Here is a 144,179-nt window from a genome sequence, read left to right as displayed (position 1 = left end):
ACTAATGCTTTCACCAGCCAAGAAATAGGCCTGTCGCAGTACACCTACCCCATCGCCAAGCTGATGGATAAATATGTGCACCTGCGTCAACTACCTATACCGCTCATAGACGGTGCCACCCCGACCCTGCTGATAGGCTCCGACCATGCAGACCTCCACACAGGGCCCAGAGGCTGTCCTGCAGCAGTCGAGACCCGCCTAGGATGGACATTACAAGGCCCCCTCGCTAAGTCTCTTAACCGAACAGCAGCCACTAGCTGCCTCCACTCCAGAGTGACAGAAGAAGACACCACCCTCCTACAGCATGTCGAGAGGCTATGGACACTAGAGACAATGCCCTTTAAGAACGAAAAGAAAGACATTCATTCCAAGGAAGACATTTACGCTATAGCCCTCCTCGAGCAAGGGACAAAGAGAGTCAAAGTCAACGGAGTGATGAGATACGCAACTCCACTCCTGAGGCGAGAGGGTATGCCTACCTTCCACGCCCCAAAAGAAGCGACGGAGCGGTATCTATTGAACACAGAGCGGCGCCTAGCCAGAGACCCCGCTCAAGAGACGGTGTACCGCGCTGAGATTAACAAGCTAATCACAGCGGGACACATAAAGAAAATTGACATTAAAGAGGCCGATCAGACAACCGAATCATGGTACGTGCCGCACCACAAAGTCCACCACAACGGCAAGGATCGTATTGTGTTCAACTGCAGCTACCAGATCGGATCACAAAATCTGAATAAAGAGCTCTTGCCCGGCCCAACACTCGGCCCCTCTCTACTAGGCGTGTTACTACGTTTCCGCCAAGACAAGGTGGCCATCAGCGGCGACATCAAAGGGATGTTCCTGCAGGTGAGACTAGTGGAGGAGGACAAGCCCCTGCTGCGGTTCCTATGGAGAGAGAGGATCGGGGATGAGCAACCAGCCATCTATCAATGGGAAGTCCTCCCTTTCGGAACCACATGCAGCCCATGCTGTGCTACGTTTGCACTGCAAAAGCACGTCGCAGAGGACCCAGCAGCTGATGAAGAGGTCCGACAAAGTGTAGGAAATAGTTTCTACGTGGACAACTGTCTGCAAAGCGTCTCGACGCCAGAAGAAGCCGAGGCCCTTCTACTCAAGCTCCGCGCCTCCCTGATCAAAGGCGGCTTTGATCTCAGGCAGTGGGCCAGCAGCGACCCGCAAGTATTGCGCAGCCTCTCCCCCGAGGACAAGGCAGCAAGCAGCGAGACCTGGATGGCGACCATCCCAGGAGAAGCCCAAGAAATGACATTAGGACTAGTCTGGCGCTTCAAAACAGACTCGCTCCATTATAAACACACACCCCTGACCAAGGAGCAGGGAAGGTCGACTGCACTACCGACCACCAGACGGAGTGTATACAGAACACTCGCCAGACGATACGACCCGTTGGGATGTATTCTACCTTACACCACCAGGGCAAAGATGATTGTAAGAGCGTTATGGGACAAGGACCAGGGCTGGGACGACCCCTTACCCGAACACCTTGCATCCACATGGAGAGAGTGGGAGACGGAACTCAGCTCACTCCCAGGTGTCAACATACGCCGCAGCTACTTCCCACCCACAGTGAGGCCGGAGACGTGCCAGATGGACCTGCACGTCTTCAGCGACGCCTCCGAAGTAGCCTACGGTTCGGTGGCCTACTTGCGTGCCCGAGAGGAGGGAGGAGAAATACATACTGCTTTCATCCTGGCTCGCTCAAGAATAGCCCCACGAAAGCAACAATCTATCCCGCGTCTAGAGCTCTGCGCAGCCCTAGCAGGAGCGCAACTCGCCACGTTAATCCAACGTGAACTCACCATTCCGGTGCAAAGAACAATCTTGTGGTCAGACTCCACGACAGTACTCACATGGATCCGGTCTGATTCGTGCAGATACAAGGTCTTCGTGGGAGTCAGAGTCACAGAGATTCAAGATTTAACAGAAGTAGCAAGCTGGAGGTATGTGGACACAAAACACAACCCAGCTGACGTCATCACCCGGGGAATGTCCCTGGATGACCTCACCCGTCACAACCTATACAGTGACGGGCCAGAGTTCCTCAAGCTCCCGGAAGAAGAGTGGCCTACACCCACCCCACGGGAAGCGAGTAAAGAGGAGGCCGAAAACAAGAAATCTATGTTCTGTGGATTGAACACACTCGTCTCCACAGACCCCGACATAGACGATTGCCTCACCCTAGAGAGTGCGCAGCTAAAGACATTCCTGTGGCACCACCCAGAGGTTCAGCTCACTACTGACATTACAGCAGCTGACTACGAAGAAGCAGAACTTCTTCTACTACAACGAGCCCAGAGAGACTCGTTCCCCGATGAGCTAGACTGTCTACAGGGAGCAAAGCCCGTCCCATCAGACAGCAGACTGCTCCACCTAGCCCCCGAGAGCGACGCCCATGGTCTCATCAGAGTGGGTGGTCGTCTGCGGAGAGCTCCAGACTTACCGGATGACGTCAAGTACCCGATAGTCTTAAACAGCCGACACAAGGTCACAGAGCTGATCATAAAGAAATACGACGAGGATGTGCATCACGCCGGGGCAGAGAGAGTCTTCGCGGAGATCAGACGTCGTTATTGGATACTGCAAGGGAGAGAAGCAGTGCGGCGCTTCCAGCGAACCTGTCTAGACTGTCGTAAGTGGCGAGCGCAGCCCAGTATACCCCGGATGGCTGACCTACCTCCCTGTCACCTCCGACTCGGCGACAAGCCTTTTCACTCCACCGGTATGGACTGTTTCGGCCCGCTGTATATAAAGAAAGGAAGAGGAACCGAGAAGCGGTGGGGTATTGTATTCAAATGCATGACCACCCGAGCGATGCATATAGAACTCCTTCCAACCATGAGCACAGACTCATTCCTTATGGCCTTCCGAAGATTCACATCGCGGAAAGGCAAACCGTCTATATTATTGTCTGATCACGGGACAAACTTCAAAGGCGGAGAAAGAGAGCTGAGAGAGAGCTTCCAAGCTATGGGCCCAGAACTTAAGACCCACCTCGCTCCATCCCAGATTGAATTCCAGTTTAATCCCCCGAACGCACCTCACTTCGGTGGAACTTTGGAACGAGAAGTACGTTCAATAAAGACAGCCCTGTACGCCGTGCTTGGGGCCCAGACCGTGGCGGAAGAAGTCCTAATGACAGTCCTCACGGAGATCGAGGGAGTATTGAACTCAAAGCCCCTCGGTTACGTCTCAAGTGATGTAGCAGATGTCGACCCAGTCACCCCCAACACACTCTTGATGGGGCGGCTGGACCCCGCGCTACCACAGACAATGTACAGGCTGAAGAAGCGAACGGCCGAAGAATGTGGAGGTACAGTCAAGTATTGGCTGACAAGTTTTGGAACAGCTTCCTACTCCACTATCTACCGTCTCTACAGACCCGCCAGAAATGGGTGAAAGAGAGAGACAATTTGACAGAAGGAACAGTCGTCATGATTATCGACCAGTCACTACCCCGACCTATGTGGCCGGCTGGCCGCGTAAGCAAAGTGATCACCGGTGCCGACGGAAAGGTCCGAGCAGCCGAAGTGCTCGTCCAAGGGCGGATCTACACCCGACCCGTGGCGAGGCTAATAGAACTGCCAAGGCTCCCCGATACCATGACCCCATGACTTTGTGAACTGACCGACCCCTCACAACAGACATTGAGTAGTGGACAGTGCGGTTAATCTGTCTCTGCTTAGCTAATTAGGTGGGACTAATTAGGAGGCGGCTGTTACAAAGGATCAGATTAAACCGAATATATATATTTATTTATTGATATATATTGCATAGTATTTGTATATCGTTTGATATCCCTTGTATATTCCTTGTACATATACACGGAATATCCCTTTAGCCCAGACCATAATATTTCATTCTCCTATTGGACAGCGGTCCACAGGCGCCAGAGCCGTGCCTCCAGAGTCAGGTTCAAAGTCACTGTCAAGACATGTCTGAACATGCCCGGCCTTGCCCAGGGCTACGAGACAGAAATGAGGCTGGCACTAGTTTGTTCACCGTGCATATAAATATGGCGCAGGTGAATACAGAAGCACTTAGTCAGAAGTCAAGAGTTACCCAATAAGTTGAAGCCTCACCCACGATACAACGTGCGGTGAAGTATGGCCTGTTTGGCCCCAGAATAGAGCATTGAGACCGCGTGCGAATTAATAACTGAATTGTCAGAGTTTGGCGCTATACCGTCGAGTGCGACATATTTCTATTAAGTCAGTAATAGTCTATTTGTGTATAGTGTATCGTGCGGCTAAAGTTCTACAGTGACCAGCATCACCAACGCTTCCTCGTATTAGCTAGAGTTCTTATCCAGGCTGGGCTGCTTTCATGGCGCTTTCACCCGAGGAGACCTAGACGAGAACCGTGTGGACATGTACACTGGATTAATCTACCCGACGACTACATAGCCCTTTGCGGCTGGATTATATTTGCTTTGGTCCTGTGATTTATTGAGCGGAGAATCGCCGACGCTTACACGTGTTGGATTTACCCCGCGAGGAGCCAAGTCGAGTCGGCGCCTCAGAGAGCCTGAGGCCGGCTAGCTTTCTTCACTGTGGAGCTACAGTCTACGGAGAACAGCTGTATTCGTCTGTGGATCAAGAGACTATTGCACCGTCTCCTGTATTTGGAGTCTCCTTAGTCATCGTTGACCAGACTCTCTACTACCGACAGATCCTCTACCCCTGCTGGCTTACAACCAGGGGGACCCTTCCAGTATCTCCCGCTATATATTACTAGTGTACCATAGATATAATTCCCTAAGATTCAGGTTGTATAATTACCTCCTGCGTAACCAGAGAATGGACATTCATTGTTGATTTGCCTACGCACATTCCTTTGCCTTACAAGTGCATTCAAAGTATAATAGAGAAGTATTATGTACCTTTTGCTGCAATAAATACTTAAAGACAACTTTGTGTAGAACCGGTTCATTGTGGGAAGTGTTCATTATATTTAGATATCATGTACTGTATGGCCAGTAATTAAAGTACATAAAGCGGTAGTGGTTTAATGATACCATACTTATCAATACAGTCAGGGAATTGTACCCCTCAGTTACAGTGTACTTTTGCCTTTTTTGTTGTGATGAAGGGTTGTGTAAGATCTACAACTGGGTTAGGTGTTGGCCTACAGAAGTCACATGTGTAAGCTGGTTCCGGGGCTCTTAAAGGGTCCCTCTCTGGGTCTGTGTTTTTCTTTGTAAAAATCAGATGGCAGGTTTCGCACATGAGTCTATGTGAAGCTGTTAAACGCTTCATGTAGCATGCTATGACTGGTGTCATGGCTCTACTTTGTCATTACATCGTATCAGGGGTGAGGCGTCATAAAGGGGTGAACTGGTAAACCTTCCTCCCCTTTTTCTGATTGGTCAGCACGTTACAGGGTAGGGGGGGGAGGGAGTTTCCTGGTCCCACGCCATGAAAGATTGGGCGGTGGACCACGGAAATCCCCCCGCCATAGAGTACGTCACTGGGCGCGTTTCTATTGGTAAGACTTCCGTGGGTTATTCAGGCTCCATGTTATGGACCTCTGTTACAGGGAGTTTCAGAGCCTCCTCCTCAGGGAGTTCAGAGCCTCCTCCTCAGGGAGTTTCAGAGCCTCCTGTGAGTTCAGACCCTCCCTCCCAGTGAGGGAGCCTCCTCAGAGTTTTAGAGCCTCCACCTCAGATTGTCAAGGTGAGTAGAACTTAAAAAGAAGTTCTGCTCTGTTGTATGTGTATTGAGCTTGGTGGGTGATGCAACGCAGTAGAGACGTTTGTTCTTCTGCTCTGCTCCCTACTGGTAGTGTGTGTATTGGGTCAGAGCCTCCTCCTCAGAGTGTTTCAGAGTCTTCTCCTTGGGGAGTTCAGAGCCTCCTCGGTGAGTTAGAGTCTCCCTCTCAGTGAGGGAGCCTCCTCAGAGTTTCAGAGCCTCCTCCTCAGAGAGTCCTAATCCAATTGTTACATAGCTCAATGTTGCAATATGTCTTTTCAAACTATTGCTCATGTGGGAATAGGGATGGGTACCTTTCACATTTGAACCGATACCGGTACCGGTACCTGTGAATCGATACCGGTACCCAACGGTACCTTTTTTCGGTACTTTAGTCTCAAGAAATTTAATTTACCTACCTCAGTCGTAAAAGAAAAAATCGGCTTGTCATTGCTCCGACTGCTTTGTTGTTGAATCAAGTCAAATCCTAGGTAAGCATATATTGTGCGTGTGAACGTTGACATGAAAAGAAAAAAAAAAAAAAAAAAAAAAAAAAAGTAAAAAAAAAAAATATATATATTTTTTTTTTTTTTTTTTTAGTTTCTCACTTGATTCGATACTCGGTAGTACCAACGTGTTTCGGTTCGGTACCTCAAAAGTACCGAATTCGGTACCCATCCCTACGTGAGAAGTCTCTCCTTTTGGAGTAGGTGGACGGGGTATTGTTTAGGGTTTCCCTGACTCCTCGCCTTAAAGGTCTGTTGAGTCATGGGTTTCCCCCCGTCATAGGGGTACGTCGCTCCCCATCCCCTCTTATGAAGTATGGTTGACGGGGTGGTGTTTTCCCTCAGCCGCGTCGCATGGGACCCATGTCCGTATTATTATAATTTTTTTCTGTGGAAATTTTTTTATTTAAAAAGCGGCTTCTTGTCGTTCTCCCAGGTGGCTTGGATGAACGGTATCTGGTGTCTTGTTAGACTATCCATTGATGTCTCGACGTGTACATAGTGCTGGCCCTGGGTGCTTCTGATAGGAATCACGCATGAGGCTTGCGCGCCCTGGTTGCTCATCATTAAAACTGCGTTTTTATGGGGCAACTGGGATGGAGTTTGTCTCTTCCGAGCGCCAGTTTACTAGGTTTGTCTCGACGGATTCTCGTTCATATCTGGGGGATGTTAACGGAATAGATCAAAGCAGAGGTAGAGGGGTCTCACGCCCTTGGGGTGGGCCACAGAGCGCGGTACAAAAGGGATCGTCTGGGTGGCGCCCTCTATAATGTTTTGGATCGACACACGTACCTACCCCCCTCCTAGTGTTGGGGATGTCGGCGTGATTAGGGCACAGGACTGATTCTGGTCGCGCCGGTCCAGGTCAGTTAACCCGTTGTCCGCCGGGAACGCAGATCTGCTGTTCTGGTACCCTTAGGGACTTTTCGGGGGGAAAAATGCCACGTCGGCCCGGGTGTCACAGGGTTTGACGTTATGGAGATGTTCGTGGTTGTGTTACTACGTATTACCCCTCACTGTTGCTTGGTCCATGTTGTGTTGTACCTTGAGCTGCGCTAAGGGGGCCTGGTCCTTCTCCATTCTTTTCGCCCCTCTCTTCTCCTGCTTACGCATGGCTGAGAGGGGGCTGTTGAGGTGGTTCTTATGGAACTCCTCTGGCATCCCTGTGTACGTCCCGGTCCGCCGGGCCCGGTCCGAAGTCGTTTTCGTCGACCCGTAGGCCTGGGATAACCCCTGTTTGAAAACTGAAACACTTGTACTGCGGTATAGCCAGTGTATACCCGCAGGTGTGTTTTGCAGTTTTTTTCTTGAGGGGTTATAGGAACAACCACCTCATGTTTGAACCAAGGGGGTGGTTGGTTCCCTGGTGTGTTGGAGCGGAGTCAACTCCCGGGTTAGTCCGTTTGAGTGTGCCCCTGCACGTTTCATGACGTCTGCCAATCGTGTCAGCCTTCTCTGCCTCGACCCCTCTAGAGAGTCGGGGGGGTTTTGTGGAGGCTGTGACATGGTGCACAAGAATGCTAGCATACGCCCCTTGTTTCAGCTGACCCCTTTGGCGCCTGTCTAGTCCGCAGTGCTCCAGGCTCGGGTCGAGTTCCTGTTGCCTGGATTGAGGGATCGACCTCTTCTAGAGGTCGTCTCCCCGGTGCGCTGCCTGCTCCCGCTGTAGGTGTAGCCTCTTGAGTGCTTCGAGTTTACAACCATGCCACCCTGAACACGCCCGATCTCGTTAGATTTCGGAGGCGGTATAGGTTCAGGCCTGGGTTGTGCTTGGATGGGTGACTGCCTGCGTATACCAGGGTCAGTGAGCCAGGCGGCGTGCTATTGGGGGGAAGGGCCTGCTCTTGGGTGGGCCCTGTCCGAATACGCTGGCGATGTGGGGGGCGGTGTCACTAGTGACCGCCTGGTGAGGTCTCGATGCTATGGCATCGTTGGCCTCTCCAGGCCCCCTTTTTCCGGGGGGGTCCTGTCCCTTCTGGGTCTGGGTCCTCCTTCGCGCTCCGCTGCTACGGCCTTGCCACGGGGTTGGGCTTTGCTTTTGACCCCGTGATTTTAGGGGTGGTGACGGGGGTTTGTTCCTTTTCCGTTCGTTCCCTAGTCAAGTCAAGTCAGTTTTATTTATATAGCACATTTCCAGGCAGCGGCAGCTGGCACCAAAGTGCTTCACAAGCAAGTTGATAAAAACAAAATAATGTGATGCAAGGTATAAGATTAAAAACATAGTAAAGCAATGAAAGCGTTTGTGTAGTCGTGGGTACGCCCCACGGTCTGCTCACCCTGTGCGTTGAGTTGCTCAAGCTCCTCTTCGGGCTGTCGGATCCGTCCCCCTCCCGTCCTCCAATAGGGAGGGTCGGGGGGGCTCGGGTCCTCCCCGGTTCTGATGGTCGTGGGGGGCCTCAGTGGGGTACATTTGTCGAGCTCAGCTCTCCTCAGCTCCTGTGTTGCACCATGATGCTGAGCAGAGCTATACGATAATATAACGTACGTTATGTATATAACCATAGTTATATGAGTATAGTGACGCTCAGCGTCAGGACTCCCCTGTGGCCCCTTGATCTTGCCTTGTGGCGAAAGATTGGGAAGGAGATGAGGGCATGGCCACACCCCTGCTTATGTAGGTAGCGGATGGGGGTGTGGTCAGACAGATGTTGGTATGTAAAGGTACAGTACATTGTGAGTTTTTATTCAGTGCGCAAGTACTGAGGTGGAGTATTTGCACCATGACGCTGAGCGTCACTATACTCATATAACTATGGTTATATACATAACCATACGTTTCTGTGTGTAACTGTTTTGTACTGAATGTATTTTTACTTTTTCTCCCATTTTCTATTTTTCTCCCATCCCAATTTCGTATCGTCCAATTCTACCCTCCCCTGTCTCGAACGCTGTTAGGCCATGCCTCCCACAAGCCGGCTGCAATGTGGACGAAGCCTTACATCACGTGTCCCCTCTGCGTGAATACTTTGGGCAGCCAACATGCCCTTCCGCGTTGCTCTGATTGGCCGAGCGCGCGCATGCGCATGAGCCGCTACACGCTCCTCAGCCAGGCAGGAATACTAAACTCCGCTTAGGGCAATTTATACAAATGGAAGTATTGATTACGCCGTAACGAATCATTAAAAAAATATACCGTTAACTGGAATATGTTGTTTCTTTACACATATGTTGGATTATGTAATTGGTTTGTCATGACAAACCAATAAAAAATCGCGAATTAACTGGTGGCTACAACAACACACAGTAACTACATGCATCATTGTTTACAATGAACGGTGGCGTTAATCGAAAGGACTGGACACGGACGCGTTAAACAGCAATCAATTAATTTAATATAACAGTCAGGTTCTGTGTTTGTTTGTGTCTGTAGATTGTTGGTGAACAACTAACTTTAGGTTAGTCCTTTCGATTAACGCCACCGTTCATTGTAAACAATGATGCATGTTTATTGTTGTTGTTTATTGTTTAAAAGGATCCCCATTAGCTCTCACCTAAGTGGTGAGCTAGTCTTCCTGGGCCCCGTTCCCCGTACCTGGATAACTGAGTTAGCCGGATAATTTCCAGTCAAGCCTGACTTTAGCCGGACCTTCCCATTCCCCGACGCTCGATTGTCTAAATCACCATGACAACAGATCAAAAAGTTTGAGCCTGGTCGGGAGCAGGATTAACTTCAGTTAGCCGGATGAACCATGGCCACGCCCCCGCAAAGAAATGACAGCTCGCTTCCTGAAATGATTCTCACAGTCTAGGATCTGCATTATACCATTCTGAATTACGTTTCTGTGCTTCGTTTTCCTAGAGGGGGCTTTTGAAATGTATAATAATAGAACTAAATGCTGATAATAAATCATATTGAGCCTATAGATTTACTTTGTCCTAAATAAAATAATGCACGTCATATACGGCGCTCGGAGTCGCGATACACGCTGCATGTGGTTATTTTAATAACGGCGCATTGCAAATGTGAATCCCGCTGGGATATTTTTAATGAATGAAACCTATCGGCCGTTTGGCTCTGATTAGTTTCATATATTCTCCGCTGTAGATTTGCTTAACGGAGCGCCCGGATTGTGTTTCATTCAAGCATACAATTGAAGTGTCTATGCGGGGATTGTGGTTTTTGTGTGATATTGTAACTGGGATTAAAATGTCTGATGAGATGCGCTGTTTGACGGATTTGAGAAATTGAATGAGCCGTTGACGTCACATTAATGCATTTGAGAATAAAGAGATAAAACTTCATTCAAAAGTAAAATATTCTAAACACGGGTCTCTCGTCCATTAATGGATAAACAATGAATTTATCCCGTCTGGCACAGTGGCGCAGCGGCTAGTGCTGAATCCTGGCAACCGGGCGACTGGTGTTCGAAACCCCGCGTTTCCAATATAATTTTTTTGGAATATAATATTAATGATTATACGCAAAAGTAGCCTAGTTTTAAGTTAAAATATTATAAATCTACATGCATTGAGGATGTCATTCTTTATATAGCTCTCAACGTGCACCAAATTGAATTATTCCTACATTGCAAAAAGAAGGAAAAGACTAGGATTCGAACCCGGGCCGTCTACGTGAAAGTCAAAACCACAAACCGTTACACCACAGTGCAGATAAGTAAAAGATCCACCATACATCAATCAATGGGTAAGAGAGCTGTATCCTTATTCTGTATAACAGTTAAACTAATTATTTTCGCTAGCAAGATCTCATTTGATTATTCAATCCATAAACCTACTGCCAGCAGGCAAGTTTAAAGAAATATAATCTGATTGATTGGGGTAATGAGGGACTTAAAATTAGCCTATAGATCATGCATTTAACTTGTCGGCGAGGCTATTGAGCCGTACTGCAATCTGTTAATAAAGTTTTAAATCAATTAATCAATCAATGCCGTTAGAAAATCAGGATCTCTGCTATCGATACGTGCTGGCTTTTCAACTGAAGCGGCCGCGCGCACTTATCCTGGGTCTCAAGTCTGGTTCGAGTTAACGAGACTGAATCCACCTTCGAGGAACAGGAAAATCCCGGCTTCAAACATCGGGTTAACTGAATCTGGATAATGGGACTCTTGATCGACTTAGTTGAACCAGGTACGGGGAATAGGGCCCTGGGGTCCACATAGAAAGACAACAGAAAACACAAAATATAACAACATGAGATACATATGACAAACAATTAACAATGATAATCTAAAAACAGTAAAACATTGTAGACATCATTATCTAAAAACATTGTAACATTGTCTAAAAACAGTAAAACATTGTAGACATCATTATCAACATCAGAATATTTTGCTCACATATTTAAGTAGTGCATTCTCAGGTGGTATTTGAAAGACACTTTACTATTCAATTTACTTATGTTCAGTGGGCAGTTATTCCAATGATTGATGGCACGATAAACAACAGTCCTCTTTAAAGCATTTGATTTTGGACGTGGTAACATAATCTGTCCATCATCAGCTGACCTAGTAAAATAAGAATGAACCTGACTGCATCTGACAATTTGTTTGTATAAGAAAACAGGTTGAGACGAAAAGACAGTGTTCCTGAAAAATTTAACTGTGTTGAAAACCAGCCTATTCTCTACCGTTAACCATGAGAGTTGCCGGTGCATAGTGATGGTGTTTGTTCTCATGGAACAATGTAAAACTAACCTTGCAGCTCTGTAGTTACTATGTAGTTACTGTGTGTTGTTGTAGCCACCCGTTAATTCGCGATTTTTTATTGGTTTGTCTTGACAAACCAATTACATAATCCAACATATGTGTAAAGAAACAACATATTCCAGTTCTGTGCCACACTAGCTCACGCTCAGCGTCTCATGCATAATCTCGCTTCAGCGTATGCACACTGAATAAATTTCAAATGTACCTTTAAATGCCAGCATTCATCTGGCCACACCCCCATCCGCCTACCTACATAAGCCGGGATGGGCCACACACTCATCTCCTTCGCAAATTTCATCACAAGCAACGTGTTGCTATATGCCCACTTGACGTGGAGAAAGTATTGCTCTAAGGAAAGGAAGAATAAGGAGAATACGTTGACATCATAAACAAAAAATGACAAAATACGGCGATATTGTCTTCGTACTGGAGTGTCTGGAAGATGGTGATCATTCCACAAACTCCACCGGTTTCGTATTGGGGGTTCACGCCGCTACATACCTCCCAGCTACAGTCTTCTTTGATGCGGCTGGACGGAGTGAAACCCTCCGGCGGTGCAGGGACTGTAGTGGCGCGCCGCTGTTGTGAGAAGCGGTGCGTTCCAGGTTGGGTGAGTAGTGTTTTTGCTGGCGGGCTCCACTTGTCTGTTAGTGCTATGGGGACTAATTGACAATGTTATGAAAACCGGGCCCAGGCTAGGGTCCTTTGTTCAGTCTCCTAGACGACGGGAGACCTTGGTCTGAAGCCATTTTAGTTAACTAGTGGGCCGCGACCATTAACACTGGTGATCCCTGTGTTTTCTGGACGAGTGGTTTTCCCTCTGTCCCGTGTTAAGCCCCTTCTTTCATATCCAAATGAGAGTATTCCTTCACGAGGGGATATGTGCATGGATGTGCAATAGCGGCAGATCCATGTTCAAGTCAGCTACACAGGCCAGTTTGGTATTGTGCTGATTCCGTCGGGTGTTGGTAAAATCACCGTTGTAAAGCAGTGTGGACATCTTGTTTCTCTTTTCTCTAAAAAAGTGAGGAGAGGTTCAGAACGGCGGCCTGTCTGGGTGAGTGTTATGTCATTGTATACATGTTCAGGTGATAGCTGCTTAGCTTACGGTTAGCCAGTCAGCTGTTAGTGCTGCGTTAGCCTGCTGGGATCGCTGCATGGCCTGCTCAGGTTGGGCCTACTGTTAGCCAGTCAGCTGTTAGCTGCGGTGCTAGCATGTCGTGATCACTAGGTAACGTTAGCTTGCTGCTATAGGCCATGGCCTGGCGCGGGGTAGCTTTAGCTTCTCGCGCGCCGCCGTGAGCTCGCTTCTGGTCGCGTGCGCCGTTAGCTCGGCGTCTCGCGAGCAGGGGCAGTAGCGCCCGAACGGTTGGAGCGGCCGTTAGCTTGATGCTATTCTGTTGAACGTGCTTTGATTTTAACATGTTTTGCACTCTTGACTACGACGTCATCCTTGACAGGGGATGTTTCGTCGACCCTGCCCTGAGCCAGGACGGCGAGGTTGCGTCAACAAAGAGGACTGTAGTGCGGGTTGGAGCGGCGACGCTGCCCAGTTCGAACAACACAGGAGCGGCTGTGTTCCTACGGTGTCTGTGACTGCACTTCGCTGATCTACGTTCCGGGTAGGACCAGGTTTGACCAGACCTTATAACACGTCTTCTGGTTTTACTTTTCTAAATGTTTTGTGAATGACGATGTTTTCCCAAAACGTGTGTTGCTGCAATGCATTTAGGATATGGCGCGAGTTATGTGTGAACTGTCTTTGTCACTGGCAGTTAGCTTCTTCGTACAAATCGGCTTGTTACAGATGTGAAAATGATCTGTTTGTTGTGTGAGAAACATCATGTGTGTTTATATGTACCGTGTACTCACAACTAAGGTAACTAACCTATGAAGCTATGCTTAGTGACAAGTGAGTAAAAGAATGTTCTTTTCTCAGCCTGTGATGACAATGAACAGTGTGTTCACATATTAACAGGTTTTCCTGTTTTAACTGGCCGTATTGAGGGTAAAATAAGAGGATTGTGTTTCCCCCCGGTTCCCTGGGGACTTTTTCATCCTCCTATCAGACATGTTGTGCACTATTTGTGTCTTTTGTGTGGTAGGGATGCGATGTAACCCTTAGCTTGATTGCTGAGGTTGTGCTAAAACTGCTGGAGAAACTTTATTTTCCTAAAAGAAAAGATGGTTTGGTCGCTGTCGTGTGTGCTTAGCAAGGCCTGTGGCCGTTACTAATCGAGAATTATGTATTCTCTCATTGTGAGAAACGGCGTTCCTCTGTTGAGTGTTTTTGCCATTTTTTGTAGGTGATGATGGGTTGTGTGTGTCATGTGACCTACAACTGGGTTGGACTGGCCACAGAAGCACATGTGTATGTTGGACCGGGGCTCTTAGAGCCCTCTCTATTCTGTGTTTTTTCCTTAGTAAAAATCAGATAGCAGGTTAGCTCATGCGCTGTGTGGAGCTGTCAGACGCTTCATAGAGCTGACTATGACTGTGTCATATTCTCTTTTTGTCATTACATCGTATCATGGGTGTGGGGTCGTAAAGGGGTGAACTGGTAACTTTTCCTCTTCCCCTTGTTTCTGTCGGTCAGGGGTACACCCCCTGTCCTTCAAGGTTCCCGTCACGTGGCGGTTCGGCATGTTACGGGGGGGGGGGGGGGGGGGAGTTTCCTGGTCCCACGGCCTGGTATATTGGGCGTGTGCACCGCAGGAATTCCCCCACCATAGAGTACGTCACCGTGCGCGTCTCTGTTGGTAGGACTTCCGTGTGCTGTTCAGGTCCATGTGATGGATCTGTTTCAGGGGGGTGGTCAGGGCTCCTCCTCACCAAGCGCCTATTCGGGCCTTCTGTGAGTTCGGACTCCTTCTTCCATGTGAGGGAGCCTCCATCAGAGTACAGAGCCTTCCTCCTCAGATTTTCAAAGTGAGTGGACCCTCTAGAAGGTGTCCTGTTCTATTGTATATGTATTCGATTCAATTCGATTGTTGAGTGTGTATGGGTTCAGTGCCTCTTCCCCGGAGAGCCCTAAAACCAATTTTTTACATGGCTCAAGGTGCAATATATTCTTTTCAATCTGTACAGCTTGCGTGGGAAGTCTCTCTGGGGATCCCCGTCTCCTTCCTATGGGAGGGTGGTGGGATGTAAAAATGTGATTTTTTTTTACCCCTGGCTGTGTAGACTGGGATACATACTGTTGATGCTTCCTTCTTTTCTATTCACAAAGTGTTGGAGTTAGGAAGTGTCACACCCCTCTTGTCGTTCCCCTGGGCGCCTTGGGGATTCAATGACAGGTCTAAATAGCCTGTTCATTGATGGGGGTGTGTCCCGACGCACGTATAGTGCTAGCTCGCTGTAAACAGGCGACTGACTGGCACGCCTTGGTTGCTTGTGGTTGAAACAGCGTTTTTATAAAGCAACTGAGATGGGGGTTTTTCCTCTTCCGACGACCAAATCCCACGACCTGGGTTGGTTTTTCGACGGATTCTCGTTCATGTCTGGGGGATGATGACGGAATGGATCTGAACATATGTAGAGGGGTCTCACGCCCTTGGGGTGGGCCACCAGGCGCGGTTCGCCCGAACGTCTGGGTGGCGCCTTCTTTTCATGTTAAGGTCGACACGCATATCTGCCCTTCTCCTGGAGTAGGCATGTCGGCGTGGTTAGGGCACGGGACTGGTTCTGGTCGCGCTGGTCCGGATCAGTTGAACCCGTTGTCCGCCGGGGATGCGGATCTGCTGTTCTGGTACCCTGAGGGACTTGGGCTTTTTTCAGGGGGAAAACTGTCAGGTCGGTCCGGGTGTCACAGGGTTAAGCGCTATGGAGACCCTGGTTGGGTACGTTTTTACTCAGCACTGTCGTAATGGCTTACAGCCATGCCATTCTGTACGCGCTCGATCTCGTCGGATCTCGGCCGCTACACAGGCAGTGGTGCAGTCGTGGTCACACGCCGTGTTACTAGATGATCAGTACGCGCGCACGAAGATGCGCTCTATCCACATATTACGACTGCACCGCTGTACACAGGTTGGTTCTGGTTAGTACTTGGTTGGGAGACCGCCTGGGAAGGCCAGGTGCGGTGTGCTTAGGGGCTGGTTCTCCATTCTTTTTCGCTCCTCTCTCACGCATGGCGAAGAGGGGCCTGTTGGGGTGGTCTTTGACCTCCTCTGGTGACCCTGTGCTTCCCGTATCGCCAGGCCCGGTCCGAGGTAATGTTCGTCGACCCGTAGGCCTGGGTTAACCCTTTTTTGAAAACTGAGACACTTGTACTGCGGTATAGCCGGTGTATACCCGCAGGTGTGTTTTGGAGTTTTTTCTTGAGGGGTTATAGGAACAACCACCGCATTGGGTAACGCCAAGGTGGTTGATTCCCTGGTGTGTTGGAGCAGTGTCAACTCTCGGGTTCACCGGTTGAGGGTGCCCCTGCACGTTCATGACGTCTGCCAATCGTGTCAGCCTTCTCTGCCTCAACCCCTCTGGGTGGGGGTTTTTAAATGGAGGCTTGGTCATGCAACGACGCCAGCATACGCCCCTTCCGCCGGGGCGGCTGTGTTCAGCTGTCCCCTCTGGCGCCTGTCTCGTCCGCAGTCTCCAGGCTAGGGTTAACAGCCTGTTGCCTGGTTTTTCCCCGGTGCGCTGCCTGCTTCCGTTGGTTAACCTTTTTTGTGTGCTTACGGCCGTGCTGACTGCCTGTTCTGCAGGGTCAGTGTGCCAGGCGGTGTACTTTTGGGGGGACAGGGCCCGCTCGGCTTACGGCCATACCAACCTGAACACGCCCGATCTCGTCCGATCTCGGAAGCTAAGCAGGTTCTGGCCTGGTTGGTACTTGGATGGGATACCGCCTGGGAATACCAGGTGCAGTAACTGAGGGGCCTTTGTCCGAATACGCTGGCGATGTGGGGGGCGGGGCACTACGTGCCCACCTGGTGGGGTCTTGATGCTGGCATCATGGACTTCTCCGGGCCCCCATTCCAGGGAGTCCAGTCCTTTTGGTGGGTCTGGGTCTTCCTTCGCGCTCCGCTGCTACGGCCTTGCCACGGGGTTGGGTTTGCCCTTGACCCCGTGATTCTGGGGGCAGTAACGAGGTTGTTCCTCCGTTCGTTCCCGGGTGGCATGCGGGTTGTGCGTGTGTGTAGTCGTGGGGTCAAGCCACGGTCTGCTCACCCTGTGCGTTGAGTTGCTTGAGTGCCTCTTCGCACGGTCGGGTCCGTCGCCCTCCCGTGAAGCCACCAATAGGGGGGGTGCCCTCCATTAGGGTGGGTCGGGGGGGCTCGGCCCTCCCTGGTCTGATGGTTGTGGGGGGCCTCAGCAGGGTACATTTGTCGAGCTTCTAGCTCCCGCTCAGCTCCTATTATGCATGAGACGCTGAGCGTGAGCTAGTGTGGCACAGAACGTTAGGTTATAACTATAACCAAGTTCTGTTAACACTAGTGAACGCTCAGCGTCTAGACGCTGCTGCAGGCCCTTGATTTTTCATTGTGATGAAATTTGTTGGGAAGGAGATGAGTGTGTGGCCCATCCCGGCTTATGTAGGTAGGCGGATGGGGGTGTGGCCAGATGAATGCTGGCATTTAAAGGTACATTTGAAATGTATTCAGTGTGCATACGCTGAAGCGAGATTATGCATGAGACGCTGAGCGTTCACTAGTGTTAACAGAACTTGGTTATAGTTATAACCTAACGTTAACGGTATATTTTTTTAATGATTCGTTACGGCGTAATCAATACTTCCATTTGTATAAATTGCATTAAGCAGAGTTTAGTATTCCTGCCTGGCTGAGGAGCGTTTCGCGGCTCATGTGCGTGCTCGGCCAATCAGAGCAACGCGGAAGGGCATGTAGGCTGCTGAAAGTATTCACGCGTCCCCTCCGGTACTCAAGGAAGCAGCCGTCGCATCTTTTCACCTGCACAGCGCGATCTCTCAGCGTCGGGGGTCTGCGTGGGAGGGCACGCCGCCCCCGTCGCTTCCTGATTCTGCTGCGCAGGCGCACCAACCGACCTGTAGGAGTCGCTGTCCTCACCCATCAGCTTCCCACCCCCTAATACTGCCAATTGTATTAGTATGAACGACCAGCAGTGTTAATTTTGGCAGCTATTTTCATTTTAGTTTGAGTCTTAGTCATGTGTCAAGTGCTCCTTTTTCGTTTTCATCATATTTAGTCATCTTCATTTATTTTTCGTTTAGTCAGTTTTAGTCAACTAAATGTCTGAGCATTTTAGTCTTAGTCAGTTTTTGTCTCAATTTTGTCTTTTTTGTTTTAGTCTAGATTTAGTCGACGAAAACAGATGACATTTTTGTCTATTTTTAGTTAATGGAAAAAAAAATTCAGAAGTCAGAAATAGTCAACATGGAACATTTTCTGATTTTTAATTGCGTTATTTATTTTTTAACCTAGGGGAATCTGAGTCGGCGGCACAAGTGATACACAGGAAGTATGTATGTTGGTGTAGACATGGTCCAATGTATTGTTGCTCCTACAGTATATGTTGGTGTAGACATGGTCCAATGTATTGTTGCTCCTACAGTATATGTTGGTGTAGACATGGTCCAATGTATTGTTGCTCCTACAGTATATGTTGGTGTAGACATGGTCCAATGTATTGTTGCTCCTACAGTATATGTTGGTGTAGACATGGTCCAATGTATGCATCAAAGAGAGCATTACGGATGTGGTGACGTTGTTTCTGACCAGAGAGACGACGCTGAACTCTGTCTGTCTTCTGTTTGCTGTGTCTTTCCTTTCTCTCTGCCATGTCTGTCCTCTCTCTGCTGTGTCTGTCCTCTCTGTCATGTCTGTCCTCTCTCTCTCTGCTGTGTCTGGCAGCGGTTTATTCTATAACAGGATACTGTAAACTAAGTAAACAGAACACACAGTAGTACTAGTAGTAGTACACACTGATTGCAATCTGCTTGCATAAAAACATTATATAAAATCACATTCTGAGGTCAGTGTTAAAGTGCCACATGGAAGAGGTCTGGTTAGTGGTTAGAGTTAGAGGTGGTCTAGGTCTGGTTAGGGTAACTTAGGGGTAGTTAAGCATTCATTATAATTTATTATTATTATTTAGATAGATGGATGTAAAGGGCTAGACCAACTCTTAACCCCTATCCGGACCTAGACCACCTCTAAGTCACAACCCTAACTTAGGGGTTAAAGTTAGAGGTGGTCTAGGTCTGGTTAGGGGTTAGAGTTAGAGGTGGTCTAGGTCTGGTTATACTGATCCGATACCAGTGCATACATAAAAAATATATATATTATATTATATAAATTATACAACTTTTTTTCTTTTGTTTTTTACAGCTACTGTTTTATATATACTGTTTTTTAGTAATAACTAGAAAGTAATGGTATTTATTCAACAACAGGTGATTGTATAGATTAGTATTAGTATCATTAATTGACAACTAAGCTCAATGAGTTCACCCACGGAATGGTTGTTGGTACATTGGTTCCGCACAAACGTTACACGTTGTTCCGCACTTCCTATCCAGGCTGCTCCGTTTAGGTTAGCTAGTAGTAACGTTTATGTTGTGATTTTTAATGCAAAATAAATATTCAACATTCTCTTTTGAGACTCCGCCTCAGACTCTTATCATTTGGCACTAAAAGCTAAACATTGTCACTGGTATGGCTGTCTGCATTATGTCAATAATTGTGTGCGAGAGGTCGATCAGTAACCACGTTAGCGTGAGCTAGCTTAGCCACTAGCTAACGCAAGCTAGATGGAAATACAAACAATGTAATGAAGTGATTTACCTTGGAATACTCATTTGCCAATTTGCTGTACTTTTCTTGCAGGTCTGCAGCTGGATTATGAATAGTCCCAACTTTAGTCAAGGTAACGTTAAGCTAAAACTAGCTTTTCAAATAGCTCTACAGCTAATGCTAATAACGGAGCTCCACGTCACACTTCTCTGTCGGGACGATGGCATTAAGAAAAGTTATAATTATTTTGTCTCGTCTTGTTTTAGTCAACAATATCAACATACATGAAGAGAAATTTCGTCCTGGTTTTTGTAAATTACATTTTTGTGTCCTCAGTTGTTGTCAACGATATTTAATAAACTATTTAGTCTCGTTAGCGTGACATGGTCTTCAATAACGTGACGTCACGTCTCGTTGTCGTCATGAAAAAAACCTTCGTTGACGAACATCTTTCGTCATCAATTTAGTCAAAAAAATTAACACTGACGACCAGCCAAGCTGATAGCAATGCGCAGAGCTGGGCTCGAACCCAGTGTCTCCTGCATTGGTGGTGAGCGCCTTGCCTACTGCACCACCTAGCCGTCACTATTTTTTGCTATTTTATAAAGTTGTGTTAATTAACTGTAGACAGTAGTAGATCACTTGTCCCAGCTTATTGCTTTTAGACCACAGAGCAGCGCGAATGGTGAAATAAACATTTCCTACAGTTACAGATTGCTTCCACTCATCCCTTGCAGGTTCTAATCTAGTTTCTAACCTTGCTATATTACTACCTACAGTACTGTACTATGCTAATCTGTCAATACTACTATGCACTCAAGACTGTAGCACCCAAGTTCAACAATGTTACTTAGCTGCCAGAGTTGTACCGTTCCTGCTGACTTGTTGTACAGAACTTGTAGTCGCTTTGGATAAAAGCGTCAGCTAATTGACTAAATGTAAATGTACAAATGTATATGTAACCCTAATCTAAATCCATCAAACCCTTAAATGTAGAAATGTATCTAAATTAGTAAATAAAATGGTATACAGTATCATTTTGAAATAATTACATAATATTAACTAGAATTATTATGTTATATTTCATTGTTGTTTTCCACAATCAGTCTATTTGCCAACACAATGAACCCGGACATTTTGGAACCACCAAACTTTTATGATAGATATGGATAGTATGGGTCACCAGCACTTAGAAACTGCCCGATGCTAAGTTGTACATGTTGGGCAAATATTTTTATTTGCATAATTAGCATTCATTTGCATAATCACCTAAATGGACAAATCTCGGAAACGACTTGATCAATTTCAACAATGTTGGAGTGGTTTTGGGGGTTATTCGGGATGCTGAATCCATTGATGATACTCAAGAGTTTCGAAATTGCTATATTTACTGGAATTTACCAAATTTCAACTCATTTTGGTGCAATTTTGGTGCCTTTTCAGTCAATTAGAACGTTTTAGAGGACACTGAAATAATTACATTTGGACAGCACAGACATTATGTATTCACAATATCTCTACTGACCCTAAATAGTTCCTATGGTAACAAAGACTCAGATGTGAAGGGCATCCGCTCTTTTATTTACTACCTGTAACGTCACAGCAAATTGGAAAAACACTAAAACTGGTCAAACTGTGTTCCTTAATACAATAACATAGCTTAATAAAACAGAAATAACAAAAGAAAGGTATTTACATTACTCAAGCATAGGCCACAACATAATATGCGCTTCTTCTTCTCTTCAGTTTTCCGATTGAGCCGATGAATGACATGAGTGTGTGCATCATCCCAGGTCTGAGAGTCACTGAAGGCCATCGCTGAGGCAAGCGACCACATACAGCTGCATATCAAACGTTATATGGCTTTGGCTCATACCGAGTTGCTTGAGTGATGTGTCTAAGTAGGCCGTGGTACTAAGCACTGTATCAGGGTGTGCAGGTGGGGAGTCAAGTAGTGGTCCAAAGACAATTATGGTCTTCAGTTTTGGAGCTCTGTTATCATCACTGCGATTTTTCACAGCATTGTATGCTGACCAGTCCAGGGGAAGAGTGGAGCTGCGAGAGCCAAGCAGCATCCTTCTTCTGTGCTCTTGACACACTCTGTGTGATGGCATCTTGGATAGCATCAGTTCTTGGAACTTCTTTCAGGGCTGGTGGTGTCATCTTCTTGGGGACAGTTTCCCAGCGTCAAGCTTTGTCAGACGAGGTCGTTTTAGTGACATGACCCCACCACCAGGAGTGGCTCCTCCAGGGAACAGAATACCTGCAGGATTCTGCACAAACTGAGTGGCCATGGCATGAGTCGTGCGGCGACCGTTCGGTGTGAAGACCACAAGATCAAAATTGTCACCCCAACTGTGGATGGGGCCAATCTGCCTCTCCAAGCGCACTGTGCAGATACTTCTCTGGGTCCTCTGAAGCATATTTGGCAGATGACTTCCGGAACCGTATGACTTCATCATAGGTGGTGACAATGCCATGCTCGTTAAGATTCTTGACCAGCTCTGCGCTACCATATTTATGGTAGAGTCTTGCGGCAAGCCCCAGGGTTGTATCAGGGTCTTTGGTGTCTTTGGGTTCGCAAATGATACCACAAAACAGACATTGTTTAGAAAACTCAAAGGCATGAGAACGAGACATACATTTCCCTAACTGACCATCAGATGAGCTGAGCTTGCGTTTGGTTGCATTTCTAGACTTAGACAGTGACGCGGGAAGTCCGCGGGAAGTGGGGGTGCTGAGATATCGATCGTTTTTGATAATTTTTTTTTTTTATATAAACATTTTATTTATTTTTTTATAAAATATATATATTACATAATTATACTTGTAGTTGTATTGTCTGCGAGACATCGCCACCACACAACACGTCAAAATGCTCGCTATCTGCAAACAGCTCCACTGTCTGTCACGTCATAACCAACACTCTCGTTCACTAGAGGATACCGCTGCCCAACTCCGCGCTCTGAGCGTGCGAGACAAACAATGTAACCGTTCTGATGCACACATCACAGCCCAGCTTACCCCACCTGGCTGGTGCGCCCTCCCTCTGCAATTCGTTCCCCGCATACATGATCGCCGACATGCAAAAGGTCTTCGACCACCCTCCCGGGGGCTCGGATAGTTCTGCTGGCTTGTTCATATATTCCTTTACTGCGAATTCAGCGTCCCAAAACGATCCCAGGGCGCAGCCGCTGTGTCTATTTTTTTTACCAACGGATTTCCAGTTCCGCGTTGACGCTTCCAGGCCGCGTCTATTCGAATCCCAACCGGTTCATGCGTCGGCTACACGCTGTTAATAACACTGCATTATCGAGACAGCGCCCCTATGACGATCTGAATTAATTCCAAGAGTAGGGTAAATCGGCAGTGCCGCTCCGCTCTGTGACATGAGTAGCCTCGGTTACAAATTTGGAATAAAATCCAAAACAACCTTGCAGTTGCAGTTACACTCCCCGCCAGCAGGGGGTGCTGCAGCCCCTGCCGCACCCCTAGTTCCCGCGTCCCTGGACTTAGAGGTATATGAGCTATAACATGATTTGTGACAAACTACAGAGGCCGACACACCATGGGTAGCAATGATGTTTGATAAAGTCTCAGTTGTAGCTGAATCGTCAAGCTCTTCACTCCTCTGAAGCAAAGCTGTAATGCCTTTTGGTCCAGATGTCTTGAAGTCATTGTCCTTGCCGTCACAGGGCTCGAATAGGCATTTCAATGTCAATCTGAAATTATTAACAGAAGAAGAATGCACTATTTGTATCCTCCCTCTCTGCACTACCACACACTCTACATTACAGAGCAATATGGATACATTGCTAGGATGTACATTTCGGATGGGCTGTTCACTATTCCAATGAAAACATGTATTTCCCATGTTATTGGTATCCTACATGAACTTGACTGATATTTGCATTACCTTTTGGGTCTCTTTCTCTGCCTCAGTGCCTCAGATCTTCTATGACACATTTCTACATTAAGTAGAGCAAAAGTACCATATGAATACTCTACAATATTTAGAATCAAACTTGATGCTTCTCTGTGTGACGAGGGATAGAGCCTGGTGACGTGCGGCTAGATAATAACAGGTAATAATCACACATTTATGTCATGACATACATTGCTAACATATCTAACTAGCTATGCATTCACATTAGTTACCGTCAGATGGCTAACGTTAACCCTAAGAGCTAGCTTACTACAGCTTGTGATCGTATTATATTCAGTGTTTGTTATTGGATAGTAATAAAACTAGTTTGTGTATCTGTTTCTATTTTCTCAATTTACTTGCATTGAAAGAACAATCCTTGAAAATCAAGGGTCTGTATTTTCTGGAGCTGCAGTTGCTCGTTGCCACAGTAGGAATAAGATCATGGTGCAAATGAGCCACTAATCACTTGGAAGTTTTGCGTTAAAGATTAGCGCACTGAAGTCTCAGTCAAGGCTAGGAACTGGGGTTCTGAGGAAATGTTATAAGGTAACAGTCACATACAAAAATCCAATAGAATAGTTTCTAGTTGTGGCAGCAAACTGCTCCGCTGCCACGTGGACTCATGGCAGAGCTCAACTGCAGCAGTTACCCCATGTAGTAACCAAGCATAAGCGCCTAGAGTACCCCATTAGGCGCTCTACAAATTAAAGTTATTATTATTATTATCATTCTGTTTACAATTGAACATTCCATGAAAATTATCTATAAATTCAGCATCTTCTGAAACATTTATAAACTGAAAATTCATAAAAAAATGGCACCAAAATGAGTAGAAATTTGGTAAATTCCAGTAAATATAGCAATTTTGAAACTTTTTTCTTCTCTTAAGTATCATAAATGGATTCAGCATCCTGAAGAACCCCCAAAACAACTCCAACATTGTTGAAATTGAACAAGTGGTTTCTGAGATTTGCCCATTTAGGCTAATTATGCAAATAAAAAAAGTTACCCAACATTTACAACTTCGGCAGTTTCTGAGTGCTGGGGACCCGTAGCCTACTATCCATATCCATCATAAAACTTTGGTGGTTCCGAAATGTTTGGGTTCACAATGGGGCTCTATGGGATGGCAAATAGACTAAATAATGACCAGTGATGCCAGTACTCTAATTTGATAACTTTTTTCAGTAAATAGTCATCTAACTTGTTACTTTTTACAAGCCAGTAATTTGATTACAGTTACTTTTCCAAGTGGCTGTGTGTTACTATTTAGTTACTTTCTCATAATGCTGATGATAAGAGAGCCAGGGGTACAGTCAGCTAGACCGGAGATGGGACGTGCGCTCGCGCACGCACGCACACAGCCACACACACATGTTTACGTTTATAGCTGATTTTAGAATGGCTTCAGCATGAAGTTAAATCAACTATCCAGTTGTTGAGAGTGAGAGTGAGAGTGAGAGTGAGAGAGAGATTCATGTTACGCGTGACTTGCGGATGGCAACTGATGGCAACTGATGGCTGATGACGTCTCATGATGACCTGTCTGAGCAGCCAATCATGATTTATGACATTATGCACTTTCAATAAAGCATTATAAAAAAATTTAAAAAAACTGTTGTCATTCTTATGTTGTGGCAGCAGCAGGGGGGGGGACGACGACTTCGTAACCTAGTTACTTTGATAATCAAGTAATCAGTAAAGTAACTAGATTACTTTTTAAAGGAGTAATCAGTAATCAGATTATTTTTACAAGTAATCTGTAGCATCACTGATAATGACATATGTATTTCTTATTTTCACATGACTTTTATTTCCTGACAACTTGTGATCAATTTCCAAACAGCTCAGAACTTCTTTCAAGTGCATTCCTAACTAGCAGTTGCCAACTCAAAGGACAGCCAAAGAGCTGTCTCAGGAACAGCAGCACAGCCATGACTAAATCGTTTTATCTCTACAAGCTCAGTGGCGCCCTCATGTGACATCAACGGCATGTTACCACTCCCATATGGCTGCACTGCACCATGCTGAGAATATGTTTGGGATAATGTGCCTTTTTTGCCAAAATTATTAGAACACCTGACAGATCTGAAAACATTGACATTTTCTTGCCTCCAAAACATGATTTAATTTCCTAATGTTCATGAAACATGCAGATGGTTGCTCTGAGCACAACAAATATTAGATGAAGCGAGTCCTACTGTGTTAATCCACTTTTAACTTTAATATTTGGTATGTCCACCTTTTGCAGCAATTACAGCAGCACATCTCTCTGGCATAGTGTCAATATATTTCCTGAGAACTTCAACACTAATGTTATCCCATGCCTTCTGCAACTCAAGCCAAAGGCTTTCCTTTGAATAGATCTGTCCAGTTTATTGTCCAACTCGCCCCACATTTGCTCGATGGGGTTGAGGTCCAGACTTTGAGGGGGCCAGTCCATCATTTTCAATGTTCCAACAGATTCCTTCTGTTGCAGGTAGTGCCGGCAATAGTTTTTTTTTTTTAATCTACTTTTTCTCCCCATTTTCTATTTTTCTCCCTTCCCCAATTTCGTATTGTCCAATTCTACCCTCCCCTGTCTCGAACGTTGTTAGGCCATGCCTCCCACAAGCCGGCTGCAATGTGGACGAAGCCTTGCATCACGTGTCCCCTCCGGTACACGAGGAGGCAGCCGTCGCATCTTTTCACCTGCACAGCGCGATCTCTCAGCGGTGAGGGTCTGCGTGGGAGGGAGACGCCGCCCCCGTTGCTTCCTGATTCTGCTGCGCAGGCGCACCAATCGACCTGTGGGAGTCGCTGTCCACAACGTCCGATCCCCACCCACCAGCTTCCCACCCCCTAATACTGCCAATTGTATTAGTATGAACGACCAGCCAAGCTGGTAGCAACGCCGAGAGCTGGGCTCGAACCCAGCATCTCCTGCGTTGGTGGCGAGCGCCTTGCCCACTGCGCCACCTAGCCGCCCTGCCGGCAATAGTTAGAAGAATGTTTAGGGTCATTGTCCTCTTGGAAAATAAATCCAGGCCCAATAAGACGACTCCCAGATGGTACTCCGTGCCTCACCAGAATGTTGTGGTATACTTTCTTATCCATGATGCCATACATTTTCACTAAGTCACCTGTTCCTGAGGCTGAAATGGCACAGTTGCCAAACTGTTCAAACTTGGACTCATCAGTCCACAATACTTTATATCAATAATAAATTCAATTTGTACCGCACTTTATATTTGTGAAAATCTCAAAGTGTTACAGGAGATAAAGATAAAAAGTTAAATGAATAAAAACAATTAAAATGAATAAAACAACCAATGGAATGGAAGAACATAAAAAAAAAAAAAAAAAAAAAAAAAAAAAAAAATAATAATAATAATAATAATAATAATAATAATAATAATAATAATAATAATAATAATAATAATAATAATAATAATAATAATAATAATAATAATAATCAAAAAAATAATAATAATAATAAAAATTAATAGAAGTACAATTTAAAGTAAAAGAGTAATTCAGGCCTTGTTAAAAAGAAATGTTTTTAGGCCCCTTTTAAAAACCTCAACGGACTGTGGTGCTCTCAGATGGTCGGGGAGGGCATTCCACAGCCGAGGAGCAGCTGAGCAGAAGGCCCGGTCACCCATGGTGCAGAGGTGTGTCCTGTGTATGGGTTGGAGCGTGTTTGAGTGTACAGAGCGGAGGGAGCGGGTGGAGGTTGGGGGAGCGATGAGCTCTTTTAGATAGGAGGGGGTGTTGCTGTGGATGCACTGATGGGTGAGGAGGGAGACCTTGTATTCAAGCCTGGAGGAGACAGGGAGCCAGTGTAGGGAATGGAGTATGGGTGTGATGTGATCATATTTCATCAGGATCCTAGCAGCACAGTTCTGGATGTGTTGGAGCTTCTGGATGCTCTTGCTAGGGATCCCGATGAGCAGTGCATTGCAGTAGTCAAGCCTTGAGGAGACAAAGGCGTGAACGAGCTTTTCCGCATCTGGCAGGGTGAGTGTGGGACGGAGTCTTGCTATGTTTCTAAGGTGGAAGAATGAGGTTTTGCACAGGTGCTTAATGTGGGAGTCAAATGTCAGGTGGGGGTCCATTTTTATGCCCAGGTTCGTTATTACAGGTGAGAGTGGGAGGTTCTGGCTGGAAAAGGTGATGCTGGTTATTGGAGATGATTTGGTTTGGTGTGGGGTGCCGATTAAAATGGCTTCTGTTTTGGCGCTGTTTAGTTGTAGGAAATTGTGACTCATCCACGCCTTTATCTGCTCAAGGCAGGTGGTCAGTCTGGATGAAGGTGATGATGGTGGTGATGGTAGGGGGGCAGAGGGAAGTGGGGCAGTCCTGAGGTAGAGTTGGGTGTCATCAGCGTAGCAGTGGAAGGATATCCCATGCCGGCTGATGACACGACCAAGGGGGAGCATATATAGAGTGAAGAGGGTGGGGCCGAGGACGGAACCTTGGGGGACGCCGCACGTGACAGGCTGTGTCCAGGAATTTGCGCCCCCCAAGGAGACACGCTTAGTTCTGTCTGTGAGGTAGGAGGTGAACCACTGTAGTGCAGAGTCGGAGAGTCCTATGGAGGAGTGAAGACGGTCCAAGAGGATGGTGTGGTCGACCGTGTCGAAGGCTGCTGACAATATCAATATCAATATCAATCTTCCTTTGTCCATTTCTTGTGTTCTTTTGCAAATTTCAGGCGTTTCACTATATTTTTCTCTCTCTGTAATGGTTTCTTTGTAAAGTAAAGTCCTTGTTCTCACAGTTTCCGATGCACAGTTCTTGAAGACACTGTTGCACCATTAGTCATTGTGGTGTTGATCTTGTTGGGCAGTTCTCGTGAGGTCTTTCTTTGGTCCTTTAGACTGAGATGCTTCACTTGTCTGAACGTTTATTTTTTCTTCCTCTCCCCTTTCGGTTCTGGTGTGAATTGGTGGCATCATGGCGGTCTAAAGTGTACTTTACAGTGCTTGGACTGAAGGAACATGATGAATCGGACTGGGATCTTTCTTAGAAGAAAATGCTCCAGAATGAGGTCCACTGTCCTCTCAGCTATGCTGCGTTCACGCAAGAATGAACTTGAAATGTAGTTAATTGTGTCTTTAGTTGCTACACAGTATTGTACCCATGTTTTTTCCAAAATGCAGATAATTATGCTCAACTGCTCCCATCAAAATGTCCACATTTTGTACAACCAACCAATTTTGTACAACCGATTTACAACTGTGTAAATTGAACCATATACACCTCATTGAGAAACTCATATGATAAAGACCAGGGGTGTAAAGTACTTGAGTAATTGTACTTCGTTACAATACTTAAGTACTTTTTTTCTGGGATTTGTACTTTACTCGAGTATTATTAGGTTTGTATACTTTGTACTTTTACTCCATTACATTTCAGAGATTTTTTTTCTTTTTTTTTTACTCCTTACATTTAAAATGCAGACCTACAAAGTACAAAGTACAAATCTCACAGGTCCAACCATTTTAATTAGTATATTTTAATTGTTTATCTGGCCGAACTAACGTTAACGTTATTAATCCTACGACCGCAGGTAAACAGTTAATCAAATCCCCATCAATGGAAAATGAACCCACCCATACCCATGCTGATTGGTCCTTGTGCAACACTAGAAAGCGGGGATCTTTGATTAAACACCTGCTATCAGAAGAATAGACAGTCAGATCCGCATTATGCTGTGGTTAATATTGTGATATTATTCAGGGTACTCCAGTATTCTGTCTTTAATATTGTGATATTATTCAGGGTACTCCAGTATTCTGTCTTTAATATTGTGATACTATTCAGGGTACTCCAGTATTCTGCCTTTAATATTGTGATATGATTCAGGATAATCCAGTATGCTGTGGTTAATATTGTGATATTATTCAGGATACACCATTCTGTTTTTAATATTGTGATATTATTCATGCTGTGATGTGAATGCCGTCCATGTTAGTTTACCTTCAATGGAGAAGTGCATTAAATAATTTTAATGCAAAAAAAGTGTCCTCTGTTCTTTCATTTCAGCATTGTCTATCGCAGAACACATTCCATTGTGGGCAGAGTGTATGCTTGGTTTCATTCCAGCCTTGCCTAAACACCAGCTGATGATTTCACTAATTGGCTCACCTCTTCAACTAACTCACTTGGTGCAATGTATAGTTAAAATGAAAACTTGGCCCACGATGGAATGAGTTTGAGACCCCTGGTCTATCCCTTTCAAAAAAAAAATACTTTTACTTTTTAGTACTTAAGTACATTTAAAAGTAGGACTTTTTTACTTTTACTCAAGTGTGTTTTTAGCCAGATACTGTGACTTTTACTTGAGTCAGATTTTGAGACATGTAATGAGGCTGGCGATGAGGTGCTGGTTTTGCTGCCCATGCCTGGGTCAGCGCTCTCTGCCCGGTTTTCGGGGCCCTATAGAGTGGAGAGAAGAGTATCAGACACCAATTATGTGATATGTACGCCCGAGAGGCGCAGGAAGACGCGGTTGTGTCATATCAACATGTTAAAAAATGTCTTTCCCGAACTGGTGGGGGTACGCAGGAGGTGCAGCCTGGGAGCCCGGGAGCTGTTCCAGCTGTTTTCTTGTCATGTGTAAACCCCCTGCCGGACGATGATTTAAAGGTGTTGTCCGAGGGTCAGCAGACGGGGCGTTTGACTAACTCTGAGTTCATGAGTGACGTCGCGGCTCGTCTGCTGTACCTGCCCAAGGCACAGGGGGATGGTGTGAAGAATCTGTTGTTGACATATCCAGTGTTATTCTCTGATGTACCTTCTAGGATGTACCTGCTCCTCCCTCCCCATCAACATGGACCCCCTGCAATTTGCATACCGCCCCAACAGGTCCACGGAGGACGCCATAGCCCATGTGCTGCACACAGCAGCATCACACCTGGACAAGAGGCAGGGGAACTATGTGAGAATGCTATTCATCGACTACAGCTCGGCATTCAATACCATAGTCCCCTCCATACTCATAGCCAAGCTCAGGGACCTGGGCTTGAACTATGACCTCTGCCAGTGGGTCTTGGACTTCCTGACTGGCAGACCCCAGGTGGTGAGAGCAGGCAACTGCACCTCCTCATCCATCACCCTCAACATAGGGGCCCCCCAGGGCTGTGTTCTGAGTCCCCTCCTCTACTCCCTGTACACACACGACTGTGTGGCTCAGCAGAGTAGCAATACAATCATCAAATTTGCTGACGACACAGTGGTGGTGGGCTTGATCTCTGCCAACGACGAGAGGGCCTACCTGGAAGAGGTCAAGGTCCTGGCGGGATGGTGCCAGGAAAACAGCCTCTCCCTGAACGTCAGCAAAACAAAGGAGATGATTGTGGACTTCAGGAGGTCGGGGGTCAAGGACTACAGCCCCCTCAGCATCGACGGGGCACCGGTTGAGAGAGTCAACAGCTTTAAGTACCTCGGAGCCTACATATCCGAGGACTTGACATGGACCACACACATTGACAGTGTTGTGAAGAAGGCACGACAACGCCTCTACTTCCTCAGGCGCCTAAGGAAGTTCCAAGTCAGTCAGAAGATCCTTAAGAACTTCTACTCATGTACAATAGAGAGCATCTTGACCGGCAACATCACCTCCTGGTTTGGGAATAGCACTGCACAAGACCGAAGCAGACTACAAAGAGTGACACGTTCAGCCGAACGCACAATTGGAGGGGGGCTCCCCACCCTCCAGAACATTTACAACAAGCGTTGCAAGGGCAAGGCTAAGAGAATCATTAAAGACTCCAGTCACCCGAACAACTGCCTCTTTGAACTGCTGCGGTCAGGCAAGCGATACCGGAGTCTCAAGGCGAGCACAGAAAGACTCAGAAGAAGCTTCTATCCCCAGGCCATCAGGCTGCTAAACGAACAATGAACACTACACAACAACAACCACCAAACGCACATAGCACACACATCCACACGCACACACTCACTTTAAAGGGGAACTATTTTACTATTTCTTTCACTATTTGGGCACTTTTACACAATTCCTGTGAGTCTATGGAACACCTCTGTAATATATATATTTTTTTTATTCATTGTTTTGTATTTCTAATCAAGTCCTCAAAAACAGCATTTTTCTACCTCAAGATCTCGAGCTGTTTTGAGTCTGGGCTGCAGGGCGGCACCTAAACCACTGAGCACCGTCCACTTCGCCTGAACATTAACATGCAGCAGTGACTATATGACATCACATATAGGCACATTTTCAAACGACTCAGTTCAGTGAGGGTGAATATTGTGAGAGGAGAATTGGAAGAATGCGCCAATATGAGAATTTTGAGACATAGATCATATTAATATAAGTTCACATAGCTAGGAAACAATGCTAAACACTCAAAAAGGCCATTTATAAGATAGTTCCCCTTTAAACAAACACACTGTAGCACCCACTCCACACACTTTATAGCACACACCCACTTTAAACAAACACACTGTAGCACCCACTCCCCACACTTTATATTTATTGATGAAGGATTGCACTACAACTCATAGGATTGAACTCCAATCTGGTTTCAGGAGGTCCCACTCCACAGACACCTGCCTGCTGTTCCTCACAGATTACATCAGGAAAGAGGTAGACGAGGGAAAGTTCTGTGGAATGGTAATGTTAGACCTCCAGAAGGCATTTGATTCAGTGGATCACAACATCTTGTTAATGAAGCTTAGGGCCCTAGGCTTTAATGAGGCAGCTCAGAAATTGATTGGTTCCTACCTAACAGGGAGACAACAGGTGGTAGATATAAACGGAGTACTCTCCAGTCCTCGGACAGTAGAGTGCGGGGTCCCACAAGGGAGTGTTTTGGGTCCGCTCCTCTTTCTACTGTATATAAATGACCTGAAAGCAGCTTGCTCATGTGACCTTTTTTTATATGCAGATGACTCCGCCCTACTAGTGTCTCACAAAGACAAAAAAGTGGTTGAGCAGACATTGAGTGCAGAACTAGAGAAGGTTAGCGACTGGCTAGGCCACAACAAGCTGTCCCTCCACGTGGGGAAGACTGAGTCAATTTTATTCGGGTCAAAGGTCAGGCTCAGAAAATCGCCAGGTTTTAACATTAGAATAGGAGATACTGTTCTCACAGACAAAACATCTGTGAAATATCTCGGTTGCGTCCTGGAAAACAGCTTATCAGGGGAAAGCATGGCTCACCAAGCACTAACAAAGATAAATAACAGGACTAGATACCTAGCCAGAATCTCTAATTTTTTAGATCAGTCAGCGATGAAGATTCTTGCTGGAGCTCTCATACAGTGTCACTATGACTATGCGTGTGGCTCCTGGTACAACAGTGCCCCCAAAAGTCAGAAAATAAAACTACAGACATCACAAAACAAGCTAATCAGGGTAATACTAAGGCTACCTGCTCGAACCCACCTTGACCCATCTCACTTTGAGGTCATGAGATGGCTTAAGGTGGAAGACAGAGTAAACCAGATAGGGATGTGCCTAGTTCACAGAATAGTGCATGGGGTAGTGCCAGTGTACTTTAACAATTACTTCAACAGAATCAGAGACACCCATGCTTACCAAACAAGGCGCAGCTCAACTGACTTTGTGCCAGTCAGATTCAGGAGCTGTATGGGGAAGGAGTCATTTTTATATTCAGCAGCTGTCTATTGGAATAGTCTGCCCAGTGAACTGAAAACCATAGACAGTGCCGTTAGATTCAAGTCCAGCCTGAAGACATGGCTCAAAAGGGACTATACCTAGACACTTAGCTTAAGGCACCCTTGCATGTTGTATGAGTCTGTATGTATATAAATGTTAAATGGTATATGTGATGTGTTGTGATGTCACGTTTTGTATGATGCATGTGTTAAGCATCACATTCCCCCACCCCCCTACAAGGACCACAATGGAAATAAGCTCTGAGCTTTTTTGTGTTACATCCTTGGCAGTATATCCCGACTGTGCTCTTCTGTCACATGTTTATTTTTTATATTGTCAAATAAAGTCATTCATTCATTCATTCACCTTACTGTAAATTGTACCTAAATTGTACCTCATCCCATTTCTGCTTTGCACTATATAGTACTGTACATTAGTACACTGCATAGTATTGTATATTATATGGTAACTCAGAACATTGTACATATGTCTATACCGAACACTGTGACCTCATTTTCTTCTTCTAAATTACATGCTATACTATGTTATTTGATACTATCTTGTCTAGCACAGTCTCTGGAGCGTAACAGTAAGAAGCATTTTGTATGAAAGTATTCTGTACTTCTGTATGACAACTATTAAAGAAACTTGAAACTTGAACTTAAACTAGGACGTCCGTCCTGGAGCACGATATTGACATTGGGAGTGCGAACCCCATTAAGCAGCATGCATATCGTTGTCCAGTGGCGAAGAGGGAGGTAATGAGGAAGGAAGCTCTGTACCTTCTTGATAATGGGATGGCTAAATCTAGCCGTAGTCCATGGAGCTCTCCTTGCCTTTTGGCTCCGAAGGCTGATGGCTCTCCCCGTTTTTGTACAGACTACCGGAAGGTAAACGCTGTGACGGTGCCTGACTCATTCCCGTTGCCCAGGATGGATGACTGCAGCATAGATAGTATTGGGCCCGCTGTGTTTATCACAAAGCTCGATCTCTTGAAGGGGTACTGGCAGGTCCCCCTGACGGAGCGGGCCTCGGATATTTCGGCGTTCGTTACCCCTGACCATTTTCTGCAGTACACCGTCATGGCCTTCGGGATGAGGAACGCTCCGGCCACGTTTCAACGTCTGATGCACATGGTGTTGGGGGGTGTGCCTAAATGCAATGTGTATTTGGATGATGTGGTGGTGTACTCTGACACGTGGGAGGAGCACATTGCTAATTTGGAGGTAGTGTTTGCACGTTTAGCTGAGGCGTCTTTGACCTTGAACCTCGCTAAATGTGAGTTCGGTAAGGCTACTGTGACCTACTTGGGCAAGCAGGTGGGGCATGGGCAGGTCCGTCCAGTGGACGCTAAGGTCACGGCGATCCTCGCATATCCAGCCCCTTCCACGCGGCGCGAGTTACGTCGCTTCCTGGGGATGGCGGGTTATTACCGTTGTTTTTGTAGTAACTTTTCGGTGGTGGTTGCTCCTCTCACCTCTTTATGTAGTCCCGTTGTGCCTTTTGTGTGGTCCGCGGAATGTCAGTGCGCCTTCGAGGCTGCTAAATCTCTCTTGTGCAGTGCTCCTGTTCTGGCAGCCCCTGACTTTGCATCTCCTTTTCAGTTAGAGGTCGACGCGAGTACTGCTGGGGCTGGAGCTGTGCTGTTGCAGGCGGGAGAGGGCGACGTGCGTCATCCGGTTTGTTACTTCTCGGTGAAGTTCAAGCAGCATCAGTTGAACTATTCCTCCATTGAGAAGGAGACGCTGGCGATGCTCCTCGCCCTCCAGCACTTTGAGGTGTATGTGGGGTCTAGCTCTCTTCCAGTGCTGATATACACGGACCACAATCCCCTTGTGTTTCTAGCTCAGATGTACAACCACAACCAAAGGTTGATGCGTTGGGCCCTGCTGGTACAGGGCTACAATATTGTCATTCGTCACAGGAAGGGCGTAGACAATATTGTGGCTGATGCCTTGTCCAGGGGGTAGGTCTGGGGGGGGGGAGGTACTAATTTGGCTTTGTGGTGTAGGCTGCGGTTCTGCCTATGGACGAATCTATTTTTATTTAATTTTTAATTTTTTGTTCTGTTGGTGCTAATCGGATGTTGGTTGATAATAATTGATAATGTTTTGCTAACCCTGCGGGTTCGCTCTTATGGGGGAGGTGTGACGTACGTGGGTTGGTCATTATCACTATTACTGTATTTGGAAGACCATGTGAACATCAGATTAGTATCATTAGTATGGGTTATGTTATTCTTGTTTGTGTGATGTGTCATCTTCTAATCCGGTTTCTTTTCTCCTTTCCCAGATACCACTCATCCTCCTGAGTGAGCTGATTGCACCTGCTTGATTACACCTGTGGGCAGTCAGGTGGATGAGTGGATATAACCTGGAAGATGGCACACACACGGGGCGCCTCATTGGGAGTCACTGCTACGTCTCAGAGTGGAGTGAGGAGGCTGCCTTCTCTCTTAGCTGTCGCGTTGGAAGCGATATAGTGGTGGCTCGGTACTAGTGACCACTGGGTGTGGATCGAGCCCCAAATGGGGGTGGTGTTCTACGAAGGACACACAGTTCACTTGTTTATTGTTTGTTTGTCTGTATGTGTACCGTGTTTGTCCTCCCCTTACCTTTTTCCCTTTGTGTGATCTGGGTTGAAATCCCCACTGACAACATCCCTTTTTCCCTTTGGGAAAAGGCTGTGGGTTGGAAGCCCCACACATAATAAATCTAATTTACCATTTGAAAACGTCTTTGTTTACTATCTGCCTACCCGGGACTGTTTTGAAAAGCATTTTTACTGAGGGGGCTGTTTCTGCTCATGTACAGCCTGCCCCAGTTACTATTCTGTGCGGTCGTTAGACCTCTGTACATGACACCCTTTCAAAAAAAAATTACTTTTACTTTTTAGTACTTAAGTACATTTAAAAGTAGGACTTTTTTACTTTTACTCAAGTGTGTTTTTAGCCAGATACTGTGACTTTTACTTGAGTCAGATTTTGAGACGGTACCCATACTTTCACTTAAGTATAATTTCTGGGTACTTTTTACACCCCTGATAAAGACCATAGGCAAAAATGTATCCAGAACCATGTGGGTCTTAAAAGTATCATGCAACTCCCCAGGTCTATGGCCCAGTTAGTGTTGATTGACCACACCATTACGAAAAGTGTCATGAAATGTGAAAAAAGATATACATCTGAAACATTCAGAATAGTGTCTTTATGAAATTATTCAGAATAGTGTCATTATGAAATTATTCAGAATAGTGTCATTATGAAATTATTCAGAATAGCAACAAATCAGTTTATTTTCACATTTAAAATGTTTTAATCTGCAAGCTGGAAAAAGGAGAATAGGTTATTAAAATACTTTTATTTACTTCATAACATTTTAAAAACCGGTCGGCTCTTGGCATTGGCATTGGCATACACAAACAGGGTAATGGTACGAATAGGTTTTTAGAAAGGAGCGTACTGCGGATGAGGGAAGCCAGTTGGCTGTATGGGGAAACTAAGGGGGGCTAGCCCAAGAGTGAACTATAACTACTACAGCACAAATGGAGAACACACACCAAAGACATGCAAAGTGTTAAGTACAATAATTGGTCACACCACAAGCAGGCAGTGACTAGAAGGGGAACCACCTGAACCACAAACCCGACAGCACAACTTTAACCACTAACTGCAACCTTGTTATCCTCTATAAAGGCAGTTGTTTTGGGAGGTGTATGAGCAAGTACAAAATAAATAAAACACATGTATTTATACAGTTGACACTATGAAAAGAGATGATACAATAATTAGTGATAAAATAATTAGTGATATAACGGACACTAAAAACAGAAATGATTGGGCCTTCTCTCAAATTACATATCACAGGAAACAATCTCAACCGTGGATCACATCGAAGTCTCACAATTTAATGCAATGCCCTCAAAAAAGGGCTGGGAAAAAAGCAAAAAAAAAGAAATTATGACATACTATCCATCCTACTGCACCAAACACAATTGACCTTTTAACCTGTTACCATGGTGGAATCCTTCCCTCTGAGGCAATTATTTGGGCCAGTAGGCATAACCCTGACTGCAGCCAGCAAACACTGCAGCCTACAGATAAACAGACACATTATTACATCAGCACAACGGACAAGTGGAGCACGGATTTACAATAGCCAACACATACCTTAACAGCAGTTGGTTGAGACAGTTACAGTACCTCAACTCTGTGCCTAAAACACAATTAAAAGATAAGGGCACTACCTTGGAGCATGAGGCAGTCAACTCACAAACAGTGCACAGGTAACCAGAAACACTTGATAAAACAGAACAATCATATGCTTTACAGAACTGAGCAGAATTTGAGAACATCTGTGCGATACGAGAATGTATCGCACAGAACCAGAATACCAGGCAATGGATGAGACCAGAGAACATTTAACAGACAACAGGCTGTCTTTATAGAATGACATGTAATGATAAACACATGTTTACCTGAGTAAGTGGAGGTGACTGCTACATTAGTATCAACTTTTCACTAGTCCAAACACTTAGTCCAAACATTAATATTAACTTTTCACAACAGTTAGTCCAGTGGTCGATTAGTACTTTATTTATGTTTCTGATGAGACTGTGTTGATTGGTGACATAGTCATTTATAAAAAGTTTCTCTGGTATTATTACATTCCCGATAAAAATTATGGTATGAGGGGAGTAACACTATTGAATGAATCAATGAATCAAAACCACAAAGGTCAACAACTGAAAACTACTTTCGACAAAAAAGCAAATATAAATAACAACAACAATTTTACTTTGTACAATGAATGGAGCTAAACACCGCATTAGAAACCACACTTCCTAAATAGGAAGTAAGAATGACCCAACCAACACCAAGTAGGATCAATTACACACACAGAACACTGCTGCATGCTTCCCCAGCCCTGATGAGTCAAGTGAGCCTCAGTCACTAACTGCGACAGTAATGTTGGCAAAACCTGGAGAGAGACAATAATATATAATACACAAAACTATGGCCGTAACAGGTATCATGTTATAGAGATAGCTGTTTGAGTGTAGAAATAAAGTAAAAAGTATCTGATGTGGATTGGTGTGTCAGTTGCTGGATTTAGTGCAACCCTAGCATTGCAGAGCTAGGGGTTCCTATTGGAGGCCTCTCATTCATTCATTTATTCACAGTTGTATCATTGATAAAAACGTTCACCAGTGTCCAGGATAGAATGCTTCGGTACAGACATCAACCCTCCAACGTTTGATAGAAATGGTTAAATACAGTAGATTCAGGGATATTTTCTATTCCCATGGCTCGAGGAGTAAGCTAATCAGGGAAGATATACACACACATACAGCATGTTCTTCATTCATATTTTGGGAGAAAGAGGAAAAAGAACATGTTTTAAATGGAGATAGCGCTGTGCGTTCCATCCATGATTGATCACTGATACTTTAACCACCTTGTAATGAATGGTAATGAGCCTGTATGCTCAGGGCCCCACAGCTGAAAGGACATGCTATTGCGTTGAATCGGTCATCCTGAAATTAGATCTTCAACGCCGTACCTTCTCATGTTGTGTTTTGATAACACGTTCACTCGTTTCCAGATGCTTTTCATGATGCACAGTTCAAACACAATGTCAAACTCATTAATTTGTTACAAACACTTTGTTACGTCCACATCGTTATTCTGCAATCGTTGAACCATGTTTACTTTTTATATAGCACCTATTTGTTTCAATTGTCGGGGGCCTTTTAGTTTGTTACATTTGCTCCATTTAATCAAGACACTGTACTCCATCATTACGATGTGATTTTAAATAGTTTCCAATACATTACACACAGCAAATGACACAGATACATTTACAACACTGTTCGGATGAGACAGGGGACCAAGGGTGGCCTCTGGGTGGCAGTGTTGGTCCAACGTGGGGTTGAGTTATCAGATATGAACAGTTGTACCAGCAGGACACCGGGGGCAGTATGTGACCTTAGTTTCTTATTCCCCAAGTGGTTTATTTATTTAGCTATTAGACGCCTGCACATGAGCAACAAGAAAGGCAAGATGATTGAACTGATATGACCTAAACCTATGTTTTCTTGTCTGTCGAATAACTTTACTCTTCCCTAAACACAAATACATACCCCAACACAATTTCACCCTTGACATCCAAGGAGAAGGTGCCTCATCACAGATTAGATTAAAAAGCACTTTAAATGGATTTATCTGTGAATGCGCCCACCCCCCCCCCCCCCCCCCCCCCCCCCGCCCACTGTCTGCCTCTCCCTGTGTTGAGAGTGATAGAATCACTTGGAAAAGCTGTAGATGAAATGACACACTGATATACGCACCCAGAGGACTCACCGGCAGCCACCAACCACCACTATTATTGCTATAAACATGAAAATATCTTGTCAGCAGCCGACAGGGTGTGACAGTGAAAGTCTCATGGCTTCAGATCTTACGTGAAATAGGACTTGTTGTTAGCTCCAGAATCTAGTCATTGATTCATAAATAACTAGATTGTACAGCTGCAGTGCACCCCATGCCTGTTCTGCTCTAGTCTCCAACAACACGTGGGCGGGCTCTTTCCGACTGCTTGCATCTAAATATCTGGCCCCTGAGATGGACGAAAATATGTCCCTTCAGGTTTAAAAAAGAAAGAAACAGGGTTTGACTACTTCACATGGGCTTGTCTCAGAGACACTGCCTTGAAGTTCACAAACCCGTGCTAAATGTAATTTGGTTCTTACAGGAGATTAGGGAAATGTGACTGCCCTCAAAGTTGCATTTGAAGCCTAAGGTCAATAGCCATCTCTCAATTTTTGACCCGGCCCTCTCCACCTCTGCCCTCCATGTTTTGATTACTGTTGCCATGGCAAACAGCAAGAATTCTCTAATCCGGTAAACACATCTCTTCCCCATGAACAGTCAAGCCGACATGAGAGAGGGTGGAGGGGAGGAAAGAGGCTGAGCAGGAAGAGGGGGGGGTCCACACAGAGGCTACACTGTGACCTGTCGTTGACTGAATACAGACGTTCCTTTATGTTTTCGTGCTTAGGAGAGAAGAGGAGAGAGTTGCCCCTCTTGCCCTTTAACACACATACACACACACGCACATGCACACAGACCTTGTATCACAACCTGTCTCCTCTTAAACTGTTTTCTAAGGGGTGTGTCTGCGGTCACAGACCTAATTTGGAGTTTCCCACTCTGGGATTAGTCAGGCATTCTCTGGGCCAGCTGTGCCAGACCTGGGTGGGGACCTGCTAATCTCCCGGTCATGATGAAGTGGTCTCTCCACATATATACTTTATATAGGCAATGGTGATGGTTATCGCCAATATTGCCTTCAGCAGGGCTGGTGTTTTGAAATGTGGGTGGGTGATACCGTAGGCTTTCAAGAACAACAGGGAGGTGAGGTTGTTCATAATTTGAGTGCTTAAGACAAAGAACCATTTCAAGGATTGTTGTTATTGTCAACATAGCCTATGAAAATCCCAAATCCTACAATGCATTTATCCTACAGTACATACAAGTATGTAGGTCCATCCAACACTGTAGTGCATATGCAAACGTCATAGAGCTCCATTGGGACAAAGGGTTAAAACAAGTCACAGTACCTTTGCTTTGGTTTGCCTTTGGAAGTACATTTTGTAATAACTACAATGTTTTTCATGATAATACATTATGATATTTAGAAAAGCTGGAAATATAGAGTGAGTAGGAAGCATAATTGAGAATAGAATAAATGCTAAAATGTTTGATGCACAGATTTGAATGTTTTGTAGTAAAGTAATACAGTAATGTTAGCGGAAATGGCTTAGTGGTGCAAATACATAGGCTGTCCAAAATCTTTTGTTTAAACAGATTTACCTGTGTATGGCTTTCCATCTCAATGATTGACAGTTCAAGGGTTTTATTATTGGCAAAATTGTGCATCTACATTGCCTCACAATTTCCATAGCCTCTGACACTAAAGAACCTTTAACATTCTCATGTGTGATGGTATTACAAGATGTCTCTAGTCGCACGGAAGGAACGTGGATCTCTAGTATTTCTTAGAGGAAGTATTTCCCTAAGATCATCAAGAGTTCTCTCAGAGACGGGAACTATATATGGATTGATCTCTAATAGCAAGAGAGAGGGGTGCACCAGGGTGATGATCTTATGATCTCTAATCACGTCACCAATGCCACATCTTTTGTGACCGTAGATGGCCTGGCCTTGGGTTGTGGTAAGAAAGGTTCTCTTGAGTGCATATGTGTATGTAATCAAGACCTTTCCTCGCCAATAGACTGAGGCCAGACTGACCATCAGTCTGGCCTACTGTACAAACAAGCTGTTGACTTGCACCTCAGTTATCCCTTGGTATTTGATTCAACTGGGGAATCAAACTTTACAAGAACTACACTGTAAATATGGGGTAGAGACTTGATATATGCATGCATTCATGCACACAAGCATGCACACACACTGAACCATGTTTGTATGCATGAACGTAACCCCGCCCCAAAAACACACATGCACACACACCCAGATCAGTTCTTTCCAGGAGCCACAGGCATCATGTTCCTCTTCACATTTGCATCACGAGTGGATGAGAGCAGCCAGCAAGCAACTAAGGAGGGGTCATCAAATTGTCTGGAGCGAAGTCATGGTAGTCAGAGTGAGGCCATGGTAGTCAGAGTGAGGCTATGGTAGTCAGAGTGGGGCCATGGTAGTCAGAGTGAGGCTATGGTAGTCAGAGTGAGGCCATGGTAGTCAGAGCGGGGCCATGGTAGTCAGAGTGAGGCTATGGTAGTCAGAGCGGGGCCATGGTAGTCAGAGTGAGGCTATGGTAGTCAGAGTGAGGCCATGGTAGTCAGAGCAGGGCCATGGTAGTCAGAGTGGGGCCATGGTAGTCAGAGTGAGGCCATGGTAGTCAGAGTGAGGCCATGGTAGACAGAGCGGGGCCATGGTAGTCAGAGTGAGGCCATGGTAGACAGAGCGGGGCCATGGTAGTCAGAGTGAGGCCATGGTAGTCAGAGTGAGGCCATGGTAGTCAGAGTGAGGCCATGGTAGTCAGAGTGGGGCCATGGTAGTCAGAGTGAGGCCATGGTAGTCAGAGTGAGGCCATGGTAGTCAGAGTGGGGCCATGATAGTCAGAGTGAGGCCATGGTAGTCAGATAATGAGTAGTACTGCTGCTGCCACCAGCCTGTGAAATGACCCGTCTGATGAAGGGGAGTCATCCCACTGACAGCAAAGGAAACTGTTACAGTGGTGGTTCGAGAATGAATCTGGTGAAATATGGGCTTGTCAGAGCAGAGAGAGGCAGAGCTGAGTGTAGCGGGAGCCCCCCTCCGCTCCCCGTGGCTGACTTCATCATTGGCTGCTCCCTACGGAGCCAGCGAGGGGAGGGTGACGTCTGCAGACAGCCCCCTGACTGAGAGAGTCAGATTAATGCGAGGGAGCCTATCTTCCCCTTCCACAACATTTACTCATTTGTTCCAATTGTCTGAGACTAGAAACACAAATATCCCAACTTAAATGTCTGCCTTTCAACGTAGGGGAGGCTTAATGATAATTTATTGCCCTGTTGTTGGAGCTTGCGTAGGACTCCCCAGGATGTTGAAGGAATTGGCCATTTGCATACCCCTTCAAATTGATGAGCGGAGGAACCAAGTTGTGAGAATGAATGCGTCTTTCGTGGGAGACCCGGCAGTCGGGCCAGATGTTTCCATGATGAGGCAGGAGGTATTTTAACTGTCAGGCCGCGCACTCGAGTGTGTCGCGTGTCTACTAACGCAAGCTGCTTCCCCGCCTCATATAATGGCCATCGCTTTTCGATGTGGAGCGTTCACACAAAAAGTGAGATGTTTGTTAACTCAGATATATATATACAGCAGAGACGGCTCGGCATAAATTGTGCGCAGGATGAGCTATTATCAAAACAAATGAGCCGGTGACTGCAGCTGCATGTAAATCAGAAGACAATTTTTCCCTCCTCTATTTAAATGTCTGCAACCCTTCTCCCTCTCAGCCAGAGGTTTCTTATCTTGCTGCTATTCTTCCATTTACAAAAGGCAACGCCTCTCTTTTATCTTCTCCCATGCAGCAAAGTGTGTTATTACCACAGAGGAAATTACGTCCCCCCCCCCCCCCCCCCCCTCCTTACATCTTTATTCATTTCATTAAGTTGTTTAGACCCAGAAGATTAATTACCTGTGGGCTTGATGCTGTGCCACAGAATCTCGGTGCAGCAGGTTCTGCCGAAATTAGACCTCATGTCTGGAGGTGGGCTTTTTTGGCAACGTTTGCTCTCAACGAGTCCCCCTTCTCTACTTCTGTTGAATTCAATTATCCTCACACAAACCTGCAGAAGTGGCGAACAGAAGTCTCAAGTTGGTGCCTTCAAGCCTCGTCATTGGAAACCAGTTGGAATGTTTTGGGTCTTTGTATGTTGTTAGGCCTTTTATTAATCTGCCAGTAAGGCTTGGAGGCTTTGGCCAGCATCCAGGTCAATCTATTTGAGATCTCTGTAACTGATGTCCAAGTGACCCAAGTGATGAAGTAGGCACTTGGGTGTTGGAGGTGTCCTTAGAGATGAATACTGTGACTTAGGATAAACACTTTATTTGAAGGGATGTTCATGAGGCTAACATAACACTGTTATAAACACGATATAACATCTGACATAAGCATATATTTGATGTTTGTTAATGTTAACGTCATTAGGTGAATGGGAGTATAAGGCCATAAAACATTTTTGTGTGCTCTTAGACCCAAATTAGGTTCAGACCTTTTAGCAATCTAGAATAAACTTCATGTGGCCTCACACAAACATTTGGAAGGTTATCTCTCTAGCTTAGGTGTTACGATGGGGTTGCTAAATGAAGGTTAGAACACAGTTTGCAGAGAGGGAACGGAGGCAGAGACGAGGATCGATGCTTGGAGAAGGGAAGTTTACTGGAGAACCAAGTGTGAGAACTGGGGTCTGGAGCACAGCCCAATTGCTGAATACATGAGAAGAGATAGGAGCGGTTTCAAGGGTGTTTAATGTCAAATGAGCAACACAGGAATTGGGGGGAATAGAACGGGGTTATGTTCTGTCTTGTGGCTGCCGCGGCGGCAGTGAACGAGCAAGCGGTCCTGGTGCTTGTCTTGGAAGCTGCTGGGTTGCAGCGGGAGAACAAGTGTTCCTCTTCGGGGACAGGTGACGTCCAGGCAGGGACGGCGGTCCTTTGGGGCACAGGAGAGAAACAGGTTAGAGTAGGCAAATACACGGTTGGTATCTAGCAGAGCTTTCGGCAGAGACGTCGTACCTGGGCAGTGGTAATTAATACCACGACAGCTTCTGGTCAGCGTCGAGGTGTAGAAGTAGTCCCCCCATCAGGGAAGGATTGAGTGCAGCTGTGGAGAGTGGGGTGCCTGACCGCGTGCGAATTAGGGGGATGAAATACAGCTGGGCGTATGAGGGTAAATGAAGGGGTGACTGGAGAAGGAGAGGATGAGGAGGAGTGTGCAGTGGATGGAGAGGGGGATGAAGAGGAGCGTGTGGAGGACGTGAGGGGAAAAGGAGGGGGAAAGTAGGCCCGTGCTGTGATTATGACACCAAGTGCAATACAAATAACATACTGAAACTACTTACAACACTTCTCAATACAAAACAACAAAACACTAACACTTACTAGAATGAAAACAGTGCAACACGACGTGGACAGGACCGGGGGGAAACTGGAGGTACAACGAGTAGGGTAACACCGAGGACTAGGAGGAAATGACACCACAAGGAAATGAGGACAGACAGACACCTAAATACCCAAACTAATTAACAATGAAGAACACCTGGCCAACACAGAATCACAACACAACCTAGACACAAAAGCAATGACAAACTAAACACAACTAGACACTAAGGCAATGACACACAACAACTCAACAGGGGGGTGACATCACACATAGACAGGGGTGGCCCAGGACAACAGAACATTACAAATTAAATCCACAATGTGTAACCAACATATGATAGCAGCCTGTACCATAGGGCTTAGGTCCCTAGAGGGAGGCAGAGAGCCAATGTCAGGCTGAGGGCACTGTCCAATGTTACCATCCTGCCCAGTCCAGCCAGGACCGGGCCTAGGAACGTGACATTAGGAGAGAGTTAAAATAGGTGGCATTTCCCTTTAAGGCTTGATTAAATAAGTCTCTGCATGTAATCTTCACAATGGTCGATCAGGTAAAGTAGCTTGGTGTCGTTGGTGGAGTCAACGAAAAACACCTGACAAAAGGCCAGAAATAAATATAAGGTCAGCAGTCTAAATACAAATAATTGACAGAAATGTTTGAACTTTCTGAGAAACATTCCTGGCTTTACAATTCACTATAATCCAATAATGATGAAAACATGAAACTTAACTGAAATACAATAAAACAGAGCAGCACTCAGGATAAGCCATGAGGTATAGTATTATACAACCCAACCACATGACGTGGAAAAACGGGCATGCTGTTACAATAAATTATTAGCTTCATACTAGTTTTTTTTGTAAAACAATTTTGCATTGACTGCTTAAAAGTAAAATGCTGATAACCTGAGCTTGCATGATTTTTTTTTAGCATGATATGAAGCAGCTAATGACTCAGCCAGGTAAGGGTTTATCTTGCCAAGAAATGTTCTGTCACTCACACTGTAAGGCAGCTGGTGATAACTGGGTGAAAGTTGTGTGTGTGAGTTATAAAATGGGCGTGACTAATGTTTGAAGGGGCGGGGCAAACCATCCCAGATGAAAAAGGCACTCTCTGCTCAGACCAATTGCCTCCCACAAGTGCATGCGTTATAAAGGGGACATGCCAAATGGTGTGTTTGTTTGTTTGTGTGTCTGTCTGTCAATGTGTCCTTCTCCATGGTCAAGCTTTCCGCAAAGTTTGGCCATGTTACGTGAATCTGTGTAGATTAAGTTATGCTTTTTCTTTTTTTATAGGTCACTCCCACTGCCACACCCCATTTTTGCCTTTTGGGAAGATTACTTTATTTGTTCCTAGGGAGATGTGTCTTGGACATAAAGGCTGCCACATAAAAATACATACAATTATAGTATTATAGCAGTAACAGACATAATTGAAGTATTATATACACATTTCGTGAGGAAGCCCACAGCCCGCACCATCATCTCCTCAAACCCAGAGTCTCTGCTCTATTCCCACGGTTCCGCCTATCGTCTCTTTCCCTTCCTCCGAGTCTCATCTCTAAGGAAATAAGAAGGCACGTGTGTCAACTGCCTTTGTTTACATACCGATCATTCATTGTCATGTATTATGCACTTTTACCCGATTGCGCAGGTTGTATTCCGACTGTAAGTATAGGTAAGTATATCTATATTGTAATGTTTAGAATTGCAATGCACAGGTAAGTATATTGTCAGTGCAATGATTATTGGCTCTGGATATCTGTATTTTCGCTTCCCCCCGGAATGGGATCTCTGTCCTATAATTTACGTAACATCTACCCCTATCGGGCAAGCACTCAATCAATTTCTATGGAATTGAATATTTTGTGTCTGTGTCGTCATTGGTGTGGGCTGAACTCGTGAAAGTACATAATGCATGGTGAAACGATTACCTACCTGCTGGGGAGCATGGATAGTGCAACTGTACCAAGGACCTTGGTAATCAGGGAACCGAAGGCACCACCAAGAGTAAATTGTGCCCATGCTAAAAACTGTCCCTGAAACTGTTGTTTCTACAGTGCAAACACTCTGCTACTGTCTGCCTGATGACAGGGCTGAAAACAGTCTCCAGTATGAGTGGGGTGGTGAGATTCTTTGATGATATCGATTGCTTTCCTGTGGCAGCAGCTGATGTAAGTGTCAGTGTGAGTGATTTGCTGTGCAGTTCTGACAATTCTGTTGATGATGGCTTTGCAGTCCCATGCACTGGAGTGGCCATACTGACAAGACTGTGATACATTCTGTCAGAAGGATCCTTTCAATGGAGCAGTGGTAGAAGTTAACCAGGGCAGTGGGTGCTATACTGTAAGAAAAAAAGCTGCAAGAAAACAGTAAATGTCTGGCATCAATGGTTGCCAAATACTTACTGTCAAATTACAGTAAAATCAAATACATTTACAGATTACAACCTTTATTTAATGGTTTTGATAAAAGGTAATTTACTGTATTTTTATGGCACTTACACTTAAAGTAGAAAAACAAAAGTAATCTTTTGATCCACTTTTTCTCCTTCTTTTTCTGTTTTTTCTCCCATCCCAATTTAGTCGTGCCAATTCCCCCCTCCCCTGTCTTGATCGTTGCTCGCATGTGCCCCCCACTGGTCGGTCGTAGGTTGAAGAATCTATCGCATGTCCCCTCCGATACATGCGGAGTCAGCGAGCCACTTCTTTCTACCTGCCAGCGCGGACTCTCGTTGGCGAGGTGTAACGTGTGGGAGGCTCACACTACCCTCGACATCTCCTGTCCTTGCTGTGCAGGCGCCCTGACCGACCTGTAGGAGTCGCTGTTTTACAACGACCAGATTACCACCCATCGACTCCCCTCCCGCTGACTCTGCCAATTGAAACAGTATGACGGCTGGCCGAAGCCGGAGGCAACGCTGACAGCCGGATTCAATACCGGTGTCTCACGCGTTGGTGACGAGCGCTTAGACCGCTGCGCCACCCCAGCCGTCCCTAAATCTGTAATCTGTAAAATAATACAGTGAATTTCCCGTGAAAAAACATTTCTTTTTTACAGTGTATGCTCGGTCTGAGTGTCCCAGAGTTGTCGGACAAAGATGGGGCGCTGTGGTGCTTTGGTGATGACAGATCCGGTGCTGAGGGATCACATGAAGAGATCTGGAAGCCTGTCAATCATGTGATGCACTGTTCTCCAAGTCTTGGGTCAATGTCAGGGTCTCAGGAATCAGGGTCTCAATGTCAGGGTCTCAACTTCAATACTTCTTCTGAAAATGGTTGGGAACCAATATGACATCGCTCTGTCAGTGGTGACTCTTGAATTGATGTCTAAATTGATATTGGTCCTCATTCTCGAACATGTTCGTAAGTACCTTTGTAAATATCTTTGTAAAAAGTTTGTACTAACAAATTTACAAAAATCCTCCTCCGGATTCCTGAACGCGTGAAACGGTCTCCATAAGTGGCCCAAATCATCGCAGCTGGGTTCCCATGAATGAAAAATGTCCAGTGATGGGCAGTAGCTAGCTACAAGTAGCGACGCTACATAGCTTAACTACATTTCTCAGTAGCGTGATGGTAGCGTCGCTACTTTTGAATCATGTAGCGTTTTCTGTAGCGCAGTTATTTATAGAACGAAGTAGCGACGTAGCGACGATGAAACGCTACAACGGCGACAACGCTACAACGGGAGAAACAGTCTAGACTATAAGGAGAAAAAAAAAATCCCTGTAGAAAACCCACTATGATTGGTTGGTTGGTTTCGATATGAGTATGACGACTCACGATTGGGTATGGTTAGGCCAAAACATTACGGGTAGGCCAATCAGAGGCAGGATAGGGCGGGACTCCAACCGCAAATCAGGAAGTGAAAATCAAAACAGACCACTGATGAATGAACTAGTCCGCGCAAAATGGCAGAGGGATTCGATGTTTCCAGGGCTTATGATGGCATTGATGAAGATGATGTCAATAACAAGAATGTCTCTCCATGGAATGAATGAATGGAAAAGATGAAGTTTGGGATGCAGGCGTGGCGTATCTAAGGTAAGGGATAATAATGTTGTTAAACGGCCGCCGTGCACTGCAGCATTGGGCTGTGTTGGCACTTTCTTCGTCTGTTAACTTACCATGGTGATTGATCTGATCTGTGGTCTGGGGTCCCCACATGATTTTGGGGCCATGGAATGTTTTGTGAGTTACATATTTAAATACATTTGGTCATTTAGCTGACGCTTTCATTCAAAGCAACTTACAAATTGTGTACAACAAGTCAGCATGAGTGGTACATATCTAGCAGACAAGGATGAATGAATGAATGAATGAATGAATGAATGAATGAATGAATGAATGAATGAATGAATGAATGAATGAATGGATGAAGGATGAAGGATAAATAGTATTGTTTGTCTAACATATTAGCATAGTTGGTGGTAGTATAGACATGGTAGCATAATAGTAAAATGCAGTAAGACAGTTATTATTAGTTAAAATTCAGATATTGAAGAAGTGTGTTTTTGGTTGATAAAGTGGGCAGGTTTCAGCTAGGAGAGGGTATCAGGCAGCCAGAAGATGCAGAGTTTAGGGATAAATAATACATAAAGATAGAATAGAAAAGAAACTGAGCATTTTTTTTGCCTGTTTGGTGGAAACTTGATAATGAAGTAAAAAAAAAGAAAAAAAAGTAGTGCAGATGTAGCTAGCTATTTTTGCCATGTTCTTGTAGTGTAGCTTGCTACATTTATCTGGGGATAGCTTCCATTGTAGTTGAGCTATATTTAATCGAGAGTAACTTGTAGTGTAGCTTGCTACATTTCCTAAGTAGCTTGCCCATCACTGAAAATGTCACTCATTCTTAAACTGAAAGCGCATTCTTGTACACCTTCATTTGCATACAGAAACGCCCCGCCAGCTCCTTAGAAGGAGAGGCTATCCTTTGCGTCTGCTTCGTGTTGACCCTTATGGGGGAAATATCCAACAGGTAGCGCGGAAGCGATTTGTGATCGATCAAAATTTTATTATATTAGATTCAAATGTATTGTCATTATACAGCACAAGTACAATACAACATCCAAACAGAGTGCAAATGTAACAGTAAAGTGCAATAGTAATACAATGCACAGTTACAAAGTGATGAAACTGGTAAAAGGCTTCATTTGGGATAAATAGTTAGTGATTGCGTTCACGTCGATTCTACAGACATCCTCGGAATTAAAAAATTATAATAAAGATAAATACGACAATATTTGTATCATTAACAATTACGTTTTGCGCGGCTAGGTGGTGTAGTGGGCAAGGCGCTCGCCACCAACGCTGGAGACGCTGGGTTCGAGCCCAGCTCTCGGCGTTGCTACCAGCTTGGCTGGTCGCGCATACTAACACAATTGGCAGTGTTAGGGGTGGGAAAGCTGGTGGGTGGGTCCTGGGCGTTGTGGACAGCGACTCCTACAGTTCGGTCGGGGCGCCTGCTCAGCGAGTGAAGGATCTGGAGGGAGGTAGTGTGACCTTCCACACGTTACACCGGCTGGCTGCACCTGTGTCGGAGGAAAGCATGTGACAGTCTCCGGCCTCCCGGACCAACAGTAGGGGGGTGCGCAACAACCAGGAAGGGGGTTGGGAATTGGCATAACGACTAACATGGGACTGGGATGGGAGAAAAATCGGAAAGGAGGGAGAAAAAAGATTAAAATTAATTTTTTTTTACAAAAAATTACGTTTTGCATTTATAGTCATGATTCAAATGAGGCATCGTGAGCATTACGCACACACACTACAAACTAAATAAATAGGAACTAAAACCAATCGCGGATATTGTGGAATAGACTAAGAATAGATTAACGAATTCCATATAAATCTATAGCTTATTGACCCATTTAGACCTAAAATGCCTGCTAAAAACGCCTATTAAAACCTATGCAATTATTCTACACAACCTAAAACCTGAGGGGTTTTTGAAAAGATTTTCAGAATTTTCAATCTGAAGCTGTTCGAGAATGCAGAATAAGTTCGCAAATCGAGTTACGAAGGAATTCCTTCATAACTTTCACGTATGTCTGTTCGAGAATGAGGACCAATGTTGACAATGACAATGAAAGTTTTGTCTGCTTTAAATTTTAAGGACCATACAGTATAGCCTACTGCAAATTCCCTGCACTTGCGTTCTCCACCTTTCAAAGCTTCCGCTGTGAGGGAATATAAGGCTTCATTTGATCCATCTCACCTCACCCGGGTTGTAGAGGCAAAAACATGGGTATGTTTATAAAAATAAATAAAAAATTTGTCATCTAACTTGGATTACGGTAACACTATTCCTTTTCAACTAAAAACCCTGGACTTGCCTCTCCACCCTGTTTGTGGAGCCAGAATCTAACACACTTCACCGCATTGTGTGTCATGTTAATTTAGTCCTCCCCAGCGCTCAAAAGATATAAATCACAAACACACACACACACACACACACACACACACACACACACACACACACACACACACACACACACACACACACACACACACACACACACACACACACACACACACATACACACACACACGGGATAATGTGAAACATGCATGCCTGCATATACACACACACACACACACACACATACACACAAACACACTCATAGTCATGTGTACACACATGCTCAATTGCTCATGCACGTACACACACACACTCATAGTCGTGTGTGTGCACACACACACACACACACACACACACACACACACACAGACACTCAACATCATGTATACGCACACACACACACACACACACACATGCTACTGAACTAAAATAGCACAAACTACAGTATTATAGAGTCTGCAAAGAATTCAGCCTGAACAAATAGTTCATACCAAGAGGAAGTCCCTGAGAGAGTGTCACAAACGACCCTGTTTACGAGCCGACCGGAGACAGAGATATGTTTTTTTCCCACCCTAGAGCTGGAAAACATTTCCAAGAAAAATGAACTGAGGTTTCTGAGAACTGTCACTCACGTTGATATTCACTATTGAGTTTTAGGTTTATGACATAGTATCCAGCTACGTTGCAGGCAGTTTCAGTCAAATGTTTGATGTGTTGCTATGCTAGGCTACAGTTGTTCCTGTTGCAATGTTTTTCAACAAATGTTGATTGAACTGTGTTCGTTCCAGAATGCTACTTTATGTTTCAAGTTGAACAAAGTTGAACAAACAACGAAGTATAGATAAGATATTCAGAAATATCCTTGTCACACCCCTGCTTGCCCCTCTCTTTTGTCTTGTTTTTTTTACTCGTGTTTTTCCTGTGCCTACAGTTTTTGCGCCTCGCTCCTGCCCCTGTCTTCCTGCCCCTGTCTTCCTGCTCCTGCCTCAGCATGCTCTGCCGCACCGGTTCTTCTGGCCCAGCTCTCTCTGGTAAGCCTTGGCTTATCTATCGTCCTGGCTCCAGTAATGTCAAGCCCAACACTCTGTCATGTACATTTTCTGTTGAAGAGACCGGTTCCAATCCACCTGTTTAATCGCTGCTGTGACCTGGGATATTGAGCTATTGAACTGTCAGAAATGCCCAACGCTCACAACCTGACAGGGGTGTAAAAAGTACCCAGAAATTATACTTAACCTGTTCCACCTATGGAATATTTTCGCCTAAAATATATACCTAGGTAAATGGAATATTGCTCCACTTCTACAAGGTCCATTTGCATATTCTTGGTATCTATGGACCTCAGGGAATGTATTCACAGTGTCAGAAATATTGTGTCTATTACTAGGCTTGCTTAAATTGTGATGAAACAAAGGAGAATATGAATTATGATTTTTCTTTGCATCTTTGACAGTGAATAACACCATGATAATAATGACCAAACTTAAAAAACTGCCACTGATCTCGTTCAGTACCGTCTTGAGATCATGTGTAAAAAATTAAAATCGAAGGAAATTAATAAAGGGAAGATGATTAAACCGAAGGTTCTGTAGATACAGTACTGAATTCTCCCATCCGGACCAATATTGAAATATTATTATATTATTATAGAATATAGAATAGCAGGGTTATAAATTACCTTATTATAGCCAATTCGCACATTTATATATATACATATATTATCTTTCAAATGACAGAGTTCAATTTGGATTTAGTATCACCAGGCATGCATACGAACAGATAATGATATTTACTGTAATTTACTGTATTTTTTTATTTTCACCACAGTGCAACCATTTTGAAACTAATTTCAGATCTAATTGTTGCTACATGCTAACAATAGGGAGGAGAAACTAACTGTGTTTCAATATTTGTCAAAAACTTTACCTTTTGTGGCTTATTATCCCGAATAATAACATTTATTGACATAATTCATTCAGAATGCTGAACTTTGAACCCCCATAGAACTTGCCAGGAAGTGTAGTTCAGAATAATTCCAACGCTGATCCACAGCTATGCATGCCCTTGACAAAATGGCCGCAAAAAAACTACAATTCCCATGGTTCAAACTTTTCAAAATGGTATTGGAATAGACTTCAGCTAATCGAGAAGGTAAAACTAATGGCACTTTTAACCTATTGCTAAACTAACGTATTGATGATAATATACATTATACATGCTTTTATGACATGTTAGTGATGTTAATACTTGAATACGTTTGATTTGAAAATCGCAATTTTTTTTTGCAACACTCTGAAAAATATTGATTTATGATCAGATGCCGTTTTGGGACCGGATCTGGTCCCGTCGGGTGGAACAGGTGAAAGTATGGGTACCGTCTCAAAATCATACTCAAGTAAAAGTCAGAGTATCTGGCTAAAAACACACTTGAGTAAAAGTTAAAACGTTTCTATGTACTTAAGTACTAAAAAGTAACGGTAAACAATTTTTTTTTATTGCAAGGGATAGACCAGGGGTCTCAAACTCATTCCATCGTGGGCCAAGTTTTCATTTTAACTACACATTGCACCAGGTTAATGGTACAATTATTGAATGCATTCTCCATCAAATTTGAAAAAACATGTCAAGGTAAACTAACATGGACAACATTCACAGCACAGCATCCAGTTGTAAAGTTGGCCAAACTACAGCCGTGGAAAGAATTAAGGGTTTAGTTATAATTTTTTTGTATAGGCCTACGTGGGTTCGACTTTGCACATCCTAAGGTTCTTGTCAAATACTGTAGTTGAAAATAATTTTTAAATCGGCACTGGTTAGTGGTTAATGAAAATATCCACTGGAAACTTGTTAGCATTTTGTAGCAATGCTAATCGAAACAAATGGGTTCAGCTTGCCAGTTTACCAAACCAGATACTGGCTAGCTGACCCCATTTGCTTCCACCACTAGCATTGCTAGAAAATGTTAACAAGCTTACAGTGGACATTTCCCAGTAAACGTAGTGCAGAATTTGAAATGGTTTTCAACTATTTGACCTGATTAAGTTGAATCAAGTGTGAATTGAAAATGGGGGACCCTGATGGAAACAAGACAAACGTCTTTTTCAGGTCTGCATCCCCTTAACAATTGTGTGTATTGAGCCGTACTGTATTGTACCCATTCTGCAATCTGTTAAATAAAGTTTTCATTCATTCATCACTCTTGGTGGAATTTAAATACGTGGGGTGCCTCGAAGACAGGTTTAAGAACCACTGCCATAGAATAATACACATGCAAATATATGCTCACAACTGCTCACAAGACCAGAACATTCCCTGTTAACTTCAGCAGTAGCTGTATTTACTCAAAACTGTATTGGTTTAACTTCAAAGATCCCCGCTTTCTAGTCTTGCACAAGGACCAATCAGCATGGGTATGGGCGGGTACATTTTCCATTGATGGGGATTTGATTGGCTGTTTTTAAATAAAGCGCGGCCGCAGGATTAATAAGTTAATAACGTTAACGTTAGTTTGGCCAGAGAAACAAATACCAATTAAAATGGTTGGACCTGCGTGATTTGTACTTTGTAGGTCTGCATTTTAAAGGGGCTATGTACTGCTATTCCTAGCACTATTTGGGCAACTTTACACAATTCCTATTAGTCTATTGAAAACATTTGTAAGGTTTTTTTCAAAAAAAATGCATTGTTTTATATTTCTAATCAAGTACTCAAAACCATCATTTTTCAGCCTCAAGATTTCAGGCTGTTATGGCCTGGCTCCGCCCATAAGCACTTTGAGTGACAGTCAGCCCACACAGTCTGCACTGGTAGAGAGAGAGAGAGAGAGAGAGAGAGAGAGAGAGAGAGAGAGAGAGAGAGAGAGAGAGAGAGAGAGAGAGAGAGAGAGAGAGAGAGAGAGAGAGAGAGAGAGGGGGGGTGGGAGAGAGAGAGAAAAAAAGACAGGTCGTTATTGACAAGGCCCCCTCTCTCCCTCCCTCCCTCTCTCTTCCTTTCTCTCCCTCTCGGTGATGAGAGTCCGCGCCTCAGCTTGTGTTTTTTTTCTTTTCTTTCTTTCAATCTCCCGTTTGCGGGTGTGTGGCGCGTTGCAGGTCCCCCCCCCCCCCCCCCCCCCCAAGTGCTCTCTATCTCTCTCTCTCCCCATGCAGAGTATGAGGAAATGGTTTCCACTCGCTGTCCACAGTCTAGGTAGAATGTGGGCGGGCATTAGCTACAACCACAGAGCCAATCACATCACTGTCTGCTACCCAGCAGCCGTATGACGTCACTCAGCCGTTCAAATCAAAATGGCCTGATTTACTGGAGGAGGAAAGGGGCTGAGCTGAATCAGAGCAATCCGCCAATATGGTATTTAGACACTAAAACACATTGATACAAACTCCTATTACTATAATACAATGCTAGAGACTGAAAAATGACATTTATAGTACGTATGTCACCTTTAAATGTAAGGAGTAAAAAGTAGCCTATGTTTTTTTTCTCTGAAATGTAATTGAAAAGTATTTACAAACCTAATAATACTTGAGTAAAGTACAAATCCCCCCCCAAAAAATTAAGTATTGTAACAAATTATTCTTAATTACTCAAGTACTTTACACCCCTGCAACCTGACCCCGGCAATTGGGTCCGTCTGTTCATCCCTGACTCCGCCCACTCTGCTGTCCTTCAGTGGGCTCATTCCTCCAGGCTCACCTGTCACCCTGGTATCCACCGCATCTGGTGGGCCACTATGGAGACTGACACATGTTTTTTGTTTCAGCTTGTGTAGCACTTGTGTCACTTACTGTAACAGCTGTTCGCCACGGGCACAGTTCTAGGTTCGAATGAGGAGAGGAGTAATATGCACAATTAAAAGAATAGTGGACCAGAGACAGAATTATAATAATGACCGGTTTATTAATAAGCGCGCTAGCTAGACATACAGACATATAGACATATAGTACAAAGTAGTAGTTGTTTGAAATATCCCTTTTAGGTTCTTTCGGTAACCTCCCCTCTCAGGAGGGTTAGTTCGATATCAAGTCCTAGATTGATTGGATCAACACATTAGGTTTGGTTCAGACGTCTCTGAGGTTATCTCTAGCTAAAAGCTAGGTTCAAGGTTGGATATTGGATGTATCCTTTTATCGTCAGTAAACTCTATATCAGTTTATCATTAGTAAACACTATATCAGTTTATCATTTCAATAGGTAAATATTTAAACATATTAATTTAAACCTTTAAATGTGCAGGGAACGCAAATACCTTATTATGTGAAATGCTCCTTTAAACTCTTCCTTTGAAGGTGTAACACAACAAAAGTACCAAATGGAATATTCTAGGTTATGGGAATGCAAATACCTTATTAGGTGAAATTACCCTTTAAACCTTCTTTCTTTACAGGAGAACCATCAGTGATTCAACTATCAATGTCATCAATGGGATTCAAGTATCTTATTGGGTACATTGACCCTTTAACTCGCCCTCTTTACAAGAGAACATCAGTAGTTCAGGTATCTTACTGGGCGTATTTACCCTTTAAGTCTCCCTTCTTATAGGAGAATATCAATGGTTCAAGTATCTTACCAGTGGTTCAAGTATCTTACTGGGTGTAATTACCCTTTAAGTCTCCCTTCTTATAGGAGAAATATCAGTACCCATATATCAAATTAAATCAAATCAAATACAAAATACAATATCAAAATAACAAAAGGTGAATGGGGTCGAAGCCCTTGGAATGTCCTTGTATTCTCGTTCAATCAGTTTGTGTATCAGAAAAGGATATAGGTCAGTTCAATCCGTGGAAGTTCTTATGATTCAAGTTCAATCAGTTCAATCAGACTGTTGAGGTAACAGGAGTTGAGCAACAGGGGGATTCGAATCAGGCTGGCATTAGCCTTGAGCTATATCAGAGGTTCAGTGGGTTGGCTCGCCATCTTGTATCGGTCCGGCACACCGCCTCGTCCCGCGTGGGCACACGTGGTGATGGGCATGGTCTGGAACTGCTCCCAGGGTGGAACGGGGTGCTGGGGAAACCTAAAAACCTGGCCTGCTTGCAAGCAGGCATTCAGAAAATAAAAGCTATTTACCATCTTTTATCGCTTCATCATCCTTTCATTGCTTTCGGAATGAATAATCAATCAGGCTACTTTTAGCTATGCTAAGCTAAAGTAGGCTATCTTATCACAGCACGTGGGAATGTCCATCTGTCCCATGCTAAGTTAGGCTAAAGTGCGCTAGCATATGGGACATTCCTCACGTTCCATATTAAACTCTCAAAACAGTCAAAATGTATATAGACCATGTTCTTATCGTACAGCATATCAATACAATTATAAGTACTTCTGAAATGGTTCCTTCCTAGTTTTCATTTAAGAATGAGCTACGTTATTTAGCTTGTAGCATTATTAGCTTGTAGCATGGAGCTAACCATTTTGCGTATTCGACAATGAACAGCACAATGTTGATGAAACTCACCAAAACCGCAGGTTACTTTAACTGCAACGCTTCTTCGGTTTTGCAACTGGGGGAATCTTTTATAACTGTTTGATAACTGTTTTTATCATGCTATTTCATCTCCGCAGCAGCAACATTCAGCTGCGTCATCTCCGTGGATGCTGTGTGTCTCATCTGCGCGTAGTGCAGATTCACCTGCTGTAAAGCAAGGCGTGGCTGTCGTGATATCTACAGTATCTCGCGTCATGAAGTAAATTAAAGGGCAGTGCTGTAATTCAAAGGACTTCGTACCCAATAATATTAACTACTTATGTTCTTTCATAATAGCAATAACTATTTATGTTCTTATTCAATGGCATTAACTATTTATGTTCCCATGACTAAATAGTTATGAATCTGAAACCTGGGTTACACTTGCTCCACATGTGCACAGAGTAGGACTCCCCACTTAACCCCGTCTGGTCTCCTCCATCCATTGCCAGTTCCACACTGCCCAAAGTGCCCATATACTGTATATCTAGATTTTGTCACAGGACCTCCACCATCAGATGAGCTGTTCTCCAAGTTTGCACATCCCCTACCAAAGCTACCCACTGCTAAAGAGATGGCCCAACTCATGCAGCCTGTTTTCCATCTGCATGGGCTTCCCCAACATGTTTTTTTACTTTTATCTTTACGCCCCACTATCCACTGGGTGCATACTATAACCTTTATCATGTTTTGTAACAGATTACAGAAATGCAAGAAGCCTATTGGAACGTGAGGTTCTGATATGATTTGATTAATATATCTGCATTATTTTATCCCACTTTATGCTTTGCTCTTGCTGCTTGTTTTACACTGATCTTATGTCTTATTTCTTACTGATGTACAGCACTTTGAATGGCAATCCCCTGCATGAAAGGTGCTATACAAATACAGTTATTATTATTATTATTATTATTATTATTATTATTATTATTATTATTATTATTATTATTATTATTATTATCATTATTATTATTATTATTATTATTATTATTATTATTATTATTATTATTATTATTATTATTATTATTATTATTATTATTATTATTATTATTATTATTATTATTATTATTATTATTATTATTATTATTATTATTATTATTATTATTATTATTATTATTATTATTATTATTATTATTATTATTATTATTATTATTATTATTATTATGTTGTGTCTGACCATGTATCGCCCTCAGACAGCTTTTCGTTGTATCGCTGTTTCCAATCCCACCTATGGTGTCGGCAGCTGGTTGACTTCAAGGGTTTGATTGAAAACTTTATTAACAGATTGCAGAATGGGTACAATACAGTACAGCTCAATACAAAACAACTGCTAAGAGGATGCAGTCCAGAAAAAGACTTTCGTCTTGTTTACATCGGGGTCCCCCCCTTTCTAATGTGTGCTTGGATACCAACCCCCATTTTTTTCTGGACCAAGAAGTGGAGGTCGGTGTTTCATCAGCACAGGACTTTGTCCACTCCTGTCGCCATACTTGGAGAAGGGCTTGCTCAACTCTGCTCTGCCCTATTTCCCAGTACCGGCGTAGCGCTGACCCCTACCATCGGATCCCTGCTACCGTCCTGGTCAAGAAGTCTGGCTCTCAACTTGTGACCTGCCTCTCAAGGTTGAGTCCTGCAAGTTATCTCCTAAATTCATTGGTCCATTCCATAACAGAATTATCAATCACTCTGCTGTATGCCTCTGGCTTCTCTGCACATCCATCCTAAGTTTCATGTCTCCCGTATCAGGCCTGTCTCTACTAGTCCTCTGTCTCTCTCTACTCCTACTCTGTAAATGGTAAATGGTGCATTTAAATAGCGTTTTACAATTTTGTTCCTCACATTCACCTATTCACTCACACAGTTACTTCTATTCTGCATCGAACGAATTGTACATATGTATATACTGAACACTGTGTCTACGTACGTGACTTTTATCTTTACTTCTATTTTTACATGCTATACTATTTTATTTCATACTTATCTTGTCTAGCACAGTCTCTGGAGCGTAACAGAAAGAAGCATTTTGTATAAAAGTATTCTGTACTTCTGTATGACAACTATTAAAGAAACTTGAAACATTCACACACCGACGGTGGAGGCAACCATGCAAGGTGTCAACCTGCTCATCGGGAGCAATTAGGAGTTAAGTGTCTTGCTCAAGGACACTTCGACACGCTGTCTGGGAGGAGCGGGAATCGAACCGGGAACCTTCCGATTACCAGAAGACCACTCTACCTCCTGAGCCACTGTCGCCATTCTGCCTCCTCCTCAAATTATTGATGACAGTCCAGCCTACATGGTGTGATGGCTGCTGGACGTGTACTGTCGGGGGGGCCCTCCAATACTTAATGGATTGGGAGGGTTATGAAACTGAGGAGCGTAGTTGGATTCCTTGTCGGCTGATCTTGGATTCCTTGCTCGTCAGCGCACTCCATAGAGCCCATCCTGATCTCCCCAGATGTGTGCCAGGTAGCACCCATTGAGGGGGGACAGGGGTACTGTCACACCCCTTTTCTCTTTCTGATTGCAGGAATGGAGTCAGGTATGTGGGAGTCAGGCTACTAGATATTCTTCTCTCCAATTGCCCTGCCTTCTCTCCAATTGCCCTGCCCTGCCTTCTGATACCCAGTTAGTCACGTTTATAGCTCTACATATTTTTGATTGCTCTCTATCAGCCTTGCATTGTTTTTTTACATTTGTTTTTCCTGTGCCTACAGCAACAACAACTCCTGCCCCTGTCTTCGTGCTCCTGCCTCAGGCTGCTCTGCTCCGCCGCCCCGGTTCTTCCGCCACAGTAAGCCTCTGCCCGGCTTCCAGCTCAGCCCTCTAGCCTGGTCCTCACAAAACATTCTCCCTCCCCCTCTGGCTCCGTATCCTCCCTCGGCTGAAGACAATAAATACACCAACTGTTGGGTTTCAGCTAATCTCGTCTGCCCGTCTATTTCTGTGCCTCTGCTTTTGGGTACCTGTCTGTGTTAGTCAAGACAATCCTAATGCATGATGCAAGGGCTAAACACAATTGGTGCCAATCAGCCTCCATCCAGTCAGAATTGAGTATTCACCCAGGCAATTATATACAGTAGTATAATACCATTGCTTGGATGAATTGCTGACCATATATAACTATTCTGATATTGTTGTGCTTTTTGCTGATGTTAGGGTTAGTGTGTGTGTGTGTGTGTGTGTGTGTGTGTGTGTGTGTGTGTGTGTGTGTGTGTGTGTGTGTGTGTGTGTGTGTGTGTGTGTGTGTGTGTGTGTGTGTGTGTGTGTGTGTGTGTGTGTGTGTGTGTGTGTGTGTGTAACATCTGACAGATATACCACCAAGACTGCTGTGGGATACAAGTAGTGTGCGGTCACATTGAAGATCGCCAAATACGCTTGTACCACATATAGAATGTCTCTGGCTCTTGTCCATGAAGACCTGTGTGTTTTTATATGCAGTATATTTTTGTTTCTGCTTTTGAAAAGGTCAGATTTGCATTCCCGGTCTAAATCATGCATGGCAAATACCCTTAATGCATTAAACATAACACATTACATTTTTGAAAATAAGAAGATTGAAGTGACGCTATTTCCTCCGACCACCACTCTGTATTCTGCATGCTAGGTGTAAATTATGTGGCACATAGATGTTGTGAGTGTTTTTGTCCAGCAGTAAACTATACTGCTGAGGTGACAATAATCAGAAGAGCGCTCCTATCCAGGCTGCACACATAACAGATTATGTGTAAATTTTATTGGATATGACATCTTCTGACAGGTTTTCAACATTAAAATAATTCAAATCGTCAGACTTCAATATTTTGTCACATATACCTTTACATTGTCATTTCTACAGCTTCAATTCAATCATTGTATCATTTTATATTAGCCTACAGTATGTATTTTTCCTGTGTCTGTGTTCATTAGCATACAGTATATTCTTGAGCAACAAGAATGGACTAGTTAGTAGATTGATCAATTGCCTTGACTATTTACAGTACACTATTAAATATTGTGTATTATGGTAAATACACTGAATATTATAGGCTCAACACCTGCTCTCGACTTCTTCATACCCAACATCATTTACTCCTTGATGTATTCAGAGGACTCCAGGGTTTTAGAATGCGTGTTGCAACTGAGTGGTAGGAGGCCATTGTGGGGCCATCACAGGGATTTCTAATGGAAACCATACACTCAAATGGAAACAATAGCTCACTTATTTAGAGACAGAGGTAGGTAGAGGGCGGCGTTCCGGCGCTCTGCATCACAACGATAAGTCTGCAACAGTAGTCTCTTTTTTTTGTCACAACACAAACAATTGAATACATCAAAGAGTGATTTGGATTTTTAAGAACATTTTTAAAATAAAAAGATAGGAGTTCCTGGAATTTCACAAATTATAGTAACAATTGAAACACAAGTAGGAGACACAAAATACAATCAGTTAAAAACAAATACAATAGTCTCCATTGCTTAAGCTCATGCATCAGTGGGTTATTGGTAATGTACATAACAAATGAAAAAAAAAACTATAGATGACCTTTGTGGCGCCTGACCAGTGTTGCTAGTAAAAAATAAAAAAAAGTCTACGTAAACACAACAGTTGTGTTACATCTTGCTCTCTGAAAAGCACCTCTTGGGAAAATGGCAACTCTTGCCTGCTAATCTTTGTGTTTTTGCTTGTTGTAAAAATTAGGGAAGAGGAACATGGACAACACATGACTTTGAATAGATTTAGAGGCGGGGCTAAAGTGTCTGGCGTAGAGCCATCCTACTGGACAGAGAGCCAGGCTCTCCTTCACTGGGAAACACAATGTTAAAAAGCCCAATGTGTCATTTATATCATAACTGAAATGATAGGGTTGTTTTACCTCAGAGTTTACAAACATTACCAATGTAAACAAACCTTTTATGAGAAAACATCAAGAATTAATATTTAGTTGTCGCTTCGGATTAAGGCCGCCTATCAATCGAGTTGGAAAAGATAGTGTGTCTCCTAATCCTACGTCTTGAACTCTGGTGGTGGGGCTACCCTTTTAGTTTATATTTGGATTACAGATTGTGCCTTTAAACAGGATGTGCCCAGAGAAACACACCATCCATATACCCCCCCCCAAGGAGCCAGAGACAGGCTATAAAGCAACACATTTGGGTCCTTCTGCGTCACGGGGCATCTGTCTGTCTCCCAGACAGCATGGATGAATGCACCCAGGAGGATCCCCCCTCCCTCCCTGTCTCATTTTATTTGTTGGATTGTAGTTGAACCCTGACTTGTCTGAGACCACTCGTTTCGGGCAACGGCACCATTTCACGCCTTACTTATAACCAAACGAAGCCACTCAGGGAGGGCGTACACAGATGTTTGGGGGGTGGGCGGGTGCACAGATACTACAGTGTAACTCATTTCAAACATCCATGATGTGTCTTCCTGAGCGGTACACAATCCTCCTTATGATGTAACAGAGTAGTAATATGAGGGCTGGTCTGGACCGGCTTTTACACAAGCCTTCTTATGATGTAGCAGAGTAGTAATATGAGGGCTGAGCTGGACCGGCTTTTACACAAGCCTTCTTATGATGTACTGTAGCAGAGTAGTAATATGAGGGCTGGGCTGGACCGGCTAGTCTACACAAGCCTCCTTATGATGTAGCAGAGTAGTCATTTGAGGGCTGGGCTGGGCCGGCTGGGCAGGTAACAAGTAATGGAAACATAATTAGAGTCAAGGGGGAGACTAGAGTCTGGACTGTAGGTTTAGTAGAGCAATGTCAGTCAGTCACTGTGTGTGTCAGTGTGTGTGTCAGTGTGTGTGTGTGTGTGTGCGTGCGTGCGTGCGTGCGTGCGTGCGTGCGTGCGTGCGTGCGTGTGTGTGTGTGTGTGTGTTTGTGTAAATATCCCACATTCTTCTCAGTGCCAGTGGAGCCCTCATTCGCTATGGGCCCAGGGAACAACATAACAGCACACATACAAAAAGCAATAACAAAACTAACACAAAAAGGATTCCATTCACATTTCACTGGAACAGCATTCCTCTGGAGCCTCACCCAGGGCTGGGCAGGCGTCCCAAGTCCGATCAGGACCTGCAGCGTGGGCACACAACAAACAACACATTGTTAGACCTACTATAATACTGAAGACTAGCGCTGATTATGTTATTACAGGGACAGCGTGATCGGTACTGGTAGGAATTAATCATATATCTTCCTCAGACGGGCCTGAGTCATATACAACTTTACTGTTGGATCCAGGCTGTGACTCATTGATCCTGTAAGTACAAGTCTATGTTTCATAAGTGCTGGAATAAAGGGGCGATTTTCCACAGCAGTAATATCTATGCCCGCATATACCTGCTCCCCATGAAGTCCCTTCAAGTAGATATAATAGCGATTCTCAGTGCAGTGATACACTTCCTAATAGAGCTATTGAAAAGTGCCAACATCCCCAATGCTCCCTTTGAGGGAGGAATATGAAACATTCAGAGGCCATTAATCTTGACTGGCGCATGAGCACATTATTCATTAAATCATCATATATTTCAGCACAAAAAAAACATTACGAGTCGTATAAAAGACAGTCTGTCTGTGAAATAAAGTTTTAGTAGTCACACTGACTGAGTTATCTTGCAGTTCTTTGTCGTCACAAAGCGCCCTGTGTAGTGGATGTTACACCTGACCACATTGTTGGTGAAGTCTGACTCCAGGACCAGGTACTTGGGGTTGACCTGAAGCTGGGAGATGAGAGAGAGAGAGAGAGAGAGAGAGAGAGAGAGAGAGAGAGAGAGAGAGAGAGAGAGAGAGAGAGAGAGAGAGAGAGAGAGAGAGTGAGAGAGAGAGAGAGAGAGAGACAGACAGACAGACAGACAGACAGACAGACAGACAGACAGACAGACAGACAGACAGACAGACAGACAGACAGACAGACAGACAGACAGACAGACAGACAGACAGACAGACAGACAGACAGACAGACAGACATTATTAAGTGCATTATTAATATTCTTTCTCGATGAGCATCACCGGTGCCTCTTGGTACAGTGACACATTAATAGAGGGTGTAACTGCAAAATGAGTGGGATGATATGGATTTCAAGGGTGATTGTATTTTTTATAGCTGTATTTTTTCAGATGGTTCTTTGGTCTGAGAATAGTTTGAACTGGATGGAACTGGAATGACTGGAATCTCTGGTAATCACTAAACAAACATCTGCGAGAAAAAAAAAACTGTTGCTAAATTAATCAAAGTCATACTGCACCCATAGAAAAATTATCTAATATCAATCCAACAACATAACCGTTTAATGGTAATTGGTTGATGATTTCCCCAAACATTTGAAACATTTCAAGCTCTCAGACCTATGATTCCTATTTGATTTAGCAGTTGAAACACACTGCAAGCAGAACGGACATAGAACAGACGCAGAATAGCGCTGTTCTATGGCAAATCACTTTGGCAAATGTTAACGGCATCACTGCCCATATTGGACATGCGCAGGGAAGGAATAGAGATAAAAACCAACACCAAGCCTTTCCCCTTGGCACGTCGGATGCAGACTCCATAGAAATATTTATAACGTTACCGGGAGATTCTCCCACAGTAAAATAAAATTTAAAAAGCCTGTGCTTGGTGTGTTTGCTCTAGCGCCAACATATGCCTCTCCCATCCGTCCTGTTCTGCATCCGTTTCCAGTTTGTTTCAGGGAATGAGAGGTGACTACAATTCTGCTGAGGTTTGTGCAGTGATTGCCAGAGAACCAAACTATGTAATCCCGTTTCAGCTGGTTCTTGGACCACTCCCAGGCCAACCTGAATATTGCATAAAAAAAGGGAATGACCCTTTAAGCATGTAGACTACAGCATGATACATTCAACTAATACAAATCTAAACCTTAATATTGAGTTAACACAATTAACTTCAAGAGGTCAAGAGTAGAGGCCACCTGTACATCAATCACTTGACTTCCTGTTGCTGATGTGTCTATCCCTGCCTGACGGCTGATTCACATTGTGAATCAGCATGCAATGCTGCAAAACCAGCTCTGTGTTGGGCCCCACACACACACACACACACACACACACACACACACACAACACACAACGCACGCACGCACACACACACACACACACACACACACACACACACACACACACACACACACACACACACACACACTCTCTCTTAGCTGTCCATCGTGTTCGATGATGACGCTTGCTCCAGGGATGGGGTGAGGGGGGGGGGGGGGGGTTTAGCGACGCTGCCGCTGGTGCCACTTATCGTGGGCGTTGAGTCCAATCCTTGAGCCACACACCCGTCCACAGATGGCGCAAGGGAAGCCAGATACCTGGGGGATGCCAGCCGCCCGCTGGTGTCGTTGCGTGCGCCTCTCAGATCTTCGGTCTTGGTTTGTTTGGTGTATTTGGGAAACTGCAGTAGCACAAGTGACTTGCCAGGCTGATCTGTCGAGTGCCAGAGTTTCAAGCTGCGTGATGTTTGCACACTTTAGGAGGTCCCTGGTGTAGTCCTTAAAGTGTCTCTTTTGGCCTCCAGCAGCCCGATTTGCTCCTCTCAGTTGGCCATAGAGGACTTGGCGGGGCAGGCGGTGGTCAGGCATACGTATGGTGTGCCCTATCCAACAAAGATGTTTTTTGGCCACAGCTGCGGCCATACAGATTGAGTTGGTGTTGTTGAGGATGTCTGTGTAGGGGACTCGATCTTCCCAGGTCAGGCCGAGGATCCTTTGGAGGCAACGGATGTGGAAAGCATCCAGGTTGGTGATGTGCCGGCGGTATGGCGTCCAGGATTCTGCTCCATAGAGCAGAGTGGAGAGACATACTGCGTTGTAAACAGCAACCGTGGTGCTGATCTTCAGGTTTTGGTTTTCAAAAACCCTGCTGCGTAACCCTGCTGATGCCGCTTTATTGATACGTGTATGTATCTCCGCGTCAAGGGAGCAGCATGAGGACAGAGTGGAGCAGAGGTAGGTGAAATGATCCACTGTTTTAAGTGGAACACCGTTTATGTGAAAACTGGGAGGTGTAGAGGTTCGGGAAGTGAGTTGGGACATGACTTCGGTTTTTTGTATGTTGACCTGGAGACCGAAGGATTGGTACAGGCTGGATATGGTGTCGAGAGCATGCTGCATAGACTCTGGACTGTGAGCTAAGATGGCACAGTCATCAGCGTACTGTAGCTCACATACTTGGCAGGATTTTGTCTTTGTGTGTGCCTGGAGGCGGCGGTTGTTGAAGAGACTACCATCAAGGCGGTATTCCACATGGACACCGTCTTCATGTCCCAGGGCTCGGCGGAAGAGGCAGGTGACGGCAGAGAGGAGGAGATTAAAGAGCACCGGAGCCAAGACACGGCCCTGCTTCACCCCAACATTAACCTTAAACGATTCTGACTGGAGTTCACCCGTCTGGACTCTGGCTTGCATCCCGTCATGCAGCTGCTGAAGGATGGAGAGAAACTTGGGTGGTACCCCAAGTTTGTTGAGGTGTTTCCAGAGCAGCTCATGGCTGATGGTGTCAAAGGCTTTGCTTAGGTCTATGAAGGCTATGTAAAGATCCTTGCGATGCTCTCTGCTCTTCTCTAGCAGCTGCCTCAGGACAAAGACCATGACGGTGGTGGATCTGGTCTTCCGAAAGCCACATTGAGTTTCCGGAAGCGCAGCTTCAGAGATGTTTTCCACCAGCCTGTTCAGCATGATCTTCGCCAGCACATTCCCTGTGATGGAGAGGAGAGAGATTCCACGGCTGTTTCCGCAGACTGCTCTGTCCCCTTTCTGCTTGTAGATGACCACAATGTTTGCATCCTTCCAGTCCTGTGGGAGGGTCTCATGTTCCCAGATGTTGCAGATCAGGAAGTGCAGACGGCGCATGAGGAGGTACCCTCCGTGTTTGAAAATCTCTGCTGGGATGCCATCGGGTCCAGGGCTTTTATTGTTCTTTAGACCCGCAATGGCTTGACGGGTCTCAGAGAAGTGTGGTGGGGTGTCCAGGTGCGTGACTGGTGGCATGTCTGGGAGATTATCCAGGATATGTGGGTCAGTGGGGTTGGTGTGATTGAGTAGAGACTCAAAGTGGTTTGCCCAGCGGGTGAGGATCTCATGTCGGTCCTTAAAGAGTTTAGAACCGTCAACTGATCGAACTGGAGCAATCGCCCGCTTCCTGGGGCCATGCAGTGCTTTGATGGCATAGTAAAAGCCCTGGGTGTTGTGGCAGTCTGCCAGGCTTTGGATCTCCTTCGCCTTCTGTATCCACCAGGCATCCTCCATAGTCCGGAGGGCTCGCTGGGTTGCTGTTCTTGCTGCAGCAAAGGCAGCTTTCAGGGTGGGAGAACCAGGGCAGGACAGGAGAGCTTTGTGGGCTTCATGCTTGGTTTTTAGTAGGGACTGTATCTTGGCTGAGTTACAATCAAACCAGTCCTGGTGTCGTTTCCTTGTCTGGCCAAGTGCCTCAGAGGATGCCCGGTTACACAGGCTGGATTTCAGGGTCATCAGCCAGTAATCACCTTGTCACCTGTGGTTCCGTGAAGTTTCTGCGTTGTGTTTATCTCTTTCTCATCGTACTGACTGATACCCTCTCTCCCTCCCCAGTGATACATTCATCTCAAAAGAATTAACGACACACTGGAAACAGGATACCTCTCCTGGATGTTGATGTTTATTTCCATAAAAAAACTGTTCTTTGACTGCTATTGAATTCATTATCTCTACCGTCTCTTCTTAGTCCGATGGTAGTTGAGGCCTAGTCGTTAGCCAAAAGCCTTCCCTGTTAGCCGAAGATAGCCCTCATGGCATAGGAGGGTGGAGGAGGCCCCTCCCCCACCCTCCAGCTATTGCAGTCTCTCTGTCCACCTCCCTACGTGTCAGCCTTGTGTCCTAGTCTAACTTACACCGGAAGAAACTCTAGTTACACACAGTCATCATATCCCTCCTAGTTACACACAGTCATCATATCCCTCCTAGTAGTTACACACAGTCATCATATCCCTCCCATACAATACGCACAACACAACAGACTAACTCGTCTTGCTCAATACTTGTTTATGAGTTTTAAGAAACAGCACTGTAATCTCTCTCAACCAAAGCTCTACTAGTTAACAAAGATCTCCACCTTGCTATCTGAAACACTGACACCATTATTAACCTAATAATATCAACCTGATAATATTGAAACATTATCAATATAACGTTAGCTACCAACTTTAGCTAACGTTAATGTAGCAGGGCTCCTAATAACACAAGATACATTTCACTACGAATTGAAAATGGGGGACCCTGATGTAAACAAGACGAAAGTCTTTATCTGGTCTGCATCTCCTTAATAATTATGTGTATTGAGCCGTACTGTATATTGTACCCATTCTGCAATCTGTTAAATAAATAAATTCATTCATGCCTTTTAAAAAGTGACATGGTCGATGTAGGAGTTATGATGCGGTTTCAATTCGGTTACAGTAACGTTACACAAACTGACAACTGACTTACCCATAAAGACGGTATCTCGATCGATCTCATCTATCGTTGAATAGTGCAGCTTCTCCATGTGACGACTCCGACTCGAGCCGCGTGCATTAATCCCATGGAAAATGTAAACAATAGTGCATCGCGAGCCAGCTTGTTGCATCAAATTGATGTTTGGCTTTTGTCTCCCGAGTGAAGTTAGAACTACTACACTTCGGCTGGCTAACGTTAGCGTTAGCGTCCAGGCTAAGCACTGCAGGCTTTCGTTTTACAACAACTGAGATAAAAAAATATATATATATCATCAAACGATGCACAATAAGTTCATGAACAATAACAAAACACTCCACCCTGGGCCTGGTAGCTGCGGTGGTAGCCCTTTAGCTACGTTAGCTCCAACAAGTTAGCTTCTTAAACTGAGATAAAAATGATTTCGTAAACAAAGCTGCAGAGCAGCAGAGCCGCAGAAGAGAAACCATTCTCTGATTGGATCTCAAGGCTGCCAATCATTCAACCTCCGTCTAGCTGCAGAGCAGCAGAGATGCCACATTCTCTGATTTGATGTCAAGGCTGTCAATCATTCAATCCCCCATTCAATGGCAAGAGTTTAAATGCACGGACCGTGCTTAGATGACGTTAATAGCCTATTTTGATTGGCTATTATTTATTATTTATTTAATCCTGTGCAGCCATCTGCACGAATATTTACTGCAGTCATTACTGCAGTGCAGGCCTGCTCAGAGCTGTAAATTTTTCCCATTTTTGGAAAAAAAATTATTCACTGGCATTTTTTTACAGAGGAAAACATTTCTAATAAAAGAATTATAATAATAATTTAAAAAAAAAGAAATATGTATATATATATATGTAAATTAATAATAATTATGAATTATGAGTGAATTTGTGTTTCATGTGTTGTCATAGAGAAACCTCCACTGGTATGCATTGTAACAATGCATTGCAACAACAGGATTAGTTGTTCAATTAGTTGTGTATGAACATAGATGTGTGGACAGGCCCGGACTGGCCATCGGGAGCACCGGGAGTTTTCCCGGTGGCCTGGCCTGCACAGATAAAAAAAAGAAAATAAAATATATATAATTTTTTTTTTTTATATATATATATTTTTTTGCCAGGCCATTGTTTCTAGTTGTGGCGGCGGCGCGGCGCGATAGTTAGATAACCTAGGTGGGTGGGGAACAACCAGGATTTCACTGTCTGCGACAGAGTTGGAGAACTATCTGACTCTCTCCCTCGGATCACACACACACACAATGGAGCCGTGCTGCCGCTTGTGATTGGTGGAGGCGGGACCAGGCGATACAACTGATTGACAGTGGAGGCGGCGAATGGAATGGCAGATGGCACTCTGCAGAATACTGTAACAGCCAGGCAGTGAGCCAGGTAGTTTTGTAATAATGAAAGGTCTGTTATTTAATGTTTGTGTAAGGGCTATTTTAACTGTTGATGGGTAGTGCATCAGTAAAGTGAATATGGTATTGTGCTCTTGCTCTGTTTGAATAGGTGGAGAGAGTGGTTAACTGTATTATAATAGTAAATAGACAAATATGTTGTGCTCTTGCTTTTTTCTTTTTGAAGGTGGAGAGACTAGCATTGCTAGTGCCACAACAGTTTTATTTGAGGTTCATAACAGTACATTGTACTAAGCAATTGTTGGCTCATTAGTTTGTGATTCACATGCACTAAAATTCACCAGAATGCAGGAAATTAAGTCTTTGTAACAAAAAAAATCCTGGTGGGGGACCCCCAGACCCCCCGCTTAAAAAGTGGCCTGACTGGGGCTATATTTTGCGCTATATCTCCCGGTATGAATTATTTCCCCAGTCCGGCCCTGTGTGTGGACATATAGTTGTATGTACTTATATAGTTGTATGTACATACAAGGGCGTATTAACGCCACAATTCGTTTTGATGCATAATACGTCTTTTTTAAATATTTATTTATTTTGTAAATTGTAAAAATGGACAAACGTTCATTTATACCAGTTCATATATCAAGAAACAGGGCAGAGAAAGAGAGAGAACTTCAGTTTTACTGTACAAAAGTATATTAGTCTGTAAAAGGTTAGCATAAAAAATGGATGTTGCAAAACGTTCTACTCCTTAATGCAGATAAAACTGAGATGTTAATTGTTGGCCCCCCAAACCACAGAGGCCTGTTTCAGGACATCTCCCTCAACTTTGATACCAGTCATGTATCCCAGAGCTCCACCATAAAAAACCTCTGAGTCATTTTTGATTCCTCCCTCTCATTTAATGCACATATAAAAAATGTCACCAAAATTGCATTCTTCCATCTTCGTAATATCGCAAAAATACGCCCCATTTTAACTCTGGCTGATGCTGAAACCCTGATTCATGCTTTTGTCTCATCACGTCTGGACTACTGTAATGCACTTTTTTCAGGCCTACCTAATTCAAGCATCAAAAATCTTCAACTCGTGCAAAATGCGGCTGCACGGATACTAACTAGAACTAGAAAATTTGATCACATCACACCAGTTTTGTCCGCCCTACATTGGCTTCCTATCCAAGCCTGTTCTGACTTTAAAGTGCTACTCCTCACCTACAAAATTTTAAATGGGCTTGCACCGCTCTATCTATCCGATCTCATCTCCCGATACTCGCCCGCTCGTGCTCTGCGCTCACAAAATGCGGGGCTTCTATCGACCCCTAGGGTTAAAAAGAAATCCGCCGGCCACAGAGCCTTTGTCTACCGCGCTCCCTACCTGTGGAACAAATTACCTGCCGTCATCAGGGGCGCCTGCTCTGTCGAAGCTTTTAAATCCCTGCTTAAGACTCATCTTTTCTCTCTCTCCTTCAACCTACCTTGATCTCACCTGGTCGGGGACTGACCTTTAGATTAATCTGTGTAGTTTAGTTATGGTACAGGGTACTACATGGTACCACTGGATAGTTTTCTATAGGGTAGTTTAGTTAGGGTACAGGGTACTACATGGTACCACAGAGTACTACATGGTACTGCATGGCACTACAGGGTACTACATGGCTCTACATGGCTCTACATGGCACTACATGGCACTACATGGCACTACAGGGTACTACATGGTACCACAGGGCACTACAGGGTACTACATGGCACTACAGGGTACTACAGGGTACTATAGGGTACTACATGGCACTACGGGGTACTACATGGTACTACATGGCACTACAGGGTACTACATGTCTGCTCCTTTGCAGCACCACAAACATGGGAACTCTCTAACTCCCCCCCCCCCCTCTTTCCCCCCCCCCCCCTCCCTCCCCCCTCTCTCTGAGTGCCCGTCTCCTGGCGCTGACTAAGGTGATGGATGCCTCGGGGTCTTGGCCAAGATTGTAGTGACTGCTCTACATGCACCTCCGAGGCCTTGGATCAGTTATTCACCGCCGTCTGTCCGTGGTCCTGTCAACTGATTAACAGTATTAACAGACTGTTAACAGATTAACAGTCAACGCGGTTTCATTGCTGGGTTAAGTACTTCTATTCTATTCACATAATACGCTTACTTCATATATCTACTCCATTCACATATATGCCTACCACTTGTATCTATTGCTATGTCCGCCTACTACAATCTCATGAGCTGTCTAACGCCTGTCCCGTCTCCCTGTCTCCCTATGACTTGCTGTCCTGGAGTGTTGACCGGAGTGTTGGACGTCCCGTGACGAAGGCCGGGAGATTGCGACCCCCTCTGCGTGCCCCCCTGTCTCCGGAGGTCTCGTAGTGGTGACCGGAGTGCCGGATGTCCCGCAATGATGTCGGGGAGTTCGCGACCCTCTCTGCGCCACCCCCTATCTCCCTGTCTCCGGCTGTCCCTGAGCAACGACCGGAGTGTTGAATGTCCCGTGACTAAGACGGGGAGGACGTGACCCTCTTTGCGCCGCCCCTGTGCCTCAAATAGATCCGCTATCAACTCTATCTTTAATCTTTCAAAATGTTCAGTTGCTATCGCTATTAGCTCTATCTTTAATCTTTCAAAATGTACAGTTGCTATTGCATGCACTAATCTGTGTTTCACCACACACATGAGTGCATGCTTACCAACTGTCCGTCTGCAACACTACTATCACCAACATCTAAGAAGGGAGATCCCCCCTTGAATGGCCCTTCTAAGGTTTCTCTCCTCCACACTGCCTGTGGAGCTTTTTTCCCTATTGTTAGGTTTTAGTGAGTTTTTCCTTACCTTCGCGTGGGGTATGTCTGGGAGTGCTTGCATTCTTTCATTTATTTGCATTCATCTAAAAATGTTTGGACCTTATGGTGTTCTTGTTCTGTTCTTGACTTATTGTTATGTTTTCTTCTTGACTTGTTTAAAGAAGACCTGTACGGCCCATGGGGACATTAACGTGTGTTGTCGGGCCCTATAAATAAATTTGATTTGATTTGATTTGATAAAGCAAGCATATCTGGGCATTTCCATGTTGATAAGAAAATATCTCTTTAAGGTACACTTTGACCAGATTAATATGCTATGATTAATCACAGTTAACTATGGACAATCATGCAATTATTCGTGATTAAATATTTTTATCGATTGACAGCCCTACTACATACATAAGTAAGTATTATTTAGCTTAGTATTCTATTTTCAAGAGTTTGTCTTGTCTCTGTGTGTGTTCTAGTCTTTGTCCTGTTATCTGTTATTATATAGGTTGTTATGTTGCATGGTCACAATGTAAGATTTTTGTGGAGCCCAGGAAGAATAGCTGCTATAATCCTACCTTATCAGTTATCAATGTATAGTATCATCATCATCATCATCATCATCAGCATCATCATCATCATCATCATCATCATCATCATCATCATCATCATCAGCAGCAGCATCATCATCATCATCATCATCATCATCATCATCATCATCATCATCATCATCAGCAGCATCAGCATCATCATCAGCATCATCAGCATCATCAGCATCACCACCATGGCCATCACAATTATCATCATCATCACCACCACCACCACCATTGTCATCACCATCATCATTTTCATTCTGTTCCTATAATCACTCAGTAAAATATCTCATTCATTCTTTGCATTGCGGTGTGGTCTCTCACCAGCAAATGTGTACACGAGCCGGTGATTCACAGTCTGTACTGAACTTGATCCAGTGATTGTCTTACACTTAGTGTCTAGAGTTTGTACTGAATTTGGTAGATCTGCTGTTGGCTTCTCAGCCCCTACCTCATGGAATACCCTGCATGAAACCCTGAAACTAGACATTCTAGTGTCTATGGTCGGTTTAGAACCTTGATGACCAATCAGGTCACCACAATATGTAATTGTTCTGATTGTCTCCCCATCCCAATTTAGTCGTTGTGCCAATTCCCCCCCTCCCCTACCTGGTTGTTGTGCGCATGTTCTCCTACTGGTCGGTACAAGGGAACCCTGAAGTCATCCGCACGCTTCCTCCGACACATGTGGAGACAGCCAGTGACTCTTTTTTCACCTGGCAGCGAGGACTCTCATTGGTGAAGTGTAACGCGTGGGATGTCACGCTGCCTTCATCAATTCCTGCCTTACGCTGAGCAGGCACCCAGACCTGACCTGTAGGCGTCGCTGTCCACAACGCCAGATTACCACCCACGACTTGCCCTCCCCCTAACCCAGCCAAACGAGTTAGTATGACAATCAGCCCAAGCCTCAAGCAATGCTGACTCCGGGAGTCGAGACCGCAGCATCTTGCATTGGTGACGAGTGCAATCTCCGCTATGCCACCTGACCACGATTGTCTGATGTTTCTGTATTTATTAATGGACTATGACATTCGTGAATGTAACATCTCAACGACACTGTGAATGCGTTTAACATAGGGCTGGGCAATATGGCCAAAATATAATATCGCAATATTTTTCTTACAGTATTTAGTTTGCCAGTACAAATTTCAATGTGATACGACATCTTTTTTATTATCATTCATTATCTTGTAATACAATTGTCTTGGTGTTATTTCATTAAGAATTGTCTATTTTCCTTTACCTTTTTAATACTTAAAAATATACAGTATGTATACTTAACAATATGTATAGGCCTATATATCGTTGACATTCATACCTTTGCCTGGACCTATGGCGCTATATCTTAATATTCGGTATACCTCCCAATACTAGTTAAACTACTCAATGTATTTATCAAGTATAAATAAAGATTGAATAAATTAATGAGCGTGATGTATGTGTGATTTTATGGATACTGTATGTTCATCCTGCAGCTACCATTGAGAAACAGGCATGAAATGCAGAGAGACAGGCTGAAGGGTGGAACTGCATCATAACCTGCCCACACAGAGTATTAGGTGAATACTTCAAATGTCTAAACTACAGAAAACCTTGCAACTTCACAAGAACTTTCAGGTAAATGTGTTCCGGTTGGTCTGATCAACATTGCTTATGATGAGACGTGACCTTGTGCTGCCTTCGAACTTGTCAAGTCCAGGCATGTCCAGAAGTTCTCCCAGCCAGCGTCTTACCTTTAGAATGTAGTTTCCAGGCTGGATGTCTGTGATGTCGATCCATTGGCAGTCGATATCAGCATTGTATGTATCGTAGCAGCCCGGGCTCAGACCCTGGAGGAGCACAAGGGGTGGAGAAGAGTTCATGTGGAGTTCATGGGTGTCCTTCCACATAGAGTATATTCCATATAGGGATAGGACCTACATGTTCTCATAAAAACCAGCTAGTCTACTGCCTAATGTTCAAGCTTGTTTTGGTGCCTAAATATATGCTTGAAGTAGCCAACAGACAACAAAGCGAAAATACTAATACGAGCTGTTTATTATAAAAACACATGTAAGTTTTATGGGGAAAGGGGGACAAAGTTCCTCAACCCAACTCTTCTGCAAGTGAACATCAGGTTAATTAAACTGTTTTAAACAATAAACAGTTAGTAGACATTTTAGGCATAGGAAAAGATCCACTCTGCCAGCAGCTTGCGATACCTGTCCCTACTCTTCCTTCAGAAACAGACTAGATTGTGTTTCAGAGAGTGATCTAGACTGTTGTGCCATCCATCTGTATGAAGAATTAAGAGGTCCTATATGCTCGGATGGTCGGGGGCGATTTCACACCTACTGTAAGTCTGGTTGAAATGGACAAACTCGTTTTGTTGTGTTTCACATTGCCAGTTGACGAATGAACCAAACAAGTTTCTAAACTAAAGTCACGTGATCATGGAGGTCACCCATTTATAGGACATAATATTGAATCCTAATGGACATACAGTATGTGAAAAACAAACAAAACATTTGTGATCTCCACTTTGGCTTGTTTAGAAATACTCAAATGTTTCTCGTTGTTAATTAATTATACACTACTGTCACTACTGGGGTTTTAGGGCTTCATAAAATATGATTTCTAAATACAGTATATAAATTGCAATTCAATGTGAATATTTGTGTAAATATTTTGTATTTTATATACCTAATATATCTCACGTCAATTTTGGTAACAGGAAAGGCTTTAATTATTTATATTTATTTAACTGCACATCAAGGGGGAAAGGAAGCCACAAGCGAGAAAAGACCACAAGAGATAGGCCGCTAGCGGGGAGCTAGGAGTGATAACACAACCAAGAGAGATAGAACTTTAGTTTCTTAACCTTTTAAAGAAGTCAATTTGTTTCATTCTGTACGAAACCTTCGTTTATGAAAATAAACCATCCTTCTGATATGAGATGACAACTCCACTTACATTCTTGTCCAGATGCAACAGGGAATAGAGACAGTGTTTTAGCCAGTGGGAGTGAGATTTCCACCGAATGATTGCCGCCATGAACTACTAACCAAAACACAACGCAGACACTGCCAGGAGAGATGATGAAGGCGGATAATGATCAACGAAAGGCTAATTACCCTGAAATCTAACAGTGGAATAAGGAATCTCTGTTTGGGTATGTTTTTAACATGCTCTAATATAAGCCATACAATGAGTGGCTCATGGAATATTTCAATCATAGTCATTTGCCTGGTACACCTTAAAATGGCAGCTACTGAGTGTTTGACAATTGAACAATTGAAACTTAATTTATTAGCCCAAACTTAATTTATTAGCCTGAAAAGAAAAGTAACCCACCAATGGGTCACAGCCCACTACAGCAGGGTGGGGTCTGCAATGACGCAATGCAAGACATCTTGATTGACTGCATATGAACTAGACTAGACCATGACATAATAAAGAAGCTGGTAATACCAAAAAATATTCTATGGAGAAGATGTGCTCTTTATCTCAACCATTGTTCCTCAAAATATAATGCAAATCCACTGGTTTACCAGCACCCTCTAGCACCAGTAAGTGGTAATGAAAGGTTATGTATATAACCTAGTTATATGAGTACTGGCTAAGCGTCCCGCTCTTAAGCCTATCGAGATATCAAGTTTCAAGTTTCAAGTTTCTTTAATAGTTGTCATACAGAAGTACAGAATATTTTTATACAAAATGCTTCTTACTGTTATGCTCCAGAGACTGTGCAAGACAAGATAAGTATGAAATAAAATAACATAGTAAAATTAGAAGTAAAAAAAATGAGGTCACAGTGTTCAGTTTAGACATATGTACAATGTTCGATGCAGAATAGACGTAACTGAGTTACCATATAATATACAATACTGTGCAGTGTACTAATATACAATATTATACCTCATCTCATGTACCTACTGTACTCCACTAACGAAAAACAAATACGCCCACACCTGCCGGGTCCCGCCCCTATGGAGGCGTAGCCTATAAGACACTAGGCATGGTCACCAAACACTCTTCCTCGCCAAAAAAACCTGTTTCCAGGAAAAGATTCCTCAAAAAGGGACTCAGGGCCGTTAAGAGCGGGACGCTTAGCCAGTACTCATATAACTAGGTTATATACATAACCTTTCCTTATATTATCGTACTTGGCCATCGCGTCCCGCTCTTAAGCTTATCGAGATATGGGGTAGAGCGGACGCGAGGCCCGACAGATGCACCCCCTGAGGACCCGTAAGCCCACATCAAGGGGTTGGGAAGTCCCGTCACCCCATCCTTCCTAATGAAGGGGGGGCGCAGTCAACTCCACCTGAGTGCGAGCAAGAGGGAACTAGAACCCCTTGAACACACAGCACAGGCGGAACCACGTGTGACCTAACACACTGTGGTCCATACCCACACACTCCTGCTACCCTACCAAAGGACGGGAAGCAGGAAAGGCCACAGACCCCAGAACCGCCTGGGAGACAGAACCCCCGGTCATGTCCATGAGGTAAAACCTTACAAAGGGGCCCGGGGAGGACCATGAAGCTGCAGCACAGATGTCCTCCACCGAGGCCCCACCCAGCAGAGCGGCAGAGGCAGCCACCCCACGAGTGGAGTGCGCCCTGACGCCCCCAGGGGAATCCAGCCCGGCCAACGTGTAGCAGAGGGCAATGCCCTCGCACAACCAATGGGACAGGCGCTGTTTCGATAGTGCCTTACCGGCACGAGAACCACCGTGACAGACAAAAAGCTGATCGGTAACCCTGAGGTCCTGAGTACGGCTGAGGTTAATTCCCAAAGCACGGACCGGACATGACAGGTGAAGCGTGAGGGGGCGGACGAAACGCCTGAACCACAATATCCCTGGAGCGGAAGGAACTCCGGATATTCTTAGGCACGAAAGCAGGACTAGGCCGCAGAGTGGCACCGCAATCGGAACGAAAAGACAGGCACTCTGGACGTACCGAAAGAGCACAGAGCTCACCCACGCGTTTAGCGGAGGTGACAGCCAGCAAGAACGCGGTCTTGAAAGACAGCTGTCCCAACGGCGCTTGCTCAAGTGGCTCAAACGGGGCCAAGGACAACCGACCGAGGACCAATTGAAGATCCCAACTCGGAGCCAAAGAGCGTTGCACCGGCTTAACGCGTCGAGCGCCAAGCAGGAAACGCTTCACAAGAGGGTGGCTGAACAAGACATCCCCCTCAAACCCCTCATGATAGGAGGATATAGCTGCTGCATATACCCTCACCATCGAAGCCGACAGTCTACCAAGGATAGACTGGAGATAACTAAGGACAGCATCCAGGGGGCAGGAGACTGGGTCCCGGCCCCCCGCCTTACACCACTCTTGGAACATACGCCATCTGCCCGCGTAAAGCGCGACAGTGGAGGGAGCATGCGCATTCCGGATGGTATTAACCACAGAAGGGTCCATCCTCTCCAGACCTACCCTCCCACCAGCCACATCAACAGGCGTTGGCCAAACACCGGGTACTGGAACAGCGACCCGTGTTGCTGAGAGAGGGCCGTCGCCGACCAAGGAATAACCCCTAGGCGGAGCGACCAGTAGCTGGAACAAGAACGGAAACCACACTGCCGTGCCCCGGTCCGGCGCGACCAGGATCACCGTCCTGCGCTCCCTCCGTATCCGCTCCAACAGCTGACCCAACAGCTGTACAGGAGGAAAGGCGTACAGAAGACCGGGCGGCCATGTAAAGATCGAGAAGGCATCCACCCCCAAGGGGGGATGATCTGCTCGACTGACCGAGAACCACAAGGGGCACTTGTGAGAGCGTCGGCTCGCAAACAGATCTACCGAGGCCTCCCCGAAACGATCCCAGATCTGTCTGACTATGTCAGGGCGGAGTTCGCACTCGTCGTAACGAGGACCGCCCCGAGACATCATATCCGCGCCCACATTCTCTGCACCAGGGATGTGGAGCGCCCTCAGACTGCGCAGCCTGCGAGATGCCCATAGCCAAAGTTCGACCGCCGCCCGGTGCAGGCGGATGGAACGAGTCCCACCCTGCCTGTTGACATACGCCGCTGCCGTCATACTGTCCGTCCTGACCAAAACGTGCTCGCCTACCACCAGGTGGTCGAACCGTTTGAGGACCAGGAGGACCGCCTTCAATTCCAACACATTGATGTGCGGGGTAGACGGGCCAGCATGGACCTTCGTCCAGCTGCCCCCCACTGCGTGGGTCCGACACGTCCCTCCCCAACCTGTGAGAGAGGCGTCGGTGAAGACCGTGACGTGTGAGCGCCCATGGGGACCCCAATGGTGAGGATACCCAGCCTCCTCCAATGGGCGAGATCTCCCCATATTGACAAAGGAACCGTCAACCGTTTCCACTTGTCCCTCACCGGATCTATTCCCATAGAGAAAAACCACCTCTGTATCCTCCTCATGAAGAGGAGGCCAAGAGGAACCACCGTGTGAGCAGATGCCATCATACCGAGCAGGCGCATCACTTGCAGCGCCGTGACCGTCCCTCCCAGACGGAAACCCCAGAGCGCGCAAAGGATAGACACCCGCCGCTGCTCCGAAGCCCATGTACTCCACCTGTTGACTGGGAAGAGGCGTACTCTTCTTCCAGGTCACAGCAAAACCCAGCCTGGTGAGGAATTCCACCACCAGCCTGGTATGAGACCTGGCAACCTCCTCCGAACGACTGAGGAGTAGAATGTCGTCGAGATAGAACAGAACCCGTATTCCCCGACGACATAGAGGCTCCAGCGCAGTCGCTACGCACGTAGTGAATGTGCGGGGAGCCAGAGAATAGCCGAACGGCAACCTCTGGTACTCGTACGCTACGCCCTGAAACAGGAACCGCAGGAACTTCCTGTGAGGAGGGAAAATCGGGATGTGAAAATACGCATCCTTCAGGTCTATGGAGGTGAACCAGTCTCCCCTTCTGACAGCAAGCAGAAGGAGTTTGACGGTCAACATCCTGAACGGTCTCGCTACAATCAACCGATTGAACGCGGACAGATCCAGTATAGGTCTGACCCCCCCCCGTTTTCTTGGGCACCAGAAAATAACGGGAGTAGACGCCTGACATCGCGTCCTCTCTCGGGACCACGACTACGGCCTGCTTCGCCAACAGAGATTGGATCTCGTCGGCCAGGGCTGTCACTGCTTCTGACCCTGACAATAGGGTCGGCACCAAACCTGAGAACGGAGGTTGGGGTTGCGCGAACTGCAACACAAGCCCCTCCTTCAACGTTCTCTCTATCCACCCCCCCAAACGGCATTCTTGTCGCCATATGTGAAAATAATCCCACAGCGCACCCGCCGTCAACTGACGCTGGGCCGCAAGGAACAGTAGATAGTTGGCCCGGTCCCTCCCGCTGTGCGACGCACCCAAGGGGGGACCCCGACAGAAAGGGCCGGTTTGATACGGGAGAAGCTGTCATCAAACTGGTTGACACACACCCCCCCCCCCTGAACACCCCTCTAGCGCATGCTGAGGAGTTTTTCTACAGCTAGACACGCAAGGCATGAGGACCCCATGGGCTCCTACACGCCGAAGCCCTGCAGTGATATTGCTATCACCCAAATCACGCTTGCCTCTTCTTTGCAGACCACTGCCGCTCTCACGGGAGTGGGAGACATCAGCGTGATACCCCGCCTGGCGAAGGCGAGGCCGGGGTAACCCTTGCTGTGCATTCAACAGAAGAGGCCTCGAGTCCCCCTGCTGACCACTGTAGCTAGTGGCAGCCGTAACACCAGGCTCCCCCATCACACAACGTGTGGTGCAGGAGCCACGCGACAGCACAACATTCTCACGGACAGACCCAGGCTCAGCCATCAACTGGGTGTCAGCCCCTGTCCCCATGAGAAGTGAAGAATGGGGCCGCATGCGCTTCAAAGAAGGTTCGCGGCCCGCAGCCAAAGGAAAACGATCAGAGCCCCGCTTCCGTGGGTAACAGAGAGAGGATTGAACGGGGAGCGGGCTGCTCGCGGCAGAATGACAACGGCTTGTTTTATCCAAGCCGCATACACCCAAAATGGCCGATCCCTCGGCCGCCAAGGCTGTCGGCCTTGTGGATCCCTGTTGACTCTCCGCCCAGGGCACCACTGGCGGGGGAAACATGGCCGCCTGTTGAGGGCCTCGCCACAGTCGTTGACGAGGCCGTGCTCCCACCTCTGGCTGCACAGCGTGAGGCGGTGTGGGACCCAGATCAACAACCGCCTGCGCCTCCACAGAATGACCAAAAAGACTTTCCGTGGAAAAAGGAGTCGTGAGGAGAGACAACCTATCCTCTTCCCCAAGAGGAGTGCTCCAACCAAACATGCCTAACAACAACGTTGATAGCATCCTAATCCTCCCCGCAGTTATAGCTTGCGACTGAGTCAAGATCTCTATAACACCACAAACATGCAACATGTTTACAATGTCGGCTGGACCCATAGCCCCACTACCCGACGCCAATGTGGATAGGAAACTAGCCAGCTGAGCCATAACACTGGCCGCCGCTACAAACCATCCTGCAGCAGTATACCACTCATCCGTCCATACTGCCACCCTCCGAGCCGATTCGCTCTCAAGCATCGGCCGGGTGGGACATCGTTCATCCCCGCCGGGACACAGGATCAAAGCTACCTGGCTACGCAGCCACGGTACACTCGGCCTGCACCCTGTTGTTAGCCCTTTTACCCGTAAAAAAGGTAAATAAGACTCAGCGAAACCCCCCACATTAGCAACCGACTGACCTTCATCAATGAACCGGGCAAGAGGAGGGAAAAGCGGCAACGTCCCGCGGCGGGGAATATTAGAACAACAACCCATTTCAGCATCAACATTAGCATTAACAGTAGCATTAGTAGCATTAGTGTAAGCAGCATGCTCCAGGATAGCCAGGAAATCGTCCACTGCAGTGGAACGTTCACCAAGCCACCCCGGCCCTGGCGCCGAAACACACTTCACAGCATTAGTAACACCAACATCAATGCCTGATGACACAGGGCCTACCTGTGTACAAGCTGGCCCGATAGCCAAACCTTGTACGCTGCTCCTTGATCTGCTGCCATCAGACGAGGAAACATCAACATAGGCCCGACGTGTCGCTGAAACATGCCCGAAGATTCCAGGGGTAAGCAAACCTCCGGTAAGCTTTTAACATTACGCAATTAATCTTTTCATAACAACTAGTTACATAAGGCGCACTGCGACCGTTATGATGGAAACGAAATAACGGAAGAGTGTTTGGTGACCATGCCTAGTGTCTTATAGGCTACGCCTCCATAGGGGCGGGACCCGGTAGGTGTGGGCGTATTTGTTTTTCGTTAGTGGAGTACAGTAGGTACATGAGATGAGGTATATCTCGATAGGCTTAAGAGCGGGACGCGATGGCCAAGTACGATAATATAACTGCAATTCAATTAATGTGAGTGAATTGGGTTACAGTACAGTGGCTGATTGATTGATTTATTGATTGATCGATTGATTGAAAACTTGATTAACAGATTGCAGAATGGGTACAATACAGTACGGCTCAATACAAACAATTATTAAGAGGATGCAGACCAGAAAAAGACTTTCGTCTTGTTTACATCAGGGTCCCCCATTTTCAATTCATCAAGACATTTATGACATACATGACATACAGATATACAGTACTGTTTCATCAAGACATTTGTGACATACAAGATATATACACAATATACAGTACTGTTTAAGAGAAAGAGATCTTACAAGAAAAATATATACATTCGAAGGGGAAGAAACTGTACATTGGAGGGGGTTGGGTGGGTGGGTGGTGGGGGGTTTGGACATTTACCGGGGCCAGTTTCTAATTGCAGCCACCCGTAGGTGCTCTTTGAGAGCGGTTTTGAAGGAGGGTAGGGATTTACATTATTTTACGGCAGTGGGTGTTGTGGCATAATTGCGAAAAGTGTTTAGTCCCTTGTTTGAGCCGAATATGGGTTGAACATGATGGAACTCCCTCTGGTGTTGTGGTCGTGGAATTCACTGACCTTTGGGAAGTATTTCAACATTGTACATGAGTATCTTAGTGGTGTAGTGTATCTTGTAGACCAGGCCCATTGCAAGTTGCTGTACTCTGTCGTCTACTCTAAGCCATCCTAGGTTGTCAAAATGGGCAGGGGTAAGGTGGGTTTTAGGAGTAAGGTGACTTTTTTGATTACATTGGTTGCCATTTTGTCACAGGAAAGATTTGCCTCTAGGATGGAACCCAGGTAGGTAATTTTATCTTTCCTTGTGACAATATTGTCACCCACTGTAACAGAGAAGCCGTTGGCATTGCTGAGTTTTTGTATAAATTAGGAACAGTTTTGGTGTCCCAAAAAGGACCATAACACCACCTTATGCATACTGCACCTTATGTGAATACTGTGATACTGTGAATACTGTATATTTCAGTTGGTTAGATAGTCAATTCTATTGACTTATTTGTTTACACTGCTTGTGTTGTTTTCACTACCTGTGTACCCCCCCCCCCCCCATGCTGCTATGATGCCTGAATTACCCCAAGGGGATCAATAAAGGAATATCTTATCTTATCAACCAGAGTGGATAAATTAATTAACGTTACAGAAAAATAAGAAGTATCCAAGAGATTCAAACCGGGGACCATATGGTCCACAGGCAGGGGACTAACCATGCAGTTGAGCTATACAAGCTGTTATTATATTAATAATTTATTTATTATATATTATTATTATAAAATACAATATTATAAAACCTGTCAGGAAGCGTGCCTCAAAGCATGAATGAACCGGCATTTACCGGCATTTCTAAGCACTTTAAACTTACCAGAACTTTAGCGCACATAAAGTCACGCGGAAACAGCTGTTCCTGGAGGCAGTACTGTGATACGCATTTGCATTTCAGTGTCCTGCTACGCTCATAGCGAGGGGGGCGTACTAGCGTAGGTCAGTGGCCAATCAGAGCGCAAAACGGGAACCCGGAAACACGAACGCGTTGGTAAAAGCATAGACGCGTTGTGGACAGTGACGCCTACAGGTCAGGTCTGGGCGCTTGCTCAGCGGAGGCAGAACTTGAGGAAGGCAGCGTGACCTCCCACGCCCTCGCTGCCAGGTGAGAAGAGAGCCACTGGCTGTCGCCGCACGTGTCGGAGGAAGCGTGCGGATACTTCAGGGTTCCCTTGTACCGACCAGTAGGAGAACATGCGCACAACAACCAGGTAGGGGAGGGGGGGGAATTGGCACAACGACTAAATTGGGACGGGGAGAAAACAGAGAAAAATCGCAGAAAGAGAGATACATTTTTTTTAAAAGGTGCTATAGATCAAATGTTTATGTAGAGTAATCATTTATTTTAAATAATACATCCACAGAGCTTTTTAGAAAGGTGTGGAATAAATGTATTGCTTTGCGGGTCCAAAATGAATGTTGGTGTTTATATGTTGTGTGCATATATCCCCTCCCTACTTCCCATTTCCCCACGTGGAATGCACCTGATTGGAAAAATGACATACTGATGCTCTAGTGCAGTGTTTCTCAACTGGTGGGTCGCGACCCAAAAGTGGATCGCGGGGCCATTTTGAGTGGGTGTGTATGTGATTTTTTATTTTTTTTTAAGTTTATATATATATTTTTATTGCACTACCTATCTTTTTTTTTTTTTTATCTACTTTTTCTCCCCATTTTCCATTTTTCTCCCTTCCCCAATTTCGTATTGTCCAATTCTACCCTCCCCTGTCTCGAACGTTGTTAGGCCATGCCTCCCACAAGCCGGCTGCAATGTGGACGAAGCCTTGCATCACGTGTCCCCTCCGGTACTCGAGGAGGCAGCCGTCGCATCTTTTCACCTGAACAGCGCAATCTCTCAGTGGCGAGGGTCTGCGTGGGAGTCGCTGTCCACAACGTCCGATCCCCACCCACCAGCTTCCCACCCCCTAATACTGCCAATTGTATTAGTATGAACGACCAGCCAAGCTGGTAGCAACGCCGAGAGCTGGGCTCGCACCCAGCATCTCCTGCGTTGGTGGCACCTAGCCGCCCTCACTACCTATCTTTGATGAAAGTGGCTTCTCAGCTCTGGTCCAGCTGAAGACAAAGCAGAGGAACAGATTGGACATTGAGCATGACCTCAGAGTTGCTTTGACTACCATCACCCCAGACTTTGAGACTCTTGTCAGGAGCAAACAACATCCCCAGTTATCCCATTAGTTCACTGGGATGTTAAGCTAAGAAGTCTGCTAAGAAGGATATATTATTTATTTTTATTATTATTATTATTATTATTATTATTTTATTTCATTGTGTTTTTATCCCTAGTTGCACTTTTGTTGCAACCACAGTTATCCCATTAGTTCCCCCAAACTTACTGTAGGTATGTTATGTTAAGCTAATAAGTGTGCTAAGAAGCATAATTATTTATTATTATTATTTTATTTCATTGGGTTTTTAGCCCTAGTTGCACTTTTGTTGCAACCCCAGTTATCCCATTAGTTCCCCCAAACTTAGGTCTGTTATGTTAAGCTAAGAAATCTGCTAAGAAGCATATATTATTTATTATTATTATATTTCATTGGGTTTTTAGCCCTAGTTGCACTTTTGTTGCACTTTTTTGTGTTTATTTCATGTTTTTAACAGTGCATGAAAGATTGTGTATTACTGCAAACATTTATTTTAGAAATAAATCATAGTGGTTAAAAAATGTGGGTCGCGACTTAATGACTAAGGAAAATGTTGGGTCCCGAGGCTAGACCAGTTGAGAACCACTGCTCTAGTGGGACATCTAGTGGCTGAATAATATCCATAGCACCTTTAAATGGTGGGCTGCTGTGAACACTGTGACATCACAGTCTGATGTACTTCAGTATATTTCACAAGCATGATACATTAATAATTGCTGCCGGTGACATAAGACACAGCACTTCCTGTGCGCCGGATGACTTGAATGTCCTACCAGACACCAGTGTTTAGAACAGAACAAGAACAGCAACAAAGCATTGATGAGTTCAAGTTTCAAGTTTCTTTATTAGTTGTCATACAGAAATACAGAATACTTTTGTATGAAATACTTCTTTCTGTTTTGCTCCTGAGAGTGTGCTAGATGAAATAAAAAGATAGTATAAAATAAGTATAATATAAGTATAAAATAGAAAGTCAAGTACGTAAACAAGTGTAAACAAAACAAAACATTTCAATATACATATATATACAATATACAATGCAGAGTAGAGAAGGTAACTGAGTTACAACAATATACAGTACAGTGTAGAAATGGTGAGGTATATCTTACCTTGTGGTGCCACCTTGTGGTGGTGAGGTGCAATGAGGTATGAGATGATGTGCAAAACTCTTACCAATAAATATAAAGTGTGTTAAGTGTCTAAAGTGGGTAAAGTGGGTGCTACAGTGAGTTGTTTATTTAAAGTGGGTGCGTACGTGTGGATGTGTGTGCTGTGGGTGTATTTGATGGTTTGTTACATAGTGTTATTGTTCATTAAGCATCCTGATGGCGTGGGGATAGAAGCTCCTTCTGAGTCTCCCTGTGCTTGCCATGAGACTCCGGTATTGCTTGCCTGACCGCAGCAGTTCAAAGAGGCAGTTGTTTGGGTGCTGGAGTCTTTGATTATTCTCTTAGCCCCCCTCCAATTGTGTGTTCGGCTGAACAGGCTACTCTCTGTAGTCTGTTACGGTCTTGTGCAGTGCTATTCCCAAACCAGGAGGTGATATTGCCAGTCAGGATGCTCTCTATTGTGCATGAGTAGAAGTTCTTAAGGACCTTCTGACTCACTTGGAACTTCCTTAGGCGGCTAAGGAAGTAGAGGCATTGCCGTGCCTTCTTGATAATACTGTCAATGTGTGTGGTCCATGTCAAGTCCTTGGATATGTGGACTCCGAGGTACTTAAAACTGTTCACTCTCTCAACCGGTGCCCCGTCGATGCTGAGAGGGCTGTAGTCCCTGACCCCCGACCTCCTAAAGTCCACAATCATCTCTTTTGTTTTGCTGACGTTTGCACCCCTATAAGCACAATGTCAGCCTCACACTTTTTGCAAAACAATACACACAGTGATTTGCAAAACACTAAACACACTTGCATTACATTAGACACAGAATGTCAAATTACCAGACATATGAGCCAATTGGTTAAACACAGCCACCAGATGCACAAACACACCATTGCTTAATTGTAGATACACCAATCAGGTGTAAGCACTATAAAAATGCAGCAGGTGAGTTCACCTGTCTTCAACCAAAATGAAAGGAGAGTGAAGTACTGTACACAGAGAACGTGAAAATATACAATTCACCAAATACTACACAAGACAACCAATGATACAGACTGATGAAAATATACATTTTCTCTCCATATACCCAAATCAGTCAACATGTCAACATGGAGAATCACAACAAAACATTCTCTTGCCAGATCCAGCTAGGCAAAGAGATAATGTCTAGTATTTTCTGTACTCTATTTAAGTTTTTGTTTTACTGTAATTTTAACCTGTACTGGATACAGTATTTTATGTTTGTCTGATATTTGCTGAGCTTACAGTGTTATGCACACTGTAGTAGCATGAAAACTGGGACATGTTTTGTTGTGATTCTCCATGTTGAAATGTTGATTGATTTGGTTATATGGAGAGACATTTTTTATTTGTATCAGTCTGCATCATTGATTTGGGTATATGGAGAGAAAATGTAATTTTTTTCATCAGTCTGCATCATTGATTTGGGTATATGTAGATAAATAAATTATATGTTCATCAGTCTACAGCATTGGTCTTGTGTAGTGTTTGGTGAATTTATTGTATATTTGCACATTCTCTGTGTACTTCACTTACAGTATACACTAATCACTGAGAAGTAGAATTGCTAAATGTGTTTTAGGTTAAGCACAGCAGTGTGTAACTGGTTCAAACAGAATTAAGTCATATGAAACGTGTGTTTCATATGGTAACAACATGTAGTTTTTATAAATTAGTGTATAGTTTTGACAAGAGTGTTTAATTTAGCAAAGGATCTGAGGTGTTCTGATAATTGTGTGTGTGGTTGTGTAGTGTTTTGAAACACCGGGCCCTGTTTTCAAAATCGTGCTTAAGCAATCGAGAAAAAAAAACAGTATTGTGTGTTTCATTATATACATATGTTTCAGTCTTCTCATAAAAAAAATATTCGATTTTTGGGTATTTTCCTGCCTTTGGTCCGCTTTGCATTCACATCTCAAGTGAACCGCAGCAGGGTTCACTTGCAAGAGTGAATGAGCTTTCACACCACCGCAAACCAACCGGACTATCCGAGGAAATAGGGTTCGATTAAAGCTTATTATAGTTTATCACAGTATCATGAGCATGTCTTTGTCAGTGGACACTGGACATGGGTATGGATGGCTCCAGGTGCTGCTGCGTTAAAGTGCACATCTTAAATACCTATCTGTACTATTTAAAAGCACAGTGCAGGACACACTCAAAGGTTATCGCACCTCAGAGATGGCAGTGGACATGTATGACAGGACAAAGGCCCTATGTAATGGCTTTGGGATTGAGGAACATACTACCAGCCAAAGGAGGAAGTAGAAAAGGATGGACGAGTATGTAGTTGAGTCATCTTGTGGCACAAGCTCAGACCTCAGCTCAGGAGATCAGCTGAGACAGAGACTGTTCTATCCAGTCCTCGACAGAATGCTGCAAGAGCTTGAGAGCAGGTTCTCATGAGTTGGAGAACAATTTATGAGAGGCATACAGGCATGTCATCCAGCCTCAGACCAGTTTCTCTCAGTGGAATTGCTGCAACCCCTCGCCACACATTACAATATCCAACTACTGCCAGAGGAGATCACAGTTGCAAAGTGTTTCCTGGCCAGGACAGGCAGAGATGCAGTCCCTACTATCCAAAGTTTCTTTTCCATCCTGGATGATAATAATAATAATAATGCATTTTATTTATAAGGCGCCTTTCAGGACACTAAAAAGAAAAGTCCACAAATCGGTGAATGAAAAAATTATAGGATCAAATGAAAACTACTACTTACAAAAAATGGATGTTTAAAAGTACTAAAAACCATTAAAAAATACCAAACACTAACAAACATTCAGCACAGACAATGAGGATGCTGCCAAAAAAAATATATATATATAAAAAAAAATATATATATATTCTTTTTTTTTTAAAGCTCCGGGGCTGGGAGAAAAACAGCCGGGGCTAAAGCCCCGGAAGCCCAGAGCTAACAACGCCACTCATGGACCCCTAGACCAGGGGTTCTCAACCTTTCTGCTACCAAGGCACCCCTGTGTCCAAAAAAATATTCCAGGGCACCCCTACATACGGTAAAGACTTTTCCGGTGATGATGACAAAAGTGCTTGCTTTCAAAATAACGTTTATTTAACCCATTGAAACCGGGAAACACATTTGTGTGTATATGCAGGCTATATAATGCATTATTAGCAGGCGTTTCAGGTCTAAATGTATAAATAAATATAGCAATAGTGTGACCATTTCTCAAACAGAAAATCATGTATTTTTTTTTAAATACAGAAAAGGATCACTAACGTGCTATCTGTTGCAGCTGCACTGTTTTCCATAAAAATAACATAGTGTGACCATTTCTCAAACAGAAAATCATGTATTTATTTTTTAAATACAGAAAAATATCAATAAAGTGCTCTGTTGCAGCTGCACTGTTTTCCATAAAAACAACATAGTGTGACCATTTCTCAAACAGAAAATCATGTATTTATTTTTTTAAATACAGAAAAATATCAATAAAGTGCACTGTTGCAGCTGCACTGTTTTCCAAAAAAAATAACTAGTGTGACCATTTCTCAAAATGTCTCAAATTATAAATAAATACAGAAAATAAGCACTTGTGGACATTTCTAGCTCAGTGTGAGGTCTGCTGTAGCCCCTTCCGTGACTGTGATGCACCGAGTGAATCCACAGTCACTTGCTCCTCAATAGGAAACCAACGTATGTTGATCATGAAGGACTAGTTCTGGCCGAACCGCTCGTTATACATGTATCACAGAGACATGGCAAGGGTGCTCACAGTTGCACGAGGGGTTCGGACAGAGATACGGGGTGGTTTGAAAGTTTGGCGTTGCTAATAAACATTTTAAATAATTTTTATCAACTGCTCAAAACGGCATTATTTCCGGCGTTGGCTGCCTGGTTGTGATCACAGCGCATGCGCATCATGCACCCAACGCCGGAAATAATGCAGTGCTGACCAGTTTATAACAATTATTTACAATGTTTATTAGCAACGCCGAGCTTTCAAACCATCCCGTATCTCTGTCCGAAACCCTCGTGCAACTGTGAGTACCTTTGAAATGTCTCTGTGATTCTTGTATAACGAACGGTTTGGTTAGAACCAGTCCTTCAGGGTGAATCTAGGTTGGTTTCCTATTTAGGAGCAAGTGACTGTGGATTCACTCGGTGCATCACAGTCACGAAAGGGGCTAGGTCTGCTGCTGCTTCTGGCTAATGATACGGTCAATACGTGGGGAGATCGATGACAAGGCAACACGCATGTCATCCTCAAGGCTCAACTTGGCCCTATATTTGGTTTTCAGAGCTGTCATGGATGAAAATCCAGCTTCACACAAATATGTGGTGCTGAATGGTATCAACACCTTAAGTGCTGCATCGTGAGTTACTTGTCATAATAATCATAACACAGCAGCACTCACTTGGTCTGCACTTGGCGAGTAGCCCATCACCGTCGCGTGTAAAGCACTTTTCAGAAGCTGTGTGATCCGGTCTTGAACTTTCCATAACGTGTCTCGATAAATCCATTTGATTAGATCCAGCACTGAATGCATTTAGTGATTATTATCGCTTTGCATTTCCTTGGTAACGGACCAGAGCCGCGAGCCGGCTCTGTAACGGAGATAGGACCCGTGATGTGACGTCACACGAATGCTGAGACCCCTGTTGAGAACCGCTGCCCTAGACTATCCAGACTGAATATGTCTCATTAATGTGTTATGACACTGTTATTTCACAAGATGAGTAATGAACTTGTTATGAGCATCTAGTTAATGTAAATCACAACAAAACAAAAATACGGAGCAGTACCTGAGTGTGAGCGGTGCAGGCGTAGCGCTTCAGATGTCCAAAGTCACACGTGGTGTCCTCCAGACAGAAGCTAGCCTTGTGTCCCTCTGCCACCTTACGTCCAGTACTGACCTCCAGTAGGTCATAGTGGCTGAACTCATCCATACTGTGGTAATGCCTGGGACACGGCCACAAGGGGACAAGTGAAATCATCAAAGGTTGAACAGACAAGGCACATATCATTTTCTATTTTCTATTATCAAGCCAGACAAGTCAGGAATAAGTTACAGTAATTAGCAGAAATAATGGTGATCTATGACTAAATTAACCTTGTAGCTATTGCTTTGGTTACTTTAATAGCCCATTGTAACTCAAACCTTTTTTTTTTAGTACTTTTTTCCACCTGTGAATATGCTTTTCCAGCCATACAATGCACTACAATATCTTATACTGCAGTCATTGTAATCAAGAACACAGTAATTCACTTTGAGATTATTCATTTTCCTCCAATACAATCTTTCAGTCAATCTCTTTTGTTTACATTTGAGGTTGAGGATTGGGCATTTAACTCAATCTGCGCCATCCATACGTTATTTGGTCCATTTTTCTTTTTTTCGATTTTAATATTCTATTCAGTGTCACAGACCTCTATGTTACTGTTAAAAGGCATACTGAGACCCCTAGAGTGCAGTACCGGCCAGATCCTGCTAGGTGGCAGTATCGCCCACCCTTTGAAACCCTGTTCCAGACTGTGTGTCACATCTAATCTCGTCCGGGCAGAGAATTTTGGTCCAGGCAAGTCTAGCAGTTCACCCGATCACATTGAAACGCGCCCATGGCCCCTCGATGCATGTGTTGTGCCAGATTATGTCGGGGACCCGATGGACTCAATACTGTTGTTTAAATGTTATGATTTAAAACATTTAATGGAATCTTATTTAGCCATACATCAGAATTACCCATCGGCCGCTCTACCAAATAGAACAATCATCCCAAAAAGGAAAAATACCGATATATATATATATATCGGTATTTTTCCTTTTCCTTTTTGGGATATATTATATGCAAAAACATATTCTCTTAACACATTGGGTGCCACGCCCCTTTGCCCAGATAACCCCTTGAGTGCCAGCGCTTTAGTCAATGGGAGGTGGGGGATATTTGCGAACGCTTAAACTATATCTTAAATTATGGCTATGGGTCTAAAGCACCCCTCGCTTATCAATGACTTGCTTGCAGTCAACATGTACGAAACGGATTGTTTTTTCATTGGTACATTTCCGTTTTATACCGTTTTGAATACGAGTATAGTTTCGGAGAGTTCTAGTAATTTCAGAGAAATTCCGCGAGAATACACAAAACACGTTGTAATTTTTCGACTGATTTATGAATAGTTTTCAAATAAACGCTAGATTATCGATAGTATATGTGTACTTATGCACGCTAGAGAAGCGGGCTGAAAAATCTATTATCCATGACCTGGTCAGCGCTAACGTCATACACGCACACACACACAGACACGTTGTGATCGCTATGAAAAAAACATCTGATTAACCCAATACTGGTAAAATAGAGTCCTTACCTCACATCAGATGTTCTGCAAAAAGATTAATCCAATTCCTGATCGCCATTCCAAATATTGATCGTGTTTATTGATCCAACGTTATAGTCCGAAACACATAATCGAAATCTGCTCCGAGCCTCCCCAGTGAATGTGGTAACAGACACTGCTTGCCAGAGATGGGAAAACCCCATACCAGAGTTTTTTTCTGATGCACATGGCCACTCAATCCAATCCAATGATGTGCATTACCATCCGGGAGACGATAGGGGGTGGTATTTACCTTTTTCGAGCTCCCATTCCCAATGATAACGTCAGGCTGGATGGATGAAAAATTAATGGATATCGCTAATAAAAGAAATAACGATTAAATAACGAGAAATCTCGTCATTGGCACTCAACGCAGTGTTAATAGAGCTCAGGATGAGAATGTGTTTGCACATTTCATATTTCCAATGTACTTCCAGGATTTCAATTTGATATTCACCTTACACATGGCCATTCCACAGGGGTTTGGATCAACAATAATTATGCTGTATTGCATTTCCATCCCTTAGTCTCTACAGTAATGGCCCCGTACTTCATCTGTGTTCAATTTACCACAACAGACAAACTGGGAACAACACATCATATTGGCGATAAACCGAAGTGTATTGTCAACGGATTCATCATACAGGCAGTTTAATTATCCCTGTTGTTGTAATTAATTACTCTCAACGTTCTTCAATGAAAGTCATCCGCGGCATCGGGCTTCTAAACAATTGAACAGTGTTCGTTGTGGTGAATGTACTGTAAGTACAGGTGAGGTCAACGCTGGACCTGTTTTCATCCAACATTCCCAGACTGTATAAATAATGCCTGTCCTTCTTACCTCACAGTCCGTGTTTCAACACGGCTACAACTTTAACTGGAATAGTCATTACAGATTGAAAGAGAGGACTTGGAGGGAAAACACAGGGTAGTTTCCACCAGCAGAGCAAGTGACAATTTTGCAAATCATTCTTTCCATAACCAGGGAATGGTTTTCAGTCAGGTAATGAATGTTGTTGAATAGACACACTGACTACAGACAAAGTAGTAAATGAGTAAATACAAAGCTTGGTGTATGGTCATTGATGTACATCTAGGGGCGGTATCATCATAACTTTAACTGTAGTTGTACATTTTTCCCCTTGAAACATGCGTGTCTCTATATTATGTATATGTGCACATGCACAAGTCTGGTTGCTATCTTTGGATGAGAGGAAGCCCCGGGAGGCTGAAATATAGCCTTTATTTTCATTCCCACAGCAGGCTTTTATTTAGATGGAGGGCTTGAGATGATTATCTACAGTGTGTGTGTGAGAGAGAGAGAGAGAGAGAGAGAGAGAGAGAGAGAGAGAGAGAGAGAGAGAGAGAGAGAGAGAGAGAGAGAGAGAGAGAGAGATAGGGCTATGAGCTGCCTGCAAGGGCCCCTTGTCTTTCCCTTGGAATCCTGGCTCCTCCTCTTACTATGTCAGCTAGAGGGAATGCAATGCTGGAAGGCCACCAAGGGGCTGGGATATAAGAATGGCTTGTAATCCTAATATACAAAACATTCCAATCCTTCTTCCCCATGAGTCATTTTCCACTTGTGTTCCAATACGAGACCACTTCTAGGGTTTTTATATCTCCGTTTAGGCTGTTACAACCACAGAGAGCTAGGTTCACCAAGAGATATTTGGCAGCTATCTGACGTTTGCATTCCATTACAGTGCAACCAGGCTGCAGAGACATATCTGCGAGCACCTGCACAAATAGCAGCCATGCCCTTTGACCCTCCCGGTCATATGCCCCAATACAATTGTACTATACAGTAAAAAAGAGAGAGTCCCTTCATTATGACCTTCTACATTTCATAGTATAAGATGATACACGCTATAAAAATAAGTGATATAGTCATAACTTTCATAGGACGAGTCACGTGTTTGAAAACAATTATAAACTGTGATGTGCTACATGAAACGTCCTTTCTTCTAATAGTCAAGTAAGAAAGAAAAGATTGAATGTAGTAGGAAAAAACACTGTTTGCACAGTTTATTCAGTCAGAATGTAGGGCAAGCTAAGTTTATTGTAAAAATCTGGGACAGAGATGTTATTCCACCCCAAGGACAGTTATTTGTAAGTAACCGCTCTGTTCTACTAACCCATATTCGCTGCATGCCATCGTGGCTGCCCTGTGACCCGGGGGGGCATAGATTGATTGGGAAATGGATTGACTCGTCATTTCTGCCCCCTCCCCCCCCCCCCCCCCCTGGGAACCGAGTGTATAAATTCAGACGGATGTCAGACACAGCAACGTTGCCAAAGTTCTGACGGCCAGTCAACATTCCTCTGAGCTGAGGAGAGACAAGCTGAGCCTGAGACTGGCTTCGGCGAGAGAGGGACCAGCCAATCCACATGGAGCATGAGCTCATACAGGAATGAGGGTTCCCAAACATAACGTAACACCACCTTTATCGATACAGTATATACACACCAGGCCAGAGCTGCTATGAGACTATACAGGAACAGAAATCCACTTGCTGAAGGATGAAGTCACACAGAACGTCTTTCTTGCACTGCATTGCCCACTATTGCAAACATTATGCTGAAACACTGTTGCAGTGGATGAGTTGGATGCGCCTTCCCTGAAAGAAACTCTTACTGTGGTGCTAAACCAAAGAACATATACCATATCCAGTTTCATCAATTCATTTTGACCATCAAACAAAACATGCTAACGTTTCAGCCTAGTCAGTCTGCATCAGAGCAGTCAACCTTCATGCTACACCGAAACGTTGTTTGATGGCCAAAATAAATTGGTGAAACTGAGGCACTGTCCTTTCCCTTTTTCTCAAAGTCGGTGAGTGCTACCATACATCTTTGGATGTTTTTTAGTTTTTTCTATTATGCTGAAACACACAAGCCATTACAGGAGCCAGATTAATGTTACTAAATGATTAATTCTCATAATTTTGCAGCCTGTTGACATGTCACAAGTGTTACGTCTGGTACTCTAGCGAGTGCCAGCACTTTAACCAGTGTTCTGACTATATTGACAATGACAGTGTTGTGTTATTGTGTTGAGATTCACGTTACGGCATATGGCCGAACGTGACGTTGATGTTGATGTTCTGATGTATGTTACCTTGCATGTGCCTTCAGTTAAGCTGCAACAACGTGTTGTCTGATCATTCCAACATTATTCCAACATAACATTGGCGACGAGAGATGGCTGATTGTTCTATCCCACCACCTCCACCCACCCTTCCCGTGGGAGCGCTGGATTTCCTCATTCGAGACGTATCTTCTGGCTACCGGTTTGGAAATATCCACGGTGAGAAAACGTGCATTGCTACTGCACTGTTTAGGCGTGGAGGGACAGCGTGTGTGTGAAACGCTCTGCACCTTAGACACATATGCGTCGGTTGTGGCGCTCCTAAAGGGACATTTCGCCACTCCACAGAGTGCACTCCTCCATCAAGTTGTATTCCGACAGAGGCATCAACGTACTGGCGAGTCAATAACGCAGTACGTCACGGACCTACAGGGCTTGGCTAGCTCATGCAAATTCGGGGCATTACAAGATGAAATGGTTAGAGACCAACTCATAGTGAACACTAACAGTGATAAAATCAGGGAAAGACTACTGTTATGTATCATGATATTGGTTACTCCTGTGTCACTGTGCATGCAGGTGATTGTTGCTAATTAGCTGATTGCTGCTAATTGGACACCTGCCTGGCGGGCTTAAAGGCACTTCCTCAATCACACATGCATGGTCACGGTTGCTAGAAGAGATTATGGAAACAGTGTCTCTTCCCTTTCTACCGCTTTGATATTTAGTTTGTGCTAGTATTCATAGTTAGAATAGTCTTTTGGTTTAAACACAGGCATTGGTGTCTGTTTGCACTTATGTTGCGTCCCTTTGAGCCAGGGTCGTAACAACTACTGTTGGAAAATGACAAACTGACATTAGCAGTAGCTATTAGACTAGCAGTGCAGGTGGAATCTGCTATGGACTGTGCAGCTAGCTTGTCTACCTCCCCCAGCCCCAACACACACACGTCAGTAGAGGCTGCGAGCACGCTCAGCTCAAGGGTGTCCCTCCTCAACGTGAGTGCAGACGACAGCGGGGACAATATACTGTTAGCCTCCCAGTCACGTGACCGCCCAGCTAGCGCTTCCAAGCCACCGACCACTATCATCCATGAGTGCCATTCAAAACATGCTCATTGGTGGTCGGTGACATCACACTGCCCCTCCTCCTTGACACTGGAGCCACAGTGTCTCTACTGAATTGGGCGACGTACTCTCAATTCTTCTCCCACAAGCCACTGGGCCCGCCCACCACCACCCTGCGAGGCTACGCCAACTCCAAGATCGACATCGTTGGCTCCCTCCAGCTGCCGGTGAGGTATGGAGAAAAGACACTACCTGCCTTCAAGTTCAACATTGCACGCCGAGGGACCAACCTCCTCGGCCTCGACCTCTTCAGTGTCCTCGGTTTCTCTCTGCTGGACACCACAGGCTCAGAGATCCACACCGTCGCCGCTGTCTCCTGGCAACAACAGTGGCCTGCACTGTTCAACGGCGTGGGCTGCCTCCAGGTCTTGGCTCACCAGCCCCTGCTTGACCAAAAAGTGACATCCAGCCCCTTCGCCGTTCCCCCCTGGCTCTCCGTGAGAACATCACCACCGAGCTACAGAAGATGCTGGACGACGACATCATCGAAGAGGTGAACGCGTCACCCTGGATCTCCAACTTGGTGGTAGCAAAGAAGAAGTCAGGGGGGCTACGACTCTGCGTGGACCTGAGAGCGGTAAACAAGGCGATCGTCCCTGATAAATACCCCCTGCCAACCACAGAGGAGCTCACCGCCCAGTTCCATGGGTCCAAGGTGTTTTCCAAATTGGACCTTCATCAGGGGTACCTCCAGGTGCCACTACACCCAGAGAGCCGCAACCTCACCACGTTCATCACCCACAGGGGGGTCTTCCGTTACAAACGCATGGCTTTTGGCTTAAGCTCCGTCCCCAGCTGCTTCCAAAAGATCATGGCCTCTGTCTTCGCCGGGATCCCCGGGGTGGCCATCTACCTCGATGACATCGTGGTGCATGGGGCCACCGCGGAGAGTCACGACCCGAGCCTCCATAGCGTTTTAAGTGCAATGGCGAAGCACCACCTCACACTCAACGGCGAGAAGTGTGTCTTCGCCACCATGACCATTGACTTTGTTGGGTTCCGCCTCTTGGCTGACGGCATGTACCCGCTCCAGTCAAACACAGAGGCCATACACCGTGTCCCAGAGCCCACATCAGCGGCCCAGGTGGCCTCTTTCCTGGGCATGACGGCGTACTACCTCCGCTTCCTGCCACATTACTCCGCCACAACGGCACCACTGCGGAAGCTGTTGAAGCAGGACGAGCCCTGGCTCTGAACGCCTGCCTGCTCGAATGCTGTGCGCCTCCTCAAGTCCCAGCTCACCTCATCACCAGTCCTGGCGTTTTTCGACCTAGACAGCACCACCCTCGTCACGTGTGATGCCTCCGCCGCAGCCGTTGGGGACTGTCACAGCTACACGGGGGAGTGGAGAGGCCGGTCGCTTTCGCTTCATGGGCCCTAAGCCCCACAGAACAGAGGTACTCAGTGGGGGAGCGAGAGGCCCTGGCCTGCATCTGGGCATGTGAGTGCTGGCATATGTACCTCTACGGCCGCTCATTCACGCATAGGACGGACCACCAGGCTCTCACTACCCTCCTCGCCACGTCAGGCACTGGCCACAAACCGCTCCGCCTCCACCGTTGGGCTGACCGCCTGCAGCAGTACAACTTCGGCTTGAAGTTCACACCGGGCCGGGACAACGTGGTAGCTGACCTACTGTCACGCGCAATCCCCAGTCCCCCCACGGCCCCACCCGACTCCCGATCGAGACCAGAGCATGACCTGGTCCAGTTCCTCCACACACCCCTCCAAGAGACAGTGTCGCTGCAGGAGCTCCAGGACGCCTCGTCTGCTGACCCTGTCCTCTCTGCGCTCTCAACCTACATCAGACAGGGTTGGCCAGCGAGGACACCTGACGAGCTGCTTCCCTATAGCAGACTCCGGGACGAGTTGTCGTGCTGGAATGACTCCTGCGTTGCTTGTGGGCTCTGTACTGTGGTCCCGGGTGTCCTTCGGGTGCGTGTCCTTGCTATGGCGCACGAGGGCCACTTGGGCATAGTCAGGCTCAAACAGCGGTGTCGTGACTTGGTGTGGTGGCCAGGCATCGACAGGGAAATCGAGACCCTGGTCAAGGAATGTACTCCCTGTCTTCTGAGCGGGAAGACCAGGGCCCCGGCCCCACCCCCGCCCATGCAGCCGTTGGACTGGCCGTCCCAAGCCTGGGAGCACCTGCAGCTCGACATCTGTGGTGAACTGCATGGGGTACCGCACCACCAGCATTTCCTCGTTGTGGTCTACGACCTCCACTCAAAGTGGCCTGAGGTGGCGTCTGTGGGCTCGGTCACAGCCGGGGTGCTGATTGAGATTCTCGAGTCCCTGTCCACACGCTGGGGCCTGCCCATGAGAATCACGACGGACAATGGCCCCCAAATGATCTCCCACGAACTGGCCTCCTACCTGGGGGGTAAGGGCATACATCATATCCGCACGTCGTTCTACAACCCGGCTGCAAACGGGGGTGTGGAACGGTTGAACCAATCCCTGAAGAATGGCATCAGGGCCCACCTGGCACAAGGGTGCACATTCATCAAAGGTCTCCAACAGACACTTTTACACTACAGGGCTACTCAACACGCCACCACAGGCGTCTCCCCAGCCTCCCTCATGCTAGGGCGTGAGTTTCAGCTGCCCCTGGACAGGCTACGCCCTACTCTGGCTCCGGCCCACCCGCTTCAAGTCACAGTCGACACACACCAGCGTCGGATGAAGGACCGTTTCGACAGGACCCGAGATGCGAGACCACCTACCATCGCCGTCTCAGACTGGGTCAGGATTCGGCGACCCCACCAGGACAACAAGCTCCGGTTATTCTGGTCAGACCCGGTCCAGGTCAGACAGCAGCTTGGCCCTGCCTCATTCAGGCTGGCTGATGGCACGCGTTGGCATGCTGGCTGACTGCGCAGGGTGCAGGCTCCCTCTGCCCCGGGACAGGGTGTGCCCGCGGCTATAGCTCTGCAGGACAGACAATTCAATGATGTTGCAGCCCCAGCACCCGCGGCTCAGCCTGAGGCTGCAGGACCTCCGCCGCTGGCTGTTGCCCGGGCCCCGCCCACTCCGAGCGCGAAACAGGCCTGCGCACCTGAATGACTTTGAGACTGAGTATCACTCCTAGGTTGAGTGAAGGGGGGGGGGGGGGTGTTACGTCTGGTACTTTAGCGACTCTAACCAGTGTTCTGACTATTGCGACAGTGTCGTGTTATTGTGTTGAGATTCACGTTACTACGGCATATGGCCGAACGTGACGTTGACGTTGATGTTCTGATGTACGTTATCTTGCATGTGCCTTCAGTTGAGTAAACACTGTTAAGCTGCAACAACGTGTTGTCTGATCATTCCAACATTATTCCAACATAACAACAAGATGACGTGACAAAAATACAAAAGAGGTATTAAATTTGTACCCATGTCTCCCTGTGTGTGTGTGTGTGTGTGTGTGTGTGTGTGTGTGTGTGTGTGTGTGTGTGTGTGTGTGTGTGTGTGTGTGTGTGTGTGTGTGTGTGTGTGTGTGTGTGTGTGTGTGTGTGTGTGTGTGTGTGTGTGTGTTTGTGTGTGTGTGTGTGTGTCTGTATGGGGTAAAGTATATGAACACAAAGACAATCCATATTTTTCCAGGCTTGAATACAACTTGAATGTGTAAGATCTGTTCCATGAACCCATTTACAGAGGCAGAAATACAGTGACTGTGCTTAGTACTGATGCGATTGAGCAGGGTACTTACTGATGGCAGCTGTGCCACTCCCAGGTATGACGTGGTCTGTTTGGCATGAAGTCGGCAGTGCCCTGGTTCTTCACCCTCTGCGGGAAGCGCAGCAGGACCCTCACATCGTAGTCGGAGGCCTCTGCAGTGTAAGCAGTGCTGAGAACCAGGCACATACAGTACATACAAGACAACAAACAGTGAGGGAAAGATGGCTACAAAGAATATCTTTACATATGTTGCCAAGTGAACCAACAAGGGAATTTCTTTTCGTTTTTTTGGCAGGACTGACGTTTGGCCAGGAGGGACATATCACACATGTATTACACATTACAGATGTCATTTCTCATACATATTTTCAACACTGCTGGAAGGAAAACATCCAGGTATAGGGTACACTGTAACTGATGAAAGATTCACTGCAATCACAGTGCCATCGAGGATCTATGGCATTCATCTTGTGGCTCTTATTGACACTGGAGTATATGGCAAATTACAACAGGCCATCTGTCCGTGATTGCTGTGAACTGGATATGAGACAGGATATGAGAGGATATGATAGGGCTTTGAGGAATGGCTGTGCTTGTGATGGGAAGAGAGCACAGGGACACTGTGTCTGCATTGCGGAGGCAGTCAAAGGGCCCGACTCAGGGGACGCTCTCCACCAGCACAGTGACAGGAACCCAATCACAGACTGTTCCCCCAAGGACCACATCTCAGTTCATTAATATTGCACTGTGGATCGGTTCCCAACCTTTTTAAATGTTTAAATGTTTTAGTATTTCATTGGGCAACAAGTGTAATACAGGTGGCTATGATGGCAATGAACTATAAAGTAAGGAATCTCGGCATGTGTGTGTGTGCATGTCTGTAGTTTACATATCTTGAGAACCATTCATCCAATCAACTTTGCGCTCGGTGGGTGTATTGCTGAGGACCCAGGAGAGTGCAATCTCAAATATGGTGCCATTTGGCTATAATGTGTGTCTGTTCTTCGCATATCTCAAGAACAGTTCATCCGATCAACTTAATGCTCGGTGGGTGTATTGCTGAGCAGTAAGTGGAAGTGCAGTATTAAATATGGTACCATTTGGCCAGATAGTCATGCTATAACTATAAGCTATAAGTGATCAATAGATCTCTAAAGCAACAAATAGTGGTTTCAAGTCCCGTGATCAATAGATCACTAAGGCAACAAATAGTGGTTTCAATACCCGTGATCAATAGATCGCTAAAGCAATGGTTTCAACAAATAGATAATAGTCCTTGTGATTGGTAAATCGCTAAAGCAAAATGTATGTGCATTTGCTTCATGTGTTAATTTGTGACTACTCTTTTTAATGGGGATATGTGTGATTTAAGGTTTTAAACTCTGTGGATATCAAACAGGAAAGTGGGTAAAGACGGTTTTAAACTGTTAAACAGTAATTCAGCATTATTCTATTCTGTTTAGAGTGATATGCTGCTCTGTTGTGCCACCTAGACTACTTACATCAACACTGTGATTATTGTACTGTAAATGAGGGCTATTTTATTTTATTGAACTATTTTATTGCACTGCACTATTGCTGTCTATTCTATTTTACTAACAATGTTATTGCACTACACTATTGCACTATTTTACTCTTTTTTTAAATTTATTTATTTTAAAACTGCCATAGAATCAAACCATAAACAAGGTGGCATGTTGGGATGTTGAGCGTAATATGAAAAACACAATTTTTGTATAAAAGGTGCTATACAAATAAAGTTATTATTATTATTATTATTATTATTATTATTATTATTATTATTATTATTATTATTATTATTATTATTATTATTATTATTATTATTATTATTATTATTATTATTATTATTATAACAACAAACCTTATGTTTGGTGGGGCGTATTGCTGATGACCGAAGGGACTGCAGTGTCAAGTGTGAGTCGATCAGATGAGCAATTCTCGAGAGCACTGCAAGCAGCCATACCACAGGTCTCCACTACACTGCAAGCAGCCAGGTCTCCACTACACTGCAAGTAGCCATACCACAGGTCTCCACTACACTGCAAGTAGTCATAGCACAGGTCTCCACTGCAATCAGTCATACCACAGGTCTCCACTACACTGCAAGCAGCCATACCACAGGTATCTACTACACTGCAAGCAGTCATACCAGAGGTCTCTACTACACTGCAAGCAGCCATACCACAGGTCTCTACTACACTGCAAGCAGTCATACCAGAGGTCTACTGCAAGCAGCCATACCACAGGTCTCTACTACATTGCAAACAGCCATACCACAGGTCCCCACTACACTGCAAGCAGCCAGGTCTCCACTACACTGCAAGCAGCCATACCACAGGTATCCACTGCACTGCAATCAGCCATACCACAGGTCTCCACTACACTGCAAGCAGCCATACCACAGGTCTCCACTACACTGCAAGCAGCCATACCACAGGTCTCCACTACCCTGCAAGCAGCCATACCACAGCGCTCCACTACACTGCAAGCAGCCATACCACAGGTCTCCACTACGCTGCAAGCAGCCATACCACAGGTCTCCACTACACTGCAAGCAGCCATACCACAGGTCTCTACTGCACTGCAAGCAGTCATACCACAGGTCTCCACTGCACTCCATTCCAAATGGGCACACATTCCAAATTGGCACTGCACTTGTTATATAAATACAAATGCAGCAAGATAATCTACACTCACTGCACATACATCCACATGTACACACTCACTTTAAATAAACACTCACCTTACCACTCACCTTACTTTAGACACTTTAACACACTTTAGATTTATCTATTATTAAAGAGATTTGCACTACATGTTGTTGTGAGCGACACACTGCTCTGTTGTTCTATAAGGTAACTTAGAACTGTACTTTGTAAAGAAACTCAAAGTGTTAAGAGCGATGGAAACTCAAAGTACTAAGAGCGATACACTGCTCTGTTGTTATATATATTTTTTTTCTTTATTGAACAATCTTATCACACTTTTTACTGTCCGTTCTATCTTATTATTTTTAGCCTATTTTAAACTGAATCAAACCGCACTTTTTTACTCTATCTAATCTATTCTATTTTATTATTTATATTGTTGAAGAACTGTGATTTGCCTAACATTGCTACCTCTCTATCTCTTTGTATTTACATTTTTTATTTTTATGCTCGCTTATGCCTGTATTTTTTACTGTTGTGAAGCACTTTGAACTGCAACCTCTGTATGAAAAGTGCTATACAAATAAAGTTATTATTATTATTATTATTACATTCATACCTCATTTGCACCCTACCCTAAGTTTTGTACCTCATCCAATTTCTGCATTGTACCTCACTGTTACTAATTTTACTCTGCATTGTATATTGTATGTATATTGACTGAACATTCCCTTACTTACTTTTTACTTACTTTTTACTTCTTAATTACTTTTTTAACAATTTTTTACTGTATGTAGCACACTATCAGGGGCTCATACATAAACAAGCATTTCATCATAAAGTATTCTGTATTTTGTTGTGACAAATAATAAACAAACTTGAAACTTGAAACTTGAACTTGTATGTATTCAATCATTGATTGACTTGAACATGTCGCAGGCATGAAATCAAAGTGGAAAGTGGTGAATAACATTGGAAATGAGTAAAAATAAATCATCCAATAATTCAGTTGAATTAGTGAAAACAATAAGCTTGGTTATAACAAGGCTTACCTTGACAAGCATTTCTCCTCTGCAGCACATCGCAGGGAGTACATGTGGGCCCTTTGTATGTATGTGGAGGCCTGAACATAGTTAGGATCAGGAACCAAGTCGGGCAATCCTACAACATAAACATAAACATACTGTTATTTTACAACATAAACATAAACATACTGTTATATAACAACATAAACATACTGTTATTTTCCAATATAAACATACTGTCATTTTACAACATAAAATACTGTTATATTACAAGATAAACATACTGTTATCTTACAACATAAACATCCTGTTATTTTACAACATAAACATAACTTTACATTACAACATACAAATGATGTTATATAACAACATAAACATACTGTTATATTACAACATAAACATACTGTTATATTACAACATGAGCATACTGTTATATTACAACATAAACATACTGTTACATTACAACATAAAATACTGTTATTGTACAACATAAACACACTGTTACATTACAACATAAACATACTGTTATATTACAGGTTGATGCAATTAAGGTATTAAGGTTGATGCAATTTTTTAGCACTAAAGAATTTAAGATAAATCACCATAAAAGATCACCCCTAGATCGTAACACCTTGAATAACAACATTTGGTATCAATGGGTCTCATTCTCGAACGAATTTACTACCAAACATTTCGTCTTAGCCAGATTTCGGCCCATTTAAGACATATTAGGGCTGGGAGCGGGAGTCCCCAAATTTTCCTGAGATCAGATTTGATCGTGGCTGAGAGCAGATTTAAGAGTGCTGAGGAGCAGTCTTATGATTGATTGACTAATTTAAAATGTTATTAACTTGACAGACTGTGTTCTCATAGTGATTCCTCCATGTCAACGCTACAGGCCTCCTTGGAATTAATTACTTAATCATAATTAAAATAAATATGACAATATTTGTACAAAAAGAAATTACGCATTTGATGTCGGAAAAATAAATAATATGGATTCATCTGATCACAGGGCAGCTGCTTAACCATATCTGAACCAGCTATTTTGGACAAATGTATAATTACTTTAATTACTCAGATATTCAAACACAATTATGCAATTATCTGCCACGCTTATATCCATCGCTGTTTGATCTCTGCCAGCACTGTAAGTCTATGGAGATGTTCACCTTCTTTGCAGGGCTATAACTTTTTTAATTGTATTGCTAAATTGACATTACTATGGCCCATTCAACATCGATTATCTATCGTTCAGGATGTAGGAACGTTTTACTTTTTCATTCACACATTCATATGAAAATACCGTCTAGAGCAGGGGTGGGCAACTATTTTTCCCAGGGGGCCGAATGAGCAACTGAAAATATGTTGGGGGGCCGGGCCAAAATTCCAAACTCAATTATGCATAATATACATTTTATTTGTATATAAAAAGCAGTAAATGGCATTGTTTTGACCCCTGGTAAGAGTGTATGTTATTATTTGGCAATTAAAAGGTGAGGTTAGCTTTCAAAAATATCATTTATTCAAATAGAATTTATTTCCAAAATGATAAACAAAATGTGAAACATTAATAACAAAGGGCATTTTGAGTTTTATATACTATTGAAACAAGGATTTTCTTAGCTTTCTAAAGACATCACATCATCTTATAGCAAAAATAAACAAGACATGTCACTGAACTGTGTAAAGAAAAGTGTCCCAGTTTTGTAGCCTTTTTTACTTTACATGCCTATATTAAACATTTAATGTTTTCAGAACTGTGCAAAAAAAAGAAAAAAAATATCAAGTGTCCCATTTCACTTGTTATATTTCCACATTTTAGTGTTCTTCAGTTCTTTTTTTTTCATTCAGTGTGATAAATCCAGTCTCTGTTGAGCTTTAACAAGTCCATCAAAGTCAGGTTGCATGTCTGAGGTGGAAATGCGAAGCACAGCTGCCAGATGTTCATCAGTGAGAGAGGATCTGGACCCTATTCCCCGTACCTGGTTCAACTAAGTCGATCAAGAGTCCCATTATCCAGATTCAGTTAACCCGATGTTTGAAGCCGGGATTTTCCTGTTCCTCGAACGCTGATTCAGTCTCGTTAACTCGAACCAGACTTGAGACTCTGGATAATTGCGCGCGGCCGCTTCAGTTGAAAAGACAGCAGTGTCGATAGCAGAAATCCTGATCTTCTAACGGCATTGATTGATTAATTGATTTAAAACTTTATTAACAGATTGCAGTACGGCTCAATAGCCTCGCCGACAAGTTAAATGCATAGTCTATGGGCTAATTTTAAGTCCCTCATTACCCCAATCAATCAGATTATATTTCTTTAAACTTGCCTGCTGGCAGTAGGTTTATGGAATGGATAATCAAATGAGATCTTGCTAGCGAAAATAATTAGTTCAACTGTTTCAGAATAAGGATACGGCTCTCTTATCCATTGATTGATGTATGGTGGATGTTTTATTTTTCTGCACTGTGGTGTGACGGTTTGTCCTTTTGTCTTTCACGCAGACGACCCGCGTTCGAATCCCCCTTCTTCTAGTCATTTTCTTCTTTTTGCAATGTAGGAATAATTAAATTTGGTGCACGTTGAGAGCTATATAAAGAATGACATCCTCAATGCATGTAGATTTATAATATTTTAACTTAAAACTAGGCTACTTTTGCGTATAATCATTAATATTATATTCCAAAAAAATTATATTAGAAACGCGGGGTTTCGAACTCGGGTCGCCCGGTTGACAGGATTAAGCACTAGCCGTGGGACCACTGTGCCAGACGGGATATATTCATTGTGTATCCATCAATGGACAAGAAACCCGTGTTTCGAATATTTTTCTTTTGAATAAAGTTTTATCTCTTTATTCTCAAATGCATTAATGTGACGTCAACGGCTCATTCAATTTCTCAAATCCGTCAAACAGCGCATCTCATCAGACATTTTAATCCCAGTTACAATATCACACAAAAACCACAATCCACGCATAGACACTTCAATTGTATGCTTGAATGAAACACAATCCGGGCGCTTCGTTAAGCAAATCTACAGCGGAGAATATATGAAACTAATCAGAGCCAAACGGCCGATAGGTTTCATTCATTAAAAATATCCCCGCGGGATTCACATTTGCAATGCGCCGTTATTAAAATAACCACATGCAGCGTGTATTGTCATGGTGATTTAGACAATCGAGCGTCGGGGAACAGAAAGGTCCGGCTTAAGTCAGGCTATGCTGGAGATTATCCGGCTAACTCAGTTAGCCAGGTACGGGGAACGGGGGGGGCCCTGTACCTGGACTTGGTAAACGTCATGACTGAGAATGTCTGTTCACATATGTAGGTGGATCCAAAGAGAACCAACATCTTCTGAGCATGTCTCCTAAGCGTATATTGTTCGTGTGAACGTTGACATGAAAAGAAAAAAGTAAAAAAAAAAAAAAAAAAAAAAAGTTTATTTTTTTTAATTTCTTTTAAAAAAAAATTATTATCATGTAATCTTTCGCGGGCCGGTCAGAATCATCCCGCGGGCCATATCCGGCCCGCGGGCCGTACAATGTCCAGGTCTGGTCTAGAGTATAAATATGTTTTTATCGTTTTCTGCAGTATTTCCCAGAACGTGAGATATAGGCACAAATGCATATATTAGATCATCAAATGCAGTTTGATACCGATCGACGCTATATAAAAAATGTCAACTGTACATGGTCCTTAACGTTATGACTTATCATGTGCGGGTGAACGGAGGGGGGGGGGGCGTTTATAATTCCGTGATAGTCGTTAGATGCTTCATGTAGTATGGGTGATATATTGATCAGAGCAGTTTGTATCGAAAATGATAAACAAAAACGCTGAAACTCACGTCAGTCTCCTCGTACCATTGGGCGATGAGAGTGGAGCAAACAGATCCCAGTTATGTGGTGGGGATCGAGGCGATCCATTTCCGGTTTGTATATTACTAATACACGCCAAAATCATGTAGATTATTGAGTTATGGCAAAGATCCATATCCACGGTGTGTGTATTGAGTCCTGCGACGATAAACGAGTGGCCGGACGGAATAGGGAGACGCACCGGGATTACAAGAGATCCACTTCCGGTTGCAACTCGCCGATCAGCCACCAGGTGGCAGTATTGAAGCGTTGCAGAGTTGTGCTGGCTCACACAGCATCCGACAAGGCTCCGTGAGTGAAATATGAATACCATGGCGAAAATATGAAATTATGATCAGAATCACGTCGTACGCCATTATTGGCAGAATTCGCATGAACTTGAAACCCGTTGTACGACGTTATTGGCGGGGAAAGGGTTAATGCCTTCTGTGGAATTTGTATTTCTTATTTGTTACACATCTGTTTTAATGATTAATTATATACATTTGAAAGAATGCAGGTCAACATGCAATGTATCCCATTGATTGGTATACAATGGGACAGACCTTTGTTTGATTGATTGAAAACTTTATTTTCAGATTGCAGAATGGGTACAGTACAGTACAGCTCAATTACATACAATTGTTAAGGGGATGAAGACCAGAGAAAGACTTTCATCTTGTTTACATCAGGGTCCCCCATTTTCAATTCATCATAACATATATGACATACACGACTGTCACGTACGTGGGTTGTTCATTATCATTATTGCCATATATTTTAACACCATGTAACATCAGGGTAATATATTATTTGTGTTTTCTATGTGTGGTGTTGTGTCATCTCCTAATCGCTGTTTCTGTTTCCGCAGATGCCACTCATCTCCCTGATTGGATTGGTTGCCCCTGATTGGTGCATCTTCAAGACAGGCAGTGGAGATGGGTGGTTAAGAGATTGGGAGGTGGCACACATCGGGGCGCCTCATTCTCTGTCAGTTGCCAGTGAGCAGAGGATTGGGAGGTTGCCATTGCTTTGTTTGCCACTGTGTGTGGACTCCAGTAGCAGGATATATATACTATTGTTGTGGGCCTTAGAGCCATTTGCCTTCCTGCCTGGAAGTGAGTATATATATATATCTATTTGTGTTGCTCTGGTGCTAAGTAGAATACTGTATATTATATTATATCATATTGTATTATATATATATCTTATTAGTATTCTCTTATACTGTAGTGCTCTATGGCTGGGTGGTTCCCAGTGTTTACTTTATATTTTGCTTAGTGTTGTTTGGTCGTATTTATATATTGCCTGTTTGTTCTCCAATTACCTTTTGCCCTTTGTGTTTGTGCTGTGGGTTTCAATCCCCACGATAATAAATATTATTTCCCCTTTTGGAACAGTGGGTTTAAATCCCTGCTATAATAAATATCATTTACTATTTGGAACAACGCCTTGTGTTTATTTTCTTTACCTGCCTGGGACCTTGCTTAATGCACTACTGGAGGGGCTGGTTTTCACATACAGCCCGCTCCAGCTTATATTCTATATTGTCTTTAGACATTACTATGTGACATGGGGGCTCATTTCCGGTCTTTCATGTCCTTGTGACATGGGGGGCTCAAAGCCGGTCTGCTGTGTACGTTTGACATAGGGGCTGATGGTGTCAGGTAAAGTGGCGTTGTTGTTTTTTGGTATTTATGTATCCATGCCGTGTTTTTGTATAATAATTAACCATTTGTGTATGCTCTTAACCAGATCTCTTTTTTCTACCACATAGGTAACAGGGGGGTCGCCTGCCTGGCTAGGGGGTGGGGGGCACGAGTCGTGATTCCGGTGGAGCGCGCAATGAAATCGGTAAGCAACTGAAGATATGTGTAGCCCTCATCCCGTTAGGGGAGTAGTTTAGCTGGGATAGGCTAGAGTGACACAGGTGACCCTAGTTGAGTGGTTAGGAACATTTGTTATTGTTTTCATTTGTAGTAGATGTGGTCAGTTGGATTGTTTTGGTTAAGAGGTATAAATGCAGAATGTGTCTATTATTATTGCGCACGGTCATGGTTGGCTAAGTGAGGACGTTATATATATATTTTTTTGTGTATCATAGTCACGCATAAGGACATATTATGGCTGCGTCTGCGTTTGTTTTGGAGGTCTTTGTAGTGGATCCGTCAGAGGATCATTTGGACGGTTGCACTAAGGCGGAATTATGCCTTGTTGCTAAATATTATAATATTACTGTGCAAAGTTCCCAGTCCAAGGCTGATATGAAGGCGGCTGTAATAACTGGGTTGGTGGAGCAACAGGTGTTCAGCACGGCTCGGGGAGTGGTAAGTCATAGTGACTCACTGTTAGTGGACCAGGAGGTTAAAAACACTGGCGATAAATCTCCCTTGCGTGATCTTAACCCGGAGGGTGGTGCTATTAGGAAGAATGGTAGTACTCACGGAGCTGAAAGTGAGGGCGCGGGCGATTCAGATAAAGAATCCACGTCTTCTGGCCATACGCGCTCTAGCCTGCGTTTTGCCCGTCTCCAGATGGAGGAGAGAGCGATGTTGCGCAGGGAGGAGCGAGACAGGGAAGAGAGAGCAGCTGTACGAGACAGAGAGGACAAAGCGGCTGTACGAGATAGAGAGGAGAGAGTGGAGGAGAGGGACAGGCTGGAGAGAAAGGAGATGGAGGAGAGAGACAGGCTGCAGGAGAAGGAGGCGAAGGACAGGGAACTTCAACTGACCATAGAGAGGATGAGGTTGGAGGCTGGAGCTGGTAGTGCTACCTCCTCTCCAGCTGGGTTTTCCCCGGCTCACTTTAATATCGGCCAGCACGTTAATCTGGTGCCCATGTTCCGAGAGTCAGAGGTAGAGGCTTATTTTTCTGCTTTTGAGCGGATTGCACAGGCTCTGCATTGGCCGGAGGATATGTGGGTGATTTTACTTCAGACCAGGCTCACTGGCAAAGCCAGTGCAGCGGTAGCGTCATTAACTATGGCTGACAGTCAAAATTATGAGCGGGTGAAGAATGCTGTTTTACGTGTGTATGAGTTGGTTCCCGAAGCATATAGACAGCGTTTTCGCTCGCTCAGAAAATCCCCTTCTCAGACAAATACTGATTTCTCCCGTGAACAGAGGAATCTTTTTGAACGATGGTGCGCGGCGAGTAAGGTGCAGGATCTTGCAGCCATGAGCGAGTTAGTACTCATGGAACAATTTAAACTCTGTATGCCCGAACGAACCGAGCTGTATCTGAATGAACAGAAAGTGTCTACTCTCCAAGACGCTGCTGTTTTGGCGGATGAATTGGCGTTGACGCACAAACATGCTTCTGTGCGTAACGATACTGTGTATGTTAAAGGCGGTGCGTTTCCCTCTCGGGAATTACCATTTCGGGGAAATGGCGAGCGAGCGTATCGGCCACGCTCACCTCCGTCTGACAGGAGACAATGTCATTATTGTAAGAGGCCAGGTCATTTGATGGCGGACTGTCATGCATTACGCGATCGCGATCGGCAGGATACTAAAAAGCCAGCTCAGAAACCAAAAGGGGTGGGGTTGATTAGCACTGTCTCACGCCCAGAGCAGGAGAAACCAGACAGTTGTTTTGAACCTTTTATATTTTCTGGTTTTGTGTCACTGTCGGGTAAAGTCTGTGACCAACGCGAGGTGAGGATTCTTCGTGATACAGGTGGTTCGCAGTCCTTTATTCTGGCGGATGTATTGCCGTTAAATGAGGAGTCGTCTTGTAACTCAAGTGCTATTGTGCGCGGGATAGAAATGGGCTTCACACCCGCTCCGTTGCATATGATACATGTGAGATCAGAACTAGTCACAGGTTGTTTTTCCGTGGCGGTTCGTTCATCTTTTCCGGTAGCCGGAATTGATTTTATCATGGGGAATGATATAGCTGGGGGGAAGGTAATTCCATTTCTAGAGATGGTGGACGCCCCAGTGTCTGAGTTTCTGTGCGATGCGCTGATTAAAAGTCACCCAAATGTTTTTCCTATCTGTGCTGTGACTAGGGCTCAGGAAAGACGAGAGCAGGTGGTGACGCTGCGTGACTCCATCTGTGGCGACGCTCTCGCTGAGGACAGGTGGCCGTCTAGTGACGAGATGAAAAGGGGTGTGAGTAGCGTTCAGGGGAAACTGGTAAATCCCCAGTTTTCCGACATGCCGTTGCCTCTAACGCGTCAAGCGTTGATTGACGCTCAGAAAAATTATTCCTCCCTAACAAGTTGTTTTGCGGCAGTAGCCAGCACTACTGATAGTAGGAAACACACCTTCTTAATAGAGGAAGGGGTGTTGATGCGAACTTGGGTAGCTAGGCCAGGTGTGACAGGCTTAGAGTGTGGGGATGCCTGGAATGTAGTGCACCAGGTTGTATTACCAGTGGAGTGTAGACGTCACGTTTTTATGTTAGCTCATGAACATATTTGGTCTGGGCATTTGGGTATTTCAAAGACTTATGACAGAATACTGCAAAATTTCTTTTGGCCCGGTCTGAAGGCCGATGTGGTAAAAAATTTTAGTACTTGTAGTACATGTCAAATTGTGGGAAAACCAAATCAGGGGGTTCCTTTAGCTCGCCTGCACCCCATTCCAGCGATAGGGGAACCTTTTGAACATGTGATCATTGACTGTGTTGGCCCCCTGCCTAAGACAAAGGCAGGTCACCAATACATGTTGACTATTATGTGTCTTGCCACCCGTTTCCCAGAGGCGATACCTCTGAGGAAGATTACTGCCCCAGCAATTACCAAGGCATTAAACAAGTTTTTTGCAACTTACGGTTTACCAAAAACCGTGCAAAGTGATCAAGGCTCGAATTTCATGTCTAAGACCTTTAATCAATCATTACAGGCTTTGGGTATCAGTCACACGGTGTCTAGCGTGTACCATCCTGAATCACAGGGGGCGCTAGAGCGCTGGCACCAGACGCTGAAGGCGATGCTAAAAAAGTTCTGTGTTGATACGGGTTGTGGTTGGGACAAGGGTGTGCCATTTGTACTGTTTGCTATTCGGGATGCTAAACAGGAGTCACTTGGGTTTAGCCCAGCAGAGTTAGTGTTTGGTCACAGTGTGCGTGGTCCATTGAAACTGCTCAAAGAGAAGATGTTGTCTGGTTCTTCTCCTAAATCGACTGTGTTTGATTTTGTCTCCCGGTGCAAGGAGCGTCTCCGCTGTGCGTCCTCGTTGGCTAGGGAGGCCCTCGCCTCTGCCCAGGGGGAGATGAAGGTGAGGTTTGACAAGAAGGCGGTGGGGCGGCAGTTCGAGGCTGGCGATGAAGTGCTGGTTTTGCTGCCCATGCCTGGGTCAGCTCTCTCTGCCCGGTTTGCAGGGCCCTATAAGGTGGAGAGGAAAGTATCAGACACCAATTATGTTATATGTACGCCCGAGAGGCGCAGGAAGACACGGTTGTGTCATATTAACATGTTGAAGAAGTATCTCACCCGTGCTGATGAGAGTGAGCAGGAGGTGCAGTCTGGCAGCCCAGGAGCTGTTCCAGCTGTTTTGTTGACATGTGTTAATCCCCTGCCGGACGACGATTTGAAGGCGTTGTCCGAGGGTCAGCAGACGGGGCGTTTGAGTGGGGTCACTGCCCATCTGTTGTATCTGCCCGAGTCACAGAGTGATGATGTACGTCAACTGTTGTTGTCCTATCCTGTGTTGTTGTCTGATGTGCCTTCCAGAACGACCGTCCTGGAGCACGATATTGATGTGGGTGGTGCGACCCCCATTAAACAACACGCGTATCGGTGTCCGGTGGCGAAGAGGGAGGTGATGAGGAAGGAGGCTGAGTATCTGATGGAACATGGGATGGCTAAGGATAGCCGTAGTCCCTGGAGCTCTCCTTGCCTTTTAGCTCCTAAGGCTGATGGGTCTCCCCGGTTCTGCACTGATTACAGGAAGGTGAACGCGGTGACGTGCCTGACTCGTTCCCGTTGCCCAGAATGGATGACTGCATTGACAGTATTGGTCCCGCTGTATTTATTACGAAACTCGATCTCTTGAAGGGGTACTGGCAGGTTCCCCTGACAGAGCGAGCATCTGATATTTCGGCGTTTGTTACACCAGACTGTTTTTTGCAGTACACCGTCATGGCCTTCGGAATGAGGAACGCACCGGCCACGTTCCAACGTTTGATGCACATGGTGTTGGGGGGTGTGTCTAAGTGTAACGTCTATTTGGACGATGTGGTGGTGTACTCGGACACTTGGGGGGAGCACATTGACAAATTACGGGTGGTTTTTGCACGCTTGGCGGAGGCTTCGTTAACTCTGAACCTCGCCAAGTGTGAGTTTGGGAAAGCCACGGTGACGTACTTGGGGAAGCAGGTGGGTCACGGACAGGTCCGCCCGGTGGACGCTAAGGTGACAGCGATCCTGGCGTATCCGGCTCCTTCCACGAGACGCGAGCTACAGCGTTTCCTGGGGATGGCAGGGTATTACCGGTGTTTTTGTAGGAATTTTTCTGTGGTGGTGGCTCCCCTCACTTCTTTATGTAGTCCTATTGTACCTTTTGTGTGGTCCGAGGAGTGTCAGTGCGCCTTCGAGGCTGCTAAGTCTCTCCTATGCAGTGCTCCTGTTCTGGCAGCCCCTGACTTTGCGTTGCCCTTTCAGCTGGAGGTCGACGCGAGTGCTGCTGGGGCTGGAGCTGTGCTGTTGCAGGCGGGAGAGGGCGATGTGCATCATCCAGTTTGCTACTTCTCGGTGAAGTTCAAGCTGCATCAGTTGAACTACTCGACCATCGAGAAGGAGACGCTGGCGATGCTCCTCGCTCTCCAGCACTTCGAGGTGTACGTGGGTTCCAGCGCTATTCCGGTGGAATCCCCTGGTGTTCTTGGCTCATATGTATAACCACAACCAGCGGTTGATGCGTTGGGCCCTGTTGGTGCAGGGCTACAACATTGTCATCCGTCACAAAAAGGGGGTGGACAATGTTGTGGCCGATGCCTTATCCAGAGGGTAGGTCTGGGGGTACTGCTCTGATGTTGGTTGTATAGGAAATAATGTTTTGTTCACCCGGTGGGTTCGCTTCTATGGGGGGAGGTGTCACGTACGTGGGTTGTTCATTATCATTATTGCCATATATTTTAACACCATGTAACATCAGGGTAATATATTATTTGTGTTTTCTATGTGTGGTGTTGTGTCATCTCCTAATCGCTGTTTCTGTTTCCGCAGATGCCACTCATCTCCCTGATTGGATTGGTTGCCCCTGATTGGTGCATCTTCAAGACAGGCAGTGGAGATGGGTGGTTAAGAGATTGGGAGGTGGCACACATCGGGGCGCCTCATTCTCTGTCAGTTGCCAGTGATCAGAGGATTGGGAGGTTGCCATTGCTTTGTTTGCCACTGTGTGTGGACTCCAGTAGCAGGATATATATACTATTGTTGTGGGCCTTAGAGCCATTTGCCTTCCTGCCTGGAAGTGAGTATATATATATCTATTTGTGTTGCTCTGGTGCTAAGTAGAATACTGTATATTATATTATATCATATTGTATTATATATATATCTTATTAGTATTCTCTTATACTGTAGTGCTCTATGGCTGGGTGGTGCCCAGTGTTTACTTTATATTTTGCTTAGTGTTGTTTGGTCGTATTTATATATTGCCTGTTTGTTCTCCAATTACCTTTTGCCCTTTGTGTTTGTGCTGTGGGTTTCAATCCCCACGATAATAAATATTATTTCCCCTTTGGGAACAGTGGGTTTAAATCCCCGCTATAATAAATATCATTTACTATTTGGAACAACGCCTTGTGTTTATTTTCTTTACTTGCCTGGGACCTTGCTTAATGCACTACTGGAGGGGCTGGTTTTCACATACAGCCCGCTCCAGCTTATATTCTATATTGTCTTTAGACATTACTATGTGACACGACACAGATAGACAGTACTGCTAGATCTACAGTTTTGTGCGACCGTTTCAGCCACTTAAGACATATTACCAGCACGTTCAGGACTCAGAGTGAACTTGTCATTGATTCTGTCTCAGTGGTTCCAAGATAAGTCTTCCAGAATAACTCTTTGAAAAATGTTCGGGAATGAGACCCAATAACTTTGTCTCACATTGTTAATACAGTTGCCCATTCAACAGTCACAATACTGAACCCTGATTGGGAGACCCATTCTTTACGAGCAACTTTACGAGCTGGAAAAGACCGATCGACCACACCAGCCAGCGAGCAACTTGGTGGATGGGTTTTTCTATTCCGATATTCAAGATTCAAGATTCAAGATTGTTTATTGTCATGTGCACAGTTAAACAGACAGTTTGCCATACAATGAAAATCTTACTTTGCTAGTCCGCCCTTCACACAAAATCACACAATACTTAACTTAAACATATTTAAATACAAGTGATAGAAAAATATGGTAAAAATAGATAATTATAATATAGACAAGGCACAGTGAGCAACATTGCACGTTCCGATCAGTATTTACATATAAATGGAGGTGACAGTGGGTCACAGCAGCAGTTAACCTCTTAAGCCCGGAGCCCTATTTTCTGAAAATCCGCCTAAAATACATACATAAGTAAATGGAATATTGCTCTACTTCTACAAGGCTATTTGCATATTCTTGGTATCTAGGGACAGTGAATGTATTCCCAGTGTCAGAAATATTGTGTCTATTACTAGGCTTGCTTAAATTGTGATGAAACAAAGGAGAATATGAATTATGATTTTTCTTTGCATCTTTGACAGTGAATAACACCATGCTAATAATGACCAGACATGAAAAACTGCTGCTGATCTCGTTCAGTACCTTCTTGAGATCATGAGTAAAAAAAAATCTAAGGAAATGAATAAAGTAAAAAATAACTGTACAAAACCCTGGTTAACCAAGGGACTGATGAACGCCAGTAAAAAGAAAAACCTTTTGTATAAGCAATTTATTACAAATAGGACGGAAGAGTCTGAATTGAAATATAAACTATATAAAAACAAACTAACCAATATTATGAGGAATTGTAAAAAGGTTTTTTATGCCAACTTACTAGAAAGGAATAAACATGATAGCAAGGGTATTTGGAAAGTGCTTAATGACATAATAAGAAAAGGGCCAAAGGTGGACTGTATCCAAATTACTTCATTGAGGACGGCAGGAAAAGTAGTAATATGGAGGAAGTGGCAGATGGCTTTAACAAGTTCTTTGTAGGGGTTGGACCTAGTCTAGCTGAAACAATCACAGAAAGCAGTCCGACTCTAAATGTGGGTGTAGAAGACTCAATCCATAGAAATCAAAGCTCCATGTTTCTTACTCCAACAGATGGAAATGCAATCATGGCCATACTCAAGAACTGTAAAAATAAAACATCAACGGATTGGAATGACATTGACATGACCGTGATTAAGAATGTAGCGGAAGGATTTGTAGAACCATTCACACATATCTGTAATTTGTCTTTACAATCGGGAATATTTCCTCGTATGATGAAAACTGCAAAAGTATTACCGATATTTAAAACAGGGGACAAACACCAGTTTACAAATTATAGGCCGGTTTCTCTGCTTTCCCAATTTTCTAAGATTCTGGAGAAGATGAAGATGTAAAAAGACTTGAAGAGTTCATTGAGAAACACATATTGCTGATTGACAGCCAATATGGCTTCAGGAGGAATAGATGCACTACCATGGCCCTCATTGAGCTAATAGAGGAAATAACAACTTCAATTGACAAAAAACACCATGTACTGGGAATTTATATTACCTTCAAAAAGCTTTCGATACGATTGACCATAGTATTTTAATTAAAAAGATGGAAAGATATGGCATTAGGGGTATAGCATTGGAATGGATTAAAAGTGACTTGAGTAATAGGAATCAGTTTGTTCAAATGGGCAGTGCCATCTCAACAAACAAGAATATTAGGTGTGGCTTACCACAAGGTTCAATTCTGGGTCCAGTTTTGTTTCTTTTGTACATTAACGATATCTGTAAAGTATCTGAAACAATGAAATTTGTGCTTTTTGCAAATGATACAAATATGATTTGCTCTGGTGAGAGTTTACAACAGATTTTGAATGAAACCATGACTGAATTGGTCAAATAAAAAAAGTGGTTTGACAAAAACAGATTGTCTCTAAACTTGAACAAAACAAAACTAATGATTTTTGGAAATCGTAATTATGACACACCGATCCAAGTTACGATAGATGATACCGTTATTGAAAGAGTTCAGCAAACCACTTTTTTAGGAGTGATCATAAATGAAAAAATTTGTTGGAAGCCTCACATAAGCCATTTCAAAGAGTGTGGGTATTATGTGGAGGTCAAGGTATTGGCTGAACCAACAATCTTCTTTTATCTTATATAATGCTTTGGTCCTTCCATATCTGAATTATTGTGTTGAGGTGTGGGCAAATACCTATGCAACCAACCTACTTCCTTTGGTTATGCTCCAAAAAAGAGCAATCAGGATTGTAACCAATGAGAGCTATAAAGCACATACAAATTCTTTGTTTTTAAAAGTTTCAGTCCTGAAATTAAAGGACCTGGTGGATTACAAAACCGCCCAGTTCATGTACATACATCATACATCACAGCCTTCCTGACAAGATACAGAAATTGTTCTGTGAGAGAGCTGGACGTCAAATATATAACCTTAGAGGGAAACTAAAACTGGAACAGCAATCTTCAAGAACAACCAGGAAGGCTGTGTGTATTTCTCTGTGTGGAGTTACCTTGTGGAATAATCTGGAGGAGGAGATAAAATCCAGTCAATCTATCAAGTCAAGTATATTAAAGAGGAAGTTCAAAAAGATGGTGTTCACAAATTATACCAGGGAGGAAGTCCAACTTATTGTATGAGAATGATTTGAAGGGTGACATGAGAGTATAGTCTAGTGTGTGTGTGTGTGTGTGTGTGTGTGTGTGTGTGTGTGTGTGTGTGTGTGTGTGTGTGTGTGTGTGTGTGTGTGTGTGTGTGTGTGTGTGTGTGTGTGTGTGTGTGCATGTGTGATTGTGTTGTATGTAGTTGAGGTATTTGCAAATTGTATTGTATCATATGTATTGGAAATTGTGTCATATTGTACTTGCTGAAGTATATATAATATTGCAATTAGTTATTGATGGGGGATGGAAACAGATAAGCTTTGCTTCTTCCATCTCCTTTTCAAACAGTGTATAGTTTCTGGCTGTTGTTTTATTTAAAAAGAAATGGGGGGGGGGGGTTCCTCTTTTCCCATTTCATTTATTTTTCAAATGTTGTTTTGCCGGACAATGGTAAATGTAGCCAAACTAACACTGTGGTTTGAAATAAAACTATTGAATCTTGAATCTTGAAAGGGAAGATGATTAAACAGAAGGTTCTGTAGATACAGTACTGAATTCTCCCATCCGGACCAATATTGAAATATTATTATATTATTATAGAATATAGAATAGCAGGGTTATAAATTACCTTATTATAGCCAATTCGCACATTTATATATATATACATATATTATCTTTCAAATGCCCAAGTTCAATTTGGATTTAGTATCACCAGGCGTGCATAAGAACAGATAATGAAATCTACTATATACAGTAGCTTTTTTATTTTTATAAGGGTGGCACCATTTTGAAACTAATTTCAAATCTAATTGTTGCTACATGCAAAAAATAGGGAAGAGAAACTAACTGCGTTTCAATATATGTCAATAACGTTAAGTTGTGTGGTTTATTATCCCGAATAATAAGAGATATTAAAATAATTCATACAGAAGTAATTAGCTTGAAACCCCATAGAGGCCGTTGGGAAGTGTTGTTCTGAAAAATTCCAACACTCATCGAAAGCTGTCGTTGTCCTCTACAAAAAAAACTACAATTCCCGACATTCAAATGTTCCAAAATGGCGACTTTCGCAAACTAAACTAGACCAAAACGAAAATCTATCTAATAACACTTTAACCTATTGGTAAACTAACATATTGATGATAATATACATTATAACTGCTGTTGTGACATGGTTATGATGTTTATACTTGAATACGTTTGACAAAAAAAAAACGATACTTTTCTGGAGAGATTGATTTATGACGTGATGTCATTTTGGGACCGGTACCGGTCCCGTCGGGTGGAAGAGGTTAAAACGTGTCTTTAGTGATTCATAGTTCGGGGGAAGGGTGACAGTGTTCACAGCAGCAGTCAGGTAAGAGTGTCTGCCAAGAAGGTGTGTGGGGGGGGGGGGGGGGGGGGATAGGTGAAGGAGCTGGCATTCACAAGCCTGATGGCCTGTGGGTAGAAACTGTTTGTCAGTCTTGTAGTTCTGGCTTTCAGACTCCTGTATCGCCTGCCTGATGGCAGGAGGTAGAAGAGTCTGTGCTGGGGGTGTGTAGTTTCCTTAATTATGTTATGTGCTCTCCTGGTGGCCCTGGTAGAGTAAATGTCCTGTAGTGAGGGGAAGGCTGCTCCAGAGATGTACTGAGCAGTTTTAATCACTCGCTGGAGTGCCTTCCTTTCCTTAGCAGTGCAGTTTCCATACCAGACCGTGATTGAGCTGGTAAGGACACTCTCAACCGTACTTCTAATTTGGAATTGGGTGGCGTGCCAAATTTTCTCAGCCTTCTTAGGAAGTACAGTCGTTGGTGGGATTTTTTTATTATCTGTTGGGTGTTGTGAGCCCAGGTGAGGTCCTCGCTGATGTGGGTACCGAGGAATTTAAAGGTTTTCACCCTATACACCTCTGTCTCACCTATGTACAGAGGTGTGTACTGTACACTCCTCCTCTGTGGGTCAATAATCATCTCCTTGGTCTTGTCTGTGTTCAAGGAGAGATTATTGTCCTGACACCAGGCCACCAGTTCCGCCACCTCCCTTCTGTACGCCTCCTCAGTCCGATGACTGTAGTATCATCTGCGAATTTGATGATACTGGTGTTGTTCTGGGAGGCCACACAGTCGTGTGTGAAGAGGCTGTACAGTAGGGGGCTCAGCACGCAGCCCTGGGAGGTCCCTGTGCTTAGAACCTTTGTGCCTGATGTCCGGTTGCCGACTCTGACTGGCTGGGGCCTATTTGTAAGAAAGTTCAGCACCCAGTTACAGAGAGCCGGTGTCAGACCCACAGTGAGGAGTTTAGCAGAGAGTTTGTGTGGGATGACCGTGTTAAATGCAGAGCTATAGTCGATGAATAATAGTCTGGCATATGTGTCCTTGCCCTCTAAGTGGGTGAGGGTGGTGTGGATGACGGTGTTGACTGCATCCTCAGTGGACCGTTTCTGACGGTAGGCAAACTGCAGGGGATCCAGTGTGTCTGGGATGGTTTCCTTGATGTGTGACATGACTATCCTCTCGAAACATTTTATCACTATTGGGGTGAGTGCAATGGGACGATAGTCATTCAGACAGGTTAGTGTTTTTCTTTGGCAGGGGCACGATGGTGGTGGTCTTGAAGCAGGTTGGCACAACAGCTTGTGCTAGTGACATGTTGTAAATGTCAGCAAGTACGTCAGCCAGCTCTGATGAACAGACCCTGAGGACACGGCCGGGGATATTGTCTGGCCCGGCTGCCTTCCGTGGGTCTGTTCTCCTCAGAACCGCACGTACCTCTGCCGTTGTCACAGTGATATGTTGTGGGCAGTGCAAGAGGCTCTGATTGTATAGCAGTCTTGCTGAGCTACAATGTTTTGACCAAGGAAGCTTTTCTGTTGTTTTTCAAATACAAAGTTCTAGAGCACTGGGAGACATTGAACAGCTATTATCAACCTCTCTTCAATTTGATTTACATAGCTGTTGTCACTCACGTTGGTAAGGAAACAAGGTAGAAATCTGGATTGCTGTTGTTGGACATTCTAAAAACGTTTTGGCTGAGTTTCCCCAGGTTGCTCTCTATTGAAAATGTACAGTAGGAACTTGATCTAACTGCTCCACATAGCAGTCTGCAACATTAGTGGAAGGATCTAAACAGCTGTTTAGGGAGGAGTGCCAATCAAGTCTAGTTGTGGAGATAATATGAAACTGCCTGCAAAATTACTTTTGAAAATGTATTAACTGTAGCTGCACAAAGTTATTATTATAATATGCCCCCTTTAACTCATTCAGCGCCATACCCGAGTAAAGTCGGGTTATCTCGCCAGCGGTTGAGCGCCATACCCGAGTATAGTCGGGTTTTGGCCGTTTTATTAATTTTTTTTATTCATTACAGGCTCACGGACCTCTGTGTTACCATAGGAAATCATTCTGAGACCCTGAGAGTGCAATACCGGCCGAATCCTGCTAGGTGGCAGTATCGCCCACCCTTTGAAATATTTCACACTGTGTGTCACATCTAATGTCATCCGGGTGGAGAATTTAGACCAAGCCAAGTAAATCGCTTCATCCGAGCACTTCGAAACGCGTTCAGCACACATGAGGCATATCTTGTGCCACTTCATGTCAGGGACCCGATCGACATCGATACTGGAAATCGCGATCAGACAATTGGAATAATCTTTTTGGAATAACCCCGATCAAAGGTAAGGACTATCTGACGTCAATTCCACCTTGATCCTACAATGATTTCATATCGATCCAGCCGATCAATGTATGTAGTATTCAAAACGAATGCCATTGCTGGCGATCAAAGCATCAAAAAACGACACCCCCCCTTTCATGCATTCATGATGAAACATAATACCTATTATATACCTTTTATTTGGAAATAGTAGCATGTCCAGGCGAGCAACGCGAACGCTTTTAGCAAAATTCACATATCGCTCCATAACGCAGTTACCAGGAATTAGCCAGGATCACTCTGAAACTATACAATATTCACCACGGTATAACACGCAAACGTATACATGAAAAGATTTATAATTTTTCACATGTTGGACGAGGGATAGTTACTGTCAAATGAGCCATAGTATTGTCTCCATAGCTATAATATAGAATATAGATATAGCCCTGCAAACACCGCAACGCACAGTGAAAATCCCTATCTTTTAAAGCGGTGGCTTTAGTACAAGGATGGATAAAACGGCTGGCCGTGAATGAGTTAAGACACTGCCCACTAATTACTCTGCATTCCAGGACATTATCTCAACTGTGGGTCAACGTTTTCTAATGAGAGACTTAAGACTTTCAGTGGGTTTCCCAAAGGGGGTGGAACATAGGAGTATGGTGGATCCAGGGGTGTAAAGTGCTTGAGTAATTGTACTTCGTTACAATACCTAAGTACCGTTTTTGGGGATTTGTACTTTACTCAAGTATTATTAGGTTTGTATACTTGTACTTTTACTCAATTACATTTCAGAGAGAAAAAACATACTTTTTACTCCTTACATTTAAAATGCAGACCCAAAGTACAAATCTCACAGGTCCAACCATTTTAATGAGTATATTTGTTTATCTGCCCGAACTAACGTTAACGTAATTAATCCTGCGGCCTCACTTTATTTAAAAACAGCCAATGAAATCCCCATCAATTGAAAATTAACCCGCCCATACCCATGCTGATTGGTCCTTGTGCAAGTCTAGCAAGCACAGATCTTTGATTAAACACCTGCTATCAGAAGAATAGATAGTCAGAAAAAAGTTTTTACTTTAACTTTTTAGTACTTAAGTTTACTTTACTTTTTTACTTTTACTCAAGTGTGTTTTAGCCAGATATTCTGACTTTTACTTGAGTACGATTTTGAGATGGTACCCATACTTTCACTTAAGTATACTTTCTGGGTACTTTTTACACCCCTATGTGTGAAAATATACAACTAAGCCAACATAATCAAGCATACATTAACCAAGCATACATTAAACAAGCCTTTGATACTGTTGGAAAGATCTGGCCTCTATCCAAATCATAATTGATTTACAGGGAAATCATTTATCCTAAAGAAAACTTCAAGTCTGGCTAATATGCTGTGATTTGCCACGACACTAATCTTGAGCCCATCACTCGAGGTTAACCTTTAGCATACAAAATCTATGTTGACTGGTTATATATGTGGGGCATACAGCTAAACTTAGAACAGAGAATATCAGAACTGCAAGTCTTTTTGCAGTGCAATCTATATTTCATGTTTAGAAGAGGAGATATAGAGAGGGGGGAAACAGAGAGAGGGAGAAGAGAGTGTAGTGTGTATGTGTGCCAGGGTAAAACAACAATGACCTCACACCCCTGCTGAGTCAAAAAAATGGGCCAGTAACCAAGTCTGCCAGGAAAAAAACTGAAGAATACAACAAAAAGCAGGCATGAGATGTCAGAGCTAATGTCTGTCCCACTTCCAGTAAAGGGCATGCCAGCAAAGGGTCTCTGCCTGGGATAGCGTATCACTCTCCTGTTTAGCTCACAAAGGCCAGACATTAATACCAACTTGTTCAAGCAACTAAAAGTCAAACCATCTGAAAGTAAAATAAATAAATAAACACTCTATGGGTGTTTGCAGCAATGCAGGATGGTGTGATAATAAACAGCACGGCTTTGGTCTGCTCCTGGATGCCAGATAAACGAATTCCCTTCCCAGTATCGGCTGTGTGTTTAAGCCTTTCCCTGTTCTGCCGCAGGTTCAACTGAGGGCTTTGCCTTTCTGAGTGCTGTGTCCACATCCTAGTTGTCATCTCTCTCTGAGACAGACTTACGGGGGCCACGGGAAGCTTCCTGGGTCAGACCATGTAAACACTGTAAGGCCGGTGTGAAACGCAGAGGATTTTTTACAGCGGTAGACTTCAAGTCTCTCTCCCTCCCTTTCTCTTTCACCATGGGGAAGCTTTGTTCTGTGCCCCCTACTCTTTGGCAAGTGAAACATTTGGTCTCTCCCAGAGAGCGCACACATACACACCTAAGGACAAAGTAGATACACAAATACTGTATTTCCCTTGGTATCTGCAAGGCTGATAAATGTGGAGTAAGTTTTTTTTTGGTAGGGCTGCATTTTAAACACAAATATATGAACAACATACAAACAGATTGATGAAGGAGTCCCATTCCTTCTACATTTCTGATGTTTCATTAGGCTAGATATTGTGAATATTGTGATTGTGAGTATGGAAATTAAAGTAATCACAAATGATGAGGCCGATTTAAAATGGAAAGTGTCACCGCAGTGTGTGGGTCTGTAAGAACAAGTCCAAGTCAATGGCAAACGTTCTTTTAGTTTCTAGTTTGTGTTCTGTATTAGTAGTCTTTTACCAGTAAACAGTGTCACAGGTTCTTTCTACATTCACACTGCAACCCTTTGGGCTGATTTATTGCTCAGATCCGATTATTTTGTTTGGCTGTTTGGCAATTTTTTTTGCCAAGATCAGAATTGGTCACCGTCCTCAACTGACCTGCATGCGCAAATGAACAATAATGAAGATGGACGTAAACATGGAAGACACTGAAGTCACAGTTTATGGATTAGTTTACAAGTTGATGTGCAGTGGAGGCCAGCTAATTTGTGAGCAGATGATAATGGGGGTGAGGAGGAGGTGAATGAGAGCCATTTCTTTTTTTAATATGCTTTCAAACACAGAACAGTTATGAAACGTCCCCTCAAGCTTTGCTTGTACAGAAGTATCACCCAATACTTGTAAGGTAAACTTCCCACTGGCCCTCTACTGACTACTTATACAACGGCATGCAAATTTCTCTATTCTGATTGGCTGAAACAGTCAACTTATTTATCATAACCCAATGCTCTTGGTCCCAAGACCCGCCCACAACCGCATCACTATCAATGCGCGTTCGTGGTTTTATGAATTAAAGCAAGATGGCGGACAAGAAAATGACAGGAAACATTACGAAAGGATAATAGTGATAGGGTCATAAAGACTAAATGAAAAACGATTCTGTCACGGCGAATGTCTTAGTTGCTTAAACAATGTTGGATGATGTAATTGATGGGTCATGATTCATTGTGGAACAAAATAAAAATCGCGCAAATTGATTGATTGATTAATTAATTGCAATTTTTAATTTTTTTTTTACCTACGTTCTATAGAAGCAGCTGGGAGGTGCGCTGTGTTTTTTTTAGTTTTTTTTTTGCATTTTTACAGCTTTTATTGGCCACGCAGGACTGACAGAGGAGAGGGCGAACGGGAGGAGAGGTGGGGAGGACATGCGACAAATAACGACGGGAGCTGGGATCGAACCCGGGTCTGCCGCGTAGGTGCGCGAGGCACTATGGTATGCGCCACGAGGGCGCCCCGGAGGTGCGCTGTTTTAAGTGAGCGTGGACTATTGAATTGATTGATTGATTGATTGCTAATTTTATTACTGTACGCCTTGTTTCCAACTGGTTAAGTTTAGGCACTCTTTCGAAGTTGGTTAAGGTTAGAGTTTGTCTTTAGAGCAGGGCGATAGACCACCAGCCCTGATTCCAAACTCTAACCTTAACCAACTTCGAAAGAGGGCCTAAACTTAACCAGTTGGAAACAGCACATTTTATTACCGTCCGCCTGGTTTCCAACTGGTTAAGTTTAGGCCCTCTTTCAAAGTTGGTTAAGGTTAGAGTTTGTCTTTAGAGCAGGGCGATAGACCACCAGCCCTGATTCCAAACTCTAACCTTAACCAAATTCGAAAGAGGGCCTAAACTTAACCAGTTGGAAACAGCTAATTTTATTACTGTCCGCTTTGTTTCCAACTGGTTAAGTTTAGGCCCTCTTTCGAAGTTGGTTAAGGTTAGAGTTTGTCTTTAGAGCAGGGCAATAGACCACCAGCCCTGATTCCAAACTCTAACCTTAACCAACTTCGAAAGAGGGCCTAAACATAACCAGTTGGAAACAAGGCGGACAGTAATACAATTAGCAATCAATCAATCAATTCAATAACCCACGCTCACTTAAAACAGCGCACCTCCCAGCTGCTTCTATAGAAAGTAGGTTTAAAAAAAAAAGAAAAAAAACTCTTATAGGGCTGAGAACCCCCCCCCCCCCTATATAGGGCATAGAAAACTTTTTTTTCCCTATAGGGCAAAGACAATTTTTTTTTATTTGTTTTACCTACTTTCTATAGAAGCATCTAAGAATGAAGTTCTATAGAAAGTAGGTTAAAAACGAAAGAATAGTTGGATGTGTTAGTTTGCTGGATGTCTAGTTGAAAGACAGTTGGATGTCTTAGTTTGTTGGATGTCTAGGTGAAAGACAGTTGGATGTCTTAGTTTGTTGGATGCCTAGTTGAAAGACAGTTGGATGTCTTAGTTTGTTGGATGTCTTAGTTGAGAGACAGTTGGATGTGTTAGTTTGTTGGATGTCCTACTGAGAACAGTTGGATGCACTTCCGAGCTGCTTCCACATGGAGGCAACTTCTCTTTTTTTTTTGGGGAACTACTTTTTCTGGCGGATGGTTTTTTCAATAAATCTTTAATTAAAGTGTGTTTATTGTATAGCAATAAGGTTGGATGAATGTGCCAGTTGTATAAAAGCCATTACACCACGCGCAGTCATGGGTTGTGACAATTAGACCATGCCTAGGGGGGTCTAACGACCCTCGGCTGCGCCTCGGGCATAACGACCACCGCTAGGCATGGTCTAATTGTCACAACCCACTCCTGCGTGTGATGTAATGCTTAATTCCATCACAGCTGTCTTCCATGTTTGTATTCACCAAATGACTCCCGCCAGAATAGAATTGTGATGAATGTCAATCTAGAATGATGTCGCATGAATTCTGACATGACTGTTCAGACTGAGGTCGCATTGCAAAATATCTGATCTGTATCTGATTTAGTCCCAAATCAGAATTGAAAAGATCAAAGATCTGAGTCACATATGAGAAAAAAAAATCTGGTTTGGGCCACTTTCGCCTGCAGTCTGAATGTACTTGACATCTTGGATTACTTTGAGAGGTGAATTAGCTGACAACCATCTTCGTTGTCATCTACTGTAACTGCTAGCATCTGCAGCAAGCAACATAATTGACATTGCTGCAGATGCTAGCAGTTAGCTGACAATAGAGATGGTAATGCAGGGTAAAGTACAAATACATTTAAACAGTTTTTACATTTTCCACTTCAAGGTGCCTTTCGAGTGCCGCTGCTGCAAGGAAGGAGCACGTGTTTAGCATGCCTTTCACAAATCAATGAAAGCCACATAGAGACAACTGTGTGAACGTCTATCTAAATTGTCAATGGCATAGATTAGGGGCTAGAACCTTTTATGAATGATGAACCTAGTTAAGGTGTATATAGCTTGCTACTGGCTAATACTTAGCTAGCTGAATCAGCTACATGTAAGCTACATTTGATGAGCATCAAGGCACTAGCAGACGGCATTGTGTGTGTTCGCCATTACTCTTTTTGGGGAAATGATTTGAATGCGTTTGTTCACAATGTACATCTTTGGGGGACCAATTGGGGGACCCTGCTTTTCTTTATCATAAATCGATCAATAGAGACCGTATTAGATCCCAAATTATCATATCATATATCAATGGAAAGCCATACTCATTGGCTACAACCCTGTCCAAGAATCTTCGAGATCGCCAAATGATTGACGGAGCTAGAGCCCCGGGAGTCGGGGTGGTAATGTGTACTTTGGCGCACGCCTCACATATCGGTATGTAACTCAAGAACCGCTAAACGGATTCTGTCACCTGAAAGGGCAATCGACAGGCAACAAATACGGCTTTAATTATGTCTATATCTATATTGTATTAAAATAAATGCATAGCCAAGCTGCTAGAGGTCGGCAAAGTGGTGCGTCGCGAAACGTCCTCATGAGGGCCCACATGTGGGCCCTTGGATGTTAAGAGGTTGTTGTGTTTTTTTTTCAAATGTAGCCAAGAGTAAATACCTTAACCCTATCAGAACAGCAGTCAAAGTGTATATTTTCATTTTACCGATGTTTTATAAGATTTACCGAAAATACAAATTTATGGGAAAAATTCGAATTATATCTCTTTTATCGTGAAACCCAGAGGAAATGACTAAATCCCTATTTAACACTGCCATATGAAAGAGTAGCCTTTTTCCTATCCATAGATGTATGATTTGGCCATAATAAGGTCAAGGTCAAGTTCAAGGTCAAATATGAATTTATAATTAAAATGGATTATCATTTATTACTGTATTACAAATCCTTCTGTTTAATCATCTTCCCTTTATTCATTTGCTTAGAGTTTTTGCTCAATGTTTTCATGGTGTTATTCACCGGCACAGATGCAAAGAAAAATCATATTCATATCATATTCTCCTTTTTTTCATTACAATTTACTCAAGCCTAGTAACAGACACAATATTTCTGACACTGGGAATACATACCCCCAGTTCCCTAGATGTTCCTAGATACCAAGAACATGCAAATTGACCTTGTAGAAGTGGAGCAATCTTCCATTTACTTAGGCGAAATGCCTTTAGGCGAAATTTCTGAAAATAGGGCTACAGCTTAAGTGTTGGGTAACCCGAAGATTCATAAGTGGACTATTAACCCTTACAAAAAAGTACCATAGTAGTTTGATGGTAGTTTTACCGTGGCATTTTAGGAGTGCCGTGAGTGAGTCTCCAAGTGTATTTCTATGGATTTTATTTAGGGATGCTCGATATTGGCTTTTTTACCGATACCGATATACCGATATTGTCCAACTCTTAATTTCCGATACCGATATCAACCGATATCAACCGATACCGATATATATACAGTATGCAGGGTTTCCCCCCCCAAAAAATGGAATAATTTCAGGTAATTAACATTACATATCTCATGTTATGGAATTAACACAACATTATGCATACTTTTGACAATAAATTTTATCAGAATTTCTTCTTACTTGCTTGCCTGGGTAAATAAAGGTTATAGAAATGTAATTATTATTATTTTTTTAAACCGATACCGATATCCCTTCACGAGTGAAGCTCTACACCATGCATAGCTCGTGTGAACAGCGAATGCCATTCAGCGTCCATTCTATTGTAACGTTTTAAAGTTGTAAACGTTATTCACAACTCTCGAGGCAGGTTGATAGTTCTCACTGTACTTCTTTATTCACAAGCATCAGTTATAGCTTCGGTAGGGGTCATCCCTATGTTCCCCAGGTCCTACACTATGTTCCCCGCTCCCGAAAAAGGTCTCCAGTCATTATTTTAGCCATTGTCACTGCTTGGTAATAACAAGGCTAATGACATTATCCCGCCTAAAGCTGTTTCCTACGGAAATAATTTGCGGCTGGTCCATGATTGGAAGATTTTATAGCCCATATCCAAATGAAAGAAATTCCAGTGAAATATTAGGCTATGTGTTTGAGCTTAAAATAATTTATAGGCAGGCTATGTAACGAATGATATTGATAAATTAGGCCTAGGCCTATATCAATTATTTTAAGTTCAAACAGATTCGCACGTAGGCCTATCAACATAGGACCCGGGGAACATAGGACCCTTTTTATCCGGAGCGGGGAACATAGGACCCGGGGAACATAGATACGCTCCCCTTCGGTACAAGCGACTCATCCCTACTAATTCCCATGCCTCAAGAGAGTGCACGCTGGTTGCCACACCCTCTTATACCTCCCCAGGTCAGCCCATGCACTCTCGACTATGTCAACCCGTGGCTGGCGCGACCAATAGCGTCGCCGCCAGCCCCGGGATGGCGGAGTGCAGAGTGGCAGCTCGACTGACCAACCACCCAAATCCCAGGGTCGCTACACTATGATGCTTTCACTGCCAGTGTGTCTATCTAGTTTCTGTTATTATGTTTAGATTCATGAAATTAAAGGAAGTGGAACACACCAACATTATGGAAAATGGCCATAGAAAGCTATCCAGCTTTAAGCTAGCCTAGCTTAGCACAAATAAATGGAGGCAAATGCGGATCAGCTTCCATTAATTTGTGCTAAACTACGTATGCTAGCTTGCAGCCAGCTTTTTACTGAATGCACAGAGAGGAAACTATCTTCTTGTCTGACTCTGGAGCAGGCACATGCTCACATAGAGCCCAAGGGGTGCTTGAGCACCTGCCCTGTTGAGCCTCATAAAAAGTGCCCTTAAAAAAATATAATAATAATCAAATAAATTGTTTTACTATTGCGCATATAGACTGACCTTCCAACTGAAAAGTGTCAGGATAGAATCAAAATATTAGGTAAAGAGAGAGAGAGATGCCCCGTATTCCATTGCAGTTTGCACAGCCTCCTCAGCGTGCCTCTCCGCGGACCTATATATTTTATGCATAGCGTGGGTGGTGATGATGATGATGATAGAAACCGCTGTGGCGCATACAGTTGAATGCTGGTATTACACTCACTGAGGGACACGAAGAAGTCAAGTCCGATGGGATTTGGGAATCTCAAATACAAATCGTGATTGGAATAAAAAATGCATGTATATTAAACAATACAGAATATACAGCACTTCTTGGGGTCTGTAGGGTAAGCACTTATTCCCTCCCCCCTGAACATATATGGAGATGTATGGGCCTTTTAAGTCAGTGATAAAAGTGTCTTTCAAGGATAAGTGAGCTCCTGCACTGATTATTATAGTTCAATATTCAAAATGTTATCACCAAAACCCCCCAAAAAGCATAAAAAGGGGGACCCCCGCCCAAAAAGGGCCCCCAAAAATCAGGCTTGCGCTCTTTGCGCACTCGGTTCTAACATACACACGTATAGTGCCCTTTTCAGCCTTTGAGCACCTGCCCCTCTAAAGTCCTGTGCACGTCCCTGCTCTGGAGAAGACGTTAAGTGCATTTCCCATAATGCTGATGTATTCCTTTAGGGGGAGTGAGGGGTCAAGGGTGAGAATGGGTGTTACAAGGTCAGCCTAGTCAATTTATTGGATAACTGCCCTAAACTCTGAGTGCTCCATATGACATGTTTTTCCTTGCAATTTGAATACTTGCCTGGTACTTAAACCCTATTGTTAGTTGTGCATGTTTTATTATTCAGCCTCCGCCACATGTACTGTATAATGCATGGCTTCCTTTTTTTGCAATTTGGCATGCTGTCAGACCATAGAAAGTTATACTGCCAAACAAAAAATTGGCACAAACAAACCTCATGGGGACACTATATAAACTATTGAAAATCACAAATTCGGCCCTATATCATGAACCAAGTGCAGTAAAGATGTGAAACTTGATACACTTATGTCTATGTTTTCATGATGAACAATTTTGCCTCTAGGACCCTTAACCCATTCTCTGCCACGCTTATATCCATCGCTGTTTGATCTCTGCCAGCACTGTAAGTCTATGGAGATGTTCACCTTCTTTGCAGGGCTATAACTTTTTAAATTGTATTGCTAAATTGACATTACTATGGCCCATTCAACATCAATTATCTATCGTTCAGGATGTAGGAACGTTTTACTTTTTCATTCACACATTCATACGAAAATACCGTCTAGAGTATAAATATGTTTTTATTGTTTTCTGCAGTATTTCCCAGAATGTGAGATATAGGCACAAATGCATATATTAGATCATCAAATGCAGTTTGATACCGATCGACGCTATATTAAAAATGTCAACTGTACATGGTCCTAAGGGTTATGACTGATCATGCGCGGGTGAACGGAGGGGGGGGGGGGGTCGTTTATAATTCCGTGATAGTCGTTAGATGCTTCATGTAGTATGGGTGATATATTGATCAGAGCAGTTTGTATAGAAAATGATAAACAAAAACGCTGAAACTCACGTCAGTCTCCTCGTACCGTTGGGCGATGAGAGTGGAGCAAACAGATCCCAGTTATGTGGTGGGGATCTAGGCGATCCATTTCCGGTTTGTATATTACTAATACACACCCAAATCATGTAGATTATTGAGTTATGGCAAAGATCCATATCCACGGTGTGTGTATTGAGTCCTGCGACGATAAACGAGTGGCCGGACGGAATAGGGAGACGCACCGGGATCCACTTCCGGTTGCAACCCCCCGATCAGCCACCAGGTGGCAGTATTGAAGCGTTGCAGAGTTGTGCTGGCTCACACAGCATCCGACAAGGCTCCGTGAGTGAAATATGAATATCATGGCGAAAATATAAAATTATGATCAGAATCACGTCGTACGCCGTTATTGGCGGGGAAAGGGTTAATGTCCTGCCATCTTGAATTTTTTTATTTTTATTTTTTTTAAAGCTGCACAAAACAAAATTTCCAGGATATATTTAGGGGACATATTTTGAATTGTGTTGTATCCAGCTGCATCTGAAAAAAATACATGGGTGCTATGAAGAAAGAAAGTTTGTGTCAATGGCACAACATACAAGCATGACCACCATATCATATCAAAACTTGCTTGGGTGACTTTGCTTCCAATGTGGACGAAATTTGTCAATTTCAAAGACGCTAAAAGTGTTAATTCAAAAGAGTAATGTCTATCAAAGTTTGCACAATAATAATTTGTTAACGCAAATGTGTAACACCACAAATCTTCTTTGATGAATAATGCACATTAACATCTTTTATTAATTGTAAAAATTTACATTCAGTAATACCAGTTCATATATCAAGAAAGATAAATGTCATTTTTATGGGGTATATTTTAATTACTGACATGCATTTCTTGTGTGTATGTGTCTGTCCCCCAATATGGCCAAACAATGAAAATAACCTCTCACATGGTACTGTATGAGAGGAGGAGAGAGAGAGAACTTCAGTTGGATTTGTGACACTGTTTTGATTCCACATAGTAGAAGGAGATGTTTTTGTGATCCTTTATTTTTCCCCATGTGAGGTTGGACACAATTATTTGCTTTAGAAGTGTGAGGGATCCAGGGAATGATCTTTGAGTAATGGAAAACTTAGCTTACCTGTGTACCTGTTGTACAATGTGTCTGTTGTTGGGATGCATTGAGGTCCATTGTTTGGTTTTAATGCTTAAAAAAACATGTTTTAGTGAAAGTAAAGTTGGACACTACATTTTGCGAGTACTCATATTACTGAGTAATGTTACATTTAGCAGGTCAATATGGCCATCTGTTGTTGCCTATTGGGCTTTACCATGTTGTGATTATTAGCATTTTAATAAAATGTTATGCTAAATGCAGTATCTTTGAACATTTTGGTAATTTATTTGATCTAACAACAACAAACAAACATTTGCATAAAGCAATCATATCTGTCTACTCCCATGTTGATAAGAGTATTAAACTGTTAAGCCCTATTTTCTGAAAATCCACCTAAAAATACATACCTAAGTAAATGGAAGATTGCTCCACTTCTACAAGGTCCATTTGCATGTTCTTAGTATCTAGGGACATCTATGGATCTCAGGGAATGTATTCCCACTGTCAGAAATATTGTGTCTGTTACTAGGCTTGAGTAAATTGTGATGAAACAAAGGAGAATATAAATTATGATTTTTCTTTGCATATTTGACGACATGACCAGACGTGAAAAACTGCCACTGAGCTCGTTCAGCACAAAAAATAAGTCGTGCCCCCCGGCGAGATCTACCGCCGGGAGAAATCTTGCGTCAATCCGCACATGAGCGCGCGTGTGGGAGCTCTTGCAAAATCACCCATTTTTCCATGTCATTCACGTCGCTGAGTTACCACCAGATCTCTGAAGAAGTTAGGTGCGTCGCTTTAACTGTGTGGTGCAATTTGCGCCGACCGTTGTGAATTGGGAGTGTTTTTGAACAAGGCTCATTTGCATAGAAAGGGGAACATGTTCCGCCCATATTACCTCATTTAAATACTCGCTAATAGCACCGGACGCAATGCTGATGGACACAGTTACCACCTCATTTCACCCGCTGCGCCTCCTCTGTCAATAGCAAACTGTGTTTCAGAGCTATTTTTATGTGGTTTGGCATGGTCGAAGACAATACACCACAAAATAATTGGTGCAAACAATTCTCATGGGAGCTGATGTGGTGAAAATTGGAAATGCAAACTCCATAGATCATGAACTGTAGAGTAGAGATGTGAAATTTACATTTTATTTAGTCATTTAGCTAACATTAAACTCTTTCAGCAGAGTAACAATGTTCATCAAACAGTGCTGAAACTTGGGTGCTGCAGTGTTGAGTGCATAGTAGTAAAGATATATTAGTATAGTGTGGCGGCTGAGTGGCACAGTGGCAAGGCGCTCGCCACTAACACAGGAGATGCTGGTATCAAGCCCAGCTCTCTGCGTTGCTACCGGCTTGGCCGGTCGTCATACTAACGCAATTGGCAGTGTTAGAGGGTGGGAAAGCCGGTGGGTGGGGATTGGACGCTGTGGACAGCGAGTCCTACAGGTCGGTTGGTGCGCCTGTACAGCAGAATCAGGAAGTATCGGGGGCAGCGTGAGCCTCCCACGCGTTACTCCTCGCCACTGAGAGATCGCGCTGTTCAGGTGAAAAGATGCAACAGCTGCCTCCTCGTGTACCGGAGGGGACATGCAGGCCCGGACTGGCCATCGGGAGCACCGGGAGTTTTCCCGGTGGCCTGGCCTGCACAGATAAAAAAAAAAATGATATAAAAATATATATATATATATATATATATTATTTTTGTAATTATTATTATTATTTATTTATTTTTTGCCAGGCCATTGTTTCTAGTTGTGGCGGCGGCGCGGCGCGATAGTTAGATAACCTAGGTGGGTGGGGAACAACCAGGATTTCACTGTCTGCGACAGAGTTGGAGAACTATCTCTCCCTCACGCGGATCACACACACACGATGGAGCCGTGCTGCCGCTTGTGATTGGTGGAGGCGGGACCAGGCGATACAACTGATTGACAGCGGAGGCGGCGAATGGAATGGCAGACGGCACTCTGATGCAGAATAACAGCCAGGCAATGAGCCAGGTAGTGAGGGACTCGGGAGAGATACAGTAGAGCGAAAGTCAATTAACGTTGATGTCAAAATGGACAGTGGAAGAAAGAGAAAGGGTGGAGGAGAGAGGGATAAAACAAAGAAAAAGAAAGGCCCTTACAGGAGAGAGTGGTTAACTGTATTATAATAGTAAATAGAAAAATATGTTGTGCTCTTGCTTTTTTCTTTTTGAAGGTGGAGAGAGTAGCATTGCTAGTGCCACAACAGTTTTATTTGAGGTCCATAACAGTACATTGTACTAAGCAATTGTTGGCTCATTAGTTTGTGATTCACATGCACTAAAATTCACCAGAATGCAGGAAATTAAGTCTTTGTAACAAAAAATGTCCTGGTGGGGGACCCCCAGACCCCCCGCTTAAAAAGTGGCCTGATTGGGGCTATATTTCGCGCTATATCTCCTGGTATGAATTATTTCCCCAGTCCGGCCCTGGGGACATGTGATGCAAGGCTTGGTCCTCACTGCAGCCGACCAGTGCGAGGCATAGTCTAGCAACGTTCGAGACAGGGGAGGGGAGAATTGAAGGGAGAATTGGCGAGGCAAAATTGGGATGGGAGAAAAAAGGGTATTTTTTGTTGACTGTGAAAGATTGGTCGGGTTTCGGCTGTCCTAACTGTGGTGGGAAGTTTGTTCCACCATTGTGGAGTGAGGACTGAGAATAGGTCAATGTATTTCCTCATGATGAACAATAATTTGCCTCAATGACCTAATGTTGGATTTTCTGCTTTATTTTTCTGAACGAAGAAAAAAGCCTTTTTTGCTCTTGCACCACCTGTCTGTATTTGTCAGGTCTCTCCAAACAACTTTCCTATTAACCATTTTCTTCATTAGAGAAAGTGGGCATGTCGGTTATAACTCAGTGACTGAATACGGTAGGAAAACATTTCTCTTATCAAAATATTCAGGAGTACACGCTAATCAAGAGTCTTCATGCTCATTATGATAACATTTATCTTTGAATTTGTTAAATTGTTTCCACTTCACGAGTCATAACATCAACACAACTGATTTGGCTTTGCACCCTTGTATGACCACTTGCGGCTATATTCATATTTGTACCGGTAAACTCATTATAGGGTCAGATGTATAGAGAATTTAGTTGCATGTGTATCATATAGAGGTGTTGCTACTGCTTTGTGGTATGGTGTGTAACTGTTAGTTTGCCATGGTATCATTGTGGTATCATGAATTGCTTGAACTGTAAAGTAATTTCTCTATTTATTTATTTATATATTGATTGACTTAATCTGTCAGTCTTGTGTAGTGGGTGTTTATTCAGCCTCTAAACCAGGCCAGACTGGTTTATTTAAAGGTGGTGGCAAAATTGCACTACTCTGCTCTAGTTCAGTGATCTCCAGCCTTGTGGGCCACAAGGTTTATTAAAACTCAGTAACGGCCCCATTGGAATGTCTTGGCATTAACCAATGCAATAAAGATGTCTGCCATTGCAGATATTCTATTGCATCCCCTTGGCTAAACTTCTATCAAATTGATTAAATGGAGTGTGAGAAGAATGCTGAGGCATCTGCACACATGTTGGCGTCTTCCATGGCGGAAATGGCTCTCTCCAGACTGGCTAATGAGTGAGAATGATGAGGCACATTGAACAAGGCTGCTGCACAGAGATAGGAGGAGGGGTAAATCTGTTCAGTGAGGAGTCTGAGGATCCCCTCTAGGGTCCTCACCTCCTCTCACCTTCTAAACACCAGTGGACTGCCTCCAGCCGATAGGACACAGGAAACTCGATTTGACTATGACATCACCACCACATTGTTCTCATTTGCACTTTTTCCCCTGTCCTTGTAGTTACGTTTAGGTTCCCATAAAGTCTCTGTACAGACACCCATTCTTCCTCCCCAGCGAAGTAGCAGGCTTTCAAAACAATGATCAATTGCTCACAAGACCCCTGTGTGTTTTAAATCATGAAACAGGGCTAGTTTTTTTTGGCTGCTGGCTGGGGTGCTGCATATTTTGATGCTCGCCCGTCTTTCCTTCAGATCTCTTACTAAATATTACATTGATTTCCTTGGGCAATGGACCTTGTGTATCGGAGGGACTTTCCACTCTCACTCAGGGAGGGGTGCAGAATCCCCCATTATGTAATCCTGTCCTCAGAACAACCACCCTCTTTTAACACAAGCCATCAAGCCCCCCCACCCGTATTATGAGGTCATCGTCATTACCAACTCCATTCAGGTCTCCCCTCACACCAATCCATTTCTGGCAGCATACTGCTCTACACACAAAAACACAGTGGTTCCTGTGTGTGCTTTATACATTGGCAGGGCTTTCTCAACACCTGGTTTCAATAACCAATGCAAGTGGGAAAAGACAAACCTTCAGTTCAGTTTGTTTTTGTTTGCTAAATCAAAATTGCAGGACTGAACCACCAAGCGGCAGTGCTATTCTGATTCCTTACGGGCATGCCTTTTTGTGTTTGAGAGATGAAATGAAGTTTTGTCTTGGGGAAAAAAATATTGTATTCTGTAAGAAGTCAGAAGTCATGCGGTGAGCTTTCTGCTCCCTTGTCAGGTTTGTATGAAACCATAACTGGAGAGACAGAGGAGCCTCTTGAATTTCACTCTTTCGGTCTCACGGGCAGGAGACCCCACAAGCACACAGCACATTTCTTCCCTTTGAGGCTTACTTAACTTGTAAGTAAGTAACTCCTCCATAACATCCACTTCAATAATTTTTTTATTATGGTCAAACATGCAACCACTGAAACAAGGAATACGACTTGTTTGGTCATTAAGAACATTCATGTAGTGTTTACTGTACCTCTCTGCTCTGGTCGGTATACACTCCCCACGCTGACGCTAGGATTCTCCACAGCAGCATTAGGAGAGGATCTACCCGGGGCGACAGGTGGTACAAAGGGAGGCTGTGCTCTTCCAAATGGAGGAAACTGCTCATACTGAGGGCTTCTGACCTGCGGTTGAGCGGCATACCCTGTCCTGTCCACTGTCACCGGGGCCACTGGGTTGGCCTCAGGGACAGCGATAGCAGGGGCGTTCTCCTCGTTGTAAAGACTGTGCGAGTATCTGCGGTCCAGGCCATCTGCAAAGGGTGGCTGAGCAGCCCTTGGACTGGGCACGTAGCCGTACGGTTGATGGTAACGGTAGCCATCTTCAGTGTATTCAGTGGGGGAGCCTGGGACAACAGGGGCCAAGCCGCCTACATAACCTCCTCCCGCGTATCCTCCTCCACCTCCATATATTCCACCACCATAGGGGTGAACAGGCTGGAAGGGCGGCTCATAGCTTCTGACTGGCGCCTCCACAAAACTGGGATCATACGGCACTGCCGGGTAGGAAGGTTGCTGTGGGAAGGGGTACTGTGGGTACGATGGCACATTATAAGAGGATGCGGAGAAGGATGATGATGATGTAGCGGAAGAAGAGCCTGTGTTTGGCCGGTAGCGTGTGCCAGAGGATGATTGGAAGCGGCTGCCGGTGCCACCTGTGCCCGTTGTGGCTTGCCTCCAGTTATCGGGCACCTGTCCAAAGCCAAATGGGTGCCTAGTCTGACCTCGGACAGTGTCAGAGGATCCTCTAGATGGGGCCTGTCTGCGGACATTGCCCCCTTGAGGTCTACGTGGAGAGTGGGGGCGAGTACCGGCAACAACCACTCTGGGACCTCCATCCTGGCTCTGCTGTCCGGCGGGGACATATTCAGCTCCACTGTTGAGCAGGCTGAACACCCGGCCATTGTTCTCCCATTGTATCACTTGCCTCCAGGGGTTGGCAGAGCTGTCCTGTCCCTGGGACTGGCTGGCAACCTGAGCATGGCCTGAGCTCAGCATGAAAGAGACCAAACATGCCACAAATATGGGCAACATTCTGGCTCCAAATGCACCACTGCTCACCACACAGGGAAAAAAACAACCTATCACTCCACCAGCAGCTCAAACTCAAACCACCTGTAGCTCTGTCAATACAGCATGTGCGTCCTCTTCCTGTGAGTCTGGTCTGGTCTGAGCCTGGCGAGAGAAGCGGTGCTGACGGTGGGTAAGCTAGTGATTGTGTCCATCCGCAAGTCTTCACTGCCGGCTAGAGAGGAGGCTGAGTGTTTGTCCAGGAGCAGTCATATCCAGGAGGGGGAAGAGTGGGCTTCAGAGGCCCCACCGGTGGTGCTAGTGTCTGTAAGCACAGTGAGAGAATGCCCTGTCTCCTTGTTGGTGTACTAGCTGGCCTGTCAGTGGACTGAGCATTGCTTTCTGTCTTCTAGAGGGGAGTGCACTGCTCGACTGCAGGCTTCTATTTGCCTCCGATTGCTTACAATGGTCTGTGAAAAAAAGCTCTCAAAAACTTTTTTTTCTTTTACAGGGAGAGGTCCCACATGGCCCTAGTGCTAGAGCTGTTTCCTGGACTGCAGCAGTCAGGGCTAAGGCTTCCAGAGTCAACATGATCATCTGAAAAGGCACTCACATTTATATCACGTCTCACGTCTCACTTTCCCTTTTTATTTTTATTTTTTAACATCCTGAACAAGCAAAACATTTTCATTTCACCTACAGGTTGCATTCTTGTTTTGTTGATAATTGCATAACCTGTTGTTTGTTTTGTAATCATGTACAGATGGGGGGGGGGGGGGGGGGGGGCTCATAACTTACATGACTTCAGAGAGTAATTGCAAACAGGGGTGTAACCTTTTGAGATTTATGGAGTTTACACTAACAAACAGCATGTTCTACTATTCTATAGTGAGGGAGGGTCGGGAGTTTATTTTTTCTTTTACTCTTTTATGGAATAAATTGGATAACTCATGATGTAGTAGGGCCAGTAGGCTATACTGATTTACAGGATTTGTCAAATAACAATTTTTTTTGCTTCCTCAAAAACAGCCTTCCATCTATGTGGTGTGCTTATGTTGGGAAATGTTGCTCTGAGACTGTCCCCCACCCCAGGACCAATCATACAAAGTGTTCTGAGACTTTCCCCCACCCCAGGACCAATCATGCACGCACGCACACACGCACACACGCACACACACACACACACACACACACATACACACACACACACACACACACACACACACACACACACACACACACACACACACACACAGAGCTACAGTGCCCCAACAATGTGTGTTGCTCCCTTTCCAATGCTATCAAAGTGACGCTCCACTCCAATGACCTAATTTACACTTAACTGTTCTGAAAGAAAAGTAATTGGTAAACGCATTCCAACCACAGGGATTAGGAGCCAACCTGGTTGCCGCTTGCCTCAACAGAGTGGCTAGAGGGAGACAAGATCAGATTTCCCATTATCAAAGTCAGCGGTTTGCAAGGTGTTTGCCTTGGCATGATCTCGTGTGGCCAGTGGCCAGAATGCACCATGGACCAAAGAAAGGACAACATTCCTCCACAGCACTGTAGATTTACAATGAAGCGCTTGTGACTGCGATCTGCTAAATTTACAAGGCCTCTTTGAAACTGGACCCAGTAAAACAAGTTGATGTACAGCTTTCATAATGTGTTTTGTTCCCCCAAATGCAGGGTGAGCATCCTGTGAAGAGAGGCTTTGTGACTGTGATATGTGGATGAGGAAGTCCTCAGGGTAAAAGGCTGGCCATGAGGTTGCAGAAGAGGACATCAATATGAATATTATTCTATGCACCATAGAGCTCAGCCGCTCTGGGCCTAAATCATTTCCAAGTGTGGCAATGGCAATGATTGAAAACAGTGTTCTAAATCAAGGGGCTCAACAAGTACAGACTGATTGCACAGGGGGGCAGATGGTCTAAACATTAAATACTACATCACCTCCCTTCAGGGTCACTTTGTAAGAGGTTTACATAGCACAATAAAAGGCTCATAGTTTGCTTTGATACAATTATGAATATTCAACATTCATCATAGTTTAATTTGGTTACAGCTTAAAAATAGAAAGTCTTTGGTATTTGGACAACAGCTAGGCTAGCTGATCCATGCCTGCTTCCATTAATTTGTGCTAAGCTAGGCTAGCTTGCAGCCAGATAGCTTTCTACTGAATGCACAGGGAGGAAATTGGTATCTATCTTTTTGTCTGACTCTGATCAGACAAAGACAGTAAGCGCATTTCCCATAATGTTGGCGTGTTCCTTTAAATGCCATATTCGCCTACCAGCCCTGACTGGGGGTAGAGGATGCTGTCATCTACCTGCTGAACCGAGCCTACACTCAACTAGACAAGCCAGTGAGCACTGTGAGAGTCATGTTTTTTTTTTTTTTTTTTTTACTTCTCCAGTAGCAGTCGAGAATGAGTCAGTGTGCGCCGGCGCCACGCTGATTCTATTGCAATGGTGGATTATGAATATTTTTTTAAAGGTTGTTTAAGCAATCACAGTTCTGTGTTTTACGGGACGTAAAACATGCTCGGCAAACACGATCACAGTTTTGGGTTAAAAGTAAAACGACCCCCCCCCCCCTGATGATTTTGTGAAGGTACATTATGTACATGTTATACCTTTGATTTGGGAGTATTTGGGGTTTCAGGGAATCAACCAGAACGATTTGGGCTTATTGCGTTTTATCTCGCAATCTATGAAAAAAGACTGGATTAAGGGCGGCTAAGTGGCGCAGTGGGCAAGGCGCTCGCCACTAACACAAGAGACACTGGGTTCGAGCCCAGCTCTCTGCGTTGCTACCAGCTTGGCTGGTTGTTCATACTAATACAATTGGCAGTGTTAGGGGTGGGAAAGCTGGTGGGTGGGGATTGGACGTTGTGGACAGCGTCTCCTACAGGTCGGGTTGTGCGCCTGTACAGCAGAATCAGGAAGTAACGGGGGCAGCGTGAGCCTCCCACGCGTTACTCTTCGCCACTGAGAGATCGCGCTGTTCAGGTGAAAAGATGCGACAGCTGCCTCCTCGTGTACCGGAGGGGACACGTGATGCAAGGCTTGGTCCTCACTGCAGCCGACCAGTGGGAAGCATTGCAACGTTCGAGACAGGGGAAGGGAGAATTGAAGGGAGAATTGGCAAGGCGAAATTGGGATGGGAGAACATTTGAAAAATATGGATAAAAAGTTTAAAAAAAATATTGATTATCTTGGAAATGCGCGATGTTTAGCGTGTAATAAACTACAAACTACAGTGTGTAGAATCAAACTATTTTTTCCATGTTGGACTACAAGTAGTGTCTGTCAAATGAGCCACACCATTGTCTCCACAGCTATAATACAGAACACACACACAGCTCTGCAAACATCGTGAAACAGCGGAAATGACTATTTTAAGATTGCCTTCTAGCGACAGAGATGGGGATTAAGCGTGGCGCTGAAAGTGTTAAGCAAAAATGGGGGCAAAATATTCTTAAAAAATTATATTTGGACGATTGCATACCCAAAGTAATTTGCTATTTACTTATAGCACATGCATGAGTCTGGTCTCTTTTGAAAGGTAACATTCGGAAGTTTCTTACACAACAAAGAAAAATCACTTTGTGTTACAATCACAGCCAGGACCTCTCTCTCTCCTGCTGCTTCCACACCCTTATATGGGCACCTTCCTGTCCCTGCTTCCACACACTGTCACCCAGGATCAGTCTACACTACAGTGTAGTTTTCTCTACACACCTGAGACTTGTCAGATCATCACCAGCCCTGATATGAGACCTGCGTTTCCTGCCACTCCTCGTCCGAGTGTTGCTACACCTACCTTGGTACGAGGACGTAACCTACTTGCTTCTCTGTCTGTATCC

At 44.3% G+C, this 144,179-nt stretch overlaps 1 protein-coding gene across 1 annotated transcript; it reads right to left on the bottom strand.

The window, feature by feature from the left end:
- Window positions 1-61,340: 61,340 nt before the first annotated feature.
- Window positions 61,341-140,729, bottom strand: loxl1 (lysyl oxidase-like 1). The gene is made up of 7 exons (XM_084337749.1): window positions 139,273-140,729; window positions 105,027-105,135; window positions 101,337-101,474; window positions 91,855-92,011; window positions 75,583-75,678; window positions 64,233-64,348; window positions 61,341-63,701 (listed from the first exon to the last, which is right to left on the bottom strand). The coding sequence occupies exons 1-7, from the start codon at window positions 140,330-140,332 to the stop codon at window positions 63,695-63,697; spliced, it is 1,683 nt and encodes a 560-aa protein (XP_084193875.1). The 5' UTR covers window positions 140,333-140,729; the 3' UTR covers window positions 61,341-63,694.
- Between the last annotated feature and the right edge of the window lie 3,450 nt (window positions 140,730-144,179).

This window comes from Notolepis coatsorum (genome assembly GCF_963971535.1).
Source record: "Notolepis coatsorum genome assembly, chromosome: 20".
In the NCBI taxonomy this organism is placed as follows: Eukaryota; Metazoa; Chordata; class Actinopteri; order Aulopiformes; family Paralepididae; genus Notolepis; species Notolepis coatsorum.
This window is presented reverse-complemented; position numbering and strand designations above follow the sequence as displayed.

Bases quoted from the DNA above. Each gene is read 5' to 3' on its own strand.
- loxl1 (XM_084337749.1), bottom strand. From the start codon at position 140,332: ATGTTGCCCATATTTGTGGCATGTTTGGTCTCTTTCATGCTGAGCTCA. The intron at 75,679-91,854 runs GTACTGCTCCGT...GTGCTCCTCCAG, and splicing joins CCTGCACCGCTCACACTCAG to GGTCTGAGCCCGGGCTGCTA. The intron at 64,349-75,582 runs GTAAGACGCTGG...CTCATCTCCCAG, and splicing joins CTGGAAACTACATTCTAAAG to CTTCAGGTCAACCCCAAGTA.